This window comes from Coloeus monedula (assembly GCF_965178545.1).
Source record: "Coloeus monedula genome assembly, chromosome: 1".
Lineage (NCBI taxonomy): Eukaryota > Metazoa > Chordata > Aves > Passeriformes > Corvidae > Coloeus > Coloeus monedula.
The window spans coordinates 73,136,863-73,279,423 of NC_138781.1; the positions used below are offsets into that span (position 1 = coordinate 73,136,863).

The 142,561-nt window shown below is 44.3% G+C and overlaps 3 protein-coding genes across 5 annotated transcripts; 2 read left to right on the forward strand and 1 right to left on the reverse strand.

Annotated features, from left to right (window-relative positions):
- Positions 1 to 7,253: 7,253 nt before the first annotated feature.
- Positions 7,254 to 113,627, forward strand: SLC22A23 (solute carrier family 22 member 23). 3 transcript variants are annotated; one of them, XM_082292082.1, is made up of 11 exons: positions 7,254 to 8,789; positions 25,439 to 25,542; positions 30,845 to 30,999; positions 81,606 to 81,774; positions 87,226 to 87,353; positions 93,836 to 93,925; positions 99,413 to 99,515; positions 102,466 to 102,698; positions 105,335 to 105,367; positions 107,147 to 107,270; positions 112,656 to 113,627. In XM_082292082.1, the coding sequence occupies exons 1-11, from the start codon at positions 8,259 to 8,261 to the stop codon at positions 113,011 to 113,013; spliced, it is 2,028 nt and encodes a 675-aa protein (XP_082148208.1). In that variant the 5' UTR covers positions 7,254 to 8,258; the 3' UTR covers positions 113,014 to 113,627. The 3 variants fall into 3 exon arrangements, with proteins under 3 accessions (XP_082148208.1, XP_082148209.1, XP_082148210.1); XM_082292083.1 differs by lacking the exon at positions 93,836 to 93,925; XM_082292084.1 differs by lacking the exons at positions 87,226 to 87,353; positions 93,836 to 93,925; positions 99,413 to 99,515; ... (2 more) ...; positions 107,147 to 107,270; positions 112,656 to 113,627 and adding an exon at positions 82,845 to 83,863.
- Positions 113,628 to 118,154: 4,527 nt separating this feature from the next.
- PSMG4 (proteasome assembly chaperone 4) lies at positions 118,155 to 124,096 on the reverse strand. Its single transcript, XM_082277286.1, has 3 exons — positions 123,910 to 124,096; positions 123,711 to 123,786; positions 118,155 to 118,569 (listed from the first exon to the last, which is right to left on the reverse strand). Exons 1-3 carry the CDS (start codon positions 124,084 to 124,086, stop codon positions 118,448 to 118,450), a joined length of 375 nt encoding a protein of 124 aa, XP_082133412.1. The 5' UTR covers positions 124,087 to 124,096; the 3' UTR covers positions 118,155 to 118,447.
- A 13,792-nt stretch (positions 124,097 to 137,888) lies between these two features.
- On the forward strand, positions 137,889 to 140,467 carry LOC309570012 (tubulin beta-2 chain). Its single transcript, XM_082276551.1, has 4 exons — positions 137,889 to 138,023; positions 138,527 to 138,635; positions 138,900 to 139,010; positions 139,224 to 140,467. Exons 1-4 carry the CDS (start codon positions 137,967 to 137,969, stop codon positions 140,282 to 140,284), a joined length of 1,338 nt encoding a protein of 445 aa, XP_082132677.1. The 5' UTR covers positions 137,889 to 137,966; the 3' UTR covers positions 140,285 to 140,467.
- The last annotated feature ends 2,094 nt before the right edge of the window (positions 140,468 to 142,561 follow it).

Consider the following 142,561-nt stretch of genomic DNA (forward strand, 5'->3'; position numbering starts at 1 on the left):
TTGCCCCTTCTCAGCCTCTCCACGTGTAACATCCAGTTTGGTCCTGTGTTGAAGGATACAAGAAGAGGCTCAAGTCTTGCTGTTGGACCTTGGAGCTAGCTCCCAGCCCATGTCAGCATTGGACTCAGGGCAAAATTGTTTGGATGCTAGGTGAGTCTGAGCTTGCATATACAATATAGAAGCAAACAGGGAAAGAAGAACTCCGCCTCAAGAATGCTTCTTAACCAGGTGTAAAGGGGAGAAAAAATCAAAGGCAAATATTTGATGTGCAAATAAGGTTCTTGATTATAGGTTCCATTTTTATTAAGTATTTCAGTTAGATCCTGCAGTTTGGAAGACTTGGTGATTCATACGTTTTAGACAATTAGTCTTTGAGCTGCCATCCTTACATTTGTTGGGTTACTTTCTGTAGCACATACATGTGCTTGCACAATGTGCATGCAAGGTGCAATTTATCTGTCTGAGGACTGCAGTCTGAGTCACTGAGTTCCCTCAGGGTGTCCTGATTCCTTTCCTTCAATAATCCTTCAGGAATGTCCTAGGTGCTCTTTGGTTTTTTGCTTTCCCTTTGGAAACTGAGTTATACAGTGAAAGCGATGGTAGACATCTGCATGTAGCCGCTTATGACTCCCATTATAGGTGAAAATGTACCCAACCTACTCCTGAAATAAGTATTACTATTTCAGCCTCAGTATTTCTGTTAAGAATCTGTCAGCAGCCTTAGAGGAGGATGCAGAAAATATATGCATATATTTGCACCAAGTGGTTTTTCAACATCAGATGTTCAGCTACCATGTTATGACCAAGGGAATGTAAAATTAATGTTAGAGACTTTGGTCTTTTGAAACAGAAATCCAGCTCAAAGCCTCTTTAATTTAATTGTTCATTTAATTTCATTTATTTAACTCCAGCATTTGAAGTCTGTTTAAAAAAACAAAAAGCCATTGAAGTGACTTAATTCCTACTTGCTTTCACTGCATTCCATTGAGGCATTCAAACAAGCTGTGTGTAAAAATTATGTACACTGTAGAACTTGTCTTGTGTAAGCACTCATTAGTTTTTTGCATTGTTTTAATATATATACACAGAAAAAAAAGCTTTACATTTAAACACCACAATGAATGCAAAATTAGGCAGTTGGAAGTCAGAAATTACACAAGGTAAAATAGCTTGTGTAAGTCTAATTTGGCTTCTCTGTGTGTTCAGGTAATGTCTGTGTGTTATACACATATACATATATATAAAGTGTATCATACTTTTGTATGTCCAGTGAGAAAAGCCTTTAATTACGTGACTACTTTTTTGTCTGCAGAATGTTTGCTTTATTGAGTGAACAGGATAGACCTGCTTTACATGTGGGTCACCTTCCTGAGAAGGCAGCTCTTCCCTATATGGCACTGCCTCGTTAATTGTAGAGGCAGGTGAATCACAAGTGAGGTGGGAGACTGGATGAAGAGTCACTGCTTCTCCAGAGAATTAAATTCATAACTTAGAAAGTCAACTGGCTGGCTGCTGACAGCCATAGAGGTATCTGAGAGAGCCCCTCAACACTCCTCAAGGAAATTATCAGGGCAAGGTTATGCAATTCAAGTTGCTGTTCTGAGTGAACCTCACTGATTTACATGACTGTAAAGCAGGCAGTCCATGCAGGAACTGCCCTGAATGCAGGTTGGAAGGGGAACTAATTTCTAGCTAGGATATAGTGTGGAGGTAAACTCTTCTGCTGGCACCAGTGAGAACATCTTGGTTCAGATTGTGAATCTCTGTCTTTCTTGCTGTACAGTCATTAAGAGTCCACATCAGTACCATTGTACTCTATCATTAGCCAAATTGATAAACTTATTTAAAAAAAAAAGGTAATATAACAAGGTTTACTTTCCTTAAATCCAGGTTAACTTACTCTAATTATCTTACCTAGTTTTAATTCTTTATTAATCCAGTACTGCATCAGCTGCTCCATCACTTTGCCCAGGAGTGATAATCAGGCTTCTCTCTCTTCCTCAAAACACTATGTGATGTTATTCCAGTTGCATTTGTCTAATTTTGTGAGTGCATGCCTTGAGACTCTGGAATTTGATTTGAAAAAGTACTGCACAATCACAGTTGACAACAGGAGCTGTGCTTCAAAAATGCATAATGCTGCACCATGCTCTAGAATGCTAAATTTCTGTGAGCTGCAAGTACCCAAAACATCAAGGTTTTTACCTTAACCTATCTGCCTCTGAGATTACCAATATGAGAAGAAGGCAATAAACCTTCCCCTTACAGAGACACCATGAAAATAAATGTGCTAGTATTTGTGAAACACTTGGATACTTCAAAAGGGAGAATTATAAGAAGTCCTGGGAGGACATTAATCATTAGTTTTTGAGAGCAGAATGGAAGACAGTGCATTAAATATGTCATGGGGCTCCATACTGAACAAGGAGAAAACAAAATATTGAAATGCTTCTCATTAAGACACAGATTCTCAATAGTATTTCAAGTGCTGAAAATCAAGCTTCTTAAGTGAGCATCTATTCTTTTAAAATTTATTTTTATTTTTATCTGAACAAAACAGGAGATCTGCAAGAAAAATTGTCAGCAATTATGTAATTATAGGTTGTAGCATAATGCACTATTCATTAAAGTTTGCATCAGAATGCACACGTGCTAGATCTAGGGCACAAATTGACATTGCCCAAGCAACCTTAGTTACAGCATTTACCAATGTCAGATTGCTTGACTTTGCAACACATATGATTTTTTTCCAGTAATTAGTGTGCAAATAATTTCCTCTGGTTTTAGGATAATACATGAAGTCATCCACATTCCTCAGCATGCTTCCCTAGGAGACAGGGAATGGGAACCCTTCTCCTGCTGCTTCTCTCCCCATATGTGGTAGATACCTCTGCCAGCAGAGTAAATGACACAAATAATAGGTTGTCATCTTTTTTGAATCAGCGTCAGGAGGGATGGAACTTCTTGCCAGTGAGTTTCACCAATGTTTGCTGACCTCAGAACAATGGTGAAAGTCAAGTGCTGTTGATTCAATCAAGATCATAAGAGAGCAGACTGAAATAAGCACAGGGTTTTCTACCGGTTCCCTAGGTGGCTTTAGCCCCTTTTGCCACTTTCAACTCATTCTTCTTTCTTTTGGTTTATCTTGCCTCATCCAGCTTTGACAATACTCACCTGATCCTCCTGAGCTGAAAAATTCCCTACAGCATTTTGATAAAGCACTGCGCATCCAGATCCAACCCCATAGCCAATCCTGCTCCAAGAGAAGGGGAGACTAGAGACATCCTGATCCTTTTCAACTTGAATTTTCTTGTAATGCTATGAAGGCACCATGCTTTTCTCCAGTATATAAATAGTCTTCATTCCAATAGGTAAGTTTATTAATCAAACTCTGTACCAAGTAGTTTTGGTTTATTACACTGTCATAATTTCACCTCTGCAGTAGAGGATTCCTTTAGACAAAAAAGGCAATGAAGCATGCATCCCATAAAGCAATAAAATATAGCTACGGTTGTTGCTATGGAATGAAATTGCTGCAAATTCCACATAAACCAGGAATTTATGCCAGGAGTTCTTCAAAGTACTGTGGCTGGCCTTCCAAGAATGTGAAAATATTAACGCCGAGGGAGCTTGATTTTTTTTTTCCTTCCTTTGTGTAAACATGATAATATTTCTCTGGGTCCTGGCTTGAAGCCCTCTTGAGCTGCAGTGGGTGCCAACAGACAGGATGTTTGTTCTGCAACAGGAGGCTTGCTCTGCAATAGGGCAATCAAACCGCTCCTGTCAGGCCATAGTCACCTTCTCTTCCTCCACCCCAAACTGTTGATGACCCAGGTCATAATGGTACACAATTTTTCTAATATAGTTCAATGAAAGTGGATAAAATCAGCCAAAATACATTGATTCATTCTCTTCTTTAATGCAACTTATCTTTTAAACTGTATCTTTTCGTAGAAGGATTACCCCAAAGATCCTGTTTCTTCTCTCTGAGGTCAAAGAGCCACTGTTGGAGAAACTTTGCTTGATCACAAAATGTAGCTCCTCATGAAGCCTTGCTCAGGAGAGAGAGTCTTGATGCTTAACTTCAGCATTTGTTCACGTGTAGTTTCTACCAGACAGCTGGAATATTCCTTTCAAACATTTTTCATTTCCTCATTTAAACTAAAACCAGTTTTCACAGGAATATGTAAAGGCATTGCTCTTATTTGAAACATACTTTTTCCATAAAGTTTTGCTTTGGTAGTAGTTATTTCATAAAAAATTTATTTCTTAGTTCCTAGATATGTGTTTTCTTTCCTCTTTTGTCTACAACTTTCTTCTACTTACAAACAGTCTCTTGAGGATCACTGTTTCAAGGGCAGAACTCCTACTATGTAAAAATATGTAACCCTCAGGAATATGCTATCTTTGAAATTTTTCAGTTCCAAACAAAAACTCAGGATGTAGAAGCAGCCCAGAAAACGTGTTTGGGATGAAAATGTTTGATCAGCTTGAGTAAGGGTTGTAACCTCATTACAGGCTTTTCATTGTACTGTATGATTTTGTTCTCTTTCTACAGATCTACTACACCTACTTGTTTCTCTAAGGGCTCTTCTTTTCCTTCCCATCTCTTCCCAGTTTTCAATTCTTTTCTTTCTTCAGTCAAATTTCTCTTTCCTCAGAACTTCAACTCAAGACCTCCACTCCTAAAGTTCTCTTCCCCTCAACATTTCTCTCTGCCAGTCCCAAGCCATGATGAAGCCTTTTCCCCTCTGTGGGAAAAGACAGTGAGTGGTAGCTGGGAGTTTCTAGAAGACCTGCCACAAATGATCCAGTTGCAGAAGAAATTTCGCAGTGTTAGGAAGCAAGCAATTGGGCTAATCATGAGCTCACAAAAAGCAAGCACAGAGAAAGCAGATCAGGTTTCCATGGGATGAGTGCAAAGTGCTGCTCAGCAAGAATAGGTAAGGACAAACACAAAAAAAAAAAAAGCCAATACAACAAATAAAACTTAACTAGCAAGAGTATCCCAAGTAATGAGAAATCGTTTCATAAGTACATCAGTGGTAAGAGGAAGTCAAAAGCAAGTGGATTACTCATCAGAGAGAGAAAGCTATTGACTGATGCCGGAGAAGACTCAGACTGTCTCAGGCCTTCTTTGCACCAGTCTTGGATAAAAGAGGTCACTTGTGATCAGGTGACTGACATAATACACATTAATGACAAGGGAATAAGGCTTCAGCCCACACCGGGGCAGAACCAGTTACTAGAGTACTTAGGTAACCTAGAGATGTTCAAACCAACAGTCTGGCTGCACTTCATGCCAGGGTAGTGAAGGAAGTGGCTCAAACAGCATTGGAAACACTAGTACTTCTCTCTGAGAATCCAGAGAAGATGGCCAAGAAATAAGCAAACTGATGCCTGTCTTTAAAGGTGGCATTTGAAAATAAATAAATAAATAAATAAGCCAGATTTTTGCCCCTACTAGAAAGCATCTAGTACAAATAGACACACAATTTGTAAACAGGTAGAAGGAAACAATAGGATAAGCAACTATTAATGCAAACTTGTCAACTAGAAACTGGAACAATCTGGCCAAATTTCCCTTGGCAACGAGGAGCAGACCATGTTATGGAAGAAGGGGGCATGGACTCTACTCATCTGTGCCTTGGTTAGGCTCTATGCATGTGCTTACGAGGAAGGGAGTTCAGTTTATTTGAAAAATTTGGGCAGGGGGTATGAAAGTTTGTAAACAGCAGTTGTCAGTGGTTTACAAGCAAGAGGGTTATAAATGCAATTCCAGTTCCAGGATGGTTCATCTGCAGCCTTCAGAGCTGGCATTAATTGGGGAGCAATTGTGAACATATCAGAGGATGAGATAAGAATTCAAGATAACACTAAGAAGTTGCTTGGAAAGCAAAGAACGTGACTGAAAAGCAATGAGATGAGTTGTTTTTGCAAGCAGGGTTATCCCCTGCATGCACAGAGACTGGGGCACTGCTCAGCACAGGCTGCAGGCACCAGCAGAGGTGAGACCAGAGGAGAGCTGCAGGCAGTCAGGGGCCAAAGAGACTGCAGGAGAAGTGGACAAATTGCAGCTGGTCATTGTAAAGAAAACATGGCACAGGGAGGTGATGGCAGCCATCAGATGTAAAAGGACACTGCAACACAGAAAGAGGAGACTTTCCTTGGCAGAGACCACCACATTCACATTTCAGCAAGGAATATTCATAGAGGAAGATGAAGTGTCACCTGCAGAGGCTGTAGGCCCTCTGAAGTCCTGAGTGTTCCTCAGAGCAGAACTGAGGGAAGCCCCACAAAAGGGACACAGAGACACACTGAAGTGGTGTAGATGCAAAACTGGTGTCCTCTGTAAGACAAGGAGCTAAAGGGGGATAGATTTAAGGCATTAATGGTGTACAATAATTTGCTAGCAGAGACCAGATCAAGTAAATGAAGTTACATCAACAACTTGCTCTTCCATTTATATTTGGCAATGACACCCATCCTCTTCTAATGCACACAGGCATTTTCTGCTCACTAGCTGTGTTCATGTGTACAAGCATATATTGATCTGTTTTCTCTCCTTCCTTTCTTACAAAGGAAAAAATAACCACACAGTTCAGTAATGCACAGGCTGTGCTCCACGATGAAAATAGTCTGAGGCACTTACACGCTAAAGTAAATTTAGCTTAACGTAAAAATAACCTTCACAAATTTTAAATGCCTGTTTTACAATTAACGTCAGGTGCTAACAGGATATAATTTTCTTCAAAGTGCGTACTAATGTGACAGGCTGACTGAAGCGATGCAGGCACGTCTCCTCGCAGCCATCTAGGCCTCAGAAATGCCCCCCTTCACCTTTCGGTTCTTCCCTCCAAGTCTCGTCCTTTCTTCAGCCACAGGGTGTTCCTGCGGCTCGGCGATGCGGTGCGCTGCCGCCCAGCCCGCTGCAGCCGCGCTGCGTTATTAAAGGCACACATACCGTGTAAATAATTGATACGGACCTAGCGCGCTGTGGAGCGGGAGCGCCGCCGTCGCCGTCTCCGCCGTCGCGGCCGCGGCCGCCGCCTCCGCCTCCTCCCCCAGCCCTCGCCCTGCCCGCTCCGCCGCCCTACCTGCCCCGGCCCGCCGGAGCGCAGCGCGGCCGCGGGGCGGCGCGGAGCCCCCGCGAAGCCGCCCCGCGCCCTCCCCGCCCCGCGGCGCCGTCCCGCCCCCGGCGGCGGCGGGTCCCTGGCGGGGGGGCCGGGCCGGGCCGGGCCGGCGGCGTGGTGGGAGCAGGTGCGGCCGCCAGGCACCGCGGGGGCAGAGCGGGCGGCGGTGGCGCCGGCGCCGGGCCGGCAGGTGGGGGCTGCCGGGAGGCGGAGGGCGAGGAGCCGGGCGGGTTTGCCTGTCCGCCTCCGGAGGTGCGGCCGGCGGCACGGCGCGGCGAGCGGGCTGCCGCGGGAGGCGTACGGCGGCGGCAGCAGCGGTGGCGGCGGTGGTGTCCGCATCCGCAGCCCGGGCCGCGGAGGGGTCGGCGGGGCCCCTTGCTGCAGAGCCAGATGTGCGGGACGCGGGGCTGCGAGGGGTCGGCGGGGAGGTGCTGGGGGCTGCCGCCGCCGCTGCTGCCGCGACCGGGGGGGAGCCCTTAGCTGTGCGGGAAGTGGGAAAGCCGTGTCGGGAGCTGTTATTTTCTTCTCCTCCTTCCTTTGCCTTCCCTCTTGTCCCTCCTCCCCCTCCTCACCAAAACCGGGAGAGGAGGCGTGTTCGGTGCCTTGCTGCACCGGTTTTGCTTGGTTTGTTGTTGCAGGGCTTGGTTCGCGGGGTGGCTGGTTTCTTTCTTTTTTTCTCTTTTCTCTTCCAACCTCCCCGCCTTCTCCCTCCTCTCCTTTGGCCCATTGCATGCTCGGATCCGGCTGGATCCTTCCTTTTATTTTCGGCGGTGCCTCTCGGAAGGGGGAAGGGAGAGCTGGGATGAGTGCAGCTTGACGCACAGGCGAGGAGAGGGGGGGCACCGCCGGCAGCTGCAGCGGTTCGTGGCCGCAGGGTGCGGGTGAGGAACGGAGCGAGCGAGGGGCTCCCTCGGTGCCTCCCCCTTTCTTCGCCCCTGTCCTTCTTCCCCTCCTCCCTCTCTCCCTCCCCCATCGGTCTCCTGCCGGTCCGGCTGGGAGCGTGTGTGCAATATCTTACGTTGCAAGGTGTGTGTGTGCGTGCGCGGAGCAGAGGGAGGGAAGGACTCGCGAGGGAGCCGGGGCTGCCCCGGCCCCCCCCCTATGTGAGCCTCCCCGGGCGGCTGGATGGCGATAGACCGACGCCGTGAGGCGGGCGGCGGGGGCCGGCCGCTGCCGGAGGAGAACGGCTCGGTGCCGGGGGTCGTGGGGGGGGGCGCCGCCGCCCCCTCGGGGCCGCCCCCCGCCAACGCCGCCGGGGCCGAGATCCAGGCGGTGCCGGTGCCGCCGCCCGCCGCCGCCTGCAGCCCGCTGCTCCTCGACTATGACGGCTCGGTGCTACCCTTCCTTGGGGGGCTGGGCGGCCGGTACCAGCGGACTCTGGTGCTGCTCACCTGGGTCCCGGCTCTCGTCATCGGCTTCAGCAAGTTCTCGGACTCCTTCCTCCTGGACCAGCCCGATTTCTGGTGCCGGGAGGCGGACGGGCAGGGCAACTGGAGCGGGACCCTGGCGCCTATCCACGCCAACCACAGCGGCAACGGGAGCATCTTCCCGCCGCCCGTGCTGCCCACCCCTGCGGGGGGCAACGCCAGCGAGTGCGGCTGCCGCGAGTGGCACTACCGCATCAGAGCCGGCCTCGTCCAAAACGTCGTGAGCAAGGTGAGAAAGGCGACTTCCCTCGGCCCCCCTCCCTGTCCAGCCTTTGCGGACCCTCTCGGCACTCGCCCTTTCCAATGCAAGGGGAGTAGCTGGACACGATACGGATCTGTCCTTGCGTGCTGTAGCTGGGTCAGTCACGTCCCCGTGGGTTACCCTCCCACCAGGAGAAATAAATCCCACATCCGCGCAGCCCTTTCCGTCCCTGAGTGTCACACCAGGTGTCCAGCCTCTGGACTTGTACCCGCACACTGCAGCACTAAGCTGCAAAGTTATGTCCTGAAACGGGATCCTGTGTGTCTCCTTGGGTTCCTGGTACTGTCCTGCTCTCTCTGGGTGTCTGTGGGAAAGATGCTGTAGGCATGTGCCCAAGCTGATTAAGGGGAAAGTGTTGCGGAGAGGGCTCCAGCTGATCTTTGTGCAAGTATACTAAAGCAGCCCTACACATCAAAAACCAGGTTGATTTTTGGGGAAGCTGAAGAAATGGTGACTGTTGTGAGTAAAATAAGACAAAGTTCTCATGAATTTTTCCGGTTTTGTACTTATTCTCTTGAAAACTGTTTTGGCAGAGCAGTTAAAGAAATGTCTCACACAAGTTGTCTTACTCCAGAGGCGGAAAGTGCATGCTGCTCTGTGTTTCCTCATGCAATGGCTAAAGTGGAAAATTTCTAGTGAAGAGAATGTGTCACTTTCTGCTCTTACTTCATGTTTGCTGAGTAGTGCGTATTAAAAAATCACCTCTCCTTTTCACCTGAAAGCTTTTTCTTGTTTATAATATTGGCCCTGTGAAAGCCCTGCTGGCTGCAGATGGGCGTTATTGATAATAGCAGGCAGCTGGAGCTCCTGGAAATGTAAAATGAAATGGTTACACCAGGGAAGTAGTTCCCTTAATCTCAAGACCCCCTCCTAAGGTCAGCAAAAATTACTTCCTGCCTGGAAGCAGTGTTTTGTCTTAGCTGTGTTTATCTAGTTGGGATAAAGAAACACAGCAACAATCAGATGAACAGCATAATTGTGCTTTAGTCAGCCAGCACGCACTTATATTGAATCATTGAAAATCATTTCAGCTTCTCTTTGTGTCCCTTGAAAGAGTGTGTAACAGGGAAAAAGCAAATCCCTCAAAACCTTGAACCCAGAATGGATTAAAAAGGGAGGTAACCCAGCTACACTCGTTTCATGAGAGAAACACAGGCACATGGTGAGTGTGAATGGTTTGTGACACAGAAATACGTAAGAAAATTAGATATTTAGGAACATCAGATTTTCTTGTTTACATCCAGAGACTGAGCTGTTCATATTTTTTGGAATTTAACACTGAAGTTTTAGCATGAAAAAAATTATGTTGAAATATTTTCTTTTAGTCTGAACTTTAAAAAAATTTTTTTGAAATATTTGAATCTTTTGAAGGTCATTGTCAAGTTGGCCACAAAAGGTCAAGGGAGAGTTAGTTTGCTGTCTTGCATGCTTCTTTAGAGACAATAAAAAAAGTGTTCTTTGGAAGAACTTGCAGTAAAGGGCAGATCAATTTTAAGGGATAAACAAACATCTGTGGCCCCTGCTGTCTTGTTTTCTATTAGAAAGAATAATAATCATCTTTTGAGACTATGGGTTTTTCCAGTGTGGACTTTTTATTTTTATTGTATGTTCACTTCCAAAAACCTGGCAGCTTTTTTGCTTTGATTTGTAATCCCATGTAATTATAATTAGGTTGTTTTCTCGGGGTCAGGATTCCTCCTTAGTTTATGCTTTGGTTTTGTTTTGGGGGTTTTCTGGGTGGGTGTGCTTCCTGTTTTTATTCTAATGAAGAAAGAGAGGAAAAACCCAGACAGAACATCAGCATAGCTTGATTTGGACTTCATTTCTTATCAATCCCCAGGAGCTCTGATACTGTGGGAGCAATTCTTGTAACTGCTGACTCCTCTTACATGCATCTCACTGTCCTTTGTGAGAAAGAGCTGCTCTGCATGACTTCAAGAGACTGGATGTTTAGATACCCTTAACTCTCCTCAAAAATACATTTGTTTCTGTAATGTATTATGCAATGTTCTCATCTTTCTAAATAGAGTTTTATTAAATCTTAGTCTAATATATGCTCATCTGTGTAGTAGCCAGGGGTTATATTGAAATATCATAAAGAGAGCCAAAAGTATATTAATAAAAAATGTACTTTTGTTTGGCAAGTAAATCCTCTTGTACTTATCTTCAGTGGTCTGAGCTAATAGCTGCTGGATGCTCCATCATTGCTTTGTCTTCAGAAACAATGAAACAATTCTGGTTATTTAGCACAAAGCATATTTGGCATATATGCATATGAGACATCACTGTTCCCCCTATTCCTCAGGAGCAGGATAGCTGTCCTTAACTGTGTTAAATTCCACTGTCTCCATAGCCTCTCTTCTAATGGTACACCCTTCATCAGATGCTGTGCCCCTGTCCAGGCTTTCTCAGGTCTCCCTTTCCCAGTGCTCATTTTCTCCCAGCCTGTGTCATGCTTGGGATTGATGGAGTGGAGGTCTTGCTGTTTCCAGCCCTTCTCATTGCTTTGTTTAGCCCCAGTTCTTTTTGAGTGTTTGCTGCAGCCAGGGGTGGTCTTGTGCCTTCCTTGAAGACTGGCATTGCTGTGTTAGACGCTGTCATTATCCTGACCTCCTTGACTGAGTCACTGGGAACGGTGCTTTTTATAGTGCTGCCAGTCATTAGAACTGGAATTGGTAATAAAGGACATAGCGCTTATTATTTAACACTGCTGAAATGCATGTAGTGAAGAGGTCAGATGCATAATTTAACCACAGGGATTCCAGTGGCCATGTTAAATCACCCTTCTGAGCTAATGTCCTGACTTGGCACATAAATCTTGGTCTTTAGCTTGGTTTGTACATAAATATCTTCCCAAAGCACAATTCACTTGTAAGGCTTTTTCACTCCTAAGTGGTTCTTTGAAGATTTTAATTTATTCTTTATCACAGTATCAACAACACCATACTGCTATAAAGAGAGTGCACGTGTATTTCTTGAGAGGTACATCCTAAACTAGCGTTTAGGCAAAATGCATGTTAAAACAAAGAAGTCTTTTTAATAGTCCATGTATCTCACCAGTGTCCAAAGGAAAAATGCTGAGAAATACCCGTTTTATTTTTTTTCTGTGGAGAAACCTGAGATCTCCTTTTAGCCATTTGCAAAGTGGTGCTTCAGGTAAATGATTAGCATAACACAATGAGCAACATAATGACAACTAAATACACATAGCCATGAAGCTTAGCAGGAAGTTGGGCTCTGTGTGCTCAGCAGGGACTTTTCTAACTCTCTCATTAACTTCTGTAGTGCCTGCATCTTCTGACCATCTGCAAAGCCAGCTGTTATCTTGGGACAACGTTTTCATGGAAGCTCTTAGTTACAGGATTGATGGTTGTTGGTTTTTCCCCTCCGTTACTAGGATGACCTGTCCTCTGTGTTTGATTGCATTAAGTGGTGGGGTTGTTTGTTGTTCTGCATGATGATTTGTATAATGGAGACCAAAAGCTGGTGATGGGCAAGGACTGGGCTTGATTAGATTGAAGTGGTTGATGGCACAGCATCCTTCTGTGTGCACTTGCAACATTCCAGATCGTTCCACCTCTTGGGGTTGGCATAAGAGGGAAGTGGTTAGTTGAAGGCTGCATTTTAATCACTCAGAGCAATTATGTAATAATATTTCATGTCTAGTCACAAGGGAATTCCTGTTGTGGCTGCTTTTATGCTCCAGATGCCTTGTTTTCTTGCAATACTGTTCGCTTGGCTCTCAACTTCCCACTTGATTTGGTTTGAGTCATCTTCCTTCCAAAGTAACATGGCAATCATTTTACCTATTTGCCACAGCTTCAAACATTCTCATGCCAGTTTGGCTGAGCCTCTAGAAAATTGTCCCTGCCAAAAAAAGCAGAGCTAAAGTCAGAAGAGCCAAGTGGTCCAGGAGCAATGATGTCTTGGTGAACATGGATTGGTTGGATCTGTGACTGGTGCTCTTTGCTCCTGCAAGGGGAGATGCCCGTGCTCTCCCAGTCTTCCTTCTCCTTGGTTTTGTTGCAGTTCTGGCACTTTTCTGGGCACACCTTCATCCGATTCAGCTTGTCAGCCTGGTAGAAAACTTCCTCTTAAAAGAAATGTTTTCTTCTTTTCCTGAGTGTTCTACTGGGTGCATAACATGTGCTTTAGTCTGTGGTGTTGTCTTCTGGGATTATTGCAGGTATCCTCAAGTAGCCAGAAATGATAAAACAAGCAAATTTCTTTGTGATAATAGTAATGATAAATTTGGCACAGCTGGCAGAATATTTTTTGGGGTAGAGGATAGGTGTACATTTTAAAGGGGCTTTCAGAATATAATTATTAATTACTTTGAAGAGATCACTCTGACAAGGTCCTTCCCAAAATAAGAACTGTGCCACCCTTATCTCCTCACATTTGTGCCTGTAATTTCATTTGTTTTCTATGTATTCTCCAGTTGGCTGGTCTCTACAAAGAGACTTTAGAAATGCTGGTGCTTCTTTTTTTTTTCCCCTGTAACTGACAGGATTTGTCTTGTCAGTGTTAGTTCCGGGCTGACTGGCTTCTACCTAGTCTCAAATCAATGAAAACCTTGAGTTATTGTACCCACTGTGGTAGTTGGGTCAGAAGTGGCAATATTGAAGCTACTACATCACTTTGTTTCCACTGAACAGATTGAAGGGGGTGTAGGGACCTGAAAGGCAGATACCTGCAATGGGCAGAAAGTCTATTCTAAATTTCTTTCAGCCAAAGCTTTGGAATGGCTCTCAGCTTCTAATGGGTGCTGAAGGGGTCAACAAGTCCTTGTGGTCAGAGGTATCCAGAAATACTGCCAGACCAGAGCAAATGTCTACTGCTATTTTATCTCATGTCTTCCTCAGCCATATGAGAGATCCCTTTTTTTTCTTCTTCCCTCTGCAAGTTAGCTGATAAAGAGTCTGTGTACTGCTCTAAGCCTTTGCAGACTTGAAAAATCTTTTTGTTGAAGAGGAAGCAAAGGGGAGCTGTTGGCTTGTCCTCCTGCAGCTGCGTTGAGGCCTGCTTGCACACACTGAGTGTGGTGATGGAGTCTCCCGATTATCAGGGTGCTAGCGAACAACACCCTGCAAGAACAGGGTGAGTTTCTGGCTGAGTGGCATCAAGGAAGGGGATGGCTGTTTTGGCAGCAACTTCCCATGTGAAGAACTGTCCTCTGCCTGCAAACAGTAAATAATCTGATGTTTGAAATAACCAAGTATGATATCACAAGGCTTCTTGTTTAGTGAGCCTAGCGACTGGTTTTACATATTTGGGGGTGTTATGTACTGGCCAAAGTATTTTGAATCAGTTGGTCTAGAAAACAGAGACTGGATTAAGACTGATACTGACATCAGAAGACAGGTAGTGTTAGGGTTTTCGTCTGGCATGGATTCTTTTTCACTACAGGAAATGTATGTAGAGTTCATGTTTATTATCACCCTTAAGATAAAGCGTCTCAGTTACAGGAATCTGATTTCAGCTTACCATAAATAGTTTGTAGCACTGCTAGAACTAACAGTGATTCTCCAGAAAGGTAATTCCATATTGAAATCTTTTAAAGACATTCTCAGCTTTCCAAAGCTTGCTATTGAGCCTTTCATATCAGTAATTTTTTCTGCATATGTCAAACAACTGCCTTTTTTTTTTTTTTTTTAAGCCTCCTGGATGGACGTGATGTTTGAAATGCATGGGGTTCTGTTTGTTTTTGTTTCCACTCCCTAATACATCCCGTATCTCTGTCACATAATTTAAATATGCCGACCCTGCCCATGTTGTGACAGAAGTTGCTGGCTGTGGTGAATGTTTACCAGCTGTGCAGGCAGACTAACCCCAAATTTCTGAAGTGCACTAACAGTTTTACCTCTTCTTACCCTGGCTACAAGACTGCAATTATAAAAGGTGACCTCGTGGTTTTTTAGAGCATTTGTCAAAGAAAGGGACTGGCACTCAAGAAGGCATGTAATTTGGAGCCAGTTCTGATGGTAATGTTGAGATGAGGCTTACAGGACAGCCAAACTTCAGGGGTTCACTTCTTACTGAAACAGTGTCTGGAATAACATGAGATTTATGATTTTCTTGATGTTCAAAACTTTGGTTGTACTAATGGTGAAAACTCTTAAATTAAATCTTTCCAAATCAGTTCTAGAGAGCTGCTAAACTTAGAAAATGCTGAAAGAGATTAAGTGCTTTTGTGTACCTCATCTGTTGTTTTCTCTATCAGTCTATTTTTTCCTGCCTACCTGGCATCCCTGCTCAGGACAGTTACTCTCACTCCCTCCCTTTCATACTCCTTCCTCTTCCCGCTCTTCTTCAGCGCAGCCAGACTGGCGCTGGCTTACCCGCAAGTAACTGTGGAATTAATTAGGCTGAGATCTTGCTACAGAACAAAGGACTGGGGTTTGCTGCAGACAGTGTGTAGAAGATCAGAGTAGCCTGTTGTAGGAATACGCTGCAGCTTTGCAGCAGTGCTGAGTGTTCAGTTCTTGCACCGAATTCCGTCAAAACCGCTTCTCTCAGGTTTTGGTCACCTCGACTCAAGTGTGTGCTTAACTCTCGTAACGTAATTTATTTTTCTATTTTTTACCAGCTGGCTTTTGACAGCAGATGACTTTGTGTGCATTCTGAATACCATTTTAAAGTCAAGGGGGAAGGAAGGAACCTGAAGGAGGGAGAAAAGAGTTTCAACACCCTTTCAATCCATGTCATATGGATGTGTTGCAGAGGCTTCCAGGCAAACCTCATTTCAGTGTCTGATAACTGCTCAGCCCTGCTGAACTGCACTGGTCCACACCCAGTATGGCTGCTGGGGAGCCTGCCCCCACACCAGCCTGTAAAAACTGGCAGGCGACAGGAATGAATATGTGTGTTGAGTTGTTCCTGCTGATCCAGGCCATGTCATACCTTCTGGGAACACACAATAGGTTTGTAGCTATTCCCACAAAGAAGGATCAGTGCTGTGCTTGGTGTGACTTGCATGCTTGGGTTGGAACCTCCTGCCTGTCCTGTGAGCTGATGAGGGGAGGATAAATGTGCTCTGGGCATGATGGGCTGAATAGGGAATTTTACTGTGTAGTACAAGGCTTTGTTGGGGTTTTTTATTTTTTCTTATAATCTGGGAGAGCCCCAATTGCCAGTTGTTATACTGAAACACAAGAACAAAAGATTAGATAAGTGGATGTATCCTGATACTCATTTCTGGGATGCCTATCTAGATCCCCAAGGAGCAAAGCTGTGAGAATCAGGAATGCTGCTTGTGAAATGCAGGGAAGTGGTATGTTCACCTTCTCCAGCAGCAAGTGATTTATAGTTACCCTTGTGCATTGTTTTCAGAGCAGGGTAGTCTGGTTCCCTAAAAAAGGTTCTTTGCCTCCAGACAGCGGTGGAGAAATTCGTTTTGGCCCAAGTACGGTCTCCCTGCTATTCTACAGCACTCTGGAGCTGCCTGCTTTCCCCCTGGCCTTCAGGCCAAAGTCCATGAACACGCAGACAGTGTTGCAATGTCCACCCTACAAATATTATTAAGGATAGGGACTGTACATTAAACTGTAAGACCTTTCCCCTGCTGTGTCTTCCAGGGCTGTGTAAAACTTTTTCTGCTTGAACAATACAAGCTTGACAGACCAGTTTCACCTTCTGATTTGTGAAACAAGTGGAATATTTTTCTCCCTTCATCTCTACCCTTAATATTTATTTAGGTTGGAATTAATACCAGACCCTGGGGGTTTTTTCCCCTCTCCTTTTCTTCTTGCCTGAGTTGCAATAGCCGTAGTTTGCAAATGATGAGAGGGCAAGGTCACGGCAGCAATAATTGCATGTCAGAGTTGAGGCGTCTGGTCTTTTTATCTAAGGTGGCAAGTATTTCTCATGAGCAGTGACTTTCTTCTCTTGTCTACTGCTTCACCCTTCTCCATTTCAGAGTTTTATGCCATGCTTGACATTTTCTCTTTTTTTCCCCCCCCAGGATTTACAAAAGCCCCACAAGACAGTGAACTAGGTTTTGCCATGTCAGCCCTCTCAAGCCTGCAACATGTTCTGTGCATGCATGTTTTGGCAGCCTGAAAAATACCAGTCCACAAAGTATTGGCTTATTCTTGATAATGAGATGATAGTGAATGTTAATATTTAACTACAATGTTGTAGGGTTTTTTTATGTGTGGCTTCTATTTGCAGTGCTTAGACCAGTTCTAAATACAAATTTGATAGCTAGTTTAACTTTTTTAGTCTGGTTGTGATGTCAGTCCCAGCACAAAATGCTTCTTCCAGAATGAAGGTGGCTGTCAGCTGAAAACTGAGGAATGGAACGCAAATGACACTTTCCAGTGTGTGCATCTCAATTCTAGGGATGGGCGTGGTTGCTCAATGGTCTTTTCATGCAGCCAGAGGGAGGCAAACAGCTGCAAGGTCTTACAGCAAAAACTAAAATTAAAGTCAGTTTTGTGGCAAAGTCTTCTAATCATGTCAGAATACATGTAGAAAAGTTACTTAGTTGCAGCACAGAGATGTAAAAGTGATGGTGAAATATCCTGATGCTGTGCTGTGAAACATTATTAATACAGTGTTACGAATACTGTGCAGGAAAGCTGCAAGCAAGATTTTGTATCACCCAGCTCTTTGATGTTAGATGACATTATGGAGTTGGGAAAAACTAAGCAGATCACATAAGCTGAGAAACAAGTTAGTTGACTAATCTGTGGAGGGCGAAGGCTGGAAAAGATCTAAATGTCTCAGAATAAATGGAACTCCTACTGAAAATAAAAGAAGTAGTGATGGAGAAGTGGGTGGTACTTGGATGCTACTAAAGTTGGTTTAATCATGTTGAGTATTCAGAAGATTGTCATATGATTAACAAATAATACTTTAATTGTTAGCATATTAGCAATTATTATTTACTTAGCAAACTTCCTTCTTCCCTCTCCCAGGGGGGAGAAGAAACAGATCTGTGATGAGGGCAAGTTTGAGAATAGAAGAGCTAATTGCTCCTGATGAAAGTGTGAAGTTGAAGGGTAGATGAAATTTTTCGGTTCTGCAGTGTTTCAGGTGGCATTATCTTGGGATTCTGTCAATGTGCCCGTTGGAGAGCTTGGAAGGTTTTTTTTTGCTTATGGCATAGACTAAGGAACAATTTAGCGCAGAGCACTAAATGTAAAATCTTTTCCAAGTTAGTTTACTGGCATTGAAATGGAGTCAATAAGTGCCCTTTTGCATACTTGAAATTGTGAGCTTGTTTTGTGATTGCAGTGTTGCTTGAGCCTTCTCTTCCCACTGGGGATAGGGCCCTTAAAGGTAAGCCATGACTGAAAGGCTTTAGAAAGACCTTTCAGCTGCCTGAAAGGGGGGAATGGAGCCAGGTACATACTGTTCGTGAGCAGGACAGCATCTCCCTGGGGGCATAGTGGGCACAGCCTGCTGACCCCGAGGTAATTCATGTAAGAGGCAGTGTGTCTCTGCGTCGCCAGTGTCGAGGAGCTCGAGGAAACATGTGCCTTAGGTTTCCCATTATGGTGATGGAGCCAAAGTTTGCACACCAGGAGGAAGTGCTGTGTTCTGTATCAGTGTTCACTGCAATGTGCAGCACCGAGCCTTTGCGCTTTATTTTTAAGGCTGAAATACCAGACTAAAAAAAATATGCACTTAAAAAGTTAATGCAGAAATTACACAGCTACATCGTGTACATCAGAAAAGTGTGGTTTCGAAGGATGTATTTCAACACTTTAAACTATATGAAACTTCACAAACCATTAAGGAAACTTGTGAAGTCCACGGTGATGCAGTCCTGTACTATCTTGTGGGGATGGAAACTGTTTCCATAGGTTCATATTATGCTGCACAGTCTAATTATATCTTTCTTGGAAGACAGCTAAGCATGTGTCCCCTGGCTCACGTGCCACCCCCTTTTTCTCTCCCCACTTCTCTCCCTCCCCATGTCCCCAAAACCTTTGTCTTTGTGGTAGTATCAAAAGTAGTTTCTTTGCTTTACTTTTCAAATGGTGCATTGCCCAGGTGGTCAGTCATGTCCGCAGTTGAAGCAATCTGACAGTTTCTGTGTGCATGACCTTGTGTTCACTGTTCACAAGTCATTTTTCTGGGCTGCAGCTTTCCTTGCCAGGTGTCTGCTGTGGTCAAAAATGGATTCCTGATTTCTGAGAATGAAAAGTACAGAAAATGGTGTTTTCACTGTAAGAAAAACAAATTGAATAAGAAGCTGAACCAAACAAGCCCTTGCATCTGTTGAGTTAGCAAACTCCAGTGTATGGGAATAGGGACCCCAGGTTTGTTAGGAATGGGAAGAAGGTAGATGTTGAGCTAAAGGTCGTACTGTGGTACCAACAACATTTCTCTTGACACCTGAGTAAAAGTTCTTGCAAATCTGGGTGATAAACCTTTCAAAATACCAGTGTGTACTTGCTCAGTAAAAATTTTGTTTTGAAGTATTGAGGCTCTAAGCACTTAGGCTCTGGTCAGAAATTTTCAGCAAAAGCATCCACTTATGATAAAGCTGAACAATGTTAGATGTTCTTGGCTTTTAGAGGTCTAGCATCATACAGAGAGGAAGTAGCTTGAAAGTGAGGTGTTGACTGTGTGTTGGGTTGAGGCAATCCTGTGTAGGTGTGGTGTAGGCATATTTGAGTGGCTGTTCAAAGAAAACAAACAACAAAACCTCTCAATAGCTGGTTTGTTGTTTTTCTTGCAAGCTGTGTTTTTAATGACTCTTCTGGTTTCCAGTCCACTTGTGTCTGATTAAAAGCATAAGGAAAGCTGTAGTTTGGAGATGCTTGGTTCTGAATGTGGCTGGTTAAAAAAAGAGAAAGTTATTAATTTTTATGCCTTCTTCTCAAGTCTTCCAGGGTTATTTCTATTAGTTTTTTACTCTGTTTAATGTTCTTATTTTCAAATGTGACCTTGATATTTCCACCCAGCTAATTGTACTGATGGTCACAAAAACGCCGTGTGTTCCCAAGAACACTTTATTGACGCTTAAAATACAGATCAGAAGTGCTTTATCCAGCTGTGATCTCAAAAGAGAGGCATCCTTACTCTGAACCCTGAAGGTTCAATAGTGAAATGCTCTCACATTGCCATGGCTGAGAAGATACAGAGAAGCCTGTGGCAGTAAACCCACCCCCCCCCCCCCTCCCCCACTTTAGGTGTTGCAGTTGGGCTGGAGCATCCGTCTGGGAGGCTTCTTTTGCAACCTCCCTTGTGTGGTTTCACTGCACACTTATTTTCAGTAGAGTTGAGCATCACACCACTTTCTGGATCTCATGCACTTTCTTTAAGATTAAATGCAGCCAGAGTGTCATCTTTGGCCAGAGGCTGAGAAAGGGAGGAGAGAAATGATGTCCTTTAGCAGTCTAGAGGGAAATCTTGGTACATTGGTGTCCTGTGGCTGTAATTATGAGTATTACTCAGATTATTCAGTTCTGTGAAAAGGAATTACTGGTAGGTATATTGTATTAGAACTACTGACTGCTTTGCTTTCCTATTTGTTTTGGGGCTTTTTAAAATAGTGCTTGGTCTGCTGACTTGGAGCTTTTCCTCCAGGAAAACTGTTCTGGAGACTGTTCTGCCTTTCTTTACGTATATTTTATGAGAAACATAACTGTATTTTTTTATTATTTTTTTTCTTTTTTAAAATAACTTTGGTTCAGGTTGTTGGGGTTTAAAAAAAAAAAACACTCTAAGAGAATATGAAGGAATCATAAATTTAAAGTCTCACTGGATAAGGTATTTACAGAGAGGATGGCATCTACCTCTGTGCAGGGTAAATTGACAGGGTTTGGTTACAAAAAGGTGAAACAGGTAGGAGAGGAACAATGAAAGATGAGACCCAACACAGTTCAGTGATGAAGAATAGATTCTTATTTTCATTTATTGGTCCTAAAATCGTTACCTAATAAGCTGGCAAGCTGGTGGCTTTTCCCCACGCAGGGTTTGGTGCTGCTGTGACAAGCTGTGGCATACATGGTACATAGAGGACAGGGCTCCCCAAGTGGGGTCATAGGTGGTGTGGGAAGCATCAAGATGGAGTGTGTGAAGGCTGACATGGCAGCAGGTGCTGCCTGGCTGGGGAAGGACCAAGGGTGCAGCTTCATGCCTGGCTTAGGGCCTCCCAAGGCAGCGGCTCTGGTGATCTTCTGGTCTCAAATTGCTGAACCCGTTGCAGAGAGCAGTCACAACAGAGCTACAATCCACCTGGAAACGGTTTGGGGAATGGGGTGCTTTCTTTCAACTGCCATCTGGGCATTGATCATTGGAAGCAGACTGTGAACCCGCAGTGTGGGAAGAGGGGGTGTGTGTCCAGTTCCTCTCTCGTGGGCTTTTTGTGCCAGACTCTGGGTTAGCGTTTTACCAGAGCATCTCCCCTGCGTTCTCATTGCTCTTTTTTAGGACAGAAGGGTCTGCCTTGCACATCTCATGATATGGTGGTGAAGGTAGAACCAGCCAAATCCTCAATAGGTATCTTACCTTTTAGTAGTGGCTATTCAGTGTGCTTAGGTACCACAGACAGCATTATGGCCTCTGGAGGACAGGGGCTTTTGAGACAAGAGCCCTTAATTCAGACAGCTTGTGTTTGTAGTTACAAACATGCAGCAGACTTTACTTTTATAATTTATAGCAGTGCAAACATTGATGCACCATGTGAGCCCTGTCCAGATTTCATCCCTTGTAAAGAAGTTACATGATGGTTACTATTTGGGTGTGTTACCTTTTGCCAGGTGTCTTCCCAAGCATCCCATGTTTTAAATAGTCCTCCATCTTGATGTGAATTATAGTGAGTCACAGCATGGGTGGTGACTTACTGATACCAGTTAAACATTAGGCTCCTGAAGGTGTGAATCCTTCAGTTTTGGCCAAAATGTGTTGTCACAACATGAAAAAACCACTTGCAATATATTTCACATCTTCATAGATGGCAAATTCTCTACATTGCTGTACTGCTATGAAAAAGAAGCTTTTGTTTTTTAATGTTTCTTTTCCACGAGCATATTTTATATACAGTTATTTTTGTTTTGGCGTAACAATACAGTTCTTTTGGTTTAGCAAGTCACTTCATCTGATCTCTTGTATTGGGAGGATGGATGGAGGACAGAAAGGCATACAAAACCCAGGGGCACACAGAGAAAGCCCAGGGAAGGTTTAGTAGCATCCTTTCTTCAGGGTCAGCACTGTGAACTCCCAAGTGGGATACCAGGGGATTCAGCCAGTGCAGTTTTAGGATTTAATGGTCTCCCTGCTTGTAACAGATTAATCTACCCTTTGCAAGATGTGATAGAGGATTACTGTCCAGTCTCCAGCCAAAACAATCTCCTAGTGCAGATTTACTTGGAGTGCCACTTGAACTATCATCAGCTCTGCCCACCCCAGTGTTTTGTTCTGCAGGGCCATGGAAACCCGTCACTCCTTTCTCTGTGGAGAAAATCTGAGTGTCATCTTTGCAGGATGAAACTACTGGCACTTGGAGCAGGACCTGCCATGGCCCTGGGCACAGCCATGTGTGGGCACATGTCAGCTCTGTTCTGCTCTGCTGACCCCAGGGGTGTGTAAGGGGAGAGGCAGCACTGATGTTGTATAATGGTTCCGGCTTTATTTCTAGCTCTTCAAAGCTGAGGCTTTTCCATGGGGAGGGGAAGGGGGAACACAGGTCTCAGGGAAAACTTCTGTGCTTTCAGCATGACAAAGCTCTGCTGGTTTGCTCTGCTGCTGTGTTAAGATGGGTGGGGATGATACATTCACTATTAAATATGTATTTTGTCCTATTAATGTCATCTTTACCTGATGCTGCTTTTGACTCCAGCATCCGTTTTTCTTCTCTCTCCTTATTCTCATCTCCCTTTGCAAGTTGAATGCCCTGGTGGCACCTACCACTGTCCTGCCAAATTTATTTTGGGTAACTGCTTCATGGTGAACTCTCTCTGGTTTGTGACAGCTGCCAGAGGAGAAACCAGGATATAATTCAGCTCTTAGTACTGAGCAAGTAATTTGGGGTCGTGGCAGATTCTCCGGAATTGTGTGCTAAAGCAACTGTTGATGTATTTCACTATTTGTCTATTTACAAATTTGGGGGGTTTTGCAGAGGGAGATATTTTGGGAAGGTCAGGGTCTGTCAACACCCACATGAGTCTGCCCATGTGGGCTTGGGGGATCAGCTCTGATTTCTGCTGGCCTGCAATGAACATTTAACAGAGGGCAGGAAAGGGCCAGATGCAGTGTTTGCAAGGAAATACATGTTTTTATTTTCAGAACAGCTGGGGAGTTGGACAATAGCCTCAAAAACAAACAAACAAAGGATGACTTGCAGATAAGTTATCAAAAGGAGTGGGTGTGTTTTGGGCACCGCTGAAGGACGAGCTGATAGACTGACTTTTCTCCTGCTTTTAAACTCTTAGTCTCTGTGCCAGTGTGCCAGAGGGGTTTGACATCTGTTGTCCTGGCCTGAAATTTCTCAACAGCCCTTCTTGAGATTTTGGCTCTTCCAACCACAAGCCTTTGCCTGTGTGTAATCTGGTACTGCACGTTCTCTGCCTGGGGCTTGTGTGATGGCCGGCTATCACTGGCTAGCAATTGTAAGCTGTGGAAATGGAAAGGTACCAGGACATCTCATTTTTCATTTTGCACTTGGAGGACACTACTGTCCCTCTGACATCAATTAATATAAAAATTAATGATTGTATTTTTAAATCTGTTCTCGTAAAAATATGACTGTTTTTAATAAACCTAATTTTTTATCTACAAACAAAAATGATTTCTCTGTTTTAAGCATCATACACCTTCTGGCTTGTGAAAATGAACCTGGAGAATTTTAAATCCTGCTTCTGCCTCAGATGTATCTTCCAAATTTTTTTGTGTTTGCAGCTTGTCTGGGCAGTTATTTTTGTTTCCTAGCTGGAGATTGGTTCTAGAACTGCTAGTATTAGTGCATTTCCTCTGCTTGCTTCTGAAAAGTCAACATTTTTGGAGAGCAATTCACACTGCCTTGCTGAGTTGTTTGCTGCAAATTATTCACAGGTATTTGGTGGAAAAAATCCTTGCTCATAATACTTGCTTATGGTTCTCCAGTCTGTAGGGTGGAAGGTGAGACATTCTATGTCCCAGCTTCTACAAATCAGTGCAGTGGGGAACTCAAGATACATTTAACTTAAACAAAAAGCCTGAGCCTGAAGGCTGGCACATTTCTTTTGGCCACAAAATTGCTATACCTCTTGGTGAGATGGCATATTGTAGTGAGGCTATCTGTGGTGTTGGACCAGAGGAAGGCTGAGTCTTGCCTTGTTTGTGGAAGGGCTGCGCATCATGGAAATGCTTAAAAGTGCAATGCACCTAATTGAACTCCTTTGAGGGAAGTTTTTAGAAGTTGGATCTGACTTTTAAAAATAAATTGCATACTTTGTGGTTTTGGCTATGAAACTTCAGTTACTGGTGTCAGAAGGGCTGCTACTATTACATTACACACAAACAGCCATTTATTCTGCAAAGTTTCAATTCTGGACTATCTGACTCTCCAAAGTTAGCTGTACTTACTTGTCATGAAATGTGTATGGCTGCCATTACCATCAATATTTGAACACTTCACAAACCACAGACAAACCTATCCTCTTATATTTATTCAAGGATATAATAGTAACTATCCACACTTTACACATAAGAAAGATTACGTTACATGTCTGAGGGCAAAGAGGATGCTGGGCTAAAGCCAGGAATGCAGTCTGGTTCTTCTGGTTTCCTCTGCCTCAGAGGAAAATGGCTAAGAGTTTAGGGAAGCCTCACTAGAAACCTTGGTTTTCCTATCTTTCTCGTGGGAATGAGGCAGTGCCCTAGTGGCAGGTTGCCTGAAATGGTCCATTTCCCTTTTCTTTGGACAAAAAGGTTAATTTCAGTATCAGCATAGCTTTATTGTCAAGGTTCAGATCCTGTCTGGTCTCTGAGCTGTGAAAAGTCACTGTGGGGCTGCTGTCCCAAGAAGTTGCACAGCTGCACTGGGATTTCCAGCTGGTCTGTCTGGCTCCATGCCAGGACTTGTCCTGACAAGCTGTGCCTTTATTTAGTCTTCATCCCCCTTCCACCACCTAGGGAAATCAAGATACTTTTCAAAAGCAGAAGTGTCTTGACACTGTAAGAGCCTGGAGCAAATGGCCATTCGGGGTCTGTGGGAAAGCAGCTGCTTTTCCCTGTGTTTCCAAGCAGCCCTGAGGAGATTAATTGGAGCACTTGCTCTTAAATTGTCGGGCTTGCTGCTGGTGGGCTTCACGGGGCTCTGGTAATAGGTATCTGGGGCTGCCATGGTGAGATGCTCCAGCAGCAGCAGTGATACTGCCAGTGCCTGCTGGAGATATCCCCTTAGGCTAAACTCCTGTGGCCTGGAGAGGGGGACACTAAAGTGTTGGATATTGTCATCTTATAGTTAAGGATCTGATAAAACTCACTGAGGTAAATGAGTCTTTGATTTGCTTCTTGGCATCTGGGATTTGACTTGAGGGGGAAAGCTTTCCTCTGCTATTTCCTTGCACTTGTGCTAGGATTGACATTGGGAAGAAACTCTACACTGTATTAGTATGTTTAAACACATCTGAGAAATTAATTTATTTTGGTTTCTCTGTCTCTTTTTTTTTTTCCAGTGGGATCTTGTTTGTGATTCTGCCTGGAAAGTCCACATCGCGAAGTTCTCCCTGCTTGTAGGATTAATCTTCGGCCACTTGATAACAGGATGTATAGCCGACTGGTAAGTGAAAAATCTTTTAATACAATGTCAATAATAATAATAAATAACAGTATTAAATATTGTTTTGATTGCCATCCACTTTGTATTCATCAAGAACCTTTGCATAATGATTTTTGAGGTTCTGAAAGAACCATGATGGACAAACAGCGCAGAAGTGTGTTAATTGGACCTGAGTAACTTTTATCAAGCTAAGTAGCACAAACTGTTTGATATTTGACTTACTTATTTCCAACTGACACAATTTATTGCAGCTGTAAAGCTAGTATAGAATTAAGTATTTTCTAATTATACAAGTGAATCCTGTAGTTTAGGGTTGGTTTTTGTTTTCTTAACCAAGTGAGAAGACCAAAAAAAATTGAAAGCAGCATTGATTTCATTGAATACGTGACTAATGTAATGTCAACCTCATGCTTACACGGTATCTTTTGGTGAATTGAAGGCTGATTTTTCCAAACCATTCCATTGTTCTTTTTTTAAAGTTCTTGTTAGTCAAACATTGTGATGTAGTGTAAAGGATTTGCTGACTTACATGCTGCTAGTATTGGGGTATTAAACTTAAAAGACTAGCTCACAATTCCTTATATTTAGGCAGTTAAAACACTATTGGATACCCCAGTAATGCTGAGGGTTCAGCTTTTATTTTAAAAGATAGTCTTGTAGTGCAGAAAGGGGGGGGCGGGGGGAAGGATTACATGGATGACTCAAAGTGATTTCAGTGGAAACTTGAAGTATCTGAAACAATAGCTCTACAATGCTGTCCCACTCACTTCACTGCCTTCCATCACAGTTGCCAATGCTGGTGCTTTAAATGGCCCCAAGTTAACTCTTTTGCCATTCATTAAAACAGGAAAAGAAGAAGAGTTGCCTACTAGGGAAATCTTACAAAACCTCAGCAACTAGCCAGTCAGCTGGGAGAGAAAAGCCCCCCTGCATCTCTGCAGTAATTTGAAACAAGCATTCCCAGCAAAATTGCATCTTAATTCCTGAATAGTCGCTGAAAATTTTTGGGCAAGAGCGGAATCATGACTTTTCAGTGAAGTAGGGAACACGCATGAAATGCAGTTGAATTTGATTAAAATACCACAGTAGAATGGGGCTCTAAGAACTCATAGAAAGTATAGAGGATAAATAAACGAGGGATCTTGCTTGGCTTTCCTAAAAAGGAATCAGTGTGGAGAAAGCAGACTTATTACCAAGTTAGGAAAGTGCTGCTGTAATTGACAAATAAGCCACAAATAAGTGAACAACTTGTTGCCTAAGGCACTGGCTTTGAGAGAGAATTGCAGTAAGCAGATTTAATAGCTCTCTGCCACCAAAAGGAGCATCCTGTGCTTCCATCCATTTCTGTCTCCAGTGTGTACTTTGAGCTGCCACATGAGTGTGTTGGACCCCTCCACAAGCTGCTTAGCTGAGCTAATGCAGCATAAAATTACCCTGATTTTCAAACATCTAGAAATGTCTAGTGAATTTAGGAGAATTGGTTTCCAGCTGTGGTGCAAAGGAGAAAAAGGATAACTTGGTGGCTGGAGGGAACAGTGACCTTTTTGTGGATGACTGGAATGGACATGATTTGCTGCCACCAAAGTTGGTCCTCATACTCATGTTTGGTCCACATTGCCAGCTGATGCATCTGACACAGCAGGGCTCCTGTGTTCAATATGTTTTTTGTCATTTAGCACTAGCACTGGGGGCTGGTAAAAGAAGACCTAAATCGAATTTACTTTGCTATTTAATCACAGCTTGAATTTCTGCTAAGGTGTGGGGTTGTGTAAAGAGGTGGATACAAAGGGGTTGTACAGATTGTACCTGGTAGAAAGAGAAAATTTAGTGGAAAAGAATGTCAGTCCCAATCAAGAGCAAGAGAGATTTAACAGAGTAATGTATAAAAAGTGTTACAAAATTTCAAAATCTGTTTTCATTTTACTTATATACCACTCTCCAGTTTAGATAATTAGAAGATGCTTTGGGGTTTGTGTACCATTAGGAGCTTTGCTTTTCCTTTTTGAAGACGGTTTTAAAGCTGAATGAGGCAAAGGCATAGAGTGTATTAAGGCAATTTGCTAAGTAAACTGAGTGCTCCATGTTCAAAACACAGTAGGTGTGCATGCTGGGATAGCTCTGTATGGAAAATCTATAGGAGGAAGGTCTGCAAACATGCTTGGCTGTGGGAAGACCAGCTGTGTCCAATGCCTGAATAAGTTACTTGCTCCACAGGCAGACAGTGCTGCTGGCAATTCTGCCTGCTCTGGACAGAGGCTGTTGAGGTTTGTGGGGAAGGCTTCCTCCTGGACCAGGTGGGCTTGGTGTTCATGTAGCATCAAGACAGTAGGTCTGTACATCTCATTGCCCAGTAGTGCCCCTGCTTTGCACCTGCTCTGATGCCCTTTGGAGCCTTTGAGTCAGTTCCAACCAAGAGAGTCAGTTCCAACCAAGTTGAGACAGTTCAAACCAAGAGAGAGCCTGCAAAAAATGGCACAGGAAGAGCAATTTGATCATCTACAAGAGCAAAGCTTAGTTATCTCAGGGTGGCAAGGTACACACGTAGGAGTATGGGAAGAGCAGGTCTTGTCCTCAGCCCATTCACTCTCCTCCTGTGGTGCAACTCTGACGTTAGGAATATCTTTTTGATGCATTTGCTTATCACACCATGTGGGCTGCAGATTCTTCAAAAGCCCGGGGTTGCTTGTATCCCTGGTTATTTACCTGTGCAGGCAGCATTTAGCATTTGATCTAGATAATAGCATGCAGTGTAGGCCGACTTCCGTGATACAGTAATCTCTCTCTGGAACAGTTTGGATAGCAGCAGATAGCATCCTGGGGCTGTTTTACCAGGGAAATTGTGTATGGTTTAATTTCTCACAAGCATTTCCATGTACTGTTAGACACATAATTCTGTCTGCATATAAAAGGCTTTTTTTTATGCTCTAAGACACCATCCTGTCAAAACACTGGTGGATCACCAAATATATGGCTGATAGCTGCCCTGAAGCTTTGTTTTTTGAGAAGTGTGCTGCATGCCTTGGTGAAGAAGATGACTAGTTTTGTGCTTGTGAGGAAATGCCTCTTACCAGAGGGTTTATCTGGCCTCAGTTGGTTTTTACAGGCTCAGGAGGCTCTTGGTTTTTCTGATTTTTTTCATTAGCAGCAACCGTTCATTTGCGTAACTTGTATAAGGGTAGAAGAAATTCTGTGTCCTAACGATGGATAACCTTGAGTACAGAGGAGGGGAGGAAGGGAACTGAAGTATGCTAAGCATGAGGTCTTTTTCAATCAACATCAGGGAATGGCAGGTCAGGCTTGTGATGAGAATTAAGTTCCTAATTCTGAGTGTTTGCATAATGCCTTTCATCTGCAAAACACTTCCACAAATACTAATTGGTATGAATTACAGTTTGGCATAACAAAAATGGGGCTGCAAAAGTCTGTGCAGATAGCTGATAACGCAAAGTTCATAGGCTTTTGTTTTTCTGTATTCAAGGTTTTACGTGAGGTACTTCCCCTCCCTGCCCAAGTGCTTTGTGTTCCATAAACACAAAATCTGAAGCCCACACAGCAGTCACTGCCTCAGTATCCAGTGTGTCCCCAGCATGTTGTGCATCACAGAGTCAGTGATTCTGTGTTCCCACCCTCAGCTCCACTGCAGCTCATCTTCCAGTGGGCTGTGCTTGTACCCTGGAGAGCAGCCTGCTTTGACCTTGCTTTCTTCTGCTTGCACGTTGGTTCTGTTTCAAAAAGCTTTGAATGGCTAATGCCAATAAGTTAAATCTTTGAGGGGCCCCACAGGTGATACTAGAGCTGAAAACAATAATAAGCCTGTTCTCATCCAAGGAGCCATAACAACACTTTCTTAGGTGTGACTTTGAAAAAGCCTGAATGATGGCTGGTGCACTCTTCCAGTTGCCAAAAATGAAAAAAATTATAATGATGTCTCTTTTTTAGCCCTTCACTCCCTATTTTATTTTAAGTACTGCAAAATCCAAAGTTCTAATTGTGAATGCATATATATAATGTATTTTATAATTGCTGGTGACAATCTGCTGAAATAATTGAATAAAAATGCTACAGCATGTGAAACTGGACTAAGTTGTGAGGTTTAAATGTTCTTTATTGTGCTGACATTCAACCTGATGGCTGGCTTGCAGCTGACAGTCTGCTTTAAATGGGTCTGTGAAAGCTGCCTACGAAAAGCAAGTTCATGTATTCTTTGTGAAAATGGCATATGGAGCTGACTAAAAGGGATCCTCAGTTCCACTGGAAAACTTGTGGGAGTTGACAAGTTGAAAAATTTTGGAAATCTCCACATAATGATCCAATTCTTGCTTAAAAATAGCCATGTGCTCTGGTGCTTCATATCATTCTCCTTGCACAGAAAGAGGGGAGAGAAAGGGGAATTATAAACACTGAACATATGAATAAGAGATGCAAAAATCTCATGTTCCTTGGACATGAAAGAGCCAAACTCTGTAGCAGCTGCCCCCACATCCAGTGATAGCATAACTCTTCCTCCTCGTCAGCGCTGTACCAATACATGCAACTACAGGTTGCAGCAGCAAAGGAGGGCTGCAAGTCCTCTGCTCCTGTTGTCTGTAATGATTTTTGAAGTGGTTTGCTCCTCACCCTACCCTCCCATCAGGCTGGTTTTGTGGGTCTCTTCAACTGGTATGGGGATACAAGGTGGAGGGACTTGGAGCTCACAGTTTTCCAGTGAGTGTTATTATCTTCTCCCTAAGGCTCAGTGAAATGACATGAGCCCTATTTTGTGCTCAGTCCGTGTTTGTTAGGCTTCTTCTCAAGAAATGAGACCAAGAAGAGTAGTTTTTTGAGCTGGCTGCTCTTGTAGATGAGACTGAAAAGCACATGTCTATTGGGAAGAGGAGACCTCTGAAGCTAATAATATATTACGCCATACAGCATATAATACCATATATCCTCCTGTGCTACTACAGAAATCTCTGAGAAGTTGATTTTCATCTCCAAGGGACTTATTTATGGCCTTACAGTAGCTCCTAGATGCTTCCTTGTTTATCTTTGTTGTTTAAAAAATGCTGGTTAAATCAAGCACTTATACAATGCGTTGTCTCAGCTTAATCCTTTCTGAAATGAACATGTCAATGCAAAGCTGGCAGAGAAATCTGGGATTTAGTAAGAAAAAAAAGAGAAGACTGGACTAAGCATTAAAAATGGGTGGTAATATTTGGAAGAGATTGCCTGACTTGTTCCCTTTTTTTTGCCAGTTTTAATGATCCAGAGTTATGTCCATCCTGGCTTTTAACACTGTTTCTCCATACTTCCTTATTTTTAGGGTTGGTCGACGGCCTGTACTGCTCTTCTCTGTCATATTCATTTTGATATTTGGACTGACAGTGGCACTCTCAGTGAATGTGACCATGTTCAGCACACTCAGGTTTTTCGAGGGATTTTGCCTGGCTGGAATAGTCCTCTCCCTGTATGCACTGCGTGAGTATTCCTTCATTGCCCATACAAATGTGCTTTTATCGAGTAGTGGTTTGCTGTTCTCTGACTTCCTGCTTTTGTTCAAACAGATCAAACCAGAATCATATTGATTGCAAAAGCTTTAGCCCGAATTTTGGTAAGGAGGATTTTGCAGCTCTTTATGTTGCTACAAAGCAGTCTCTGAAGTTGTCTCAGAGCTCGTTTTAAAAGTTATAAGGTGGTTTGTGTTTGCCTGTTGTTTTTTTAAACCTAGAAGTTACCTGTGTCACATCCATAACATGTAATGGGAGTTGATTTCACCCTGCAATATTGAGCTCAGTGGGAGACTTACCACTTTGGCTGCCTCTAGCAGTTTGGCACTTTTTCAGAACTTCCTCTATTGCTTGAAGAAATATCCTGTGTCCCTGCCTCAGGATTGTAAAGTTACAGCAAAAATATGTTAGAACACCCTGAAGTCCTTTTATCAACTCTGTATTTTTTGGTTGGGTAGTTTTGGGTAGTATTTGGTTGTTGATGATGTTGTTGTTTTTGTCTGTTTCATGAGGGGGGAAAAAATCTCAGAGAGAAACTTGAGGGAAAGCATGTAAGAAATACCTACATACTCCCATCTGGGGTGACTAGTAAACTCATAGCCAGAACACTTGAAAACCCCCTCTGGAGGCCTTGCCTTTGGAGAGTACATCCACCAGCCTAATTTGTGTTCCTTGGATATGTTCCAGAGATCATCTTCCACTTCCTTGGCTGTTTGTAATTAACAGGTAGCACCACACCAACCCAAGAAAACACAAAATTTCCTCCTCTTTATTATGGCTCTGGAAAAGTATTATCTAATTATATTCTGGAAGCTCCTGTACAGATCTTCATAAAATTTTATTTACTCGCTATTGTGGACAGTATCTAACCCATTAAGATTTAGGACAGTATCCTTACTTTGCACAGAGTGTTTTTTAGTATTAAATTCCACAGTTTTTGTTTTATTTTTGGTCTGTGCCAAGGGGAAGATGCCTGACTGCAACGGACAAGAGTTTGGTCTGTATTGCACTTCACTGTTATACCTGATATGGCACCAAAGATACATAATTTTTTAATTCTCTTGCCTTTGCTCATGTAATCTCAAGTGAGAATTTTTCACCTAAAAATGAAACTACCTCTGAAGACATTACACTTTTATTGGGAAGTAATTTAACCGGTGTGGTTCCTGTGGAAGGGAGCTTCAGCCATTACCAGTGTGATGCTCAGCTGGATAATAGGCTTGCCAGGATTTTTCATAGCCTGGTGCAGCATGTTAGTTTTTCTTAGTTGATGGGAGGTTTTTTAACTTTCAGGAGATTGTAACTGATTATTTCCATTAAAAAATGCCAACTAAGTAAAAGTTTCATTATGGGCCTTTTTATGATTGGAGTGAAAGGGTGTATGTGTTGCTTTAGACCAGACAATAGCTTGTCAACCCAGGCTTTCATTCAGAAAATGGGATATTCTGGTTGCTTCATGCACTACTTGGTCCAGAGCAATGATTTGAGTCTCATATTTTATCCCCACCCTCTCTAAAATTCAGATGTTTGCTATAACCACTGCTGTCTGAATAGACAATGCCTAAACAGCTAGTAGGTGTTAGGAGAGATCCCTGTGAAATCAGCTGCAGGCTGAACATCAGCACACTTCCATGGAGGTGAGAAAATGTGAAAGATGCAGCACCTGTGCCTCTGATAAATCTTCTGACCCTCTGTCACAAGAGATGAGGAAGTGTGGGTTTTTACTGTACTAAATACTTTATTTTAAACAAAAGTTGTCACCTTGGTATAGGGTACTCGCAGAGAAGTAACCCCTAAAGTGTCAAGAGAATGGGAGTAGTAGGGTTTTCTGTTTAGTGGTGGTTTTGATTTTAGTCCTCATAATCTGTTAGGCTTCCTCTCAGTCTTTATTTACTGTCTTTTTTGATGGATTCAGGAAAGTGTGTGGAGTATTCTTATGGTTCATAGCCCCTCTCCCCTTTCCCTAAATGGCCTTGATTTCTTCCCTTGGAGACTTGTTGCCCCTGAATTCCCAGCTGGCTGCCCTGAACAGAACAGTGGAAAGTGGAAAGTTTGACCTGTTAGTTGCAGTCATTGGCCAAAGTTTCCAAAGCTGTCGGGCAGAAGAAAACTGCATAGGCTTGCATAGCTTGCAGAGGTAATTAGTCTGCCTCTGGGATCCTTTTCACTTGTGTTCACAAGTGTTGAGCTTGCTAGTTGTGCTTGGATTTACGGCCTGCCTGAGGGAAATTGTAAATAACAGTTCAGAATGCTTTGGGAGTGGGAAGAGCACCAAAGTGCTGTCTTTAAAACATAGAGCTGCCAGGATTGAGTTGCCTTCCCCATTCAAACCACACTCTTCTTTGTAGCCTAGTGCTGTTTTCCAAGCTGTCTGCCCTAAGGTGCAGAGTGCTCCAGGCATGAGCCCTGCCTTCTGTGGAGGGACAGCATGGAGCTGCCTGTGCTCCTCTGCAGGCTTTCCTCAGTGCTGTGGTGAGCTTGCTTCTTGTGGCCTCCAAGTACAGTCTCTTGCCTGGAGCTGCTCAGGGCTTATCTGAAGGAACCACCTTGGGATGTTGATTTGTTAAACTGAAATTTTTTTTTGCAGCTGCCATAGTTTTGTTGGAAGAGGTGTTTCAGGTGAAATTTTTAGTGAAGCTGCAGGAAGAGACAGGCTTTGTGCAGGTGATGGTGCTTGCTGTGGGTGAGGGAAGCAGAGGAGAAACGAGCCCAGGATTTTCCCCTCCTGGCTGCTGTGGGTCCTTGCATCATCTAGGAGAATGAGAGGCAGCAAATCTGAGCAAACACATCCAGCTTTAAGAGGCTTTTCTTTCATGCTGATGGGGAACATGAGGAGCCTCTACTGTCTTCCAGAAGTGTTTTCCTTCCTGGAAATGGATTTTCCTACCAATCTCCAAAGTCGGTTCCTGTGCTTCTGAGCAGTTAACACATGTCTTGTTTGGTGAGGGACCAACAAGAATCCTCAGGAAGCTCTTCTGGGGAATAATTCCCAGTATGCTACACTCAGCAGTGGTGTGATGCACAGCTGGAGCTGCCCGTTGTGGTATGCTGGGTGGGTCCCCTACTGTCCTTGCTGAGCAGATTTCTGTAGTAATTGGCCATCTCTTGTTGGAGGAGGGTGCTGGGACCAGTGGAAAAATCTCCTGGAGAGAGAAATAGTGAAGGGATGCTAAGGAGCACTCTGGCCATGGTGGTTGGAAGGGAATGTATGGCCTGCCCAGCAGCTAAATGTAGAAGACAGTGTAAACTGGGGGATGGAAGAAGACAGGTTAAGAGAAGGCAGAGGAAAAGCTGTTTTTTTTCTCAGAATGCCTTTTGTTTGGATTTGTTGCTGTGTGCACATCCAGAGAGGAAGGATGGGCATTCTACACCTGCTAGCTCAGCATGGATGGATGCACGGTGCCACAGCCTGCTGCCCAGCTGAAGGACAGGAGGTTTGAGCTTTACCCACTGGGATGGAAAGCCCTAAGATGACCCTGAGAGGAATTCTCCTTTGGACAGGCTGAGGGAGCAGAAGAGGTGTGGGAGTCCTGAGCAGGGTCACGGGTGCCTGAGTAATGCCTCTGCTGGTGTCTGTGGGTTTGCAGCAGGTGAGGCGTGCCAGTCTCACTGCAGTTAGCTCTGCTTGCCGGTTGCAACTCACATGGGGTCAAGTACATTCAGCAAATGTGGAAGTCATGGGAGAAAGCAAATCTGATTACTTTGAGGGTGGGGAGGGTGTTGCATCCGGGTCACTTTCATTTCACTGGGTCATTGCCTTGGTGCTGGCCACAGAGCAGCCTTTTCCTGGGTGGTTGTGGAGAAGGGCAGATGCTGCAGCTGACTCAGCACAGCTCCCTTCCTTTAGGGCTCGCTGCCATCAGCTGACACCAGAGCTCTCATGGCTGAGGGCAGGAGTTCCCCCTTCACCCCTTCTCCTTTCACATGCTGCTGCCCAAGTCAGGCTGGTGCCAACATCTGCCTGAGCCCTCCGCCAGGCAAGCCATCCACCTTCCCGCCGGAGACAACCAAGTGTGCTGCTGTCAGTGGGATATGCCCTCTGATTTTGTCCCTGCTTCCTTTGGGAGATCTACTGGGCACAGTCTCTTGTGGTGCCTGAGTCTAGGGGATAGAGTGGGCTCTAGATAGAGGCCTCACACTGGGCAGGGCCAGTAAATAAATGAAGGGAAGCAAGCCTTCCCTTCCTGCTGTTCATGTCCTATGCTGTATCTGTTTCCCTGTCAGGATCCCTGCTTTTGTCACTTTCTGGAGCCAAAGCTAAGACTTTGGTATTAATTAAACTATTCAAGGGGAAGGAGAGGAAGGGAGGAGATATTTTTCTGGCAAATGCTCCTGGAAGGTTTAAAGAGCTTCCCATTAAAGTGCTGCATGCCGTCACTAATGACTGTACCTGAGCTCAGGCAGCACAAGCCATGGTGTGGATTTGCACACAATTGCAGGCTGTTCAGCAGTTTCATGGGTGACTGAGCTACAGATTATGCTACAAAATTAGAAAGTCTAGACTTGAATGAACTGGTAAATAAGCCTGGAAATAGCTGTGCTGGAAAGAAGATGACATCTCAGGTTGGAGCAAGGAAGCAGGGGTGTCCCTCCAATGCACAGTAGCAGAATGAGTGGGCATGTTGCTTCTCTTTCACTGTTGGGAGAAAAAATGTAGAAATGCTGTTGAAAATCATAGATTGTGTTTCAAAAGCCTGTGGAAGCTTGGCAAAGGCTTTCAGACCAGTTAGGATGTCCAGCTGTGATGTATCTTTCTCATTTATAGCTAGGTCAGTCTAACCTGTTACTCCTGTAAATTACACAGGCAGTGATCTGAGAGGTTAAATGTGGCTTCTTAAGGTTTTATTTTTTTTAACATGCATCCTGGAAAGCTAGAGCAGTGTGCTAGAAAGTTTGCTGTTGACTGAAGAATGAGCAAGTGCCAAAATGGAGCACCTCTGAGTGTTGGGCTGTAGTGATGCCAGATTTGTAAAATAATTTTGCTTCCAGTCAGGTGTTAATAGAAATGGTGAGATTTATTTTTTTTCTCTTTTTTTTTTTTCCTCTTTTTTTTCCCAAAAGTGCATAGGCTCTGAAATCCTGGAGCATTCCAAGTTTACAATTTATTTCATTCTCAGTTCTTCTCTCCTGACTCTTCAGTAGCAAGCATGGCCTTGGCAAGGCAGGTGAAGCACTGGAAACTGCAGGCTCTGAAGCTATTCTGTGTAATCTGAACTGGCTCAATAAATAACCCTGCAAAGCATTCCCAAATCGGAGTATGTGGAAAACATCTGATTCCTTTCCCAGTGCATTGACATGTGAGTTAGCTCTGCAGAAACGTGCAGTTCTCTCCACTGACAGGTCTGTGATAAGATCAAGGTTGTTAAGCCACCTACCTTCTGTTTATGTAACCAGCCTTCTGAGTCACTTGACTAAGATCTGGTAGGAGGGATCACAGAGGGATCCACTGAACGAAAAATCTTAACTGGCTCACCTTAAAGTGACCATTAATATTTAAATTATATGGAACCACTTTGTTTATAGAGCAGACACATCATTGAGATGGGATGTGATTTTCTGGAAACAGCGCTGCTACAATTTTGGATAGCTTTGTGGGAATACTGTTAAAAGAAAATAGTATGCAGTAGGGGCTCTCCAGCTGCTCAAAAAAAGTGCTGTGCATGCCTTTTATCAAGTGCCTGGGGGCTCAATTTATGCAAGAGTGGAAAAGGTTATTGGAATTACAGTACTCTCCTTATAAGTATAAATCTTCCGTGTTCCATTGCTTCCCTCACTACAGACAAACCACAACTCATATAATCTGTTTGTCTCTTTTTTCTCAGTACTTCCACTGAATTTCCTTCCCTTTTCTGATGGTCAGAATGGGTATAGGCCCTTCGAGGGACACAATGTCTGCCATTAGGGCATTGACTCTCATCCTTATTTTAACCCCTACACACTGTCTTCTGGAACAGAGATGCCCTTCAAGCATTGCTAACATATTGTCCTTAATCCTGGAAAAACTGTACCAGTGAAGGCAGCCCATTTAATTTATACCAAGTCTTCAAGTATGCCAAAGGAGAATAGAAGTAGGCTCTTCCTAAAGCTCCTTGGAAGGTTAAAAGATATTTGTTTGATGCAGCTATTGCAGCAGAATATAATTTAAATCAATTTTTCCATTTCAGTTGCTGAAAATCTTGTGTGTTGTCAATGTGACAAAAAGCCTAAGGAATTAATTTTATTTGAGGTACTTTTTGTATGACTGGTCAATTGTGAATGCAAATAAGATTGAACACTGCAGTTGTTACACTTGTGATGATGACAGTCAGATGAGACTAGAGTACACTTGCAATTTCTCCGGCTCAGAACACAGCTTGCATTTTTACTGTTTGGAGTGTCTGTCTTTTAATTGTTCCAGACCAGCTCCAACAGTCTGGGTATGCTCAGTCTGCAAAATCATACCTTCTGTCTTACCTTCTTACTTGTAACTGTTCAGCACTGTAATTACACTTTTAGGGACTTTTTAAATCAGTGTTTTTTTAATCTGAGCAATGTCAAATAGATTCATAAGTCTGTTGCACAGCTAAAAGTTTGCTGCCACTGAAAGGAAATGAGAGGAGCTTTTCTCTTCCTCTTCCAAATTCCTTTGCATTGTCTCAGCTGCTCGTACATCCAATGACTTTAGACTATAAGGGAGTGTTTAAAATGGATAATTAAATCCAAAAAGTTGCCTTTCACTTGCAACTTGACTCGGCTAAAGGGTGTTATAGCCTCACTGTAAGAATAAATTGTAAAGTGTCTGTTCCCTCTGCTGGTTTGTTGGTATTTTTTCCCTCTTGCTCTAAGACAGCTGCTAAATGGCTTTTTCTTGCTACATGGATCCAAGCTAGTGTTCTGTGTTGTGTAGGGTGGCTGGTAGCAAAAGCTTCCCGTAACACGTGCATGCATCCGTGCAGGTCGTGTCCAAGTGACTTTGATTTTCCAAATCTTTTAAATTTTTCCTAGCAGGAAGCTAAATTTTGGACAGAGAACGTCAGACAGAAGTTGTACATACAAAGCCCATTGTGCTGAGACTGTTGCCTTACTGAGTTTTAGCTGCCCTGTTCCTCATCTGTGTCCCGGCACTTGGCAGCACTTGAAAACAGGATGGGCTAGTATTGGAAATGAGAGGAGCAGTGACATTCTCAGGAGCTGCACTTAAGACAGACAGCAATCAGGGTTGGATTTGTTTTTTCCCCAGATGCTTCTTCCAGTGAGGGCACAGACATACATACATTTGTGTGTGTGTGTGTGTGCCAACTTTCTGCTGCAGAAGGAAGGATGCATAGGTTTATAAATCACCTAGGAATGAATAGTGCTTTACTTCCCTTTCCTGCCTACCCCTACAGGTTAGCTTGTCAGGAAAACAAGCCAAGTTATAGCAACAGGATGTGCATAGAGGAAAAGCCATGTGTATGTAGAAGATGCATTTGGAAGTTATCTGTAGTGACTTTGAATGTTCAAGTCCAGCAACAAATGTCAGTGCACAAATTCACATAAATATTTATGTACCTTTCCAGAGGAACCATAATTAAACAAGGGTAGCCAAATTCCCATCCCCAGTCACGCAGACATGACTCCTATTTTCTCACTTACAAATAACGTAACCCTGTGGGATTTTTACTAGTTCAAGTTAATTAAATTTCACTCAAAGCATGAAATTTGCAGGCAGTGCTCATTGCAGTAAATCTGCAAGTGCGTATTATTTAGTCAGATACAATAAAATGTTCACTTTTGTTTTAATTCTTCATTTTATTTGTTGACAATGTACAGAATTTAATCATACACGCTATACCAGTGCTCGTATCGCTAATTTTTCTTTTTTTTTTAAAGAAAACTCCTTGATGTTGCATTGTGAATGAATTTGTTCGTAAGTTATACGCTGCAGTTACTGATGGACCTAAAAGTATGAGCTATGTTTTTGTCTTTTGAGAACATTTGGTCCCTTCTAAAATGACTTGTACAGACACTTACGTAGCTTTTAGAGATAAGTTGAGACCTAAGTGCTTGCTATTATCTTGGAAACTTGTTTGTTCACATTCTTTGAATTCTGGTTATGGTATGAATTGTGAGAGATGAAATCAGTTTACTGAAGTCTAATGAATGACGTGCAATTCTTTGCAAGCACTACTTCAATTTTGGATATATAAGCCATATGTCTGCTTTAGTTATCTATACATCCGGTAAGGAATCTTTCAAGTGTTCTTTCAACAGTTCTTGAATTTAGGCCTGGTAAAAAAACCCCAATAGTCTTCTAGAGAAAAAGGGTGCTTGAAGAAGGTTCAGTGCCTTGGAAATATAGCTGTCCCTTGATGAAGTGCCTGTGCTGAACTGTCAAAGAAAGCATGGCCCAGTACTTGCATCAGAAATTCTGCACCCATGTTCTTGCACCTCTCTGGGTGATGTCCTCCTCTCCTGGATGTCCCAGCATTTCTCTCTAACTGGCTTGTGCTTGGAGGAATTCTTGGCAGGCTAGCAATTCTTGTGGCTTCTCCTTCCAGCTTACTGCCCTATTCCCTGGCAGAGACCACCCTCTTGTACAGCAGCGCCTCGGCCCTCTCCCTTGCAGTCAGGCATTGAAGTGCAAATACATCTCCATCAGCGGCTTTGCTCACATAATCAATGTGCTCAGTTAAGGACATACATTTCATTCTGCTGCTGTTTATTCTCTGAGGAGAATAATCTCTGGCAGAAGCAGCAGGGGAGTGCAGTGTTTGCGCATGCCTCGGCTGGACGAGGACCTGAGAAGTGCCACGGTGCAGTGGAGGAGGGCAAGCTCTGCTGGAGCACTGTGCACTGTAACTGTGATTTTGTTAAAAATGCAGACTGGAGAACCCGTGTGCCCTGGTACTAAGACTTAGGCAGGTTACTTTATGTTACTGTTATCCAGACACTTGAGATTAACTCCCTGGAGAAACTAGGAGGGCATTTTCTCTATGAAGCACTGAGTTCAGTGGCTATTTATGCACCAGGGTTGTTGTCCAAAATAAATAAATAAATGGATCCCTAGAGTTTTCTGCTTGATGTGAAACTGCTGTCCAGAAGGAACAAAGTGTCAGCCTGTCAGCTCTTCAGTTCTTCTTTTTCCAGTTCTTCCTGGAAAAAGTTGCTTCCACTCCCATTTCAGTCCTGTACTTGTAGGTATTGTAGCTGTCTTCTGGATATGGAGCATTCAATTAACAGAGTCAGAAGAAAGAAAAATAACAAAAAAAGCACAGGAAGCAGAATCAATAGTGTGGTGAGGCAAAAAGCAATATAAGGGAAGAATTTCTGTGGGTTTTTAAAATTATTATTATTATTATAGAAAACAAAAATGGATTGAAGGCAGGAAAGAAAAATAAGAGCAACTTAAAGATTGTGTAATGCTGGAAGCAGCTTATGTGGTGAAATAACCAGTGTTCCTAATAGCATCCCATTTTTGTTTCATTTATAGCTTTGACTTTGAAATGTTTGGTTGGGGGTTTTTTTGCCTAGAACTTGACTGACTTGTTTTTCAATGCAGAAAGCCAAATCTGTCTTTCTAGGAAGCTTGAGGAAAATTAATTAAAGAGCTTTTGAATTATAGATCCATTAAAAATGACTCTGCTTTGAAAGATAAATAAATAAATAAAACTGTCAGTGTTTGTCATCTGTTGAAAAAAAAATTGTTTCTCTTGTAGCTGTACAACAGAGAAACCCAATTAGTGCACTCCAATGCTTTGGAATTTGGGCAGCAGAAGCTTTGATTATATCAACCTGATACATATGACTGTACTCATACGAGTCTTTTCATGTGTCATGTGTGAGTTTAGAATTGTGAATCAGCCTAAAGTGTTGTCCCATTCTGTTTTTTTTTTTTTTTCTTTAATATCTGTGCTAAGTCTGGAAGAAAATCTGCAAAATCCAATCTACAAAATCCAATCTGCAAAATCCAATCTGCAATTGCAAACCTTTAACCTGATGGATTTGACTTTTTCAGGAGATGGACTTCATCCTTTTTGACTGAGTGTTGTATTTCAATTAAAAAGCATTCATGCAGGCGCCCTTCCTCCCTTCCTAACCTTTTATTTAATGGTGGTCTTTCCCTGAGAATAAGTGTTTCATGTTGGTTCTAGGGTTAGTAGCAAGTGCCAAAGCAGAGAAAAAGAATAGCCAATGCATGACCCAAAGAGGGAAAATAAAAAAACCAGAATATACAGTATGAACCACAGCTGACTCTTCTTTCATGCTGTGATAAAAGACAATGTGACAGATATTTTTCTAAAATAAGAAATCTGCTCCTATCCAAAGAAGAATAATAACAGCAGTTAAAGACTTTGTGTCCTAGTTGTTTTGGAAACAAAAAGATGACCAGACAAAGCTGGCAGCATGTCGTGTTAGCATATGTGACTGTGAGCAGCACTGCTGCCTCGGTGCTGTCCTTCGCTGGGATCTTGGCTGGGAGGTTTTTGTACCTGGTGGGACTTGCATTGGACACACCAGTGCTTTTTCCTGCTAGGACAGCTTTGAATTTGACCTCTGACTAGGATACATTTATTTACCCACAGTCTCTGTCCCTCCTTCAGGCCACAGAAGCATGTCCTGCTTGCCCAATGCCACTCAGCTGCCAGCAAACAGCTGCAGTGTGGCTCTGCCCATGGCAGTGCTGTGCAGGTGGAATACCTCACTGGAGCAGGCTTCTGCGAGAAATAACCCACCTGCCTGTCCAAGCAGGACAAGGCCTTTTATTTACATGTCTGATCCTTTCTGCCCTGATTCTGGGAGTAGTTAAAATCTTACAATGGCTGCAGGAGGAACTGCCTGGAGCTTTTGCCCTGCAGGAGAATCTGACAGCAGCTCGGGGACAGCCTAAGCTGACCTGGCTCTGCTGTTCTGGGTATGCCCATCCTGCCCTGGCTGGTGCTCCAACCTACTGCTGGCCTTACAGTGAACTGAGTCAGCAGTGTAAACAAGCAGAAAACTGTTGATTTTATTGTTTTGTTTGGTTTTAAGTCAGTTTCCCCCTGGTCTTTCCCCTCACAAAAGCTCACTGCAAGGCTGAATAAGCATAGGCAGACAAAGGTGGAGAGAAGGAGCAGGTGCCTGGGGAGTCAAGGAGAGAGGAGGGGGTGCAAGGGCCATCATGTAAATTTGCCTTGCCATAATGCCCTGCTGTAGAATCAGTTTAAGAGCCCTTGTGGCTTGCTTGTAGTGCAAATGAATCTATTCTTTCAAGCTTACTGCAGCAACCTCGGGTCAGGAAATTCGCTTGGTGTAAACAGATTAGGCTGTTGCAAGTAGTGATGAAGCTTGACTTTATTCAGTGTGGGTCATTCTTGAATGTGGGATTTAAAACTTACTTCTTGAAGGCTTTTTAAAGATTAGACAGTGCTTAATTGCATCTTGGCAGAGACAGCAGGTCTAATACATTGAGAAACATATGTCTTGGACAGGTTGATTCTTCTTTTCAGGATAGTTGTCTTTGAAGTAGTAGCAAATGGAAGTCCTTCCACCTTTTCTAGGCACTGAATAACTTCAAGAAAAGCAGATAAACTGGCAGCAGAGAAAAGCAATTCTTAAAAATAATTCATAGAGATCTGTATGGCTTTAACTTCATTTGTTTAAGCTTTCAGAGTGAAAAGCCTGGCTTTGGATTTATTGAAAACTTCTGAAGCTCAGCTGGAGAACCAAATATGACCAGGTCCTGGTTACGAGATTTCCACTTTTCTGGCTGGCATTTCTTAGCAACATCCAAATTGGTGAATAAATAAAACCCTTCAGTCTGCCAACGACAACAAAAAATCTGTGACTCAGACCAAAACATCTTGATCATGAACTTGGCAGTTCTAACCTTGAAGAGCAAAAAAGCAGACCATCAATCTGATATTTCAGTACTGGAAAGAGTTGCTTTGAAAAGATTATTTTATTGGTGTCCCATCAGTTTTACTCAGTTAATTTTACCTTTCAGTGAGACTAAATTTTATTTTTTGGCTTTGGGATAAGAAAAGATTAGGTCTTGAAGTGAGAGGCAGAGATTATATTTGTGTCTAGGATAAAGATGCTGAAAGATGTTATCTGTGCTGAATTGTCTGACGAGCTCCTATAACCTTGGTCTTAGAACATTTGCAAAGTCTTTGGGATTGCCACAGTGCATGGGTTTTTTGGTTTTGTTTGGTTGGTTTGAGGTTTTTGTTGTTTTCTTTTGTTTGTTTTTTAATTTATTATTTCTGCTTTCTGAATTAATTTTTGATTGCTAATTAGGTGGTTGCCTGAGAATGTCTGACTACAGCATGTCCACTTCTATTTTAAAATGTACTGTGTAAAATAGGAAATACAAAAGGAAGTTTCTGCATTTATGTGTTTAAGCTTCAGCTGTGTTTCCTGTTTGTTTTGTCATAAATGGCAGTACTGAAAAGAGTGAGTTTCACTTTCTCAACACTGGAATGAAATAGTGCTTATTCTTTGGAGAAGACATCTTTGAGAAAGGTACACTGTAACACTTGTTATATTAGGAGTGTTCACTAAGATTCATGTGAAAACAGGTTTTTCCTGATGATTCTGAATTGGAATCCTGGTGTGCAAAATGTTATGCACAATTCTAATTTCAAATAGAATTTTAGTGACTTAATAAAAGCTACTACTGCAAGAAGGCTAAATGCCAAAGCAAACAATCTTTGAGTGGATTTCTTTTATACTGCATGGCAGTTACACTTGTACAATGTGTAATTGGTATGAAATGATGCTTCTGAAATGTAAACCTTGAGAATTTCAAGACAGGCATTCAGTGTAAAATTCATTAGGTTTAATTTCACTTAGCTGTAAATGTAAAACTATTACACATTTGAGGAACCTAAACATACAAATTGTTGAAACATTTATTTCCTGCATGTTCTGCAAAGTGGTGAATAAGGACAGGAATAGGATGTTGTTGGCAAAACCATTCCATGTTGTCTGTACCTGAAGAATTGGCCACAGCAAGGGTACCTCTGAAACCACCTAATCCTGCCCCAGTGCAGGTACCTGTTGAGAGAGGTGCTGTCAGTGTGGTGTGGGGCTGGGGGCCAGCTGAGCTGCTGCCTATGTGGTCATTTGCCCATTCCTCAGAGAACTGTTGCTTCCTGAAGGTCTTTAAGGAAAAGTCTTACTGCATGGGAACTGCACTGCAACTGTGATCCTACCAAGATACTGATGTTCTGTAATTATTGGATATAGAGTTCCTGTTAATGTGGTCACCACATAGGAGAACTGTTTGCATTCCTGTAACTGCTCCTTAACTCCCAAGGTGAACCCTGGGGAACTCCCAGCAGCTTCTGATGCAGGGAGGAGCAGCCCTGCCCACCTGCATCCCTCTCTGCATCTGCTTCCTCTCTGCTGGCTTTATTCAGACATATAATCCAGCCAGCAAATTGACAAAAACTCACTTTGCTGAGCCAGTTTTCTACTCTTTTGTTGAAATATCCATTTAGGGAGCAAACAGATGCAAATGTTGGTGGTAAATGTCAGGGGAGGTGAGAATTTTGTGCGGGGGGTGACAAACTGCATCCTGACCAGAGTTATCTCCTGAAGCTAAATCTGAAAACTGAGCAAAGGTGTGGCAATACATTACAGCTCTCAGAAAACACTGCCAGTGTCAGAATTTTCTGCCACTTCCTGAATTTTGCCAATTTGGCTGGTTTTGTAACTGCACTCAAAATCAACTGCACAAGGTGATGTGGCTTAAACAAAATAAATCAAAAGTACCTCTTGAAATATTACTCCCACCACTGTCAGTTCTTCTGCTTTGTTTTTTGACAGATCCACCCTGGGATTATTGTGTGTTTGCAACAGCAGTGGAATTGGTGCAGATAAGGGAACCATAACCAGTAGCATGTTCTTTCTTTCTTGTACCACATTGTCTCTGTGCATTCAGGATGAACTATACTTAGATGAGTTTCTTGTGTACTGTAGAGTACACTTCAGGTGGAGCACAATCAAAAGGGAAAAAATCAGAGCATCATTCTATGAGGAAAATTGAATTCTTGAAGTGTAAAATTCTCTATTGGCCTCACACAACCTTGTCTGACATGGCTACAGTCTTTGGACCCCACTAAAGGAGGTTAAAGAAATGATGGGTGAGGATTGGTGCATGTATGGATTCCAGCTGAGCTGGCCACCCTCCCATGGACAGCAGGGAGAGGAAGAGACTCTCACTCAACTGTTTATAGTGGCAAGGTGTGGTCTTTTTTCATTTGGAATTCTGGAACACTAGCAGCAGACCTAGCAAAGATAGATGAGTGAGTGAGTGGCAGCAAATGGGTCAAAGGCACATGAATCACTAAAAGAAAAGTATGGCATATGGGGGGATGTGTCTTAGAGGAGAGGAAGATTACCTAAAAATAAATATTTGGAAATAAATATAAATATATATGTACACACAATACATTTCTTCTTTGAAAACTGTACTGTGATAGGCACTTTCTACAGAAAATGTTTGGCTTCTCTGGCATTTCCCTGTGCTGGAGAAACCATGGATGTTTTGTTCTGGGTCACATTTAATATCTGTGGTCTCTGGAGATAATGCATTACTTTCAAATGCTATATGTGTTTTATTCCTCATGTCTGGATTCCTGGATCACATTTTCATTGCAGATTCTTTCCTTGCTAAACTAGTCTGTTGTATCATGGGAATCCTTAAGCAACAAGGACAGATTAGGTGAAAGCATATGTCAAAATATTAAAATTTCTCATGGGATAGAAATTCCCCATCCCACGCAGACAGCATGCATAATCTATTGTTGGCATAGTCTCCTATGCAATCCCTTCATATCTCTTCCTCTTCATCAAGTTCTTAGTGACCAGAGAGGCTTTCATAAAACACTGTAATCCAGAATGGCCTGAAACTGGCACGTGGTGTGACTCCAGGGGATGTCCTGTACAGGGCTGAGTTGGGCTCCATCCTTGTGGGTCCCTTCCAACCCACCACACTGTGTGATTTGGTGATACTTGTGTGCAGCATGGATGTTTGGTGGGAGAGGCAGTTGCTCCCCAAATCTGCAGACATTACCCCTGGTGTCCTGCACACTGCTGGAATTTAGTGAAACAAATTCCGGAGTGCTGGCATGTGCGTTTTCTTCATTTCTGTCGTATCTTTTTTGGGGAGTTGGAAGCATTTAGTCTTTTTACTTACTTATCCCACAGATAAGGAAGACAGTGTGGTGAAAAAGCACAGTGCAAGCTTAGTTATTCATGTGATGATAAAATTGGTATGAGATCAGGAAGTCAATTGACAAGCAGAAAACACAGGCATTTAAATTCTGGAATGCTTGAGTGCTTGGTTCTTTTTGTAATGTCAATGCGTTGCATGTGACACAAGAGGAGGCTTTTGTATATCTGCATGGTCTCTTGGGCTTGTCTCGAGTGACGGGAATTCCTTACGGTGGCACCAAGCAGCTTCGCGGTGAGCCTGGAGCCTGTGGCATTAACGCCTTGGCAAACTGCGCTGTCATTTGCATTGCCTCAAGCACCCTGGCCGCTGCTCCCACGTGGAGCTGTGGTGAGGGACATGGAGACAGCCACGCTTTTGGGAATGCCTGCTTTCAAGATAACTGCAAAATACGGGCTGGCAACCCGAAATCGTGTGTACAGCCATGCGCTGTGCAGTGCCTGGCCAGTGGGTCCACAGACGTGTGACACAGGAATGTTTCCTTGTATGATAGCCACAGACTAATGGAATGTGGCTGGAAAGCACAGGGAGTGTGCGGGCCGGGTAGTGGAGGTGGTGTTTTGACCTCTGGTCCAGTCTGTGGTCTGTCTTACGCTTTCCTAAAGTAGCATACATTTTGTTTTCTGGTCTATTGTGTTTGCCAAGGATCACATAAATCGTGCATGTGTGGATGTTCTGTCATTAAATCATAGTAAAAAAACACAACAGCAAAATCAAAAGTCCTGGATTCTGTTAATGCAGTTTTCAAATTCCCAGGTTGGAATGTAAAACTGATTTTTTTTCTTAGCTTAGGAAAGTTCTTGTGTTTAAAAAAAGAAGAGGAAAAAATATGAAGTCCCAAACGGTGGTACTGCCTCTAAGTGTTGGTATGGAAAAAGATTATGGGATGCCCTGCAGTCAGCAAGTCCCTTTTCATCTGGTTTGAATGCTCCTCACCTGACCAAAAGCCCATAATATATGTGTGTGTCTGCATTACTATTGATCCTAATTTCCGGGCAGTGCCACTTAATGGCTTTTGCTTGTTTGGAGACAGGCTTGGGCTGACTTTCCCAGCCGTGCCAGTGCGGATCTGTCCCTGAAACGTCCTCCACCCCAGCAGTCACCACTTCTCCCCAGAGCACCGTGCCGCTGGCGCTAGCATTGCTCACCGCACTTGGCTTCTCTCTTCACACAGCTCCTTAATGAAACACCTGATGAGTCAGTGTTAACTAATCTCACTTGGGTGTATGGCTGTCACCTCCCTGGAGATGCTCTGTCTGTGTCTTGAGAATGCCGTGAACCAAAGAGAGATGGTTTGCACTCAGCTGCAGCCTCTTTCTCCACATAATTTTAGAATTCGGTACCTGTAGGGGTAGCAAATTGGAAGGGAAGGTGGCATAAGCAGAAGGAAATGTATGTGTCTCTTGCTCCCTCAGGCAGCACTTTTACATAAGAGGGACACTTTAGAGATGCATATTGAAATTGATTTCATCTTTCTGCCCCATTAAACAAGCAATTGGTTTTCAACAGCAGCTCACAGATGAATCTGAGTCAAAGCAGGATGATTAACTGGAGGACAGCCAGCTTGGCCATTGTTTGTCCTCTCCTGCTTAATGCTCAGCGTATAGCGTATAGAGATACACACATCAGAGACTTCAAACTCCTCCCTTCAAGAGACAATACAGTAAATTAATCTGTTGAGAAATTGCTGAGATTCCAGCCTCCCTACCAACTTTTTCATTTAACCATGTTAAATACTGCTAGCTGGAGTTGCTCAAGTCAATGACACAGCCACTGTAAAACATTATTTTTGCTTTTTTGCATTTCCTATCTATAAATAGGTGGTTTGGAGTTCAGTTGGGTTGAATACACTGAGATGAAACTTAATTTCTGTCAGTTGATAACAACTATTCTTCATTCAAATGTAGAATACACTCTGCTTTTACTCAAAAAACTTTGTGATCTTTGCACGTACGTACCAGCAACCCCAAAACTACAATGTCCTGAGGGCACATGTGCCCATCCCTGTTCTGAATATCTGAGTTTCGGGTATAATAGTGACTAACCTGACTTTAGAAAGGAAAGGATTATAAGGAGTGTCTCTTCAAACTCCAACAGGCCTAAATTTCATGTCCCAGTATTTGCCATCTAAATTATTTTAAAGGAAAAATAGATGTACTTAAAAGCCCTTAATCATTGTCATGATCCCTCTTTTGGTTTATTGGTCAGGGAAGCAAACATACTCTATTTTTATGGGGGCTGACAGGAGAGAAGGTAGAAAGGTAGAGGAAAATGCTACTGCTGTGGACACTGTGCCTCTCAGCCAATTTAAACAACCATTTTAATCAATTTCCCTTTGCAAGAACGAATTAGAAAATATAACTGTTGCTATCTACAGGGAAGGGAGAGTGAATCTAAAAAATTGAAGTTCAAGGTTATTGGAGCTTTTATCTGTCTATAATATAGGTATATGTCTCTGAGCTGCTGAGTATTTTTATTACTGCTGGCTTAATAATTAATCTACCCTTTGGAAGCTGCAGGCTTTTTGCCTAGGATTAATGCACTCTTCACATTCCCATGTTTTCTACCTTGTCCTGAAAGCTAAGTGGTACCACTAGACTCTGCTGCACGGGGCTTATTCTATCTTTGATCATGTGTTCGTATGTCTTCATAGAAAGCATCTTTAATCCCTCTCTGCTGCCAGGTTCAGACATAAAATCTCCAGTGCTGTTCTGCAAATCTCTCCTACATTAGCTTGGAGGCCTGGTCCATTAGCAACTAGCAACGGTAAATGGCAGGTTTCTCCAAACTAGGCTATGAAAGAAGGCATGTGTGTGACTGAAAGGGCTGTTGCATGCCTGTCTCTCGCTAGGAGTGGGGAAATGCGTGCCTTTAAAACACAAGTCTTGCTGCCTATAGGATAAACTCCTTCCCCCATGTCAATGACTGAGTCTGTTCAGGGCCTTTCTGTGCTTTCTTGGGAGAGACCTCACTTGGTGAGATGTTACTTAGATCTGTCAGCAGGCACTGCAGTTTTTTGGTGCCTGTACACTTTGTGTTTTTCCTGTCCTGTCTTGTTGGTGTAGAGAAGTGCTGAATTAGTACATAATGTCTGCCACAGTGAAAGTCAGGTGAAGCAGGATGCTCAGCTGCTCCCATTTGCTTGTGAAGATTCCATTAGGTTTCCTGATGGTGTTTCCTGAAATGAGGAGCCCTTGCTTTGGTCAGGTGGGAGAATCAATACTGTGTGCCATGCTCTGCCCTGTTCACCCTTCTGGTTTCCATTAAGTGTGAGTGATGCCTGCCATGGATTGCATGTTGTTCATGCTCCAATGTGCAATTCATGAAGAAAAATCTCCACCTGTATGTTGAGCATCATGCTAGGAAAGATGGGATGAAGGAAAATGTCTTTTATCCTGTAAGGCATGTTTGGTGTATTTTTGATCCCTATGATAAAAAGGAGAAGGGAAGTGAGGCTGGGATGTGGGATAACAGAAGTGTGGAGAGTGGCAGAGGCAACACACATCTCAAGGTAGCTTTTGTGCTTCTAAGAAAGAAGTGTCTTGCTGAAGGCAATTGCTTTGGGACAGCCAGCTGTGCAAGCCCTCCTTAACTATGAACAGAGGGATACTTCTGTGGGAGAGTGGATGAAGCAGAAGGAATGAAAATAGGAGCTGCTGAAGCTGCATCTGTGCACTGGGGAGAGGGAAGGACAAGGAAACTTAGGGTAGAAACAAGTAATAACAGGATTCTGACTCAATCATGTATTTCTGAAACACAGGGACTGGAAAGAGAGGTAGAGTCCTGATTTCTAACAAGATTCATTTCCAGCTAGTACATGGAGTGACTTAGTGGCCAGTATAGCCTTTTGAGTCAATCCTTCCCTGTTTTGTTTGCACTTGTGTTTTTCATATATGCAGAGCTTGAATTCTGAAGGTGTCTTCAGCACCTCCAATTGCATCTGAACAGTCTTCCTTGATGGGTGGTGGGTTTTTTTCCTATTTGTAGCAGCAGTCTATGCAGTAAAAAGCATGTGATGTTTACCTTTATGGCTGAAGCCGTGTTTTTAACCCAGGTTTCCAGAGGCAAAAGGTTATGTTTTTCTGCCTCATTGAACTGTTTTTAATTCAGTTAGGGCATTCTTCAGTCTCCAAACGACATGGTACAGGCTGTTTAGAAGTAACAGGACAGCGTGGTTGTACTGCCCAGCCTCGCCAGTGGGTGATTTTTCATTTAAACCAGGCCTGTGCTGCTTTGTTCCCTGTGGTGCTGCTGTAACTGCACACACAATGAGCATGGCTACAACTGGTGGCTGGGAGAAACACTGGTACTATTTTTCAATCTGGAGTGCTTCTTTCTTCGTTTCTGTCAGACTGCAGCAGAATATCCACCACTAATGCAGGGGTGCCCCATCAGAACAAAGTCATCGCCATTCCCATGGCAATCATAGAAATACAATGTTCTTAATTTTATTTTAACTGTGGTTTAACACACAAAATTCTAGGTTTGCAATGTTATACAATTTAGCTCGGTTTGTTGCTGTAGCAGTGACATTTTTAGTCATCAGAAATACTGGTTTTTTGTTGCAAAGCCATATGGATTTTACATTATAAACAGTGATTACTATTTTTATTCTCTGAAATTTAGCTTTCTGTAAGGCATAGTTGTAAAAAATCAGACCAAAGCCCTAATAGCTCACAGTTTAGTTTTGTTGGTGATGTGAAAAACCGAGTTGGTTAGCACAGGCTCAAGTGCTCTTCCTTCCACGAGCTGAAGAAGATGACTTGGTGCTGGGATTAGACACAGCTTCTCTTAGGGAACCAGTTCTGTGTACAGCACCCACGGATTCACAAGAGGTTTGTTTTGAGACAACACACTATTTTTTTAGAGCGCCCAGTCTTTAGCCCATCTGCCTTATAGGGATGATAAGGTGTCCCTTCTTGCTTCCCTTCACATTAATCTTTATCCATTCTCCCTGTCTACCTCACATGGACCACACAACTTACTATTGTCTGTAATTACTATTTGAGCTGTTCTCAGCTATTTATTTGTCTTGGAAACTGGCCAGTGTTTTCCATGGGATTACTTTTCTTTATTATAGTTGTTATAGTCATGATGGTTAAGGCAAAGCAATACAATGGTTGGGTTTGGGGTAGCAAAGGCTAATTCAAGTCTCAAAAACCTTGGTTTGCAGTCCAGAAGTGCACACTGCCCCATCCATGGGAGACAGTAAGTTCTATCTCTTGCACATATGCAACTAATGTTTTGTCTTCCTTGAAAATGGGAGGGTTTTACTTGCAGAGATCAGCGCTGGTTTGTGATAAGGGAGTGTGTTGTAGGAGACAATCATATTAATTTTTGGTTAACTGACAGCCGAACAGAGTAAAGCAAGCTTTTGCCTGGTGAAAGAGCAAAGCTAGCATAGAAGGATTGCCTTCAGTGGTCTGGAAATGCCTAATTTATGGGCATGGGACAACTTTTGTCAGTAAGAGTGTGGGCAGATCTAATTAAGCAGCTCTCCCTGGACAGTGTTTCTCAGTTCACTGCAGTGGCTGTTCCGATCAGGTTTCTCACTTGTATTGAAACTGTCCTGGAGTGCCATGAGTACACGTGTCAAACTTTGTCCCTAGGCAATGGTTTTGTTTATTTGAAACCAAAGTAGTCCAAGAAGCCAAGTTAACTTAGTGTGGGTTTCACCCATGAGGTTTCTGCTGCTTTTGTTGGGTTTTTTTTTTCCCCATAACAAAAGCTGGTGAAGTATAGAAAGAAGTCTCTGTGACCTCGTAATTGAATAAAATGAGACTGCTAATTGTGTCTGGGAGGATTGTTAGATTGTCATCAATATTTCTCGTCGCATTTAAGCCCACAGACTTTCTTTTTTAAGAAGAGAATTCAGGGTGGATGTCACTGCAGTCTACAGACTTTACTCCTTGCTTTCCTTTTTTTGTGTGTTTCTGCACAGATTTATTTGGGAAGGTTAATTGCTGGGTGAAATTATCTGCCTTGACAGTCAATGGCTCTGGGCAAACCAAGGGTTGTAATTTTATTATCCCACAAACGAGACTTGAAAAGTTTGCCTTATCTTTGCTTCCCTTGCCCTCTGGACAGAGGCAGGAAGAGAGCCTGTCCTTTGGGTGGTGCCTGCTTGTTCCCTGCCCCCGGAGGAGTGGGAGGTCTCCTAGGAGGAGGACCACAGAGGCCCTCCATGCTCTGTTACAGCTTTTCAGCAATCCTGTTCAGAAATGCAGAGAGAGGAGGAAAGTGCTGTGCTTTGTGGGTATTTTGCTCTAACCAAGTGGGGGGGGAGGAGGAGGAGGCAGCTCGATGCAGACTGCCTGTTGTTCACCCTCATCTGGCTTCATTCCTCTGCTCTCCCACCCCCTCATGCCTCTCTCTAACTTCCTGGCAGTCATATTCCATGGCATGCTCTTTTCACCCCATTTCAGGCCATGCAGTAGTAGCGCAAGAGAGCCTGTGTTTAGCTGGAGTGCTGTATCTGAATGCTGTGGAAAGTATTATGGCAGCTGATGATGTTTGAGACTGTGCTTGGGGATGTCTCAGAGGGGATCTGAGTGGCCAGCACCCTCCAAGCTGAGCAGCAGAGCTGTAGGGAGGCTTTAGGGGTACAGGAGGGATGCTGTAATGTGAACTGCATGGAAACACAGTGGCTGTCAGTGCCGTGGAAATGTTTCTGCAGAGCAGCTTGTGTGTGTTGATGTTGCAGCAAAGTGAGTCTAAGGATATCCATGAAATGGAAAAAACTTCTTTGACATCTGCCCTGTGATACAGAGGCCAGAGAGAGCTGTGGTGGCAGCTGCATCATCCACTTGCAGGAGGAATACCAGTTCTTTCAGGAATTCTCAGCTCTAGGAGCAAGGTGTTTTCCTTCACTGCCCAGCTCCTTGGCCATGCTGTGCCCCGCAGTCAGCCCGTGTCTGCATTATTGTGGCCCAACATCCAGTACCAAAAGCCATTGAGAAGAGCTGTTCTGGGGAGGCCACTGGCACTTCAAGAGGCCCTATTTTGAGTCAGTGTGTTGATGCTGTGCTGCAAGTGCATCTTGTTCAAAGGCTGTACTAATTATAAATTGGTCTTGGGAGATGAGGATAAAAATATCTTTAGTCAGCCTGTCTCTGTAAACAACCTGTGATGCTATTTGGAAATGTGGTATAGTTTTCATGGTGCAGGGAATGCTGTGTGTGAAGGACTTCAGCAGCCACAGTTCAGAGCTTCCTTGTGGTCAGGCTGACAAATAAAGCAGGGAAGGATTTTTTTTGCATGCTAGAGATGGCAAAGTGGATATTTATGACATTCTTTTCCATGCAGTTAGGGGAGAAATTTGAGTTTACCTCAAGATTGTAGGAGGAAGGGTGTTTATTATACCAAGCATATGCTGTAATAGTACCTTTTTTTTTTTTAAATTAAAAAGTGCCCTTGAAATACCTTCTCTGTCCTGGCCATATGAATTTGGGTAGAATCTCTCCTGTACATTGCAGGAGAGGATTTGCTTCTGTGGTGCAAGAAATCGGCTGGTTCAGTGCAAAATCAATTGCTGATGTGTACTGTCATCTGCAAGGTAAGGTTCCCTACTGGGAAGGGGGTGCCAGTGGCAAGAGGAAGAGCCGGGTGCCAGCTGCCAGCAACAAACATGCAGGGAGCACCCATGAGCAAAAATGATGCTGGATCTCCATAACAGGACCTGTCTGCACAGCTGGAGGCTGCTGCAAAGCGGCGGCGAGAGGAAACCCCGCAGCCTCCTCTGGCTGTCTCAGGGCTGATCCTGACAGATCTGTCACTTGGCTCCTAGTGGTGCTGAGTTGCCTGTGAACACCCTGACTGTGTTTCATGCAAACCTTCCAATGCATGCTGGGTGTTTGGGGAGATGAATTATGTGAGCATGCCTTTCAGGGAGGTAAAGGCACTTTGCCTTTCCTTTGTTCTTCAGCTCCGCTGTGACTTAAACCAGGGTGGTGCAATGGTTACAGTTTCCTTAGGGTAATGCATCTTGCTGTAGGTCCTGGGCTGCCCTGTGTTCTGCATTCTGCTTTTTATGAAACAGGGAATATACGGGGAGAGGAGGGAGCAGCAGATACAGCCCCTTTTGGGTGTCTTCCAGTTCAATACTTAGGAACCACCTCGACAGTCTTGAGGAAAAAATGCCTGAATGTGAAAGGGCTTGCCATTGGAACTAAATTATTCATCAGAATATTAAAAGAAGAGTGTGCAAAGATGTAAACTGAGCACACCCCAATGCAGGCTGTAACAAACTAAAATTATAGTTGTGGTCTTGGGAAAAGACCACACTCTCAATTAGCTCAGTGCTGGCAGCTGCCTGAGTACATACAGCATCTTCTGCATAAGAATGATGCCAGGCATTCATCAACTTTGTACTCATTTTTCAGTAGCTTAAATAAAATAGGATTTAGTCTGTATTAGCAGTAGATAACAGCACTGCCAGTTAATAGGGTTCTGTAAGTCTGGAACCTCTTTGTTCCTGTTGTCTTATAACTCCCTCAGGTTTTCTCATTTGTTTTTCTGCTTGCTGTTTGTCCTGTGTGTATATCAGGCTTTCCTGAGATGTCAGCCTCCTCTCTGTCTCCTTCTTGCATCAGCTCTGTTTTCAGCTGTTAATCATATATGCTTGTATCTGTCTCCATCAGTGTTTTAAAAATTGATGGCTTCCTCTTTTAGTTCACAGACTCTCTCTTCTTGACCATCTGTGTTCAACAGCCTATTTTCAGACTCTGTTTTAGAGGAGGCGATGGCCTTGCCTCTCTTGCTGGAGTGTGATCATTGCCATGCATCTTCTGCATTTCAGAGCAAGGGTGAATGATGTGTTGAGAGCTTTAGAATGAGTGAGTGACAAGGTTTTCTTCCTGTTTATTTTGGTCTTTTTTAATGCTGTTGTGGAAAGAATGGGTTCAAGAAGCAGGTCTTGCAGGGTTTTTTAAATCCTGTTAAGTCTGTTTTCTCTGTTTGTCACTAGTAGTGCTTCAGGCAATATCTTTCTCATGAACATGAAGGTCTTGCCTTAACTGATGACAAGCTCAGATGTTACAGCAGTGTGATTTAATTCGGAGAAGTGCTAGGGCTTGAGTGGAAGTCGGGCTGCATTCAGGGTAGTAGTAAATATGCTTGAAGCTGTAAGGGGACACATTTGCAAGGTTGACGATGCTCTTCCGTGCATTTCTCTATTCTCCCCTCCCCCTGACCCCACTTGTCTCTCTCTTTCTCTCTTATATTAATTAATAATAATCATTGTGTGGGTGGGGATTTGTAGAACCAGAAATGGAATGAACTAGAAATGACCCAGGAAACTTCTGCCATTGTGCATGTATATATAGCTCCTAGACAGCCACAACAAAGAAGATGCTGCTAATTATTTTCCAAGTAACTTTGACTGAGATATGAATAGAAAAATGTATGTGAATATTTTTGGAAGATCATCTGAACTAAAACTCTAAATTTAGAATTTGCTTGATCTGTTTTTAAAAATGTTCAAGAAAGCTTTAACAGAAACTTTAAAAAAAAAGAGGGAACTTTTCTCTGAAGAATGTAAATCAATTTCAGTTTTAAATAAAAACCTGAAAAATTTGGACAGGACTTGTATTAGATATACTTGAGAAGGTTGGGGGAAGTGTGAAAGAAGACTTTTCCTGATAAATTGTTCTGTGTGTACTTGGTACAAATATACATATCTCATATGATGCAGAGCTCATCTGAAGCAATAACAGGAAAAGAAAGCCATACAGAGAGCTGTAAAATATGCTGATTCAGGGATAAGAAATTCTTACTTGAAACATTCAGGTTGTGATAGTATTTTAGGCTTCCTTCATTTTTGATAAATTTATTTATATTCAGTGATGCTTCTTGGCAGTGTCTTGATTTCCACACTGCAGAGTCTGATTCTCAACCAGAAAAATAACATGGAGGAGGGAGAGCAGGGAGGTGCAGGTAGGTGTACAAATAATGTGTGAATGGCTTTCTGCAAAGACGAAGACTATCATCCAGGTCCTACAGTGGAAGCCACGTAGGTCTTTCTCTGTAGGATATGTAGCCTGGGAGATATTGCAGCGAGTTCATGTGAAACTGGGAAAGTAAGTGCACATTTCTTTCCCCAAAATGATTAGGGTTCAAGTTGTCCCTGCCTACCTCCTCTGAGAAATGTGCCTGACTCCATCAATAACTGTGTAGTTATCTTTGTCATCTTGTGTTGCTGCAGCTCTGAAGTGCTCTGGTTTTGTTGGATGACATTCTGTTTGTGTCCTTTGAACATCTTTCTGGTTGTTCTGCATTTTCATATCGTCTTGTGCCCTGGGACAATACTGTAGTTGGTTGCTCTAGCCTGGTTCATTTCTAGTATCTTTCAAATTGCAGGAGCCTTCATTTACCTCTGTTCACCATCTGCTGAGTTCAGGCTCTTCCTTATCTGATGTAGTTTCAGCTTCTTGCTCTTAGTTCGTGTTCCAGCTAATTTGGAAATGCTCTGGTTCTCTGTCACATTTAGCTCTTGAGTCCATTACTGTTCATGTGGCCCAAAGGAATGGGATGAAAGAGAGGTGTCCAAATCCTCCGTGCTTGTGGCTGCATCCACCAGGGCCAGAGCCCTCCATGGAGGCAGAGCTGTGACACTGTGACTGAAGAGGTGTACTTTGTGCAAGGATCTAAATTGTTAATGTCCACTTCCTCTTGTAAGAGGATAATGTTCTTGATTGTAGTGTCATTAAAGTTTTTTTTTTAAAGCAAGAATTAGTGGGATGTTGACCAAACTGTTGTCATTTTGCTTAATTTTTACCTGTACTTTGGGTTATTTCAGAAAAACTGAGATGAGTTTCTGAGGGAAGACTGTCATCTCAATCACAAAGCCTTTCCTTAAATTAATGGGCTTTTCTTATGGACTGCCATTCAGAAAATGAAACTTTTTTTTTTTTTTTCCTTCAGTCTAAGCTGTAGCCCAAGATGATGTGGGATGTGGGCAGGTTGACTGTGGGAACAGTTAAGAGCTTTTATTCTTGTGACTTTAAAATTTACAGTGTTATTACATTACAGTTCGTGTGCTAGCCTGTAAGCAGTGATCTGATGTGGTATGTGAGATCCCTCACTCCCAGCAGCTTGGGCACTCTTTGGCAAGTATAAGAGCCATCTGAAGCAACTGGATGCAGATTGGCAGGTTGCTTCATGTAGAGCTGAGGTGCACATAAACTGCAGTTGCATCATGCTCAGGGTGAGATTCTCTGCCCACTGGAAGTTTTTTTATGTTTGAGGAGAACAAGTAGCTGTGGATCGTAATTGTGAGGCTTCAGCAAACTCTGATCTTCAAGTCTATTTACTTGCAAATGAGAAAGAAAAAACTCTAAAAAAAACCCAACACAACCCAACCAAAAAAAAAAAAAGAAAACCTACAAGAAACCCTCACAAACCCCACAAAAGCACAGAAAAGCTTCCCAAACAAAGCTTCCCACTGCATGTGGGTTGGCTGTGGGTTTTGTAGGGTTTTTCCTTGTTGCTGCAACATACATTTTTGTCTGTGTTTATTGTTGTATAGTTGTCCTTGTGAAAAACCAGCATGTTGCATACTGAGTCTGTTATTTAACTGAATTTCCCATGCCTTTTTTATTAGTAATCATCATGTACCTGTGAGCAGGGAGGTGACATGTTGGAATGTGTGAAGTGAAAGAAAATGCAGTGAAATCAGATAATTGACAGTAAGGCAGGAGTGCAGGGAAGACAGCTTGCTTGGCTGCCAACTTGACAAAGCATGTTAGTTCACTGTAGTTTTCTTTTGTTTTATTTGTTCTTGATTTTGATTCCCTATTTGAGGGAATTTGACTTCCATCTCTACCTGAAGTATTCATTATTTATGTAAGGCAGCACTGTTAGTCCTTCAGGGTAAGTGCTTTATAGCCCCGTGTACAAGTAGAAGGACTGAGACTGACAGAATTGATGCAGAAATACAGGTATCAGTCTGGATGTGCCTTGTGCTGTAGGTTCTCCGTACTCTTTTGGGCATTGTCACACCCAACTTAATGCAAAGAGCACTGCTTCTCCAGTGTGCCATGGTAGGGTGTTTACTCTAAGCTGCTTCTCAGGTGCCCAAGCGAAATTCAGTTTGCTGGCTTATCTATACCACTAAGCCTTTGGAAAGAATGGGGAGAACACTTTGTTTCGCTTTCATTTTGCCCTGTGCCAGACAGAACTGATAGACTGTGACAGTATTGAAGGAGCCCTGCAGAAGGCAGAGAATCCCTGAAGAAATGGGGTGGAAAAAGAATTCTTCCTGGTGTTGTGTTTGCAGTGCTAAGAGTGTTGAGCAAACATGCTTGCAGGGATTCAGCAGTGCAAGTAGTAAGTATAAATGTTGGAGTTTTTTCTCCAGGCATTAAGTACTGCATAATTAAAACTTTGTGAAATTGTTGAACCAATTTATGTATCCTTCTCAAAAGCAGGGGTCAAGCTTTCTTGGCAGGGGCAAACATTCAACACTTCTTTTTATTTAATCCAAACAATCTTTCCTGCTGTCAGCCAAATTGCCCATATCATTTCATGCTCCGTGCTGCCAACACATTCTCCCTTCTCCGTGGTACATATGATCTCATATTGTGCATATACTGCAGATTAATAACTGCAGATTTTTTTTGTGAAATATCAAACCAACTTGATGTGAAGGAAAAACAATTTTCTTTTTGATGTGTATTTTGATATTCGATATATATATTTTGAAGCTTTCTATACATTCCCTATATTAACTGATTCCATGCTCTTAAGACGAAATCTGCCACTAGAAAACAAGCAGAGAATGTAAGGGAAGAATCATGAGCAGCTTATGGTAACTGCGAGGACTCTGTGGACATCAGAGCATAATATCCACCCTTGCTGCACCAAGGCTAAATTACAGATATTTTTAACAGGTTGGTGGCTAATTTTAGCAGCACAGATCTTCAACTGAACTTTTTGCATGTGGTTCTTTCAGGCAAGTTTTGCAGCTTACTTAAGTTGGTGACAGAGTAAATTAGAGTTAATCAGAACCAGGCCATTTTAAATGCTCTGACAGGTCTCCAGTGCCAAGAACGGCAGAGCACTCAGTCTTGAAGGTGTGACAGCTCCCACAAAAGCAATGAGCATTTCCTCTAGCAGTATCCTTTCTCTGGCTTTGTAGTTTAAAATAGCTTTGTAACTTGTCTTCTATGGCTGCATCAGGTGGAGACTTGCCTTGTAAAGTAAATATCCTGAATGAAGTCTTGCTGTGTTGTTCTACTACAGACCACAGTCAGAAACAATACTCCAAATTTCCCAACTTTGCCTTAAATTTTCTGTGTCTCTAGGCCAAGGTGCTTGTTGTTCCATTTAACTTAACTTTTTAAAAACTTGCTATCCTAAGAAAAATCAACTCATGTAGCCCATTCAGTCACAGTGTATCCTCCTCCTTGCCCCACTACTTTCTCCTTTTCCCTGTGTCTGCATCAGTTTTGAGCCTGTTGAACAGATTCAGTCACACAAAAGGAAGCCAAAATCCTCAAGGTTTTTCCTCAAGATGGAGGAAGGACCTAGCACAGTTCAGGCTTTGTTAGTGACTCTGCTTACAGGAAGCTCCTTTGCTCTGGCAGAAGCTATCCAGAGAGAACGATAGGACTGGAGGACCAGCACAGCTAGGAGGCCTGCCGCCTTCTAAGCGTGGAAGGCTGGCTTACAGACAAGGCAGCTTGGGCTGCCCCAAGTACCATATATACCATGGTGAATCATGGATCATTTCTGGGGATTTGGTCCAGCCTCCTTTATTTACAAAGATCTCTGCCAGCAGCACACCACAAACTTGGCATGCAGCTCCTCCTCATTACCTTGGCCTTCTTTCTGAAACCAGGCTTGACAATTGGGGAAGTCAGAAGGAGAAATCAAAGAGGTTCTTCTGGAAATGGAGAGGTCAGCAGACCTACAGAGCGAGGTATATTGGCCCAGATTTTTGTTTTGTTTCGGGGCAATACCATCCCACCAACTCCAACACTCTTGGCATTCGGAACCTTCAGAGGGCTCTCAGCCTTCAGCTGAAGGGCAGGAGGAGGCATTTGCATGTGCTTTAAAAGTAGCTAGCTAAATAGGTAAAAGCTCATAAGGCATTTAAGCTTTGGTCACCATTGCCAAGTTTCCACGTATTTAGAACATTGAGTGCTCCTGTAAACAAGATGTCAGCCCACGCCCTCCTTCTGTGTAGGTGGCCACTGAGGTTTTCTATAGAACTCTGTACAGGACTGTGTGTAACCCAGGCACTGAGTGACCTGATGACTCGGTGAACTAGACTCTAATGATCAAACCTTGTCACGTGGCTGACAGGGCTGGAAAATGCTTGAGTGTGTCGAAGCTTCCTGGACAAACTGCTGTGATGTGAAATATTTCCTGTTCCTGGAGCAGAGGAGTCCCCTAAAGGCAACTGCGTAAAAGAAGCAGCACAGCCTGGAGATGAAAGGAAGTGGCCTCTCCTTTAGGTTAAATAAGTAGGTGTGGAGCTCTGAGGCTGGTAGATGTTCTGACTTGGTTCACGGGAGACTGAAACCTGTGCTGGGCAGAACTTGGGATATCTGGCTCATGTGAAGTCTTCTGGAGGTTTGGTGAGTGGTGCAGGTGGAGGTAATCCTGTTGGTCAGATGTGGCTGGTGCCTGTTGAAAAAAAACATCCAAGCGTGGCAGCTGAGTTGAGCCAGGGGCAGTACAGCAATCACAGTGAGGTGTGTCCATCCTCTGAGCAAAGGCCATTGTCAGACAGGACTCCACATTTTTCCTGCCTGAGCAGGCTGTTTGTGAGGATATGTAATCTTTGGACTTCCCTTTGAACATGAGGATGAGAAGAATGAAGAGTGTGTCGTGATCATCAAACTGAGCTGAATTTGTGTCTGGCAATAGGGACTTTGTGTTGGGAAATGGAATGAATCTGCTTAGGGATATATTTAAAGAGAGAAGCTGTAGTGAACCCACATGCAAGTGAATTTAAATTTTATTTAGTGTATTTAAATATATTTGTTTAATCTCTCTGACAAAAGTATAATTTGCTCTATAAATGCATTTTACCTGTTAGCTTGGTTTTGTGTGGTTTTAGATGTATACTATCAATTTTTGTGTGAGATGAGCCTGTTTCTTTTTTTTTCCTTTAGCTTCATACAGAGTTGCTTCTGAACATTGTTTTTCTTATATCTCCAGATATAAAATGTCAAAGTGGTAAAATAAACAGCTCCCCCTCCCCTCTCCAAATTAACACAGAGAGAGCTTTTCTAGTGTTTAAAAAATTTTAAGAAGTTATAGCAGTGGTCAGGCTGCCCTCACTGCCCCAGAGCTGCACAGCTCTTTGTCTCAACAAAAATTACATTAGTAAAATATAGTTACAGTGGGCCAGAATATTAAGGTTGTGAGTTTGATTCAGCAAATCTGGATTTAAGATGGCTTTTGTGGGATCAGAGGTACTCTGCTACCATGTGAGCTTGATAGGTTTATTCAGTACAGTTTCACTCTGACAAATCTCCTTTGCACACACAGAAACAGATGAAGTATATTTTAATTTTTTTAATATCCTACCTCCTCCTCAGAAGATGATTTTGATCCATTCTCATCTGTCTACCACTATGACTGTACCTGTCAGATATTGCTGTCCTGCCTTGGACAGTATTGTCCAAGCCTGTGTAGCACTGAACTTGGCTGGGTTTTGTAAGAGAACCGTGAGTGGTTTTGCATATCTGACTGTGATGTTGATGCTTTTTTATTTTTTTTTTTAACTTAGTACTAAGACTAAGGCTTTGCTGGCTGAATGAAGCAAGGTCTAAAGCTTTGCTTGATTCATTTTTAACATGGCTGGTGACAACCATCAACATCTGAGCCAGAAAGCCTTCCTGTGTCTGTAATGAAAGCACGGGCAGAGCAGTTTTAAAATGCAAAGGTCTTGAACATTTTGTGTGTCAGCCAGAATTCAAGAAGTTGGTGGAAAAGGGAGGAAATGAAGTAGGCAGAGTGCTTCATGTAATACCCAAAATTGCGGAGTGTCTGCTAGTCGGTGCATGAGGTGGTTCCTGTTCCTCCAAAATCCCAGTTTTGGATCTTAAAGTACACAAGGTATTTGGTATGCAGAATGTCAAGGATTTGGCTATAGATTTTATATTCTTGCCTTCAAGACAGCAAGGCTGAAACTTTACCTTAAAGTTAGCATTTCATTATTTAAGGTGCTTTTCAAGACGAAGTAGGTGATCACTGGCTGGTAGTAATTCAAATGTGTTGACTTGTAATTAAATATGGTTGTCACACTCATTTGGCACTATTCCTGGAAAACTGGGTGGATGCATGCTGCATGTGTACATGTGCTCACTGAAGTAGTCGTAGGGCTCAGCGCACACTTGCTCAGATCCCTGATTAATGGTTGTTTTTTTCCTTGTGGTCTTTGCCAATCTGAGTTTGGATGGAAAATGGAATTAAAAAGCACTTCATTTAAAGACTAATTATTAGTGAAACAAAAGCTTGTTCAAATGATGTTCTCTTTGAACAAAATAGAAGTTTACCAAAACATGGTTTTGCTCTTTCAAGTTATCATGTCATTAAACAAAGGAAGCATTGTGGTTTTTTGTTTCTGGCTATGATGTCCTTCTGAGTTTAGATATAGTAGATAACTTAGTGGATACCGGAGGGAAGAGAAGCATAGGCTTTCCACATCCTGAAACTTCCCAATTCCCATAGCTTGCTTTCAGTGGCAAGTTCAAAGCAGACAGGAATATGTTAATTTAAACAAACTTATATTACAAACTGTGTTTTGGCCATTTGGGGAAAAGTTTTGCAGTCAGGAGCTGAGTTAGACCTTCTGCAGACTTGTTTCAGAGCATTTGTCTATGGCTTTTGCAAGCTCAGTGTCTGACTTGCTTCAAATCTTTGAGAAGCAAACCATTGTTTCCTTGAACAGTGTTTTGAATTGATACAGTTTTCATTTCTTTAGAATTAATCTAATTTATGGTACAAGTACTGTTTTTCAAATGTAGAATTAAAAATACTTTATTTAGAGATTCAAATAGAGCTGATATAATTCCAGCTTTAAAAGTGCAGAAAAGTGATTTGTATTTAAAGGGTTCCCCCTCCCTCCCTAAACTACCACCCACCCCAGCAGCTCTTGCCTTTGCCTGTTAACCTTTTTTTGAAATAAAAATCGGCCAACCTGGACTATCTCCAGACAAAAAGCTACACATCTGGATGAGTTTTCTAGAAAGAAAGACTAGTCCTACATTTTGCATGGCAGTATTGGAGATAAAACTAAGTGGCAGGGAGGTATGTCTGAAAATAAGGTGAGGTTTTCTTGGGCTATCTGGTGTCTCTGTAGTGCACTTAACTTGTCAGCAGGTTAAAGCTGAAGCCTGTCATCAACTGCTGCTTGTGTAAGAAGGAGCATCATTCACCCCATCTTGGGAATGCCCGGGTCACCTCAGGGTGTGGGAGAGCAACAACAAAAATGTCATTCAATGTGTTTCACTTTCTATATTTACCTTTGTACTTTATCTGAATCCCGTGCTGTGCAATAGTTCTTGCATCGGGGAAGACTATTTGAGTGGTGTTTGCAGGGAGACTGGCACAAATCCTCTATCAGGAGTTTGGGAATGAGAAAGGTCAGTGTTTATCTGTGTGGGCGGGTGTGTGCCCAGTGGGGAATGAAGAAGCAGTGGTGTAAGAAGAAATGACAAGGTTTTTTTTATTTTATGCATTGAATTTCTCTGGGGGGAAAAGCCCCAAGTGGTCTCAGTCTGAAGTGTTGTTCCTGTTATTTAACTGTTCCTTGATTTTAATTTTTTTGTTTCATTTTTTTTTTGAGGTGTCTGAATGAAATTGCCGTGTCAAAGGTCACCAGCTTACTTCAGTGCACTTTAGGATTTCAGCATGCTTTAGACATGATTTAAAAGCATCTCTGTCAAGGTGTACCTTGTGATCTCAGGTGCTGGAAACAACTTAGACATAGCTGTAAAATTGGTACAAAGGATGGTAAATCTGTACCAGAAGCAAGGAATGTCTGGGCTGTATGGTATTTGGCTGTGGGAAAGGGCCGGATGCCAGGCTGCTTGGGATGCAGTTCCTTTGGAAGAGAGGACTGGGATCTCTGAACAAGGATGCTTCCCTTTGCTCACTCCATGTTTCTACTCAGTGCAGAGACCTGGCATGCTGCCTGGTTTTGGAAATAAGCAGTACTGCACCCACGAAATAGGCAAATTTCGTATTTTGGCTAATATCTCCAAGGAAGAGAAGTGTCTTAATTCCTTCACATCACCACTTGTGTTTCTTGATTTCCCATGCAGAATGCATCCTCCACCTAGTTCCTGAGAAAGAAATTACTTTTTTTGTCACTTGCCTTTGTGTACTTATGATATGTGGGAGAGGAAGATCTTACTCTTTGAAAGAGCTATCCCAGAGGAGACTCTGGCCTCTCTCAAATAGGCATCTGATGGTGGTCGCTGAAGCATTTGAAATGCAAGCAATGGCATGGCTAGATTTGGGGAAACACAGCATCAACATCCAATACAGAAGCAAATAGGAAGAGGGAAAGAGGGCAGGTCAGGCTGCTTGTTTTGGAGAATTATTTATTAAGACTCAGATCTATGCCTTTGGATTAGAAGCAGATTTGGCCCACAACACTAAATCTGTAACACCACAGATTGGTATGCCTTTGTTTTCTAATATAAGATACAGAAATCTGCTGTGTTGCCAGCATTGTAAACATACTAAGAAGTTATTTCTCTATTGCCTCTCCTTATTTTGTTCCAAAGATGTTAAGCCCCTTAGTGTCCCAGGGTGTTAGGTTCACTCCAGCAGACATTCATGTTTGGAGCTCGTACAGCACTTTTTAGTGAGCTTCTCGTGGGGAATGCAGTCACAGGGAACTTAAATTTTTCAGCCATGGCTTTGCTTTTTTCTAATCCTATACAAAGTGCATTAGATCTTGGGCTTTGGATCTTCATACCCTTCAGTGCATAACTTATTATAGGGATCAGTTAGTTCAAGGAGTAATATGTGTGGGAAATGCTGGTACTGTAATATTAGACTTTTGTGATTTCTTTTCTGAAGTGCTTCATCTGAAAATCTATAACACTTGTGGACATCACTAGTTATCTTAAAGCATTATAAAAACCAGACCTTCCTTACCCACCCCATCTCATCTACATTTGCAAGTGTATTTGGGAATTCAGTGCTTCGGTTGCTCATCTGACAAGGAATGTGGTGAGGATCATATTTCACGAACATAAACGTTTCCTCTGCCATGCCTGTGGTGCTTTGGTGACAAGCATCATTCCCCAGGGCTCCACAACCAGTAGTCTTTCTGGCACAACTTAACAGCTTGCTGTTGAGACAGTAGGGACATGTGGTGTGGCAGGGTTAGCCTCGAACTCGGGCATTTGTTTTGCACTTTATAATTAGAGAAGGTGCCTCTGATTGCTGCCATCCCTGCTCTCCCTGTTTCATCTCCTGCTCCCACTCTTGCTGTGTGCTCTGTTCCCCATATGGCCTCCATCATCAGCTTGGTGTCAAAGCAGCCCCAAGACCTGGGTCAGGGGTGAGAGCCCTGAGTGGGTTGGCACCTGTGCAAATACCCAAAAACATCTGTGCTAGAGGGATGCTGCTCACGATATGCATGGCTTCTTCCAGGTGACCTGTGGCCAGATCCAGTGTGCACAAGGTGTTCCCAGACGTGCGTTTGCAGAAATATCTGCAACCCCCTTGCTGGAGACTGCCCACTCCTGATCTTACTTATCATTGCCTAAAGCATGCAGTAGTTTTGTAGGGTTTTTTATTTAAAAAAAGACAACAACACAACCAACCAAACAAAAACCCCTCTTTAATGCCAAAATAATTTTCTGTTCTCACTGCAAAAAAAAAAAAAAAATCGAAAGAGGGGAGAAGTTCACTTAAGTGGAAGAGCTGTAGTCCATTTTCCAGAGAAGGGGATCAAGTACTGTGAGTGCCCCAGCAGCAAATAGCACCGTGTTAATCACACCCCAGAGAATTTTGCAGTTAGCTGTTTTCAGACGTTTTTAATTAATGCAATATCTTAGTTCAGTTGAATTCAGAATGAAATAATGTCTCAAATATTGCTTGTTGCTCTCAACTTCTAGCCATCTGAACTTCAGAAACCTTGCTTCAGCTGTTGTGGGGCCCAGCTTGTGAATTTTTAGGAGACTGCATATATTTAATTAACTTGGTTTTTTGGAGAGTGACTGCAATATAAGTCAGCTGCATTCTGATGCTTACTGATACTAAAGCACATGTAGTTTCCCCTTCTTCTGAAGCATTATAAATTGTTTCCAAAATCCACGGGTCAGCTGTAGTTGCTCTACTTGAGTCAGAAAAGTCAGGACATGAAGATGAAGTACTCTTCCCCCAGCGCACCAACCTTTCTGGCAAGATGTGAAAGAGAAGCCCAGACTACTTCACAGTGAGAGTGTTGCAAGCCACATTCATACCTAGGCAAATTCACCATCTCATTTCAGAGCAAGGATTTTTTGTTGTTGTAATTTGCTGCTCTTCTGAGCTGGAAAGAAAGCATTGCAGTGGATTTGTACAAAGCTGCTCCACCTTGTCCCAGGAGCTGGCAGCCCCTAAGCAAACAGAAAGAGATTGATGCATATTTTGAGAGTCAGTAGTTTTTGTGTTAGGCTCCTTTGGTGATACAAGGTAGGTAGTGGAAGTGTGGATAAATATTAACTGACTGCATATGCTGCAGCACATAGTCATTAAGTGGTTTATGTGTGAAACCATGGAAAGAAGAGGCTGGAACAGAGACACTTTCTCCTGTTTGATGTGAAACACCTGGTGGTGAGATATAATCAAGAGAAATGTGTTCTTAGGGTGGTTGGATATACACTGTACTGTTGTTTTAATTAAGCCTTGTCTGTTACACTTGGTGGTGCTTGCAGTGGTACAAATGTCTGTTAGGCTCCTTTAACATTCAACATGTTTTGTTAAAGCAGAAATAGTGTGGTCAGTCACTAAGTGGAAACATAACTGAAGCCCTGGGTCTAGGCTAACTTGTTGCACAGGCTGCAGGAGTGGTTTTAATGTAAGACTCTCCTGCTGGGCATACTTTCATTAGCTGGAAATGCTTGGAGATGCTGTGATCATATGGCTCTTCCAATATCAAAAATAATGCCCATAATTACTTTTCTGGAGCTCATTCTGATGTTGGCCAGTTAGGTGTCTTGTTCCCTCATGGGTTTTTCTGTCATAAAAAAAAATTAAATTCAGATATCCTTATAATTACAAATTCCTATCTGTCTCTGAAATAAATTGTGCCTTCTTTGAATGTTTCTAGGAGGTTAATGAATAATTGACTACTGAGTAAAGGGAAGATCCTTTTAACAGGCAATTGAATCTGGTGTGATGTATGAAAATTAATGGTTAGACTTAGAGCTTTAAATGTGATATAAATATTTACAATATTTAGACATGAAGATGTCCTAATTAGCAACAATTTCTAACATTGTTATTTATTTTGCATGCCTCTCAGTGAATTCAGTTTCCAAAAAAATGAAGCTTGGAGTTTCTGTATTTAGGACCTGTATTTGAATGCAAGGACCCTTGTTACATTATTTGTGATTAGGTGAGGGAGAGCAGGTCTGGATTTGGGTTTTTTTTTCCTTTCTCCTTAACATTTTTTCCTCTTTGTTATGCTTGTGCAGGCATTTGTTCAAATTGAAAAGCCAGCTCTGAGTCTTTGTACCTTCTAGGAAGGAAGAATGTGCAATGATTTTTAAAATAGAAAATATTTTACGTTTGTTTCTTTTATAGTTGCTTTTATATGTTAGTTGCTGATAAGTCAGTAATAAATCAGTGCAAGCCCTGCACGCCTACACTTTTCCTTCTTTGAACACAGCTTGGATATTTTTTGCTCCCCGCTCTTCTCTGTGTGGTGAACCGCACAGGGAGTTTTCCTGTGTTGCAGAAGGATTTGGAAATGAAGTTTCTGGCCACACTTCAGATCTTAATCTTCTTTGCTGTTTGCAGATGATTCTTTGCCAGTCAGCTGGGTCAATATTAAAACCAAGCTGTGCTGCCTAGAACTGGGAGACTCCATCTATATCAGTGTTTCCAATTTCTCATATCTGGAGTTCCAAAATTGGCTACAAATTGAGTTCACTTAAAGGGAGGAAGGCCACAAGTGACAAGGCTCAGCCGTGTCCAGCCTGCCAGTGAACTGCACTGCCAGCCTGGAGCAAGGCAGGGGCTGATGATTTGCTTTGTTCCCTTTGTGTTTACCAGCATTTGTCTTCTCCTTTTAGGGGCTTGCATACCACTTTCTGCCAGTCATGAGCGAATATGTTAATGTGGTTAAGTTGTCCCTGGGTGGTGGTGGTATTGTTGTTATTATATTTACGTGTTGTTCTCAATTCCACACCTCCTAAAAAAATAGTATTTTCTTTTTGCTTTGATTTTTGTTTATGTGATTATGCAGAAACATACCAGGACAGCAATGGAAATGGCAGCCTGACAGTAACTAGCTCAGCAATTCTCAGTCTTTCAAATCCTCAGCCCTTCTGTATCCTTTTGTTTCCATTTCAAAGGTGGTCTGCCTTGTAGTTGACTTTTTTTTAATCATATGCATGTGAGTACAAGGCTGTGTTGTGGATGTGTTATTTATAACCCTACAGCGTCAGGTGCAAAGTGATCTGAGCAACAGCTTCTGGTCAGGTTAAAAGAAAAACCACCGCAGGGTGAAGGTTATAGCAATGACTTAACTCTACGTAGGCAAAGGTGCAGGTGTGTGGTGTCTGGATTTTGGGGTGAAGGAAACTTATTGCTGGTAGTGAAAACTTTGGAAGCTGGTTGTCTGTTGTTGGAGTACTCATCCTCTGTATTTACTGGCAATTTTCACTTGGGCAGTGAATGCTGGAAAATACAGCCAGGGAGGTGAGGGCAGGGGAGTGAGCTTTACTGTATGACAGCACATCTTGGTGCCCTGGGAGCTGCGAGTCTCTTGCTGGAGAGTGAAACAGAGGGCAAAAGCTAATTAGCTGCTTTGCAATTTTTTTCTTCATAAAAAGGTCATTTTTTATTTCACTATCAGCGCACTTGTTCTGCACAGCGGGTGCAGGAGGCAGAGCGAGCAAAATAACAGGATCCTTCCCCACTTGCTGCTCTGGGACAGGCTGGTACCTGTGCTCTCTCCCAGCACTGTGCCGAGATTGTATACAAAGCTGCACAGGTTCTGTGTGGCTTGGGCTGCTCCTACATTTGGGATTTCTGATGCGGATGTCTGGCACCTCACTCATCTGGAGCAAGTCAGGGTGTTATGTCACCCAGCCTTTGTGAGTGCCTGACATTTCCTCTCCTTTGGACAAGAGCTGGAAAGGAAGTTGGTGTATTTAGAAAAGGGTTTTTTTTTGTTTACTTCTGTCTATTCATACTCTTGGTAGAAAAGATATTCCTGCTTCCGTGTGAAACATCTGGCTAAATTGTAACTGCGAGGAAGTGGCTGAAGAAATGGCTTAACTGAATTGTTATTTAGTCATTAATTTTGTAGCTCTAATTTCTAAATTCTGTATTTCATTGTGGCATAGCCATATATAGCCTCATATTGCTGTTAAAATAAGCAAAGAATGATAATAACACAAGGCCCCATTATTAAAAACCTGAGCTTACATTTGGTGTTCTGTATTGAGGCAGGCAGTGCCGCAGGAGGGTTCTTCCCCATGCAAAGCCCTCAGGAGCCACCTGGAACAGACCAAGTTTTCCAGTTCCTCCAGCTCTGGCCCTGTTTTTAGATGAAAAAACAGTGATTAAACCTTCCCTGTGTCTGGGAATGTCATGCAAGTGAACAGGGAGGTGTAAAGAGATCTGCTTACTGTCCAGTGCCAGAGAGCCTTGTGCAGCAGCTTTCTCTAGGGGTCTGGAGAAATTGCAAATTTGATTAGAAACATCACCCAACAAGACAGGGGAGCAGTTTTTGTCTTCTCTGCTTCTGTAAACATATACAAATGTAAGCGAACATTAATTTTATTTTTTGAATTATGTGTCCACAGTCTTTGTTTCAGCAGAAACAGATCTTTCATATTTGGTGATGCTTACTTCCCATGTAACCCAGAATGCCTTTTGGATATAGTTCTTTAACTGGTAACTTGGTAAAATCTGGTACAAAATAAGGTACAAGGCAGTTTTCCTAATTGGACTGTGCAACTCGTAAGGTAAGACTGTAGTCAGGAATCAGTTCCTTGTTCCCACAAGTGTTTGAGAAAGCAGTTTGTAGGTTTGTGGTGTGAATAGTCTGGCAAAGGGCTCTGCCCTCTTTTCCTAGGGATGTTTTGCCCTTGAGCCATGTGCCTGGTGCTGCTCTGGAGTCAGGGAGAGTGTTTCTTATTCTGTTGGATGTGTAATTACCTGACTTGGGAAATAGTCAAGCCCCTAAGACATTCCTGTGTTGCTTTTGGGGGAACACATACCCACAGTGTGCTCAGGTTTGCTGTGTGTCTGCAGGTACAGGGGCTTGCCCTGGGAGCTGGTGTTGTCTGAGCCCTGGAGCTGAGGACCCACTGTCACACCAGAAAAGGCAGGATCAGCTATGGAGGCTTTTTTCCTCCTATCTCCCAGCATTTTTCTCATGGATAGAAATTCTCATGTAGTTTACCACGTTCCTTTATGTGGTTGAATACGGTTAGGGTGCATATAGGTGTTTGAGTTGAAAACTGATCTCAGCTCTTGTACTTTTCCAGTTCAGCCCTTTTTTATCCCCTTGCTGGCTCTGCAGGAAGAGAAAGGAAAATTTGGAAACAGTAACTGAATTATTTCTGTTGTGTCAAGCAATGGAATGATTTATTCAAAGCTGAGTGTGGGAAGGAAATCTGATACAAAGAGCCAGGGGCAATCCCTCTGTTCATTATCTCTCCCCTCCCATGACCACAGTCTTCTTTTCGTCATTCTTTCTCACTCTCCCACCTTCTATACATTTTTCTCTTCCTACAAGAGGGTGGTAAATATAGGAGCTTTTTTTGAAGTACCTGAAACTGTTCCCTGAGCAGGGATGATCTAACACCACACACAGTGCAACTCATGCATAGGAAACAGCACATAAGATTCATGTTGTCGTTTATATACTATAAGCAATCTAAGTATTGATGCACAAACAAAAATACAATTAGTGGAGAAACTGCTTGCAGTGTGCATTTGTCTTCAAAGTCAGTAGCAGAACTTACAGCAGAGAGAACCTCCCTAAGATCCTCTGACCTTAAGAGTACAGCTTGACTGTACCTAGGCAAGGTGAAGTCTACACCAGGCTCTGCCAGGTGGTCTCCTAGACAGCATTAACTCTACCCACAGCTCTTATCTTTGTACCATCACAGGTATGGCAAAGCACCACTTAACAGGAGCTTGAATTTGAAACAAAAAATAATGTAGAAAAACTTAGATACTGCTAAGAGAAGGTTAAAAGTCATTCATTTCTCCAGGTGTGGGTATGGGTGTATATCTTCACAATTTTAGCTGTAGCTGTGATGTGTACAAAGTCTACTACTGTTGTAATCAGAGCACATGAAATCCGCTTTCATGAATTGCAGCTGGATTCTTTCCAAGGAGCTTGGTTTCCTTTTAATATTGGGTTATTAATTAGCTCAGCAATTCATTCTAGTTTTATTTGGAACAAATCAGCAAGTGTTGCCATATTTCAACTCCTCTGTAAGTGGCAGGAGTTTCTTGAAAGAGGTGTTTCACCGCAGAGAAGTGAGCATACCCCATGGGAGGATGGCTTCTACTTGCAAAGATCCCTCTATTTCCAGCCTACTTGCTGGCTTCCATAGAAGGAAGATGTGAAGAAACATGATCTTTCTCTTTTCCAAAGTTATTACAAAGCAACAGGAGACTTTCCATCCATTCAGCAAAAAAATTGAGCTCTTACCCCTGTTTTAGCAGGATACATTAATATTTGAAACCAATGAAGCTACATATTCATCTTGACTGTGAGAGACTCTTGAACAAACTCACACATTTTTCAGGGTTGAGTCTAGATAAACTTTGAATCCCAGTGGATGTTTTTGGGTGGTCTGGTTTGGTATTGCACAGATATCCTTAGCGCAGCAATTTACATGGAGATATGAGATGCTGGAGGCGTTGTAATGCCAATTCCCTTTTTATTGTTCTTCACCGTCTTGTCAGATTTTACCAAATCAAAGAATTCTGGTACTTAACAGGAAAAAAGTTTTCACACATGGTATTTGTAAAGACAGCAAGGAAGAAATTTAAGGAATATTTAAGCTTTGGCAATTACAAGGTCATTTTAATTATGTATGTGACAGCAGCATTTGAGGGATATTCCACTGTGCTCACCTCTCTGTGTGTGCAACTACAGGTGTGTTAGCCTGCTGAGTTACCCTTGGCTTGAAACAGAGATGTGCTTGGAGAGGACTGGAAAGGCAGTGTTCTTTCCCTGACAAGTTTTGTGCACTGTCACTGAGCCCATTGAATTATGCTCTTTGCTGCAGAAGTGCCCACAAACCAGCCACAAGCAGACCCCACTGTACAGAGCACTCTGTGTGCACAGAGGGGTGGAAAGTGTTCTCTACAGCATAGAGATAATGCATTTAACATAAGGAATAAAAGCCTGTTACTAAAAACTTAAGACTTGATTTGAATGAAAAATGAAACTTTCATTGCTACAGGGAGCAGGTTTTGTCCCAAGGTAGGATGTCATTTCTTTTTCCCTTTAAAATCTATTGACCAAAAGGAAATCCTCACTGGTCTTTCCTCTTTTTGCCCTAGAATATGCTTTTTCTTCCGTTTTGGGAATGTTACTTGGAAGATAAAAGCTCACTGGGAAACGGAAGGGAAAAAGTAATATCTGTACTACTTCTAACTGTGCACCATCTGCTTTTATATCTGGAGGAGTTTTCTCACCACCTATGCATTACCACAGCCTCATTTTTCTTTTTGTATCCTCATGGGCTTAAAATTAGAGGAGGCCTGACCAGGGGCTGTCCTGCCTGTGCTTATTCAGGCACAGTGGTGGTGTGCAGTGTTTGGCATGGTTCTCTCTTGTAGGGCGGGCATCCCCATTCTGTCTGTCTGCCTGCCTCTGCCTTCCCCAGACCTGTGTCAGGGTTAATGCTGAACCCCAGAGACAGGGAATTATTAATGGAAAAGTCACCCCTTAGTCTGAGTGGCACCTCCTTCTCCAGTGAATGGATGTGTTGCTTAAAGCACCCAAAATATAGCAGCCCATTGGCTCTGAATCCCTGCAGGTCCCCTTTCACAGTGTTCATTAAATATCTATCCAGAGTGCGTGGCATAAATCTTTTAAAACGAGGGTGCCCTGGGGGCCAAATGTGTGACAGCCTTTCACAAAGAGGCTCACTAATTGCTTCTGATTAAATCGCCGGCACTTCTGCTGGCCCTCAGTGCACGCTTTCAGCCAGCACTGCGGTGTTCTGGGCTCTCTCCGACGTGGTGATGCCACCTGAGCAATTCAGGTCCTCTTGAGATGGAATGGGTTATTCAGGGCATCACCCTAATTTCCACTGATTACATCTGACATCACAGGGGGATCAGGGGAGGAAAAGGAACTAGGGGCTTTTGCCTTTACAGTTATAGCTACATGTTACACGTATCCGTAAATATGCACGTGTGTGTGTGTGTGTTTTTATATATATGCACATGTGTATGGGGTTACAATAAACAGAACCCAATGTTTGCTTAGACTCTGTGTATGTAAGCACATGGAGGGCTTGTTTAAAAGTTGACACAAGTGAAAGGAGCAAGATTCTTTCCGGGGCTTGTGCCTCTGGTTGTGCAGTGCTTCAGACGAGCTGTCTCCCTTTGATCTGAGGGAGGGGGTGCAGGGCAGGCAGAGCTTTATTATGACCTAAAAAGCACCAAGTACATTTCTTGGTCCTCCATTTCGTTTTCTTCCATGCTTGTCTTTTCTGTTTGATGAGCTAGGCTGCAACCAACTCAAGTCTCCCGTGTCAAATTCTTGTTAGCAATATGCAGTTCTGCTGAGAATGTGCTCAAATCCAGGGCTCAGCGCATTTATTCACTCATCCAACAGCATGATGGTAACGGTGAAAAAACCCTCTTTGGAGGAGCACCTCACGTGGGACCAGCGCTTGCAGAGAGAGGGGCTGCCCTGCTGTCTCAGTGAGCGGGGAAGCATTTAATGGACCTGAAACAAGGTGTTAGGCTGTTAAGTCTTTGTTCCTGCTTCTTTGAGGATCATCATCCATCTGGAGGTTGCAAACTGAGCTTTTGAAACAGCTGCTGTTGGAATATTGTTTGCCAGTTGGTAAATTAAGAGATGTGCAGATTTCCAACTATTGAATTTCTTCTCTGTTCTTATTTTAAGTAGCTACAATGTTGTTAAAAATTCACTAACAAATACAGATGCAGATCCCTTTCAACTAAAGCATCAAAGAAAATGAGCTCCTCTGATACATCTCACACCAGTTTTTGTTTCAGCTCCTCTCGTACACTCCTGTCAAAAAGATGCCAGTAATGATTTAGATCCTGCTAAGAGAAAAGGTGCCAGCTGTTGAGAACAGCAGAGGTGTTACGTTTGCAAAACATTGCTATGACTGATTATGCATTTCCTTTAGAGAAAACCACTTTTTTGGAACAAGAAAGAGTTTTGTGAAAAAATAAATATTTATATGGGTTTGGAGAGTATCTTAAGGGGGGTAGGAAATTCTAGACTGGAGGTGCATGAGAATTTTTTTATAGAGGGCAATTGACGTATATAGAAATGTATGTCATGGTAAAGCTTTTTAATCACTTAAATTTCATTTAAATTAAGTCATCTTAATACTGAAATTAGTGTGTTCTGTATCTACTCATTTCTCATGCTCTTTGTCACTGCTGATTAGGTTTCCAGGGGCATTCTCCTTGTGTTGTTTCATAATGCTGTTATTCACATACTGGAACTGTCACCAAAAGTCAGTGTTGACTGGGAGCTGCAGAGATGCTGCTTCTTTCCTCTGGAAGTAGGATAAATGGCAACTGCAGTACCTAAAATGTGATTTAACATTTCTTTGGGTTTATTACTTCGTGAATGGCAGGCAGCATGGTGTGTTAAAGGTTTCTTACACAGCAAGCCTTCTGTTTTGTAAGAAGTTGTTTGTCTTGTGCAATGTAAAATTTGGCAAATACAGATGCCATGGCAGGAGCGGAGGAATGACATGTGCTTCTTTCTCTGCCACTGAAGCTCCTTGGGAGACAGCTTGCAGCCAGGGCATGGTTGCAGACATCTCTGCATCCCATTCACTGGTCAGGCAGCCTCTGCTCAGGGTTTCCTGTCCCTGGAGAAGCCAAGGTCACCTTTGACCTGCCCTGCTCAGCTGCATATGCATCATGCCCGGGAAGTCCACAGCTCCTGCAGTTGAGGTAATGAGGATTAAGCAAACACCCTGCATTGAACCCAACCTGGCTCCGTGTTTGTGGTCCAAACCCTCCACCTGTGGGTAGCTACAGACTGTCTACAACTCAGAGGAGAGCTTCTCCTAAAATATCCCGACACAGTTGAGCAGTACCAGGCCTGAAATAGGGATGGTGTGCTACTCATTTGTGCCTTACAGGAGTGAGTCAGGCATGGGGAAAGTAAAGAGAGGGAAAGTTGCACCTTGTGTTTTAGTTGGATTGTGCATGAGAGGTGTAGCTATATTTACTTTTTTCATGCTATGCCTCTCTGTGAGGCCCCATAGTGTATCTAAAGGGTATTTTGCCTGGCATCAGTTTTAGCACTATCCTAGTCCTTGCACACCAAATGAACATCTGATCTAATTTTGGTAAGAAAGAAATCTGTTCTGAGTACATATTTCCCCATCAAGATGGCTCCATCCAGTAGATCCAGGCTATCCATTGAGGTCAGAAATTAAGTGTGCCCCTGCACATCTGGTGAGGTGCATTCTGGCTGCCTGCCTTGGTGCCAGCCTGACAGCTCCATCAGCTCAGCTTATGTCAGTGCACAGGCGACTGATTTGACACATTTTAAATGTGTTAATTAAATGGTGGGCTAGCATGTGTTTGAAAGAACTCTCACCAAACCGATGATGTATAGAAAAGTACCTTTGAAGGAGCACCTGTGTCACTTCACAGATGTATTTTAGAGTAACTTCGGTCCTGATGTGCTGTTGGGGGAAAATAATACTATTTTCTTACTCGGCCATTGGAGGTTCAGTCTATTACTGTTCTCTTTGCTTGGAAGTGGATTGGATTTCTCCAGAGAGGATATTAGATTTTTCCTTCCCTTTCACTCTGTCTCTGTCCTGTGCTTACATCAATTGGTGGTTGTCTGTGCACTGCTGTGTGTGTGATAACCTTTACTTCCACGAGTTACTTCATTTGCTGTTCCCTAATAAATTGTATTTACACGTGATGCTTCTTTCCTCCTGGTGACAGCAAAGGCAATCAAGATGATGTGTTCCTTGTCTAAACTCAGCCAGGAGTGAGTGCTGGCTTAGCCTGGGCCGTTTCAGCCAGGACTGAATCACAAGTGTGGTGATTGAGAGATGAGAAGTGTATGTAGCCCATAGGTAGGGCTTGCAGCTCTTAGAAATTTGTGTCTAGTAACCAAGGGGAAATTTGTGTATATAAGCAAATATGCTGGATTTTATTTTCCTGTCCCCCTAGCAGCCAGCTGCGACTTTGTCTGGGAGTTATTGATAGGTTTTGCTGCAAATTTATCTGATCAGCTAGCCAAAAGCTGGCTTTGGGGCCATGTTATTCTAGTATTGAGATGATTTGTTTACAGCAGAAGGCAAATCCCACAGAGAGTGCTGGAAGAAGACAAGGTCCCAGAGGTTTGAGAGAGCTTGGTGGGAATTAGGAAACACAGCAGCAGCAGGGACAGGGTGACCTCCCAGCAGTCTTCAAGATCACTGTGACGGAGGTTCATCGTGCCAAAGGGGTGAGCTCAGGGAGCATGGAGGTGGTGGGACGTGCTGGAGGTGCTGAACAGCTTGGGAAACTAAATTCTCTTAGAGTTTTTTTTTTTTATTTCCTTTTGTGCTCTGATGAAAAGCAGAGTCCAAAATGCAAAATTCTTTCTCAGGGTCACATCCTGCACTTGATTTTTGGCTGAGCAGAGCAACTGCTGGGGCTGAGGCAAACACAGCCCTGGTGCTGTAGGATGTTACTGTCACTGGGAATTTCTGGTGTCCCACATTTTACACCTAAAGCTATGTTGCTGGAGAATTCTTCTCAAATTATGAGTGTCTTTCACCTGAGTCTCATTTTTTTCCTCCCTTTTGGAGCAGAGGAACATCTTAGAGGGGTGCTTAAATTAAGGGTATTGGGTGTGCAGTAATATGGGGGAAACTGTCAGAAATTGGGGGATTTTGTTTGGGGGTTTTTTAATATAATGTGCAAATGTGAATTTGAATCTAGAATCAGACTGTCTCCTTGGGGATTTTTTCAGTGTGAATGCTGTTGGCCAGACTTCAGATGCTTTGTCTTGGCCATTTTCTCCAAGGGATACTCCTATATAATTACAGTCTTGGTGGCTCACAGATGGAAACTGGGCAAAGAGAGAAAACTGGAAAGGCACAAAAAGCTGCTACCTTGTGGTTTCAGATGCAGCTAACACTTGGGCTGCAGAACAAGAATTGCTTTGTGTTTTGGGTCTGGAGATGGGCGAGTGAATGCTAGAGAATTGTTCAGGCAGTGCAGTGTGGCCTCTTTTTCCTCTTGACACATTGTTTGCAAATGACTTAACTTCTTTATTTTTGTCTTTAAATAAAACTGTTTGCCTTTCATCCTTGTGCAAATATTCTAAGAATAAATGTCAGCCTTTTAAGATAAATGAGAGGGTTTTGGAAATCTGAAACAGATCATTACCAGTGTGCAAGTGGAAGATCAAGTGAGAAAGGACAGGATGTGGCTCTTAGTCTCTCCATGGCAGTGACAGTTTACCTGGTGGGATTTGGAGGAGGTGGGCTACGCAGTGCCACGCTGTGTGGCAACATGAGCTGATGTTAACCTAGTGATACTGCAGTTCTTTCCAGTCTCCTGTCTGTATGTTCATAGACTGCTTCTTCCACAGCTGCAGGTGGAGAGGATGGGACAGAAAAGCCAGCTGGAAAGGGGAGAGGACAACATTTCAGATGTCAGGCTGTGGCATACTTAAGTGATTTTATCTCCATTTCCCATCTTCTTTTACAGAAGAGGCTGCCTGAAAAACTGTTGTAAAGGATGATATCAGCCCAGTTTATCCATCCCAGTGCCAGGGAGAGAAGCTGTTAGCAAAGACAGTTTGCCCTTTCTGATGCAAAGTCCTTGTACCTCTTGTCACCAGTGCTGGTTGCATTCACATTGTTTTACCTGGCATCCGACCTGTGGTTTTATCATGTCTCTCTCTGCTGGTGCCCAGGGCAGTGATCTCCTGCACAAGGCAGTGGGGCTGAGTCCCCGGGGCACTGCAGAGGTTTTTCATTAGCTCCCTCACTCACACCCCAACAAGTCTAAGAGCTCATGGGCATAACATGTCTGGCCCCAGGACCCGGTTTCCACACTTCCCAGCCAAAGGTATATGCTGTGCAGTGAGTCTCGTGTGTTCAGTGTCTGTGCCTGTGATGCCTGTGGGGCCCAGGTCTGGAAAATACCTGGGGTAAGACGGCTGCCCTCAGGCTGGGTTGTGTTTGCAGTGTGTGGAGTGGTTTTGCCACAGGGGTTGTCTGGGTCCAGCTTGTTTGTCCACTGTTGCTTAGTGCCTATTGACTGTGAGAGAGCCTGTCCCATGTGTCCTGAGCATGCCTGATTTCACTGCCCAAGTACTGCAGGACTTCTTTGCATGCATGTTTTAACTTGCCTGTACGATCACTTGCCGGGGACTTAGGGAAATTAGGTCTCTGAGTTGGATCTGCTGCTCTGACTGAGCTGCATAGAGTAGAAATGCTGGGCAAGGAAGCAGAATCCTTTACATGCGTGTCTCCTTGCCCACACAAAATTTTGCAAGTAGAGCAAATGGATGTATCTGGGAGTTTCTGGTATTGATGATAATTTCCATGATTAGCGTGTATGACAAGGGCTTGCTCCGTGCTCCACGAAGTAACTGAGATGGAAACTTTTTTCATTGATTCAGGAAGCTGGATCTTGCTCGCTCGATTTGCCATGGGTGGGTGAAGCTGATCTCAGTCTTGTAGTGATTTTGTCTGAGCTGGTAGTTTTATCAGGTGAACGGGGTGGAAATTGTTGCAGCCACAGAGGCCTTGTGCCTGGGTGCATGGAGGCCTCAGTGGGAGCATCAGCTGGATGCCTTTCCTGCTGTTAGGGCACAGCTGCTGTGGAGAGTGGCTTTGCTGCAGAGGTGGGAAAGGGTTGACTGATAGATGCTTGCTAAAAACTGCAGTGCTGAATCTTTTTTTATACAAAATTGAAGCCAGATATATTGGAAAGTCAGTAGGCTGTCCTAATACCTACAACATTTCAACAGAGATGTGATATTTCATATGCTGCTGCTGTTGCTTGAAAGTCAAGCTACAGCAGGGATTATTTTTTTGTCGCCTCCAGCTTTTTTAGAGGAAAGGGCAGAAATTGATCATATGCATGTGATAATCCAGAGAAGAAAATAGATGCTAAACAATCTCTGAAGCCATATCCTTTCTATACAATGAATAACTGCTGCATGTGGAGTTTTTTACTGCGCACCAGTGATTTAAAAAATATACTTTTATTATGTGGATACCTCTTCCTGACTTTATATAAAAGTTGATATCTTGGTTATTTTTATTTTTACCTGATACTAACCTGAGCAATGCAATTGAAATGACAAAGCCTTACGTATCTAATGCAGACTTCCCATTTCTATAGCAACAAAACTCAACCTTGTACTTAATGAAGGAATACTGGAGTGTGACTTTAAGGTTTAGAAAAACAAGCAGAAGCAGTTTCTATTTGGAGATTAGAGAAATAAAACGGAAGTGATCTCTTTGCATAGAACAAAAAAAATTGCCTAGGCTTGAGGTACTTCATTAGTAAGAATGAAACCGTATTAATATCACAAGGAGCTCTGTGTTTTAATCTTGTTTACCAAATTAAAATGTAAAAGCCTTTTATGGCATACAAGAGTCTTTGAGGGCTTTTTCTCCCTGTTTTGTTTCCAAAGCTGCTGTGTTTGTGGTTAGGCTAATGAAAATTTGGGCTGCCTGACAACAGATATATTTTCCTTTTGTATTGGCAAAAATCCATTGGTAGTTTTTGTATTGGCTGTAAAGAAAGGGAGCACGTGTTGTGTTTAATCCTACATTTGATCTACAAGGTAGTTCCTGGTCAGTTAGTTTAAATCTGTGTTACAGTGATATATGCTGACAAGCTGCAGATTAGAGAGTGAATGAAGGAGCAGCTGTCATCTCTTTCTATTTTCTTACAGTTTTTCAGTTGCTATTTTAATAACCATTGAATTCTAGTTTAAAACAACCATAGGGAACACCCCATAGAAAAACAACAATGCTGACAGCAACATATCACGAATGTTTACAAGCCTCTTTCTGTATCAGCATTCCAATAAGTGCTACGCAACATTTGTGGCAGGTTTATTGAGCTAAAGAATTAGTCTGTGCAAGCGGATGTGGGCAAATGGGAAATATGAAATAGAGGCTTCTATTGCAATCTTACTGGTGAAAAAATTTCCACAAGCCAGTCCAATTTTTGTGTTTGCTGTTTCTTCTGTGACTTTTTAAAATTTTGTTGGTAGGCTGTGATTCTGATAAATTCATTTTCTGACTGAATAAAAGAAAGCCAGAATTCAGGGTTTAAGGAAACATTTTATCTACTAAACTGAGGTTTATCTACTCTCTTGTCACAAGACAGCTGAGGCAACCAAAGATGCCAGTGATGATGGTAAACTACCCCACAGCAAAAGGAAGGATGGAGGGCAGGATAAGACAGATGGGAGGTTGGCTTGTTTGAAAGTTGATCAAGATAAGCTATTGGGAAAAGCAAACCCAGAAACAACACGCTCAGCAAAATCCAGCTTGGAATTGGCTGAGTCGGAGCATATTAAGCTGTGGGCAGGTGGCATCCCGTATGAGCTGGGAGCCTGCATCCTGCTGAGAGCTGTGCTCTTCTGCCTCCCAGCAAACTGTTTGGAAAGGCAGGTGGTGTCTCTGAGAAGTGTGAAAAGGCATGACCCAAGATCTTTGGCTTGTGTTTAACTCTACATTCCCTTTTAAAAACAAATACCTTATTATTTGGCAAAATGCTTCCCTAGGCAGAGACTGAAGGAACTCTGGCAATGAGGATACAGAAGGTATATGGAAATTGCAACGTTTGCGCCCCAGACACCTGTTAATGGGCTTCTCTAGAGCCTAAATATGGGAGGAAGCAAAATTTATTTGATTCTGCATAACTTTGACCGATGCTCCTGAAGGACATGAACTCCCTTGAAGTTTCTTAGAAATGTTTTGAGGGTGTCTTTGCTGGTGGGGGGCTGATTGTCTGTGTGCTCTGTGTTTCAGGGATAGAGCTGTGTCCTCCCGGGCACCGGTTCATGATCACCATGGTGGCGAGCTTCATCGAGATGGCAGGGCAGTTCCTCATGCCGGGGCTGGCTGCCCTCTGCAGGGACTGGCAGGTCCTCCAGGCCATCATCATCTGTCCCTTCCTGCTGATGCTGTTCTACTGGGTGTAAGTATTTCTTCCTCCTGCCAGGTCAAAGACAGCGAGCTCCTGACGCTCGACTTGGGAGATGCTCTGCTCTTGGGAAGTGTGTGTGCTTCACAATACATATGAGCCTTTCCCTCTGTTCTTCCATTCACCTTCTGCAAAGGCTTGACTTTGAAATAAAGAGTAACTTTATAATCTGCTGTAGTGTGCACATATACTACATCCTGCAGCACGGTGGGCATGTGGGAGATAGTCCCCTTTCACTAAGGTGAAGTAGCATTTTGTTATTATTCTGGCTGTCACTTCCCCTTTAAAGGCTAAAATAGTTCTTGAGAGGATGCATCCCAGGCTAGCTGTTGTCAGATTGTGACTGCATGGCTGTATTTTCCCTTAATACCTATGTTGTGGTTCTGGACTGACACTGTTTGGTGTCTTTGATCCAAGAAAAGTTACAAATAACATCTGTCAGCCCTGGAACAAGCACACTTGGATGTTCTGTGTGCGTGAGGTAATCAGCCCTGAACTAGACTTGATTTTGCCCAAATTAGCACATGCTCTGCTGAAGTCTGGATGGCTGGGCTGTGCCAGGCAGTGGCTCAGGATTGTTCCTACAAGGAATTCCCTGCTCCCAACTGGTCCCACTCCTCTCTGCCTGTGGCACTGTGGTGTTGGTATGGCTGTCCTGGGAGAAGTAGGATGGCTTTCACCTTGGGAATAGTGCCATGTCCATCCCCACCATGAGTTTATAAACATTCCAAAAACTGTTTATTTTTTGTTCTGTCTTAATAGTGACATGCAGTGGTGGCATAAGACAACAGAGACTTATGAGAGCAGTGCTGTACAAAACCATAACAATAAGAGCATGCTAGATCATTAATTTGAAAAATAACACTAGCAAGTCTAAAATACTTAGTTGTTGTGCGCTGAGAAAAATGAAGAAAAAGGCCACTACTCTGTGCAGGACCAAGCTTGTTATGTACCATGGTGAGCTAGGCTGCTAGTTGTAATGCCTGACAAGTTACAACATGTAAAAACTTGTTACAGTATGTAAGAATATTTAACAGTTATATTTTTGTGTTAACTTCTTACAGAGCCCTCCCGTGTTGATGGTGGTAACCCTCAGTGGGGATTTCACTGCTTATTCCCAAGGTAGACATGCCTCAGCATGGGCAAAATGCAGCACTCAGGAGAGTTACAGGTCCCTTGCAAGATAATGGCAGCAGAGGTGGGGGTGTTACCCCTGTATTCCAACATACAACATTTAAATAGCCTCATCTTGATAGTGTTAATCTTGATAAATAATGAAGAGTGGTTTTGTTCACCTGTGATGCTGTCCTCCCCTCCCATACCTGCAGTATATTATGCACATGCTGGTCTGCTCCAAAGCCTCCTGTTGTGATGCCCTCCAGCTGAAGTGCCTGATGTCCACCACTGGATAAAACCCAATATCAAGCATGATGTTTACAGATATTTGTGTCCATAAGGATGGTACAGTAGTATGGAGATGCCTAATGAACATGGGGGATGGCATGGAGAGCAGACATCCCTCAGCAGTCTTCTGGAGGCCACACATTTTCAGGTGGCTTTGGCAGGGTCGTGTACATTCCTGTTGAGAGGTCATTCCTGGGTGACATTGAAAGCAACAGGAAAAGCTAACATTTATTTTGTAATCTGCAAGAGCTCTGTGGCTTTTTAGCTGGGCAGGGCAGGCAAACCAAGCAAATGAGTCCCCCTCTTATTGTGGGACATAGCAGCTTGATAAACAGTGGTAATAGCCAGAGGATCGGGATTAACGCAGCTCAGGATTTTTCCATTTGCAGAAATGAACCTTGGTTGGGATGCCTATGTAATTATATTGTCAGTACAGTATGTGCTTTTCTCTTAGGCTTTTCACTTCCATCTGTTGCATATTCTCTGGAAAGTGTTACCATTTTATTACCTCTCTCTTTCCTTCTGAATGGAATGTGCGCCCCCAGCATGTGTTACAGATAAAGGAAGAAAACTGATTGGTAATAAAAGAAGAACTGGAAAACTGCACTGCTTGTTAATTCTTCATCATGTACCCAAAGCAGTGAGTCCAATAACAGATGCTGCAAATAACCCCTGCACTGCCTCCTCCTTCCTCTCTTCTCTCCTTGCTTCCATCTCCTGCTGTGAGAGTGCTGTTTGCCCCTCCAGGCTTAGCCCTCTTCCCACCTAGGGTTTTGCTCTTCTTTAGGCCACATGCCCATGGCAGGCTATACAGTCCCCAGAAGTTGCATGGCTGAATGGATTGGGAAGCTGGGCACGGATGGGGGGAAAGGGAGAGGCAGCAGATTTGTCTAGGAGGGATGGGCAGATGGGCTTGGATACAAAGGTATGGAGCAGATGTCACTACTGGGCTCTTAGGTCATTCTGGAAGGGCAGAAAGGCTCCCATGTAAGCCCAACATGGGCACAGGGGTTTGTGATGAGTGTATAAAGATAAGTTAATAGAAGTTAGACTCCTTTCAGGTGTGCGTGTATTAGAGCCATAAGGGAAGGGGAGCTCCAGTTATACAGAGACCTTATTTCCTCTCCCTTGGATGAAGGCAGCTCCAGACAGGATGATGCCATGAATGTCAGCAAAGGTATCAATAATTTGAAATAAACTCCTGCTTCCCTCTGATGAAAACTGGAGAAATGGGAAGAGATGGTTGGTTCTTTTCTGGTGCTTTTAGACAGGATTTACCCTCACCAAGACACAAAGTTGCAAAAACTGGGCTTGTTGCCCTGGGACAGACCCCTAATTGACGACACATTACAATCTTTCCATGGGTATCCATTTTCCATCCATCTGCACAGAATCACAGTTCTCCTTCCAGCTACATGTGGTACCTTCCTGGTGTTTGTCTGTCAAGGATTCTTCTCTCCTCTTAGGATTTCTGAATCTTGGGATCCTTTTTCCCCAGTCTGCCTTCCACTCATCCCCCTCTCCTTTCCCAAGCAGCAGCAACTGTGGAACAAGAGATGAATGTATAACCCTACCCACCCCCTGTTCTTTTCCTCAGCTGTGAAAGCATGGCCTTTTCCTTGCTGATGGAGGAGGTAGCAGACCATCAACCAGCTATGTGAGGAAAATACTGAAAACCAAAGTTCAGCAGGAAGGAGTGCATGCATTGGCTGTGGTTCACCAGGGACAAACTGCCTGCACACCTTGGAGCAGGAACATTGAGGGAGCTTGGTGTACACCTCCAAGGGAGAGGAAACAAAGGATGGAGTGGCACAAAGGGGTTGTGGCCATGCTCTGTTTAAAACAATGCAGCTGATGGGAACTGTAAACCAAAGGAATGACCCAAAAGGTGACCAAAAGCTGAACTTCACCACATTAGCTTGAAAATATGTACTACTTTTCACACCGCCACCTTTACTAATGATTGAAGTCACCCAAATTCCAACCTAAACATGAAATGACATCAACTGTAAGTTTACCTTTTCCTTTCCCTCAAAGAAAACATTATAAATGTAGCTTAACTGAGGAAGGAGGTCAGAGGAGACTTCACCTTTGTATCCTGGGACCATCGATGGGCTGCACCTGTCTCCTCTCTTATCGCCTGTTGTGTAAGACTCAAACACTCAGCAATACCAAGTGTTTCTTCAGGAAATTCAAAGAGCAAGCTTGTGTTTGTGATCATACTTTTAGTGCTACTTAGTCATCTCACAATTTAATGCATCTATCAATGGCTGTGTTATTCATACTTTAGGTACTGGTGTGTGCTTCCACAGTCTATTTATCACCAGCAACCCAAGAACCTGCATTCCTGTTGCTCGATAAGTGACACTTTTGCATCTGGCCTTGAGAGTTACTGAATATGACTGGACTTCTACTCTGGCCATGAGAGTCCATTGGGTGCAACCAGACTTGGTGTGTTACACTGTTTGAGAATTTGTGACCATGGTGGTTCTAATTGAATGCGACTGGGCTGATGACCTGGACTCAAGGCAGCCCACGGGTTTTTAAGGATCCCGAAGGAACATCTCACTGCTCACGCTGAGTGATGGAGTACCTGAAAAATGCTAGGCTTCAGCACTTCCAGTTTGAGAAACCTGCAGGAGCCAGTAGATAAAAGACATGTTTGTTCCCACCCTGTGATGCCCATCCTTGTGGCTCCTTTCCTTTCCCTTGGTGCGGGTGGTCATCATAGGACTTGTTGCTTGGAACCTGTAAGCAGACTGCTAAAAATCTGAAACTTTTAGGCTAGTGGCTGGCTTTACCCTCTCCAGGGGCAAGCATGCAGAGATTTTGCATTCAAAAGGTCCTTAGTACTTCCAAAAAAATGCTTTTGCTTTACAAGACTTTCTGCTGGAGAATATGCCAAAGCATCTGTGCAGCACAAGGGGTAGTAGATAATCTGTCAAGCTGAATGGCTGTCATCATGGTTGTTATATATTTTTATTGGCTGATAATCATTTAGATTGCAGTCTGCCTGATTTCTCTCCTTTTTATTTCTTCTTCCAAAAATACCTTCTCTGTCTCAGTTGGAGGTTTTGCTAAGGTGTCTTCCAAATTGTATCAACCCTAAGAGATAGTACAATAGTGGTGCAATTGACTGCTTAGAAGTATAAGAACTGGGGAGCATCCACAGCAAAGATCAGTGCTTTGTGCAGGAAATTTGAGGTTATATTACGTATATGAAGCTAAAAGTAGTTGTTAAATTTTTTTTTTTAGTGAAGTCTTTTTGAAGAGTAGTGAAAACAGGTTCTTAACGTGAAAAAAAATATACTTGGAGTGAGATCTGAGAATTTTCATGCCTATAGAAGTATGGGAGGTTTTGGGGTTTTGTTCTAAGAGCTACATATTTCTTTTGGTTTCGTATTAAAATAAACTCATTTGGAAAAAAAGGAAGAGTTAAGCTCGTGAAACTGGTTAATATCAGCTCTTGAAAGAAACAACTGGATGGAAAGTGAACTTTTTAAACTGTGTGCATGTATATATTTTTAAGGCAACTCAACTAACATAATATTATCTTTAGCAGGGGAAGCTTATCATCCTAAGAAGTAATTCTTCTCTTTCATCTGTCTTTAAAAGAGAACCCAAATTACTTCTGTCAGCTGTTTTCTTTCTTTGGTCTGAATTACCATGTGCAAACTGCACATCTCATTCACTCCCTTCTTGGCAGCAAATGTCTATTGCAGACAGTGCTGCCTCTTCATCTCACTTCTTTCAAGTTATATTAATGGACAGAGCACCTGTCCTATGTTACAAAATTCCAGTGTGTCATATTTCCATGTGATAGGATAGTTCTTCTATAATTTGTGAATCAGGGTAAAAGCAAATATCGCTCATTTGCACATTCCGAATCAGTTTCCCCTCTTTTTTGTTTCATAAGTTATTCTTCTGTGTTTTGAAATAACTACATGGCTTCTGAGTGGTTAAATGAGCAGCTAAAACTCTACCAGTTCATCCTCTGACAGAAACCTGGAAGCAGTCCTAACCTGTTTTCCCTCTTTAAAGTATTTTCCCAGAGTCCCTTCGGTGGTTGATGGCTACACAACAGTTTGAGGCATCCAAAGAACTGATCCTTCAGTTCACGCACAAGAACAGGATGAACACAGAAAGCGACATCAAAGGAGTGGTGCCTGGTGAGTAGGACAGACAACTACAAATCCCCCAGTTTTTTTCTAAAGGCTGCACATGGCATTACCACCCAGAATTAAATTATCTATTTATTGCCTGTAAATCATCTCATTCATTCATTCATTCATTCATTCATTCATTCATTCTGCTTTTCTTGAAAATCCATTCCAAACTCCAGCACTGTGTTAAAAACTACATGGCCTGTTGAACAGTCCTAGTAATTATAGTCTTGTCTTGCAGTGCCGTGTGTCTTTAGAGACATCTCTTGAAGAATTTTACCACAGCTACAAGAGTGCGCCTTCAGCTCTGTGTGCCTCTGGAAACTGTGTTTTAAGGAAGCTGCTTGCTGGGATCCTGCCCATCACCCAACACTTATTCTGTTGGTTTGGAGAAGCAGCAGCACTCAAACCCCCTATTCTAAAGTGCCAGCCCCATGGGAAACTTAAACCACATTACAGTTTCTCTTTAAAGCTTTGTTCCAAGAGCTGTTTTGCTTTCCTCTCCTGCGTCATCCGAGTGATGCTGCTTTAGGGATGGGGGGGTTGCTGCAAGTAGCAGCGGTAAGGTGCAGTTTTTGCTTGAGAGTCTAAATTATCAATTCCTTGGTGTAGTGATGCTTTTAGAAAGAGCTGGATCCCCTCATCACCAGAACTGTCACTGAAATAGCCAAGATCCTGTCATGCAGGTTGCTTTGTAGAAGAGACTCTGTGTGTGTGTGTGTGTGTGTGTGTGTGTGTGTGTGTGTGTGTGTGTCTAATCACAACAAAGGCAAAGAGTTTCTGGATCTTCATCTCACCAGTGCACCTGTCAGATTTGGTTCAGGCTCCCCTTTTCCTTCTCACAAGTTGACTCTGCCCCCATAAACACCCATTTTGCACTGTCACTTGCAATCTGTGTCAGACTACCCACTTATCAGAAAACAGTGGAAGCATTTCTTTTTCTTCCCCCACTTTTCCAACCCTACCTGCTCTGACCCCAGGGACTGCAGGGAAACCTCTGTCAGTAGCGCTGCCAGTGGGTAGAAGTGATGCTTGTGCACTTGTCTGATCCTTATCGAAGGTCTCTGGGGTAACTGCAGTTTCAGTCAGTCGGCATAAAAGGCATCAGTCAGCCCTGGAACAGGTTTCATCCAGGATAGAAAACCGTCACCATTAACATCAGTGCCTAATGAATGAAGTAGTCTCCATCAGCAAGGGATAAGAAGCCCAGCTCAGAATCTCTGGTATACATAGCCAGGCCTTTGGTGTGATTTTTGGTGCAGTTGGCACACTGATGTTAATTAGCTGGCTTGCATCTAATTGTGTGTCTGGGGTTACGGTTCCTGGATCTGCATCACACAACATGGCTTTGCAATGTAAATACTATTTGTCTGGTAAAGTTCTGAAAAGCATTAGAGGTATGTGAGTGGTCACTAACCTGTTGATCTGCATGCCCCCCACTTCATTTTTGCAGGTCTTCCTCAGAATAAATGATGGATCTCCGAGGCAACAATTGGCCTTGGAGTTTCCCAACCAATTCCTAAATTTGGCTTTTGTCAGTCAGGTTCTTGAATTTGCAGATGAAATAAAATGTATTTTAGTGGAAAGAAAAAACAAATTACCTGAGTTTCCTCTAAGGAAAATAATAAAGACACAACTGTGTGCTGGAGGGATTTATTTAAGCCATGTATAATGATATTACCCATGGAGGAATGCTAAATGTTGAAATGGCTTTATGACTATTATTTGTGACTGATAACTTTTCCCAGCAGTTTCATGGTAGGAGTACACTCCTGTTTATGGAGGGGACTCCCTTTCATGTGAAAAAACAGAGCGTTTTTTCATGTCTTGATACTATGTATTATCTGACTGCAAATACATTTAGATATAGCAGTTGTGAGTACAACACCTTTTTCAATTTGTAAATTATTCAGAATATGGTTATTTCTGCCTCCTTGTTGTTGATGAGATTGTTTGGGATATTGTTGGTGTTTTTTGTTATTTCTTCCCTTGCTTTTTCTCTTTAAACTCTTTCTGCCGCCCCACACTTTAAGGCTTTTCTTATGCAACCCTGGAGCTGCATTTTTGCAAGGAGAGTAAGAGAGGAGCAGTATCAAAAGGATGAAATAAGATTAACTATCCAACTATTGAAAGAAGGACCACCTCTCTCATTCTGGGTGCATGGGGGTGTTGATGGTCTGGGTGAGGACAGGAGAACACTAGGATTCTTGAATTAAGAATGTGATCGCGTTGCAGGCCTTGTGTCTTGCAGTGGGTCAGGAAGGAGGAGGACCCATTTCTCTGGCCTTGTGTGCTATAATAACATGCCCATAATTGCTCTAGCATGGAATGGGTAAAAAGCTGGTACTTGTCTGGGAGAAAGGATGCCATTGAGCCTGGTGCAGATATCTCTTGTTTTCCCTTAACTCCATTGTTGAGCTTTCCTATCTGTGTGGAGGGATTTCTGGTTGTGATTTGTTTTATTCTTTGTTTTCCATCTGAAAGGGCTGGAAACTGTTTTGCTGTAGTTAGGGCCCATTGTGTTGCTGTTTATTGTTCCTCGCTGCATTGTTGTAACAGCCTCCTGTGATTGAAATACTCCCAATGCATTTAAATGATAAACTGCTCACTTGCAGTCCCTTCCAGCTGAAAATCTCACTGTAATTTTATTCATACATACCAGTCAAATTAGTGTATCCAGTATAACAGATCATTACAGGAGTTACAGGAGTTTCATATATACCTATTTTGGTACTTGATATGAGTTCTATAATAAAAAGAAGCAGCATTTGAGAGGGTGAAGTATTTCTGGGACGCAAGAAAATTTAATTTTTAATTGCTCTCTTAGCAATGAGCAGGCTGATTTTCCTTTCTGAAGAATCACACCATTTCCACTGCCTGCTGAAATCTTTTGCTCATCCGTTTGGCTACACTGCCCGTTGTGGAGAGTGCCACTAACACTCTGCAGGGCCTGTTTGCTCCATGGGGAGGTGGCCCATGTGTTAAGTGGGGGGAAAGAAAAAGGAAGCAAAATTCATCTGCTGTTTTTGACAGTCCTTTGGGTTGAAGTGGTTTGCCAATGCTCTCCTGGGAGATGTCTCTAAACACAACAGCTAAAGTCCAGACAGTGATCCACCTGCAGCTGAAAGGTCTGGCAGCTGCCATAACAACCTCTGCCAGGAGAAATGAGGGTGGGCAGCTGATAGGCAATGCCCAGCCAGCAAGGTGGAATGGGAGTGTGCTTACATGGGAAACAGAGTGAGACAAGGGATGTTGATAGGACTCTAGAGTGTTGTAAATTTACATTGCCCTTATCTTCAGTAGCCTGTCCCAGGGCAGATGTTGGTTGCATAAAGGGACCATTTTCCTCGGCAGCTTTAGGTGGCTTTATTTTTGAGTGCTTGGTATACCTTGTGATTTTGGGCAGGAATAATTCGATTTTGTAATGAGGTTTTTGGGTTTATGTGGTTGCATTTCCTTCTTTAATGCTTAAGAAACATAGGTGTGCTAATTAGACCTCGTTAATTTATCCATAGTATGTTTTTACTCAAAATTTCACCAGTTGGCTTTAAACTTTGTCCTGTTTTACAAATAAAAATTAAAATCTGTTTTTGCATCAAGGAAATTATTTTTATTCAACTGTGTGTTGAAATGTCATTTTTAAAACAGGCTTGCTGAATTTTGTTGACAAATATTTCAAAGCATTACCTAAAAAGTCAGCTTCAATCATGAGCAAATTAAATATTTTGATAGTATTAATTATATTTTCACTGGTTTTTCACTACCAGTTTCTCAGAAAGCTTCACCATCTCTTCCTTGTTTCCCTGTGGAACAAGAAACAAACGGACATTTCAGTCCAGCTGTGGGACAGGCATTTTGACCTTAGTGACATAAGTGCTAAGGAGGTATGAAGATGGTTTAACAAACAGGAGAAAAGAGTGTTTAGTGGCATTGGAAATCCCAAAGCACCAGCCATCCTTACACCTTTCTAGGGTGTGTTACACTTTAGCTGGCTTTCATTATTTTTATAGAATGCATCCTTTTTCTTTGTGTGGGAGCGAAGGGTCTGTTTGTTGTCTGGAACTGATTGTCTGCTGCAAGCTGACCTTGGCTGCACCAGAGCCCAAGTTTGCCATGTTTGGGTGTCCTGGGAAATGCTCTGCTTGAGACAATGCTGGATCAGCATCAGAAGCATCAGAACACCTGATGATTCTATGGAAACCCACACCTGTGTGGTTCTCTTTGGCTTCCCCTGTGTGGGGAGATATTTCAGGTGTTCCTTAACGTAAAAATAACTGCTTGACCAGGCTAAAAAACAAAGCTCCCTTTTTGCTCTTCTCAGCATGGAAACACAAACCAGAGGTACTCCTGTGGGCAAAGAGGTTATAGCTGTTCCTCCCCAAGGCTCCTTTCCTTCTAAGCTTGGAGAAATAATATTGATGTAATCACAAAATGTGGGCAGCAAAGATAAAGCATCCAAATAGATGCCAGTTTAAGCATGCAGGACACAACATGGAGAGGATGAAGGGGTACAGTGGTGATCAGTACTCTGTGTGTGTATGTGTGTGGATTGCAGTTAGGAAAGCTGTGGTTTTCAGGGAGTTCCCCTCTGCTGAAAAAAAAATAATTATCTTTCACCTTTTTTGCTGCTGAACAACATGCTACCATGACTTTTCTTTAAACAAAAGCTATTTTTCTGTTTTGTTTTGCTATATGTATTTTTTTTTTTCCTAAGCATGAGGCTTGGATCTATGTAATTATATGCTTTTTCCTTTTCCACTGGGTAAATAGCAGAGGGAAGGGTGAAAATGCCTTATGTCTGAAAGTCGGTCTCTTTCCCTGTAAAGCTTTACTCAAACCCTTAGACCATCACACCTATCACTACACTACTGGTTTGAAACTTGTTATAGATGAAGAGTGTATTAGCTGGAGAAGGAGAGCAAGTTTCCTGGCACCATAATACAGGTGATTCCGTGTGATTGTGATGTACAAACCTGCCAGATGTCCTCTTTTGCCAGATCCTCTTTTTTGGGTGTTTAATGGTGCCAAACTTAAATGTTCCATGCAGCTCCCAGGGGATGGTCAGGTGAATGTGGGAAATGTAGTTAAAACAGTTCAAGGTGCTGTTTGAAGGCTATGTGTCAGCCACAAAGATTTCTATTTCAAAATTAAAAAAGAAAGCCCAGCCAGTGCTTTCTGTTGCCCTCTTGTATGTTAAAGCACCTTTCAGGAGGGTCTGGGTTTTTCCTGCTGGGCCCCTGTTGTCCAGTAGCAGGAACTGATGGAGTTTGTGCAATTCTTTCAGGATGTGCCGTACATGGTAGTGAATAACAAGAATGAAACTGATTAGTTAGGTCCTCTTCTCCTGGCTAGGTGTACAGGAAATGGAAGAGGAGAGCCCATGCATGCCATGGTGATGGCAATTGGAAGGGTGGTAGCAAGGGTGGTAGTGATATCTGACAGTATCAGGTCTGGGAGGGAACAGGGGAAAAAGGGTGCACTCTACTGAGAATGTGCCTTTTGATGCTACTGGGAAGAGCCAAGTATGCTAGAAAATTTAAAGGGAAAAAAAAAATAAGAGGGGGCTGTCAGCCTCTATTTCAGTTTGAATAACTCCTTCTCACTAGTTGAGTCTTCTGCAGACTCTCATGGGCTGCACTCCAGCCTGTTGATTTGTGCCCCACTAGCACTTTGGCTCTTTGTCCACAGTGCTACCTATCCTCCCAGAGCAGCCAGTTTTACAGGGCAGGAGCAATGTGCAGAGGGCTGGCAGCAAGCCCTGGTGGTGCTGGCATTTCCCCAACCCACAGGCATCAGTGGGGAGAGGATTGGTGAGTCTGGATGTGGACATGAAAAATGGGAGGGGAGACCTCAGGAACCAAGTGGAAGAGGAGAGCAGTAAGAGGGGACCAGTGGACAGAGTAGAGAGGAAATAAGAGACTTTAAAAAGTTGTGAGAGCAAAGAATAAAGATAGGTGGAGGGGATTTAGGCAAACGAAACAAGAGGCTGGGGGGAAGTAATGGAGGAAGAACATTCTGTGGAGGAAGAACAGAGGAGAGCTAGAGCATGGAGACCAAAGGGGCTGCAATCATTTGCTTCCCCCTCTTCCAGAGCAAGCTGTCAAGCCCCAGGATTCAGTCTCAGAACTCTTCTTTTGCAAAATCCGCTCCTAAAATGTGTGTTTCACACCTCCCTGCTCCCAGCTTGCTTGCTCAGCCTGCTGAGGTTCCCTCCATAGCTCCCACAACAGAGAGCAGCAATGCACGTGTGGCTACCTGCAACCTCCTGATGGCCACAGCTCCACACAAGGACATTGGAGGCGCTCTTTGTGTTGTTGTTTGGGTTTTTTTTTAATGTTGATGATGTTAGAAGAATGTAAGCGTTGACAAGTCACGCTCTGGGAAGTGCAAGAAGTCAGGTTGCCTGGGCAACCCCTGCTTGGCCTCCTGGCATGAAGGCATGATGATACAGCCTTTAATAACATGATTACGACCTATTTTTTCCACAGGGCATAGGATGGACGAATCAGTGCATAGGATGGACGATGATGTGGGAATGCAGCTGTTGTCTGTTCCTCATTTGTTGCAGAATTTGGAAGGTGTGTAGTGAATGAGGCAGAGGGTTGCAGAAGGAAAGAGGACAGTGTTGGGGAAATGAAGCTGAATAGCTCCTGAAGAGTTGTACTCGTTCTCTGGGTCTGAACAGAGATGTTCTTGTACAATGATGGAGATTTCCCTGGAGTCAGGCTCTTTCAGTGCTGTCACTAATCACAATTTCTTCAGTGTCTGTCTCTACCATGTAAATTCTGGGGCTTGATTTGCAGAAAGCTGGGAGAATTTATATTGGCACCTACAAGAGGTATTGCTGCATGATTTTTTCTCATTCTGGACACACGTCCTCTCTGTTTTATCTCCCTGCCTGCAAAACAGGAGTAATCTTTGCCCTTAGTCTTACAAGAAGGTGGTAGAGATTATTTCATTAGAATTTATGAAATACGTGTATATTCTGACAGCGCTGTAGGAATGTCTCTAAGGAAATCCGTGAATTTTTTGGTTCTCACTGGGAAGTTTGGATAATGAGGCTGAGGGGCACATGTTGAATGGGAAAGGTGGAAATGTTATTAACACCTGCCCCTTGGCTGACTGCAGTGAGCATTCTGGGGAAAAAACTTATATGTGGTCATCTAAATGCTGTATCGTAATGCACATGAGCAATTGAAGATTGCAACAGCAACCTTATGTCTGACTTTTTTGATCTTTTTTGAATGTAAATAGAAATACAGGATTGAAATAAATCATTGTAATCAGTCCTTAGCTATTATAGTCATAGAGTTACAGAGTTGCTCTCGTGAAATCAGGTTCAATTTAAGTGCTGTTAGTATTTATTAGCTTTTGTTAGAAGTCCATCCCAGTCTCCATATTCCTCTTCTACTGTGGGTACATTTTAGCATTCAATTCAAATACACTATAGCTGTCTGGGTTTGTTCTTTTTTCCCTTTCCCATTTCCTTCAGTCTGTGCCTATCTTAAAACTCTTTTTCTCTTTTCTCATGCTATGTGAGAAGAGAACAGCCCCATTCCTGTGCTGAGATCAAGTTCTCCTCTTTCTCCTCTCCTTTTATAAATGGATTTCCCAGAGCTTTGGTTTCTCAAATACTGATGACCAGAATTGTAAGAGAATTTCAGTATTTCATTGTCTGAATTGCAAATACCTCATGGCTGCAATAAACTGGCACCATATAGTCACTTGTGTTCAGGTAGTACATAACCAAGTCCAACACAGGTTTTGCTTATCTTCCACCAGAAACATTATTCCTTAATCACTGAGAATTCTGCCTTGTGTTTCACATTTTCTCTGGCTTTTGCCACACACTGGATCTCAAGCTCACCTAGTTCCCTCTAACGGCCCATTTGTATTCTACTTAGTTTGATAATAAGGTAATGCCTCACTTTGTCATCAGCAGACCTTATTTTTGTACGTTTCTGAGGTTTTTGCCAAGCTCCCTACTCAGGTTATTAAATGAGATTTTTTTTTTTTTTAAATAAGACGAGTCACCCCACTGCTAGTGTCCTGCCATCCACTTATGATTTCCACTTTCCATCCCTTACTGCTCTCTGCCTATCAGTCAGTGTTTTACCTACCTCATAATTTCTGTATATGACTTGAGTGCTGGACAAAAGTCCTGGAAGGTGTAAATAAACCTGTGTACCAGTAACTCTGTCTGCCTGAGAGTAGATTGCTTCAGCTCTGTGTTTTGGACTGGTCCACCTCCTGCTGCAGAGCTGTCATGCTCCAGGATTGATTGAGCCTCTGTGTTAGGTTTCCATAGCTCTTTTCATGTTCAAAGAGCTACTGACAGTATCGTTTAGCAGCCAGAAAAATCCAGCAGAAGTCCATCACCACAGGACACTTGTCATTTTGGACATCATTTTTCAGCAGCTTGATTTGCGCTTTTGTCTGTTTTGTGTAAGCCAAGTGATGCAGAGATGGGTGGCTTCATCTGAAGGCTTTAACAATAATTTCTGATTTGGAAAGGCATGCTTCTGAAATGCAGAGGGTCCCATGAGAATTCAGCAGCGTTGCAAGATGGAAGCTGGTAGGGTTCCCCTTCCCATGAGACTGCCAGTGAATAGTCTTAATTTCCACTGAGGTATAAAGAGTTAGCTTATTGACAGTTTTCCTACTGAGTCCCTGAATAGGAAGCCTAGAGTGTGTGTGCACTCTGGAGTATGGGAAAACTTATTAGGGGCCTCTGAATAAATGGATAGAAATATTTTTATGTTCCACACTCTCCCTTTTGGTAAATCAAAACTGAAACATTTAATGCGTATTCCTTCTGTATTGGTGACTTCAGTGTGAAATCAAGTAATAAGTTGGGGGTCCAGGAGTTTTTCTGGTGTTAGTCCTGAGAGAGCAATAATTCCCTTCCATGAGGTTTTAATAGGCTTTGGCTTGACTTTTAATACCTTAACTTTGACCTATGAAGTCAGTCAGCTTGAGAGCTGCCACTCTCCTGAGGCTCATCACAGTCAGAGCAGGTCCTTTCACGCAGGCTCCCTCCAAAGACAGCAGGTCACTTACATGAGAGCCAGTTCTGTAGCTGATGACTTTTTTGCAAGTCACATAGCTTATTTGTTCCTGTTGGAATGATATTTTGGTTGTTGCAAGTCTGATTTTGCACTACAGTGGGGATTTTTGGTGAATATCTCACTAGTATTTATAGAAGCAAAGGAGGGAGAAAGTCATCAGAAAGATGGATGGTGTTGGAGACTCGGAGACAGTCATTCATCTGGAGCAGGTGATTTAGATTTGGAGTTTTAACAACATTGTAGATGGATGGAGGCGTAAATAGCTGGTAGAGCCAGAAGGCTCTCATTAAAAAGCCAGGTTCTGTTTCCATTCTTTGGTGTAAGGTTTGAGGCCAGGTTATTTTTTCTTTGGTTTTCTTCTTTCCACCCCCCACACCTTTTCCCCCCCCCTTTTTTTTTTAATGCTTGTAATGCTGTTACTTCTGGAATTTTTGTATAATGCTGCAATGTATCCATGGAGTATAAATCCCGTGAAAGTAGAAGCAAGAGTCCACTGAAGAAAGACTGCTGTATGAGGCAGGGTAGAGAAGGGATGAACCCCCCTCATGTGTGACCCTCACTGCAGCTGGAATAGGAGGTGTTTGTCAGTTCACATAACCAACTGAGCCCTCACTTGAGGGCAGAAGAGCAGTGCAGTGCAAAACACTGATGGGAACTAGTTCAGAAGCACTGATGTATGAGAAAGGTTAAAAGGGGGGGGGGGGGGCTGAGTGCACATGAGAAGGATGTATGACAATAAATAAAGAACATATGGATTATAGGAACCTCTGATGTATGAACAAAGCAGGAGTGGAGGGCAAAATAATGTTTGGTTCCAAAGAAAAGTGTAGCCAATTTAAGTGTTGCTTGTTTTTATTTTATTAAGTTGTGGGTCAATAAAGCATGTATTTACAATAAAATTTGCTCTCTGTCCTGAAAGAAAAAAGTAAAAATTTCTCTGAGAAACAAGAAACAAAAAACACCAACAGATTAAGAAAATCCAAAGAATATAGCATAGGTACCTGTCAGAGGATGAGATGTTTTACCTTATAGGCCAGATCTGGTCATTCTTAGACAGTTTGAGTGTGAAGCCTTTTTTCCACATGAAATCTGTGCAATATGTGTTGTTTGGGGAGTGATTTTCATTTTTGCCCTTCAGCTGAAACAATATACACCCATCAACAGCCTTTCAAAGCCCTTGTGCTTCTAGTGCTTGCTTTGACTTTTTTGCTGTAGAAGGTTTGGCCTGGGCTCAGTTATGGGCTTTACAATTATGTTTTATCTAACTGCTTCCATTGTTCTGAATTATTTTGTTCCCACTTATTCCTTCCTAGAATCTTGCTGCAAAAATGATTTTGACCTTGTTCTTTGAGATTAGGTTCCATTTTTTTTTATTGCTTATATTTTAATATGGCCCCAACCCATTGCTGAGCCTGCAGAGGGCTTCTGTAATACAAATATTAATTTAACCAATTTCTTCCGTTGCTCCACCTCAGTTTTTCTGGTTTTGTGAGCTTCATGCTGCATAGATTCTGGGTAGAAATGGCCATTATCAGGTTGTAAGGAAAGTAGCATGGCAATATTCTGCTTAAGTACAATCACTGATGTAAAATACCCTTGCTGCTTTTGTTGGAAGCCTTCCCACTCTAGAGAAAAGATGAGGAGAGACCTGTGAGCAGTGAATAGCTCAAGTATTTGCATGTAAATAGTGTTTGTTTGATCTACTATTTTTATGATACACTTTTCAAATATTAGCTGGCAAATGTGGTTTTTGTTTAGTTTGTAAATTCTGGTGACTTTTTTTTTTTTACCCTCCCCTTCCCCTCCACCAGCTTGCTTTTATTTTCTCCTGTCCTGCATCTCTTTAGGAAATTGCTATTCAGCAGAGTAAGGCAGAGGTCAGGGCAGGCCAGTGTGGGCAACTGAGGACACCCGAGCTCATTGCATATGCACGAAGGGAACACGTGCACCCTTCACAGCCGGGCCACGCTGCTGCCTTTAAACACAGTCAGGCTAGAAAGCAGCAGTGCAAGTCTTTGCCCCAAAAAACAATCTTTGTCTGTACTCTTGGAGTGCATTCTTTTTGTGATGCTTCTTTATAGCTACAGTTTCTCCCGCTTTTATTGGACTTGTTGCTCACTGATCCGGTAGCTTGGAAACAGTGGCTACTTTGGCACGCTTAGGTAGGTGTTCAAGCTCTAACTTAATGATAATTGGGAAATAAGCAGTGCCCTTCATTATTGTCCCGTGCCAACAAGGGTATCAGATTCAACATTTGTAAGGCTTTTGTGTTATTTCAGCATTGCAACGAAAAGTTAACTTGAAGCTGCCCAGCACTTGAAGGACATGGTGGGGCTTTAGTTCTGAAATGCAGAGACACCATAGCTGCTGATGCCCAGTGGTTTTTCTTTAAGGAAATGTCTTAATGCTTAGGACATCTATCAGAAAAAAATTAAATATGTGAAAAGTGGAAGATGGATGAACTGACATAATGTCCTAGCCACTTCACCCTGAAACCTGCATTTGAACAAACTTCAAAAGATTGAAGAATCTTTTTCCCATGAAAAATGAGTCTGAGCTCCAGTCCTTTCCATGGCTTTTTAGGTGTGCGTTGCACAAAGGCAGCAGAGCTTGTAGCTCCATGAGTGCAGTCCCTGTGGAGGGTTTTGAAAATTAACGGACTCCTGAAGTTCTTCAAGAAATTTGCTATCATGCTTGTTGGGGTCAAGCTCCATACTGCTCCCATTTTCCATAGACATTCTTAACTGGGAGAAGGTTTAGAGTGTGAAGGAGTTCTTAGGCAGTTCTTTTGCCCCAGGAAGGTGAAGGGAAGCCTGGAAGAAAGGAGGAACCTGTGCTGGACTTTAGGCAGGCAGTTCAGCTTTTTTATAGTTCCTGTTAGTGTAATCAATTGTGTTCTGCTCTCCAGAACATCCCTCAGAATATCTTAGTTCACAAGTAAATGTTCCCCTTCTCACTCTCCTCAATGAAATGATAATTCTGATTTGTTTTTTTCAGAGCTAGAAAAGGAAATCACCAGGAGACCGAAGAAAGTCTGCATTGTTAAAGTGGTGGGAACAAGGAACCTGTGGAAAAACATCGTAGTGTTGTGTGTGAACTCGTAAGTCCAATCTCTTTGTTTAAATAGTTGTGTGGTCAGTGAACTAGAGCAGCAATGGGAAGAGATGAGGGAGCTCCACTGTTTCCTAGTGTGGGACCCTTCACTAATGTCTCTGACAAATGATCCTGGAAAAACACCAGCTGTTGTAGGGAACTATATTTTTATGGCAAACGTGGAGGAACTCACTGGCTGTTTCAGGCAGCAGAACCACATCTTCTCAGGTGCCGTGCTACAAGTGCATTTCTGTCACCAGTGGTCTCGTGTGGCCACATGCTGATAGGTGCTCGTGCATGCAGACATCTGCTTGGCATCCCAGGTGGGAGTTGTGAAACCATTTATGCCACAGGAGTGCAAGTTCAAGTTGTTTACATCTGATAGGTCTGCGGTGCAGCAGAAGATGTTGCTGGCCAGTAAATACAAGCCTGATCCCTCGTATAACAGCTGTGCTTGGTGGGTCTTCAAAGGCAGATTACAAAGTGCTCAGCACTCCCAGATCATGTACAGGATCTCACACAGAACAGTGTGGTGCTTGCCTCCTAAGGCTTCGCTTTGGACATGCTCACGTGGGCAAAAACAAGTGTCAGCCTGAGGGTTTTGCAGGTTACAGGCTCTGAGACCTTCTGTCCAGAACTGAACACCTTGTAAAGAGGAAATGCATGGAATTGCAGATTCTGGGAGGGCACCAGCAGTGCATTTTCTAGTTGTTCCATCTTGTAAAATGCCCATTTGAATTTTTCATGATTTTTTTTTTTCAAATGGGAGGTGGGGATGGAGAATACTGGGAATCCCTTTCTCTGCTAGGTTTCAAAGTGTGTAGCTCTCTTTTGGCTTTTTCTTCCTCTCTTCAGGGCTCTACTGGGCAGCCCTCACTCCTGTTAATAAGCTTGTGGATCAGTCATCATCCAGAGGGGACAGCCCCTGTGCTGGGCAAATAGTCACCCAGAAGCACACAGACTTCAGGGGTCAGTCTCCAGTGCTGTTGGTTGCAGACCCAACTCTGGTTCTATGAGTTTTGTGTCTCTCTTCCATCCACCATTGAGGGACTCCCTCTATTCTGAAACAGTGCTTTCTCCTTAGGCTCCCCAAATACATTTAATAGGCAGTGTTAAATGTACTTGTGAAAACATTTTACGTGGGGAATTTTCCCCTTCTCCCTCACCCACATTAATTTGCATATTTGGAAATTCCCTAAAGCAGAATGAGGCAGCCCAAAGAATAACTTCTGGCATTAGCATACAGAGGCTGTTTGCCATCCAAGCAGAGCATGAAGCAAATGTATGTCTGAGGAAATAGATTTTATGTTTGTTTTTAGGGGGTGAAAAAAAATACTTGATTTTACTTCTGTTATTCCCATTAGACAGGGCTGTGCTGAATTTTTAGTGCATGGAGAAGGAACCTTTTGCAGAGAACAATAAGATATTAAAGAAGTCAAGGATTTAGTTTTAAAAGTAACGATTCTGAGCTGCTCACCGAGTTAAGACAATAGGGTAATTCCTAGGGAACAGGCTGGAAAGTAAAGTCCAAATGATACAATAATTTAGTTTATAGGTCATGGCCTCAATAGCAACTTCCACAAGTGTGTTCACATGCACAGAAGAGAAAGACAGAAGAAACACTGATCAATTCTGCCCTTTCATTACTATTGCTTTGCAGATTAATATATCTCTTATGGGAGGAATCATCTATAATCTAGTTATCCAAAGCAAATGTCATTTTTCTGTAACAGCAAGTGCTTGTACTAGGGTTTTATCAGGGGGAAGGTGTTTGGTGTTGAGGGTAGGGTTTTGAACTAGAGCATTGTTTCACAAGTTTGCACGAGAAGCTCTTCAGGCCCTGGGCTGTCACGCACCCACCAACTGCATCTCTCCCCAGCGGTTTCTATGCTTATTTTGATATCCAGTTTACACTGACAGAGCTTCAAATTCCTGACCTTCAGGAGGATAGAAGTGTCTCAGTGTAATATACCTGCCATCCTTTTTTTTTTTGGAGACCTGGATCTGTGTCTCCCACTTTCTCAGCCACTATTAATTTGTGCCATGAGGTTTGTCTTGTGTAAGTGCCAGGGACAGGAGGCTCTTCCTGGCAGAGATACTTGAGCTGTGATGGGTGCAGTTGAGAGCATTGACCTCTCCTGTTGCACCCCTGCTGCTATTTTGTACCACATCAGAGGTGATGCTGGGGCTTCTCATCTGACTTGTGTACATCCAGCCCCCTGCTCTTTCTTCCTTTTTTTTTCTTTTCTATTTTTTGGAGGTGCAGAGTGAGACAGGAGAAAGAGGAGTGAAATGCGATGGTAAGATGTCGATCAGCAGCATCTCAAAGAAGGTTTTTAAAGAGGAGGAGACACATTGCTATGAAGGGAGGTGTAAATGTGTAGGCTGAATTGGAGCTTATTGTTTCACAACTCTAATAATCATTGCAGCACCTATGACTTCAAATACTCCTTTCTCAGGGGTTTTCAGTTTTAACAGGCTAGCTTGAGAAGTGAGATGTAATGTTTGTACTTAGTATGACCAGATGCCACAGACAGGTGGGTGTTCCTGGTGTTTTGCTGTCCAAGCACACAGGCTACTTCATCACAGCAGTGCTGGCTCTGTGGCTGTCAGCAGATGCACTGGGAACGGAGGGATGTCCTTCTCTGGGAATGGGATTTCTCAAATACAGTGGGAAGACCTGTCGCGCACTAGGATTTCTTCTAAAGTTCCCCGTGCCCTGATCATACCGTGAGCAGCAGCTACCTGAATAAAGCCAGCAAATATTTGGTTGAATAGGGATTTTTTTCTTTTGCTTCTTTTCATCATTGCTTATTTTTACAGTAGCACCTAGACATAAGTTTCCTAACTTAAGGTGTTTTATTCCTGCTTTAGTATCTCCCTACACTGAATTACATTGCAGAGTGTGTTCTGCCCTCTCAGCAATGGTCTCTCTTTCCTTCCCCTGTTACCTCCAGGCTGACTGGTTATGGCATACACCACTGTTTTGCAAAAAGTATGATGGGGCATGAAGCGAAGATGGCAATTACCCACAACTTCTATGCGGACTACTACACCATGGCTGGGATTGCGTTGGCATCCTGCCTGGCCATGTGCCCTGTGGTCGGGTTTCTGGGGAGGAGAGGAGGACTCCTGCTCTTCATGATACTTACAGCTCTGGCATCACTCCTGCAGCTGGGCCTTCTCAACTGTAAGTTGGAGATGAGAGCTTTTCAGGACCGTGCAAGTTTAACATGCAAATAAGGCACCAGGAAATACTTGCATTTCCTTTGCCTTTCCCAGATTTGTCACATCAAACACCTGCCTAGTTTGAGAAGCTGAATTTGTTTGAAGGTTTCCCCAAACACTTGTTTCTCAGGCTCATTAACAAGAGGCATTGTATTCTGGGTGATTCCCATGGTGAAGCTTATTGAGCATTGGTGCTGTATCCAGGGTTGTCACTGAGAAAACAAGCAAGGAAACAAGAAATGCTTTTGATTTTATTTTAGTGAAATAACCCCCAGGGAAAGAACTGGATAGGTGTTGGAAAATAAAAACTTTCCCACTCAAGTCTGCTTCTCAAGTGGCCTCTAAACCATGCAGAAGTTAGAGCAGTAGGTGTATGTCCTCTGCCAGCTCTTAGCATCTTGCTAGGAATAGGTAATATACAGGCAGCATGGAGTTATGCAGCTGAAAGACCCTACTTTTAACACAGTGAATATGTATAGTCTATGTAAATGTATACACATGATTTTGGGAGGTAACACAGCATTTCAAATGGGTTGTTCTTGCCAAAAGTGAGTGTTCCACCCCTTCCTTTGCAGGCAGTAACTTTTGTCTGGCCCTTTTGAGATGCTTCAGCTATTAAATCTTCTATAGAAATATTCCCTTTCCTTCTTTGATTTTATTTCATTGTCTTCATTTTTTATTGGTTGAGGAGATTCAACTTGATTCATCAAGTTGAACTTGATGAATCAGAAAGGTGTTGAAGCAGAGGGTAGGTGGGATGTGCCTTGCCACTCTCATAGTTGCCAATCATTAGATAGATCTCTGTCCCATGAAACCCCACCCCAAAGAAGGGGGGAGAGGGTTGAGACATACTTTGGACAAACTGGATGTGAGACGAACATCAGAACACTGGTTATTCCTGGTTTTAATTTCTGTTAGAAATAATTGGGGGCCTTAATAAGAAAGAGCTTTTTGCATTGAGGGTAGAAAGTTTTCACATTTCTGCATATGCTGAAGGTGGCTCCGAACCAGCAGGAATTGTGCATATTTACAGACTCTGTTTCCCGGAGGCATTTACGAAGTTAACCTTTAGCAAACACACTATTTGTGGGAGTGTAGGAGGCAAACAGGGAACCTCTTTCATGACATGGAGGAAACTCCAGAATCGTGTGTGTTTGCTCCCAGCTTGGCACAGATGTTTACATTCCCTTTGAGCACATATTTATCATGTCCAGGAATCCCAGCTGAGAGTGGGAGAAGTCCCATGGCCCCACCTCATCCCCAGTCTGTTGATGGACTGAGCCCATTCACATGCAGATTCACTCTGTGCATGTGTGCAACCTCCCAAAACTCCACATTCTTCTGGTGGTGTCATCAGGGTCTCTCTACATTACATTTGCCCATTTTAATTTTTTTTTTTTAAGGATGGGAGATGTTTGTTGAGGCTGTTGAGGTAATAAACACACACTTGCTTAGTTGAGAGGTGTGTCAGAGCCTTTAGTCTGCTCCAGAGCCACAAAAATCTGGTTGCAGTTTTTCAACAAAAAAATTTATGAGGGAGGTGGAAAGGAACACCCTGTAGGACTCATTGCAACCTTTTCCATAACAGGTTTAGGTGGTTTTGTGAGCCAAGTTGCTAAAACTAAGATCAGGCATGGCTTTAGGTGCTTGGTGCTACATTGGCAGTCTCAATGCAGTGCCCTCCTCAGCCTTTCTGACTCTACTCTTCTTGAGAAGAGGAGAGAAAGGCATCCTCGAACTTCAGAGCTGCTCAACTCCCCCCAGTTTCCCCACAACTTTTCCTCAGAAGAGCTAGACAGTGTTTGGAGAGAAGCACTGACCCTGCTTATTATGATATCTGTCACAGCACCCTGCATGGTTGTTGGGTGTAATTGGCAAATGAAATCAGAATTTGAGAATGGTGTGAGAGAGAGGGGGATATTCTCCACCAGCCACAAACCTGCAGCAGACCTTGAAGCTCACCACGTTTAACCCTTCCTGTGAACTCCGGCGTGTCACCTTTGGGAAGTCACTGAATCCTAGTGGGAGATGACCAGCAGAGCTGTGCCCAGCTTGTGCTGCTGCCCAGTGCTTCCGTGTGCTCCTGTGTGGTTACAATTGGTGGCTAGTGTGACACATGGACCATCAGCTCATGGTTTTGGAGAGGAATAGGTCTCCCAACAGTGTGACAGCACTGATGCCCAGATTTTGCTCTCTAACCCAAGCTTCTGTTGGCCATTCCCTCAGGGCTGCAGCAGGAGGGCATTTTCTGTTCTCCCCCTTCATTAACAACAAAGAGGCCTTTGTGTTAATCCCAGCAGTAATTCTGGGGCTTTTAAATATGCTTTGCTGCTGGTTTGTTATCATTGTCTCATTACTATGCAGTCTTCCAGCTGAGATGAGCCTGGAAACAGCATGTCCTATCTGGTGGCCGGGGAAAGATGTGACCTTTTTGGCAAGGGAAAGAATTGGGAGTGGGGGAGGTGGGGCTAGGGTGGCCTGTGGGATTTACCTTTTTTCTTTTCTTTTGGATAAATGAACATATAAAAACAGTATGTTCTTGTTTTCTCTCCCTTTCTCTTTTTTATCTTTCTCTGACTTCTGCGGTCTTGGATCCAGTGATTGGAAAATACAGTCAACTTCCAGACTCAGGTATGGTTTACAGACAAATCTGCATCATGTGGGAAGCACTCCCCCAGGTAGACACAAAAGGCCTGGGCCAAAACACCCAGAGCACAGCTGCTGCCATAGAGGGGTGCAGGGGGAAAGCCCACTCCTGTGCAGTGCCTTGAGACCCCATTCATAGGCAGGCCTGCTCATCTTGTGCAGCCTCTTGGTAGCACCCCCTCCACACAGGCTCACCTCTGCATGTCAAGAGAGAGTGCAGAGGTCGGTCCCCCCAAAGTTTGAGGTACAGGGTAAGACTTTCTCAGCCTCCTCCTGAGAAGCAGCATTCCCAGTTCAGGAATCTCAGATTTATTTTTTTTTCCAGAAAAGAAAAGGGGATTAAAACACCTTAAGGATGCTTTTATAAGGGGACTTAAACACCTCAAAAAATTCATTCCCAAGCTGAAGTACTGTAAGAGCAATGCAGTGGCAAACTACAGGGGAGCAAAATTTACCTTTGTGTATCAGATTTGATGGAGCTGTCTTGTCCAGCTTTTCCAAGGTCTGTTCTGCTGAGCAGTCATGACCCCTTGAGGGGGTCAGTGGTGTAGCCTCACCCACTATGCAAGAGTGGTCAGAGACCCATGGTTTTCAGGATGCTGTGCTTACCTCCTCATCAGCTGGCAGAATTTGCTCTCTCCCCCAGACTTGGGGTGCACTGCAGAAAGGGCTTAGCCCTGAGCAGGCTGTAGCACATTTCAGAAGATGTAACCAAAGAGCTCCCAAACATCTTTTGCTCACCTGAGAGCTGATATATTCAGCAAGAAAAAAGGCAGGTATTAATTTTCGTTGGATCCAACCCAGACAGTATGCCTGCTTGGGACTGCACCCTGATGAGCAGTTCTTTCTTCAGGCAGGCCTTGGGGCTTGGCTGTAGAAAGGTGGGGGGGAGTGTTGGCTGCAAAATTCCAGTCCTTTCCCCAGTGCTCTTGCCAGGCATGATGTGTTCCCCTTGTATGGTGCAATACTCCCTGTGAGTGATGTGGCCTCCTTGCTGGCCAGGACAGGCCACATGAGCTTGTACAACCCTGATCAGATGTCCCACCCCTGCCCACAGAAGGTGGCAAGTGGGGATCAAGTGAGAGATCATCATGGCCAGAGACAGTTTCTTTGAGCTTTGTTAAGATTTACTGAGGTTTCTCCAAGTGCTTGATAGACACTGTTTACTCCCAGAAACCTTGCTGCCATCCAGCCGTGAAATGATTGAGCAAACGGCCCTGACTTAAGGGAGCTCTTCACCGTCCTTGACATCGGCTGTTCTTGCCCAGAGTTGTTAGGTAAAGGCTGTCAGGCTGGGAGTTACAACAGAGTTTGCAGACTGATCACATGTAGGGGCTTAGTACAGAGATGGGAGCACTTCTAGTTCTTTCCTCTCTTGTCCTGGGAGCCTCCTCAGTGCCCAAGTTGCACTGTACAAGACATTCGGCAGCTTGAGGAATGTTGCCTGCCTCCATTTGTCTGTCAAACATGAGAGGGAAGAGGCTGGTGCCTAAAAGACTGTCCAAAGGTCTGGTTTTTTGTGGGTTTTACCTTTTCTGTGGTGGCTGAGCATAAAAAATTCAGACATCGCTGCCTTTTTTTTCATGTGTGTTAGTATCTCAGGTGCTTGGGGAATGGATTTTATAAATACCAGTTTTAAATTAGTATTACAAAATTACTCAAATTCTTGTCAAGGGAGAAGAGGAATATAAACCTCTTTACTTGTTTTCTTCCTTGGAAGTTTGACCTCATTCTTACTTTTTATGAACACACTTCTCTTGCCAGGTATGAGTGACAGCGTCAAAGACAAATTCTCTGTTGCGTTTTCCATCGTGGGTATGTTTTCTTCGCATGCTGTTGGAAGCCTCAGCGTGTTCTTCTGTGCTGAAATCACACCCACAGTAATCAGGTGAGATTTTGGAGCCCCCCTCAAAAGATGGGGACAAAATTATCCTCATTTAATTGATAATGGGCTGTGTAACTTAACACATTGTATGGGAGGGGAAGCCCCATGTAATTGGAGACCTCACAGCAACTTGGGGGCTGCTTTTTATAGTTGCCGCAGTCAGTCTGCCAAAGCAAATGTGTGCCTGTGTATAGAGAGGCTTAGTTTTCCATGGCTCCACCTTGTGTCCCATCGTGGTGATGATGAGCAGGCCTGGCAGCACATGAATTGCAGCATGGTAGGGTCTTAAATATTCAGCTGCATCAGTTGGTGTGGCTGGACATCGTTATTGCTTCACTAACTCTGCGGGGTTTGTTCAGGCAGTGATCTGGTGAGTCTGCAGCTTGATAGTAAAAGAAAAATTACAGGAGTGTGCAGAAGAGGACATAGGTGCAAGCAATCCCTGCTTCCATAGGGCAGGTTAACCAGGACAGCTGCAGGGGTGTTTTGGTGGAAGGGAGGTGTTGAAACATGTGGTGTAAATGCCTTTGGTGCTCAGAGGTCCTCTGCAAGCCTGCCTCTCTGCCTTTATTGCAGATAAGGTTGTCTTTCTCTTCACATACAGATCTATCTTAGCAGAGGCTCAAAGTTTTTTGAAAGACGAGCACTTTCATCCTGGGAAATAGGAGAAATCAGACAAATTATGTTTGTTGGAGAGTTTCCCATAACACATCTTTGTACAGTGAGGGGTTTGTATCATTTTATACCCACACTGTCACGTTTCACAGCACAAAGGTTGTGCTTCTGTGTTCTGGATTATGCTTTCAGCAATGCCACAGCAATTCAGGAGTCTGCTCCGACTCCACTGGATTTCCCAGGAATGTAGGTCATATGGGTGGGAGGGAGAGAGAGTGGAGGAAAGAGGATATTTTTTTTTTGTCCCCTCCAAATTTTATGCCTTTTCAGTAACTTTGTAAAAGTATTATTGCAAAACTGTCATCTGAGTAGCCAGAGTCTCCTTGCTCCATGGCCTTTTTTTCAGGCTATCTAAATTTGTGAATGTATTTTACAGATAACATTATTTCCACAGGAAAAGACAGTGAGCAGTGAGATTACACAGCAGCCCAAAACACTAACAGCTATTCATTTATGTGTGTGTCAATCAGTTTGGTGTTTGTATGCCTCTTTAATTTTCTCCTTGTCTCTGTTTGAAAGACACACAGATAAGGAATTGACTGTGTCAGCCAGAAGAGAATCTGCCAAGTAGGGTCAGATGTGCAGTCTGAACTTAGCAAGCTTTTTTCCCTTAAATCACTTATGTTGCTACAAGGAGGGGGAAAAAATCCTGGCTGGGAGCCAAAATTCTGCTTCCCCTGATTCTGCTGGGTAGCACCAGACGAGTGACAACAGCTAGATATGCCTCAGGTTCCCTGTTTATTTAGAGAAATGATGACACTCTGCACTGCTTTGCCATCCTACCACCACAGTAAGATCCACTCAGGGTTGTAATTAGGGGGTGTAGCTCAGGACAGTGCATAAATCTGTCTCAGGCAGAGGTGTGATTAAGCTGCCTTCTGTCTTGTCTTTTGGTGGGATCTGGCTATTTCCCCATAACCTGCTCTCCAAAATGCCACCCTGAACGCCCCTTGGGGGTTGGAACTAGATGATCTTTAAGGTCCCTTCCAACCCAAACCATTCTATGATACTAACATGCTTTTGGTTGGATCTCGAGGAACCTTAAGGAAAAGGAAGGCACTGGGGTTGTCTCTGGGGTTTTCCTGATCAAGTCCATTATCTGCAGTCCCCCATCCCTGAGGGCAGAAAACAGCATTGCCATTACCCGGAGTAACAGTGGCATGATAGCAAACCCACAGCACCCATCCATCGCTGCTGCTCTGGTGTTGAGATGAACAGTTCCAGGTGGAGAACAGCCAGATCTTCATCACTAAGAGATGCCACCTGCTCCAGCAACATGAACTGTCCACACTGTTCCACACTGTCATGTGTCACAGAGGGGTCCTTTGGATCTGCACACTGCACCCCCATCTCCTGGCAGTAGGCAGGGAGGCTTCACCAGGAGCTACCCTTCTTTATACCAGGGTATAAAGTACAGACCTTTGTCCCAATGCTAATTAAAGCACCAAGTGTCACTGATAATCCATGTGGAATAACCTTCACACCACTACAGCCTGCATGTCTACTAAGTAGGAATAGTCTGAACAAAATACAGAATGTCCTCTCCTCATCCTCCACATACTTAGTTACTATAAAGTGGAAGAAACCATCTTCCTGTTTTTTCCTCTCAGTGTCCTGCTTTTGTGCCCACACAGCCAAAGGAATTGAGAGTGGACAGCAATGGCTGAATTAGGGTCTTTTCCCATTAGTAGCTGCCTCAAGCCAAATTTCCAGTTGTTGAGGAAATTTTCCTGTCTGACCACCCAGGAGCCACTCAGCAGTCACATTCACACAGAGGGTCTGCACCAGTTCACAGCCTCTTGCCTTGGGGTCCTGCCCCCCAGAGCTCAATCTGCAGCTGACACAGAATCTTGCACACCCAGCTACCTGCACTGAATGTTTTCCTCAACACAGTGGGATGCAGGGCTGTTTACTGGGACCTGAACAAGGCCTGGCTTCTCAAAGGTGGTGCCTTGCTCCATGAGGCCAAGGGTATCCTGATGTGTTACTGAACCTCTGGCCTGGGGGCTGAGTGCACAAAATGTCACTTACGTATGGGCAGGGAAAAACTGTGGAGGTTTTCAGGGACTGACTTTGAGAAGTTGCTGAACTGACTGGGCTAAGCCTGGAAAACCTGGTCCGATTTTAGAGCAGGAGGCTGAAGCAGGTGCTCTCCCAAAGTCTCCTTTAACCTGGGCATCTCTCTGGCTCTCTTGTACTCTGAGCCATGCCATGTGTTGACCCATTTGCTCAATGTAGTCATGGCTGTCCAAAGACAGGATTAACAATTCTCTGCTCTCCTGAGGAGTGCTTACAAGGCCCTTCCCTTAGGATGTCAGTGAGGATGTCTTGCTACTCTCTGGAAAAACACTGAGGTAGCAAGCAAGGAAATTCTACCCCATGAACAAGCAGGACCTTTCTGAGGACAAAATTTTGAACGAAGGTCCCTTTGTAATTTGCCCACATTGGGACCATGAACCTCCTTGCAAACCATCCCTCCCCACTGTCAGTGGGTGAGCAGGGGTTGGGGAAGTGACCCTGATCCATCATCCATGGGGCCATGCCATGGGAAAGTCCCCAACAGCAGCCACTGGCAGGCAGAAGTCTGAGTGAGAAAGCTGGGACTCACTGTGGGTGCCAGCAGCCCTTAACTCCCTCTTCAGGCTCCACTCTGCATCTGGAGAGTGTTTGAAGCACAGACGGTGGCCCCTGCCGTAGAGGACCTCGTGCTGACAAGGAGCAATGCCCCAAAGCACTCAGAATGTTTTTCTTTTCCACCTGCTGCCCCTTGTCACCTGCAAAAACTGTGAATCATGAGGGTGCTGCCTCTCTTGCCCTGTGGCTGTTTTCCTGATGTGCAAGGAAACAACAAAAAATTCCTGACAGTATTTTCAGTTTTCTCCTTTTTTTTTTTTTTCCCTTTCACATTTTCACATCTGTAATGTAGTTAGAGCACTTAACAAAATGTACTTTCAAGCCTTCTTCTGCCAGGTTTTGATGGCACTGGAAAAAGTAACGCCTACTCTAATTACTGACGTCATATGGAAAAACTTCTTTCCCCCCTGCGAATCTGAAGCCACTTGACCCATAAATGACAGAGCCGTCTTTGTTGTTGCCTTTTCCCGTTTTCTTTCAGCTTGCTTGATGTCCTTCTACAGCAGCATTTAAAACTCACCTCAGGTCCTTCTCAGGGGGGTTGAGATACAATTTAGCCATAGCAATCACTGATGTAAATGAGCCAGGCTTTTGTTGCTCCAGGGCCAGCTTGGAGAGAGATTTGCCATGCATTTGGGACTGGTTGTGTCAATTACTCATGTGAGTGTATTAATGAAGTTGCAGGGAGGCCAGTTGCACAATAGTTGCATTCAGCTGGGTTTCTAAATTGCCATCAGAAAGCTGGCAAGTTTTTAATAAGGGCTTTTGCAGCATTTGGGGAAGTCCCTGTTGTCTGTGAAAGATGCTCTGCTGTGTCTGAAGAACTGGAACATACATATGTGAATTTTTGATCCAGTCACTGTCCCAAGAGCATCTTTTGAAAACTATGTTTGCTGTCCTTTGGCTGTCAAGTAAGCAGCAGTGGGTTTTGGAAAGGATTGAGTGAAGATTAGCTTTAACATGGTGGTTGGCTGAGTGAATTTGGCATTCATAGGTTTATGGTACATTGATTTCTAGTGTGCTTAATAGTCAGTGAAACTGGTTTTTCCCAAGTATTTGACGTAAAGCAGTCCATTTGCCTTCTGCAAATTGTCTTCTGTAAGAGTCAGCTTTTGCTGATAGTAACAGCTCTGCATTGGGCTAGGAACTGAACACCTGAGCCCCTCTGATCTCCAGACGGTTTGGGAATAGAAGGCATTTCCCAGAGGAAGTGCAGGAAGCGTCTTACTCACACAGGCTTGGTAGGCAAGCAGGGTGCCAGTGATTAAATTTACAGGGAGATCTCCCTCTGCAGGCAGCAGGGTCTTTGGAAGATAAAGGACAAGACGCCACTCTGACAGATTTTGTTAAAATGATTCATTTAAGGGTGACACTGCTGGCCCAAGACCTCAGTCATGCCACAGCAGGAGGGAATGGCCTGCCCCAGAGAAACACCCGCAGTGCCACTTCTGTGTGGGGTCACCCAGCAGAGACAGGCCCGGTATTGTGAGGTGTGCCAGGCCTGCCTGCACCAAGGCCTGCAGAGATGCTGATAAGCAAGACAAGGAATTGCAAGAGAGTTTGCTTGCATAGCCAAACGTCAGGAGAGACTACCGAATTGGTCTTTCACAAGCCGCTTCTGTGCCTCTAGCTGGAGGAAGATGAGTCTCTTTTTACACTTTCTTTTTTCCTGAAAATTACACATTTTATTACATCAGTGTTTTGAGAAGTTCCAGCCACAACATGATTTTGTGTAGAAAGTGTTTCAGCACTCAATGTTTGGTATAATGGATCGAGGCAGTGCCTTGTAAAGTCTGATCTCCTGCCTCCACTGCTGAATGGTGCCAGATACTTTAGAGGCAGCCAAAATTGACTTCTGCACTTACTGCTCATTGGTGGGTCTTGTGTAAGTGGACAAGGCTGGCATGCTAAGCAAGATCTGGTTTTCCCTCACTGAATGTGGGAATACTTGAAACTGGGAGTACTTTAGAGTGCTGTCTACACACTCACATGATAAATCTTCTTCTTATGTGGGGGCAGTTAAATGGGTGTGAAATGATACTTGAGTGTAATTGTTTTCCCCTCTGCTTCTGTTTGCAGGGGAGGTGGGCTGGGGCTGGTCCTGGCCAGCGCAGGCTTTGGCCGCTTGACCGCCCCCATCATGGAGCTCCACAACCAGAAAGGCTACTTCCTCCACCACGTCATCTTCGCCTGCTGCACACTCATCTGCATCATCTGCATCCTGCTGCTGCCAGAGAGCAAGAACCAGAACCTGCCTGAGAACATCCCGGATGGGGAACATTACACTCGGCAGCCCCTCCTGCCACACAAGAAGGGGGAGCAGCCCCTGCTCCTGACAAACTCTGAACTCAAGGATTACTCTGGCCTCCATGACTCAGCAGCTGTGAGTGACGGCATCTCGGAGAACACCACTGCCAACGGGATGAAGTCGATGTAACTGGGTGGATTTTTTTCCTTCTCCTTTTTTTTTTATTATTTTATTTCCCGTTCTTATATTTCTTCTCTTCCTTTTGTATTTTATTTGATGCTGTTGTGCAGGAGGAGTAGCACTTTGGGCAAAGGTGTTTTGCACAGATTTTACAAACCAGTGATGGAGCAGACACAAACTCTGCTACTAAAGCAAATTTTGGCATCTTCAACAGTTGTGCAGATTACTCTTGAAAAAGTTTTGGGCAAAAAGACTCATTTGAGAAAAGACCTGGCTGGCGGTAGCCCTTCAGAACTCTTTTTTCCTGCCATTAAATATGTATATTTATTTTGATTTATTCTCAAGAAGCACTTTATTTCCTTTTCCTTTCATAGATCACAAAAATGAAGCCATCTTATAAGAGGTGCAGCCATTCCAAGAAAGAAACCATGGGGGGAGGGGGAGTGTTGTTTTCTGTTTTGTTTTTGTGTTTCTTTAAAGGAAAGAGGGATCCACTGCAAAGTTGAATTGACTTAAACTTAAGACTTGTGCAACATTCTTCTGCCTGTCTAGAAAGTCCAAGTGCCCAGATTGCCTGCTGTGTTTGTATACACTAAAAAAAAAAGAAAAAAAAAGAAGAAAAAGCAAAGAAAACCTGTTGTGACTCAAGCTCTGACTGCATTTTAGGCAGCTTATATTTGTCTTTATAGCTCATGTGCACTTAAAAGTTACTTTCTAAATTAGTCCTTTTTTGTTTTCACTGAATGCATTGAAGAAAATCCTACCCAAACAAGCTGATTTTTCAATGAGAATCAGCCTTCTGCATTTTAAGAGTATATTAATCTATTTTAGGTGGTTGCCACTGGTCTTTAATAGTTACGTAGATGATGCAAATGGTTTGACTAATGATGCAAAAATGAATTTTGCCAAGAATGGCTATAATTATCAGGAGGCCCAGGATCTCTGACTGCTCCAGGAAAAGACCATAGACCAGCAGGGATAAAGAGGAAGGAGGATGGGCAATGACCTGTACCTTTTTTCCAAAAGGCAGCACAGCAGGGATTTCTGCTCCTGGGAAATGACTGTCCTGGTATTGTCTTAAGTGTTTTTAGAACAAGGGTTTGGGTTTTCAATTTAAGTGGACAAACTGCTTAAATGACTGTTGGAAAGGAATGAATTTATAGCCTGTGAATAATGACTTACTGAGCTGTCTTGGGCTCTTAGAGATGTGTTCTGGTTCTGACCCAAGAATATACAATGAACTCACCCTTATTTCCCCACTTTCCCAACTGTTCTTGTAAGATTTTAGTTCAGGAAAACAGTTTACTTAAATTGGATCAATTCTATACAAAGTGAACATCCAGTTTACCTCCTGCTGTGCAGATGGCACTTTGATAGTGGCCACTTGACTTCCCTCCTCCAGCCCCCAAACCAACTATTTCCTTTGGCCATTGGCTTTTGGTTCTCACCCAAGAGAATATCGTGAGGATCTAGTTCAGTGCAAGGACTCTGTAAACAAACAGCTTTCTTGCATTGTAGTTAACCCCCCCCCGTTCTCCCTCCCTCTTTTCCTTTCTCACTCAGGCTATCCATTAGTGATTGCTCGGTAGTGCAGACGTTCAAACAGAGCAGCAGGATGTCAATGTTGTACTGAGTGTCCGTATGATTGCCACTTTGTTTGATGTACATCTTGCGTTCATATGCAGGGGAAGTGCTCATTTTGCACTTTCCTCCTCTACCTTCCCTTCCCCTTCCTCCCTTGCTGTATATATTGTCGATTAACTACTGTACCTAACGATTTCCATCCTCCATTAGGCTGCCGATGTCCTCTTACAGTCCCCAATAAATCAGAGGTCCAAGCTCCCCGGCAGGCCATGCAGTAAAGTAGCACAGCCTCAGATGCTAACGGATGCAAGGGGACAGGTAGACCTGCAGAAGCGACAGAGGTGGTTGTGTTCAGAGTAACAATGTTGTCCTAAAGCTGCTAATTTCCACAGAGGATGATGTGGACATTTGGGTTCTTCTTGAGCCTGGTAAGAAACACTGGACCAGTTGATGGTAGTTTCGCCCAGAGTTACACTACTGGTTTTTTTCAGCTTTGCTAGACTTGCTGTGACAGCAAGAGCCTGATCTTCCTTACACTCAAGTTTTATTGTCAGGCTTGAGTGCAGCTGCTTCTTTTTGTTCTGTGCCGAGACCTTTGCAGTCTGTGTTCACCTGAGGAAAGAACCCCGCCCTTCCCCACTTGTGCAGTATTCACGTGCCAAATTTGTGCAATACTTTTTGCCTTCGATGCGAGATGCTTGTTGCAAGCCACACGCATTTGGGGATGAAAAAAAGGGGTTCATGACAAAAAATTGAAGAAGCAAAACAAGGCTTCAGGGAAGAGAAAAAGGGCCTGAGAGCGGAGAAGGTGCAAGAGCAGAGGCAGAAAGCAGCGTCCTGCCATCCAGCGTGCTGTGGAGCCAGTGGCTCCTTCCTTCGTGGTCTTCTTCGTGGCCCGTGTGCTCAAGCTGCGGTACAGCTCTTGCAGACCATCCACAAGCCTATAAACCCGGCTGCTTCCAGCACTGTCAGTGGTCCTGGTGAGCTCACCGCTGTTGTCCACAGCGCTTTATCGTTTCCTATTCTGGTGGTTGCTCTCCGATGACAGACAGGCACAGGGAAAAGAATAGTTGTTTAAACATGTCAACATTTAGATAGTACATACACTAGGTGACAGGAACATGCAGCAATTTTTTTTTTTTAAGAAAAAAATCTTATGAAGTTGATTTGATATGCTGCTTTTTCACTTTTTGCTTGAAACCAGGTAGTCGGTACTGATCTGCAATGAAGGGAGCCCCAGCTTCTCTAGTTGGTCTGGCCCTCTGCCTCTGTCATAACAATAAAGCAAAAACTAATTTCCTGCCTTGGCAGTTCCAGTTTTGTTCCTTTTCCTGAAAACATGAACACTTCTGTGATGATTATGTTCTTCCACACATGTTCATGGAGTTGGAAAGCTTTCACTAAACCTATCTTGTATGGAGGAGTCAGGTACCAGGTGATGCAGCAGGGCAGAAGGGAAGCATGGGGATGCTTGCTCTGCCTTGTCAAGTCCTGCAGCAGGACAGGGCTCTCAGCTGAGGTCCCAGCCTGCTGCACCATTGGCTCCTTGGCCATGTCTCCTCTGCAGCCATCACCAGGAAAGGCTTTTCTCAGGCGGCTCTTTCTGGCCACCACAACAGGGGAAGCAGTCCAAGCTGTCTTGTCCGTTTTTGGCCTTTTTCTGTGAACCTTCAGTAACCTCTAAGCCCATCAGTAGACTTTTCTTTGGGTTTACCATTTAAGGGCTTTCTCCATCTTTGTAAGTTCAAACAAAAATGTGAAGTGACATTATGCTTGATCTTGGGGGTTTTGTCCCCCTTTTAAGGTTTCAGTACTGCTTTTGTTGCCAGACACACTGCAAATGGATAACGACAGTCACCTGTTTGCAAGTGCTTTGTGGCCACTCTGAAAGGGGGTTGTGTGATTTACTTTTCGGTTTCACTTAGCAGGCTTTTTTGTTGTCATTCTTTTTAGTGCAAGTATTCTACTCAACTGTTGCCACTTCCTGGAGCCAAACACTTTATTGGTCACCAAATTGGAAGCTGAAGTGCCATTAACTGAACTCTGTGAATGTCAAGTCAAGTTGCGCCTGTAGCTGGCACATAAGACAACACTATTGAGTGGGGGGATGATCTCCCCCACTGTAACTTTTTTTTATTTTATTTTATTTCTTAAGAAAAAAATGAAATTACAAACCTCATTTTAAATGTATTGTGTAAAATGTTTTGGGAAAGGAGTACGGTGTGTTTTGTCTAGTGGGTGAGATCTCCCTCCCCATTTCAGTTTCTGATGAAGTTTTAAAGAATCGTGTTACTGTATGTTTTGATCATGAATAGTCTGGTGGTGCTTCCTCATAGCACAAGCTTAAATCACGTACTGAAAACAGTCTTACAAGCTAAATGTCTGCATGATGTTACATCTGTTGTACCTACTGAGAAGAACTTTGTATGTAAATGTACAGAATAAAATGACGTTGTCCCATCAGTTTGTTCTCCCTGGTCTGGCTCCCTTGCAGTGACTTCTCAAACACCAAGCAGCAGCTGATGCCTCAGCACACAGCCCTACCCTGCTCTACAAACAGAATGAGCTGTTTGTAAATTAGGCTAATTAAAGCAGCACATTGATTTGCAACTAATTATCCCTTATAGTCAATTACAGAAGCATAGTTGACTCTGTTTCCTGGGTGGTGTAAATTAGAAAGAAAATACCCTTCAACAGTTGCTTTTTGCTATTCTGATCTTGAACTGTGGCCAAGGACAGGCAGCTGTTCCCACCAGGTAAGGAGGGGCCCTCTGCACTCACACCAAATCTGACACATTGATGCCACTGGGGTTTCTAACCCTTTTGGACCAGAGAAATCAGCAGCAGTTGAGCTTTCTACAGCAGCAGCCTCCCAGTTAGTTTTTAATTGCTGATTGTGGCACCACAGCAAGGTAAATTCATCACTTTTCTGTAGGTGCTTAGGACAGTTGTCTAGCAGCAGCACTAGCAGTTTCAGTTTGTATCAGAAGCTGATGCTTGTGCTTGAGTCAAAGCTCAACTCAGAAGGAAAAAAAAAAATAACCTGGGTAGTTAACTCCTAGCTGCCATCTCATTAGACAAAACAGCTCATGGATCTGCCTTCAAAAGGATACCCATCCTACCTGAAAGCAAGTCCAGGGATGTAGCAGCAGGATGTTTTTCACTGGTGGTCATGGTAGTAGACCTCTCTGATTTTATGTATATGCTCAATTTATATGTGATGCTCTTCTAGCAGCCTGACAGAGTTATCTATTACTCCAGAAGTCAACTGGTGCTTTTTCCTTCTATGTAGTCCTCAGGGATGCAAAAATAACCTTTGTGAAACCCTGCCACTGTTCTTAGTGCCCAAGGGATGGAAGGAAATCCAGTGTTTAACACCAGTACTACAACCAAGAGGGGCTAAAAGGAGAAAAGTAACACTCATGTCACAGCTTTACCATACAAAAATGTGGGGTTTCTTTATTTGAACACTAAAAGCTGCTATATTATGTTCAGTGCTAGTACATAGTAGATTAATTCTACAGATAGCATCTGGAACTGATTTCCCATCGGATCCCAGTCCTGCGTGCAGGCCAGACACCACGGACACTTTTACAATGATCATCATCCATTGCAGCATCCATTTGCTATCCTACTTAGCAGGGTAGCAAAAAAAAAAAAAATTTGCTTTGAAATTGAAAATTCAAATTCTGTTTGAAAAAAAAAATCAAGCCAAGTGTATCTATATTTAATAATAACCACAAATTCAATCAAGATAATAAAATAATACAAAAGAAATATACTAACTTAATGTCAGTGTGAAAATTGCAATCAGTTTTTCTGAAACAAAACCTTCATCTTCTTTTACAGTGATGTGCAGTCAGAACTTCTCTGGAAAAGCTGTCATTTCTTCTTTGATCCTGTTTTCTATGAGTAAGGTGAAATTGCTGTCTGTGTTTTGAAGGTTGTAGCTGACAAATATCTGCTTTTTCGTCTTGCTGGCTAAAACACAAAACAGAGTAGTCAGCCACAGTTTATTCTTATATAAAAGTGATGATGGTATTTGAGCAAGCCTCTTAAAAAGCTGCATCATGTAGATTTCTAAGATGATGTTCTCCACTCCTGCCGTGCTGAGTGCAGTTATAAAGGAATAGCAGAACAAGTCCCTGACCATTGGGGTATTGCGCAAGACTTTGCACATCACGGAAGTGAACAATGTAAGACTGGTGACTGGCAAGTTGGTTTTGACCGGACGCAAGACACTATTAGTCACTGGAAAGCCTAGCAGTGCTTTTAGTGGATTTTTGCACACTTCTTAAATATCTTACATTGTAAGTGAAACCACAGACTGTACTGGACTCTTAGCACTGAAATTCAGAGCTGGTAAATCTGTGCTGTGTAAAACATTAGAGGGAAAGCACACAAGAAAGTGATTTGGCCCCACTTAATTAAGTTCTGTTTTATTATGAACCCCTTAAAAGGCCCCAAAAAGCTATGCACCAGTTCTGTCAATTTTGCTTACTTTAACCTTTATTCACAGTGTCCATGAATGCTCCAAGAGGCTGGAGAGCTTTGGCTGAACATGATGAAGCCAAGCACAAGTTCCAGGCTAGTGTAATGACAAGTACCTAGAGAGAGGTGCTACAAAATTAAGAGCTGCTTTCCGTGACAGAGCTAAGTAACAGTGACAAATAAATCAGTCCAGTGGGACAAGAAGACTTAATTATCAGAGTAGAAGAGATAACACCAAGAAGTGTTTTATAAATAAAATGGCATCCTACTTAGATTTTACCACAGTAATATAGCAAATTTGTGGCTCTCCTTATATATTACTGAAATTCAACTTTGTGAAAAATGTAAGCACCATATAGGAAAAATAGGAACTAAATTTAAATTGAGTTGTGTAAAATAGAATACAAAAAATAGTGTTTGGGTCACGAGATATTCTTGTCAGGGAATGAGCTGGGAGCTAATGATCCCAGACACAAAGCAGACTGTTCTGCTGAATATTCAAAAATATCATCTGAATTTTTAAAACTTCAAAATAGAGACACTGGGGCTTCTAAGATCTCAACCCTTCTTAAATAGGAAACTAAACAGTTAACTACAGAAAACCCATATATATGTATGTATGTACGTATAAAATGTAGTTAAACAACTCCTTAGAGGCATTTTCATTATGCAAATGAATTTACTATTATTTTCCATTCTAACAGGTTACCAGCTTCCTGACTCAGTAAGTAGAGCTGCTTCTGAAATGCAAGGACTCATTTGCCTTTTAAGACTTGGCACTACAAAATGCTGATATAATGCAGCGTGGTGCTCTGATTGCAAAAATTAGCACCTGGCACTAGATTTTTGTGGTATAAAGCAGCATGTTTTGTAAGCACTAGTGCTTCATCATCATGCCCTCAATGAATGCAATGCTAATTCTGAACTAATTAATACCATTATCCTAGCTAACAAAACTATACAGTGCACTGCAGTGTCAAAACTCAACTCCTTAATTATGTTTGCCTATAGTCTCTGGGATGCTGTTCCAGTTCCCAGGAACAGTGTGAATCTGTGAATCCCTCTGGGCTGCCTGTGCCAAGGACCTCTGCTCCCAGGGCTGTGCCCCGGCTCTGAGGGGCAGTGGGACCTTTTCTGTCCCTGCTTCCTGAGGATTCAGTTGGACATGTGCACTCTTGTGGAAAGGACAAAAGAGGGCAGATCTCATGCCTCCATGGAAGACCATCTGCAACTTCAGAGTAAAGCAGAAAACTGTAAAGGACAAGGTTAACCTAAAAAGCCCCCCAGCAGGTCTGCTTCCTATGCAGCCTGGTCAATAACCCCTGTTCCACTGGCTCTTCAAAGTGGAGGAAAAACATCCTTGACAGCCATTGTCTGGGATATGCTGAATGCCAGGAGAAAACTACAGCAGCACAGATCCATTCCTACAACTTCATGTACAGGGCAAAGGCCCAAATCAAAGCTTGGAGAGGAGCCCAGCGGGAGCAGAAGAGGAAGAACAAGTGTTAGGTCTAAGTTTGTAAACTATTCATGCTGCAAAAGAGGTGGTGGAAATGAACAGCGCCCAGCTGAGAAATACTCAGGGAAGAGGTTGATGTGATCTTCACCAAGAATCTGCCAGTCCCCACAGAAGGAAGATTGGCACTAATCAGTACTAATCAGACATGGCACTAATCAGTACTGCAGCTGAAAGCACTGTGATTTCAGGATATGCAGGTGAGGGAGGCACTAATGGACAAGGACTTCCTCAAGAATTGGCCTCCAGCATCCTAAGGAAACAATCTTAGAATTCGGGTTTATTGACTAGTGAGACACATCTTGTGCCAAAGCAATCAGGCAGAGTGCTGGGCAACAGTCCCTGCACCTCATACAAGCAGATATAAATAGATACATGTAGAAAGGGGAATAGGAATGAGGCATATGTGTCTTCAGCAACAGAAGAGAAAAAAAATCGGAAATAAGGAAGGAGATAGAGCCAATACACGAAATGCAGCTGTCATGGCTAGGACCCCTACCAAGCTATAAAGAAAACAAAAGGACAATGTGTGCACTGATGCACAGCAGCACTGAAACTCCTGCTCCAGGACAGGAAACCCGACATTGAAGGAAGACATGGCAGATGATGGAATGCAACTGGCAAGTATAAGAAACGGAAATAGTTATGTGCAAATGGCATTGCATGCTAGTCCTGTCAGTGCCTGTGAAGACAAGAAACTGCACGGAAAAAATGGTGACAAGCATGGGGGAGGGGAGGGGGGGAGGGAAAAACTGCCTGCCTGAAGGTTACCACGTATCAGGATGGTTAAAAAGGCTACCTCGGAAGTACAACTACAAGCCAGACTTGGCTGTGAATAGCATCCCTGCTATTACAGATTTTGTGAGAGTAACAAGGATTTAAGTTCCCAGCAGAAAACTAAACACAACAGCAAAGCTGGGTATTTCTAGCTGAGATGGAACACAGATTCCCTTACCAAGCACTTTGTGAAACAAAGATACAGGGATGCTTGTTGATGATCTTGCAGATCCACTGGTCTCAGCATAAATAAATAAACAGATAAATAAATAAATTTGGACTAAGTGACCATGAGTTGACCTAAACTGCTGGACTGACAAAAGCCAGATTAAGTACTAAGGTGTGGGATTTCAGAAAGATGTATTTCTTTTCTCAGAAGCTCAAGTGAAGAGCAAGCACAAAATTATTCAAAGCCAGAAATGTATTATTGACTTTTCACTTTGAACCAAAGGTGAAAAAGCTCTATAGGCCTTCCTCAAAATAATATACCTTAAGCAGGATCACACAAGCAAGAACAGTATATATAAATAACATGAAAGGGGCTGACTAGCAAGGAAACCTGCAACCCAGTGGATAGATGGCATGGATACAGAGGAAGATGGCCCAAAAGGCTAGCTGGGCCACAGCTGGCTCAGAAGTTTAAGATGAGATAACAAAAGACACCTACAGGCACAAAGAGAAAATAGGAAGGTGCATTATACTCCAAGGATAAAGAGTAACCTATACACAAGTACCAGGCAACAGTATCAGTTCTCAGTAACAAAGCACAGGAAATTAGTAATGGAAATAATGAAAGCACCTTAAGGAAAAAAAAAAAAAAGAAAAAAGACAGCAAAAGTGAGACGACTCACTAGAATAAAAGTCAAGTGACTCAGGCAGCCTCTGTCCTAGAACAATGAGAGAATTAATGGAAGAAATGGCAAGTTATTATGAACTTCTGCTATGACACATGTAATAAATCTTTAAAGAGTGAAGATAGCAAGCACATGTACAAAAATCCCAAAAGAAATGTGGGAATCACAAAGATAACTTAGAGCTGTCAGCTGGGCCCCAATGCTACACAGAAGATTAAAGCAAGATTCAAAAGAAATGAGTGACAAGGAGACCAAATGGAAAGTGGACTAAACTATTACACTTTATCCAAAGTAAATCCTCTCTGACTACATTTTTACTAACTGACTTCCTAAGGATAAGGCACTAATTACAGATAAAGAAATCATGTTATCCAGTACCCCATAAAATTATTGCTTAAAACGGAAAGGCTTGAACTCAGTGTGTAAAGAAAATGGTGCCACCAGGGTCGACTAAAACAGTGTTTATTAAAAGAGAAGTTATTGTGAAGAAGAAAAGATACTAGTACTGTTTTTCAAAGATCAGTCTTGTGAGCAACCCCTTTTTATATGTGGCCGTGGAGGAGAAGTAGGTGTAGACTCATGGAAGTGCCTGACAATACAAACTCAGGACATACTGCCTGAAATGGAGATCAGCACACAGATCATTAATAATTCTGTGGCCTTTCCAACTGAAACAGAAGACGTAAGGTGAGATTGAGCAGCTCAGCATGTTGCTTTTAAAACCTGGTAAGAAGCACATCAGCAGTTCACCAGTTGGAGCTGCATCAGCCACTGGTGGGTGATGATGAGCAACCAGCATGACACAGCTGTCAGAGCTGTGAAGGTGCTAGGATGCATTAGGCCGTGTATTTTTAATCTTTTTAGTACGGACATGGGAGTTTGCAAGCTGTCATTAAGATTCAGGATTTCAGCGACTGCAGGAGGTGTAGCATGCTACACGTGATTGAAAAGGAGGCATCCCGAGTGGTGCCCTTTAGGGTCAGTCAGATCAAGCACAGCCATCTGTGAGACAACCCTGGACTTCCCAGGCCAGAACTTCTTGGAATGTGGGGGCTAAAAGGTGCTAGATGCGATGAGGACTGGCTTCATCTTAGGTAAAATGCACGTGCCTGGCATGACGGCCACCTCGCCCGCAGCACGGCAGTGTCACAGGTTTATAGAGAGGAGGTCACTTGAAACTCAACTCCACAGGTGTAGCCCCTGCCTCGCACCCACAGCCAGGATAAGGATATTAAATAATTCCCTCTTGATAGCGCACAACACGCCAAGGCCGCTGACTCTGGTGCCGCAAACTCGTACACGGAAGGAAAAAAAAAAAAAAAAGGAATCGGTGGATTGGATGGAGGCTGCCGCAACCTGCAGCAGTGGAGGCTCTGCGCCCAGCCAGCCCGGGCTGGTGGCTCAGGGCCACCAGAGAGGCACGGCCCGGTCCCGACCCGCCGGGGCGGCTCCCCCGCACCCCCGCCCGCCGCGCCCGCACCTACCCAAGCGCTGCGCCAGGCAGGAGGAGGCGGTGTCCGAGGGGTCCCCCAGGAGCGAGGCGGCCACCGGGATGCTGTCCTGCAAGCGGAGCACAGCACAGGGCACGGCTTAGTCCCGGCAGCGCGCGTTAGGGGCGGCGGGGCCACCCCCCAGCGCCGCGGGGCTCCGAGGGGCGGCCGGGACTCCGGCAGCGACACTCACACGGGGGCTGCACATGGCGACGGCCAGGCTGGCGAGGGCGGGCGCAGCGCCCACCCAGAGGAAGAGCGAGTCCCGCAGCCGCATGGCGTGGAAGTGCACCCGCTGCTCGCCCAGCTGCCCGCTGAAGTCGTGCAGGGCGATGCCGCCCGCCGCTGCGCCGCCGCCCGCCGCCTCCATCGCCGCTCCTCCCGGCGCGGCCAGGCCCGAGCACGCAAGGCCCGAGCGGGAGGCCGAGCCCGGCCCGCCCCGGGGAGGCGGCGCTCGCCCCGCTCCGCCGTGCCCGCCCCGCCGGGAGGCACCGCCCCCGGCACCGGGCCTGCGCGGCCGCCCGTCCCTCCGGCTCCCGGGGGCTGTATGCTTCCCGCTGCCCCAGGGACCACCCGGACACGCACACGGCACACAGATACGCACACCGGTGCCCGCACCCCGCTCCCTGCACGCCCCTCCCCGGGCCACCCCTCCGTCCGTGCACAGACGCCGCTAGGACGAACACGCACGCCCGGGTACAGCGCCTCGGGAGCGCGCCTCCTCCGTGCCCCCTGCCTCCTGAACTCGCACTCCCCCCGGTCGGTGCACACCCCCTCCGTTTCCCACTATTCCCCTCCCACTAAGACACAGCCCCCTCCCCGTGCGCAGGCACCCCTCCGGTGCACACCCCCTGTGCGGGAACACACCCGCGGCCCCGGTGCGCGCCCGCTCCGTGCACGGCTTCCCCGGGGCTCACACCCCTCCGGGCATTGCCCCGCTCCCCGCCTGGGAGAGGGATAAAGCGGAGGCAGCTGCAGGGATGGGGAAGCCCCACTAGGTGGCAGGTGAATCCCTGCGTGCGGCAGCGCGCCTGGCACTGCGGTGGCTCCGGGGAGTCACCCGAGAGGAGCCCCGGAGTTTGAGGCTGAAGGGAAGGGGATGGAGCGGTGCTGTGCAGCCTCGGGAGGGGGAGGAAGGTCACGGCGACCTTGGCTTCATTCAGCTGTGGGGTTTTCAGCATTGGGGATCTACAAAGCGAATGATTCGGGTTTGCATAGCTCTGGAGACTATGGAGCCGTGAATAATTAAAAGGCCTATTTTGGGTGTGAATTTTGTGCTCATGACTCTTTCAACCGGAGCACAGTAAAGTCGGTCATTACTGGAGAGGATTTTCAGTAACTGTACCGTCTGTAAGAATATTGTCGGCTCCCTGATGGCTGTGGACCCTTCACAACTGGAAGCATGTATCTTCACACCGCCAGCAGGGCAATCGTCGCTGCATAAAGAACAAGCAAGTTAATGGTACAGACTGGCCTTTCAATCAGCATTTCCTCTGCCTCCAGTTCCCTACATACCGCTAGAAATCAAAATTTCCATTTCTGAATGCTAAGATTTTAATTTCCCATTGAAGAAATGGGAAACCTTCATCACTTTTCTTCCCTGAGCCGCTCCAGCTCTCCTGGCATCTGCCAAAAGGAAATCCTCAGCCCTGCTAATTTCTGCCCATGCTGCCGCACTGACACTAAATCCCGGCAGGCAGCTAAGCCCAGCTCAGCTGCCATACCCTGACATCCCATGGCACAAGATCAGCTTGAAGAGAGGGGGGCTCACACACCACCTCCCCTGCCCTACATTTGTCACTTGCTTCTTGCACAAAGCATTATGGGATGTATGGTGTCAGCCCCCCACTCCGTCTGTCTCCTGTCTCGCTGCTGAAACAGCATCAGGCCTATGCTGGTCCCACCATGCCCCCCCTCCACAGCCAGTCCCAACTCTTTCCCTCGGCATGAGCTGGCCTCCCACGAGGTGAGGTACTGCAGAAGCTGAGTCTGGCATTGGGGCTCAAATATCAGCCTTTCCCTGTCCCTGAAGCCTGTTGCAAACTGATACTTTGCCTGTGGCAACTGTGGAATCGGGCAGGCAAATAGGTGACAAGAGCCACCTTGGAAGGGAGAGAGTGCTGGCTGCTTGCACCAAATGCTTCCCCCTCTCTGCTTGTTGCAGCTGCAGGTTCACTCTGCACTTAGTGAGTAGGTAAGGCTGCCAGATAAAACAGCCAGGAGCCAGCAGCATTGCAGGACTAGAAATCTAGGAACAGGATAAAATGTCTGCTGGGAACCACACAGGTGGTGGTGGTGAGATTCCTGTGGCTAGACACCTGCAGGTGATGGAGGAATTTGCCCCAGGCTTGCTTGATGAGTGGAAAGAAGAGGAAATATTAGGGCACAGTTCACCTAAGCTGCTTTAGGTCTCTCTTTGGAGAGAGAAGGAATCTCTCTTGCCTGTTTTCCATTGGCTTGAAAGGCAGGGAAGGTGAAAGGTAAGGCATTGCACAGCTCTGCAGACAGATTTGTTCATGTAGGCAAATCCTTCTCTAAGTGCCCAGAGCCAGTTTCTTTGCTGTGCTGGGACAGAGTTAGCTTCTGCAACGGAGTCCTAGTGGAGCATCTGTTGTAACAAAGTTCCAGCACAGTGTGTATCTTCCCACGAAGGAGAAGTTTGGGCCTCCTTGCATGCTAAACCTTTGTTAAGGTCATCTGCTGGACTGAAGTAAGAGTTTTCTTCACTGTTCTTTCCATGTCAGTTGCAAACCTCTGGTGTTCCTTCCAAAGCTGTCTCCAGGCTTGCTTCTCCCTAGGGGGAACTGCCCCTATTTCATCACGCTGTGATCTGTTCCTCTTCTCAGCAGGAGTCTTCCCCAAAGTGCTTGTAACTTCCCTTATCCTAAACCCTGCAGACCTCCAAAAGTAAGTCACAGGGCTCCTCTGCACATTAGCAGTTCTACGTATTTAATGCTTTTCTGTGAAATGCAGCTGCTCTCTGTAAATCGTGCTAAATCCTTGTTTAAGCTTAGAAAAGGAAAAACATTCATCTAGTGACTAAAATGCTGGTTAAGCACTTTTATTTGCAGTGCAGGTGTGTGAGTAGAGCTGTGCAGAACCAGACCATCAAGTGTGAAATGAATTTTTTGATTACTGCACTGCCAGGTCATGAGAATCCCTACAAAATGAGAGGAGAAAGCACTCTATATGTCTATGAAGCATCTTGCATTTCCTTTAACATGCTCATCTTTTGTTTTCCATGGCCTTGAAAGCAGCACCCATAAGTCTGCCTTGTTTCTCAGGTATGAGGCTAGAATGAGCCTCAGCTGTAGTGAGATACTGGAGAGAAAAATAATGATAAAGCAAACATACCTTAGCAAAAGCACTGCATGTTTATATGGATGTGTACATATTGCTGCTCAGGTGAGTTCCAAGCTCCAGGAGATGTGGTTTAAAGGTATGTATTTCTATGCACCTTGTTCTTCTCCAAAAGTTAAGTTGCCCATAAGAGTCACTAGATCCTAAACCTTGATTTTTACTGACCATCATCTCCCCTCCGGTACAGTTTTAAGTAAGGAGTAAATCTTCCTGGTAACTGTGGAGTCAAGACACGTAAAACACATAGTTGTGAGCTGGGATATCACTGTAAGCAGCAATTTTTTTCTGATTCTAAAATATATTCTGTGCTTTGGCTCTTGCATGAATAAAGTGTGAATTTGACGTGCGAAAAGGCAGTTAACCATTAGCATGTGTCAGTGAACTTCCTGTTGATACCTAGGATGTTCTAGTTTTCTTGATTGTCATCCTTATGAAGAGGCGTAAATGGCTCTTGATAAAGCCAAGCAAAATCTTCCAGCTGCTCTGCTAAGGCTCCGTGACACCAGGCTGCTGCTGTAGTAGCTGAGCTGCAGTCTCAGGCTTTCAGAGATTTACTTTGTTTGAGATTTGGAGACTTATTTTATGTAGACTTCCATCAGTGGCATTGATAACTGAAGGGGCCCTTTTCTCTCCCTGTACCATTGAGGCACCTGAGGAGCTGGAAGAAACACTTCCCTCTATCACTGGATTGTTTTTCTCAGCTGGATCCATCCTCTGCTGTAGGTTGTTGTGCCACTGCTCAAAAACTTGTGCTGGCACCATGGATGGCAGAACCAGGAAAGCAAGAAATGGAGGAGTGTCTCTGCTTACGCTTTGCAGTTACCATGGTTGTGATTCTGTGGCCGTCTAATCCAATTTAAGGTGGGACTGACCCAGTCCTTCTTTATTGTGCTCATCTCATAGGATGATTAGTCAGCCTGGGGAACCAAACTGGTCAAAATCTTTCCCTGGGAGCCTGGCATGGCATATTGGTTAGATATGATAGGAAATTGCTCCTGAATCATCTAACCACGGCCATAGGGGTAACCTGAGGACTCAAAACACTTTGTCAAGTGTTGATCAGCCTGACTTCTGGTCCCAGAAAAGAGATGGAAAGAGAATCCAAGCTTCTGAAAAAGTTGCAGAAAATCAAGGAATCAGACTTGTGAACTTGTGTGAAAATCAGCTTAAGAGATCTGCAAGGGACTGCACCAAGTTCATGCTATGAATCTTGCAATCCAAAGCAGTATCAAAGCCAGCCCTCTCTGAAAAAAAGTCTGAAAACCACTAGCAAGCAGATGCAAAATATAGATGTACAAGCAATTCCACATCTGCAGTAGCTGTATGAGAGTGTTAGCAGAATGGCTACAACACATCCTCAGCATACATGTTGGTACCTAGGCAGGCTGCTCCAAGGAAATTCAGTTCCTGATTTCCAAAAGACTTGAGGTGCCAGGTTTTTTGGGGGTTTCTCTGGGGGGGATTTGTAACCTCAGCTGTTAGGATTTCCCTGCAGGTGGGATGAAGCCTGGAATGCTGATGGCACAGCAATTCTCTGTGTGTTGTGATCCTGTGACCCTGCACACTGTGCTTGATTAGAAAACATGTCTGTTAGGTTTTGTGCCTGGCTGACATCGTGGCCTCCTACAAATCCCTTCTACCCTGCTTTATTTTGCTCCTCTGCAGAGTGGAAGAGTACAATATCTGTTGCCTATCTGCCTGCAGCCGAACACAACTCCGTGTGACACACAGCTCATAAGGACCTTTGTGAGCCCAGCCTAAATTTCTGCTGTTATCAAATCACACAGTTTCCTTTCATTGTCATATGAGTCATTGGAGGAACTTGTCTTAGATCTGTTGGAGCATTTGAGACGTGTGGTTTTGTAGCTGCTGGACGGGAGGCACTAACACAGAGTGACTCATTGCTCCCCTCGGGGACAAGAGGTTTATGCAGTCGACTGGAAATCATATTTTGTATGCAGATAGACCTCTTCATGGTGGAGAATCCCAAAGCAACTTACCAGCACCGTCTCTCCTACATAAATGTCAGCAGCTGTAGTGAGATCTACAGGAGCAATGGGTTATTACACACCTGTGACCTGACAGGGAAGGGCACGGGTGTGAAAGCCTAATGGAACTAACTTTTTGAGAGGCTGAGAAGGGAAAGAAAAAACCCATAAGATGGTACTGAAAAATGTCTTCCTTTATATTGTTCAATTAAATTCCTAGATCTTATGTGACATACAACACACCTGGTGAATCCTGATAATTTCTGTCCTTGGGTCACCTAGCAAGATGCAAGGCCAGGGTACAGAACATGGAGAGGTTATGTTGTGTCCTTGAACCAGAGGGAACATCAGTCTGCTGCAGACTCAAGGGCTCCCTTGTCTCCTCAGGCTGCAGAGAGTCATGGCCATGGAAATTACTGATTCAATGTGCAGCACTGGCAGCCACATAAACAAAGGTTTGACTGAGATTTAGGATGCTTTGGGAGTGGAATGAAATTCCTTTTATCAACAGATAGTTTGCTGTTGCCATGGTTATGGAACTTGCTGCACTTCTGGTCTCTTCCCCACCCCTCTGGGTGCTTTCCCTCTGCTGATGCCAGGATTTCCATAAATATTCTTTTGCTTCTCACACTGAGCCTTGGACTTATTAGTCTCTGTCACAAGACCCTTAACCTGCAGGTCCAACTGGACATGCCTGCATACGGCTTCTTCCATTCCCCAGCATGCCAGCAAGGGCCTGCCTCTCAGTCTGGTTCTCCAAACAGCCACTCTCTTTCATTATTTTTTAAAGTGATGCCACGGCCTTTTCATTTTTCCATTTGCAAGCAAAACTAGCTGTACAAAATCAGCTTTGATTATTTTGCATCCTCCTCCCTGAGCAAGGAGGGAAGTTAACAAGCCTGGCATTGTCCCTTAGCAGCCTTCCAGTCTTCACTCAGAAGTTCCTCAGCTCAACCCAGTTTTTTCTCTTGGATTTCCTTCCTGCTCTCTTGAACACAGTGGTTTAGCAGAAAGAGTATCTCAAACAATTGTTTATACCTTGCTAGAGTGCAGCAAATGTAACCTGATCCATAAGGATATGGCTGCTTTGCCCAGGATCACCAAGCTCCTAGTACAGTTCTTGAAACACATGCTTTAGATCAGAGATGTATTTTATTTCCTAGCACAAGTACATCAAACAGCTACTGCTACCACCTCCTCAGTGCACCTGATGCTATTGATGTTTACACAGAGGATAACTTCCACAAACATCACTTCAGTGGTCTGTTTCCAAATTCCTGAGTTTAAAACATTTAAAATGATATTTCACACTAGTAGCCAAAGACAGGGATGTTCCCTATTTGCATGGAAACAGAAGAGACAGAATAGTTTTGCTGTCGGAACACACTACCCTAGGAAAATGTTATCAGTCCCTTTACTGCATTTTCAAAGTATGACCCCAAGGGGCTCAAACTGCATCTTCAAAAAGCCTGTGTCCTGCTCTTGAATAGCAGCTGAAAAATATCCTCTGCTGCCCCTCAGAAAGCATGAGAAATTATCTCCCTTTTCTGCTTTTGTGTTTGAAAAAGCTGGTGCCCTGTGCTGTTGCTGCTGTTACAGTGTCCTGGAGTGGATGGTGGTCTTCCTCAGGATTGAAAGATTTGTGTGTACATGAAGTTATATGTTTCTCATGAGGCACACACTAATCAGGTGAAAAGTATCTCTAAATCCTGTGAAGACCCATAAATGGGAAAATGGGAGGAGAGAGCAGGAAAAAGGAATTCTTGCCATTTGGGAATGATATCTTTTTTTAATACCTTCAGAATCTGAGCCAGCTTCTACACAAATGTTGGAAAAATACTTGCTCCTGTGAGTAGAAGATAAACCTTGTAATGATGAACCTCACTTAGCCATTGTGTAAAATGCTGCAGGGTGCGCTCAGAGGTAGTGCTGGATGGTTTGCTTACCTACCCGCATCCCCACCTGTGCCAAGGTGAGGCCTCAGACCATAAAACCCGGGCAACTCTGCTGGCACAGGTGAACTCCCTCCCCTGCTCCTCTACAGGCACCTATCAATCACCTACGCTGATCTCCCCGAGAGATGATGTCAGCGCGGGCGCAGTGGTCCTGTGTCACCACACCCCAATTTTGCCGCCTTTTCCTCATCACTGCAACTCCAGCGCAGGGATTCCTTAAAGCACAAGGGGAAGGAAGGGCTGGAAATGGTGTTTTCATCTGTGCTCTCTGCTCTATCTTGGTGAGGATGCTTCCAGCTTTAATAAACCAGACGATCAAAGCCTTTGTGTAAATCCTGCTATCAGGAGAACGATTGTACTGCTGCACTGACAGCACAGCGCAGCCCTGCACAGCTCCCCCAAATCCTGCTTTTCTCAGCTGCAAGCTCTTGACACCCAGATCATCTCCCTCCAGCCCAACCCGGGACAGCAACTGGTGCCAGGGAGAGAGAAATCTCTCAGTCATTTTCTTTGCCAGTAAGACAGAGATTTAATATACATACGAGTGAGCTGGGGCCGGTTTTTTTCAGCCTTCAAAATCATACTTCTTTTCTTTCCTTTCCTTTCCAGTCTTCTGAAAATTCGTATCAGAGGCACCTGAGAGGCCAACTCGGCTGCTTGATAAGGTCTTTACAATTAATTTGCACGACCATGTCTTTAGCAAAGGGAAAAAGAAAGTGTTAACGAGTTGACAAGCACACTCTTTCTTACAGCAAGCAGCGCTGCCAGCCGCAATGTAACTGCAGCGAGGAGAGAGCAGGGTGGCGGCAGAAGACCTTGAAAAAAAATTCTTTGTTCAAACCGGTTACAAAGACTCCTGCTTCCCTGACATACCAAATCCGAGCTGCTCGAGGGAGGCAACGGTTTCAGTAGAAACTCGACTTAGTAATGATGTAGGGCAGTGTGTTGCTATCAGGGTTTCAAGGATGAGTCATTGGGGTGGAAAGAAAAAAATTTTAACCAAGGAGAATTGAAACAAGAATGGAGTATTCGCTGGGCATGTGGGTCCTGCAGCGCTGCGGTTCCAGATTCTGACCTGATGGCTGCAAAGGAGGGTCTGACACCGGTTCTACCCTCTGACACTACCATTTGCAACAAGATCCTCAAACTGTGCAAATTTTCCCCATCTTACTTCAGCCTGAACATACACACACACCGCCCCTCCCCAGAAAATCCTGCTTAGGAAAGAAAGGACCAAGACCAGATTTCAAGAATAACTCAGACAAGCAAGTGAATATTTTCTTTCATGCCTTGCTCTTTTGCATTTACTGAATTTGTTCCACATGAATGTAGAAACAGCTGCATCAGCAACAGTACTGAGGCTGGAACCTTATTAATATTTATGCCTGGCAAGCAGAGCACACAGGAATCAAAATGCCTTCCAATCATTGGTTCAGGGACCCCAGTGTCCATTCAACATTGTGCCACATTTGGTGGCCAGGCAAGAGGATTTATTAGAGAGCAGATCAATTTCTCATCAACACTCTCACCCGGTAGTAGGCAAACTGCCCTTTGCCTCTTCTTACCTGCTCTTTGCTTCTTGTCATTTAGTAATTTCCTAATTAGAGAAACCATTTTTCATTTCTCTTTTGCACTTCTGTAGTTTATATTCTCATGTATTAGATATTTTTGAAGACTTTATAGATGCTTGAACTATTATTATTATTATAATTTGCTTATATGGGGCACACCCATCAACCTTATTGTGAACAAGATGAACCAGGAAATAACACTGTCACAGGTCCATTATGTGCTAGGGGAGATCAAGTGCACGATATATGGCATTATGCACATGAAAGGTGTCATGTGGTCCCGGGCTGTCCTTTAGAGCCTCCTTTGGGGCTTCTTATGCTGTAATTTTTGCTGACAAAGTGCTACAGTGAGAGTCCTTAAGCTGAGGCTGGGGGGTTTCCTTTCTGAGAGTACTGAGTGGGGTTCCGGCTAACAGCCTTGCTCCAGCTTTTGTTTTGTGAAAGCAATCCTTATGTTGTGTAATAAAGAGGAACTGGTGAGCAGGCAGGTGCTCTCAGAAAAAATTAAACATTCACAGAGTTTTAATTATTGGCTAGGAACAATGGCTTGTAGCAGCAGTAAAAGAAAAAAATTATCTTGCGATCTGGCTGAAGCCTGTTGTGGGGAGGATGCACCAGAAGCCCTTGGCCTCAGCAGGGATGAGGCTAGGGATGCCCCAGGATGAGCAGCACTGGCAGGGCCTACGGGGCAGCTGCCCTGACCCTGGGGCACTCTGGCAAGTGTGGAAACACCATAGGGGTGACCCTGCTCCCCTGGGATGCTGCCTGGGAGGACACATGGGCTGCAGATACAGCATGTCCATGGCCCAGATCTCACCCACTGAGGCTTGTTGGGTGACCAGAGCCCACCCAGCACACAGAATGGTGTGGGGCCACCACTGGCAGTGTAACCACCCCTCACTGTCCAGCCCTGGGTCACCCTGGGCATGTCTCATCAGGTACACATTGGTGTTAACCCTGGGTACAGTGGCCTGAAGACAGCTTGGCCTTGATGAGCTGTGTGGTTTAAGCACTGCACTGATGGGCAGAGACAGACTCTGGTGTGCTGACTGGACAGCTACAGGCAGAGGGAGGAGGGCTGGACTTTGCTGCTCCCATGAACACACCCTCAGTGTTGATGCATTGCAGTTTTCTGTTGCCTCTCTGTTTTCTTCCTTTAGGATCTCACAGCTTTCCATGCTGGTGTTGATTCTACCCTGTCCTTCAGCCACTGATGATCATGCTCCTATAATCTTCTCTCTGCCTGCATTTGTACATTTTCATGTGAGGCAGGGGGTTGTGCTGCTGGCTTTCCCACAGCTTAGCAATTTTCTCAGGAGCCTGGGTCTGGGCAGTGCAGTTGGGCTGTGTTATAGCCAGGGGTTTTGTTGTGGGCAAGGGTAATGAGGGTTGCAGCACACAGCTGTGGCTGCTGCCAGCCATGTCCTTTTCCAGCTGCTGGCACAGCTGGCTCCAGCCACTGACACAGACTGTAGGCAACCTGTGTGCAGAACCACGAAGACACATGGAAATGGAGATACTCAGCACAATTTTGTTTGCAAAATGCTCCTTCTCCATCTGCACCAACCCGAGTTCCTCTCGGATGTACACAGGGTCCTCCCAGCCCACCTCTCACTGACCCTCTGCTGAGTTACAATGATTCACGCTGAGAAATAAAATATTGGTTTGCCCTAAATGACCAAATGAGCCCCCCTAGATGTCCAGCTTGGTTTGTGGTCTAAGACCGCAACTCATGAGGGTCCAAACTTCTTTCTAATTTCTGTGTAATACTGCGTCCCTCCCCTCAATATACTGAAGGTCTCTGGGCCTCTCTTGGGGGTTTGGGCATCGATTCAAGGTCTGTAAGGAATTTCCATCCTTCTGAGAGGAGCCACAGACAAGGAATGGGATCTCTGTGAAATGTGACGCTGAGCCATGGGACAGATGTAAGTTTCTTTTTAGAAAAAATGTTCTAATGACCCACAAACTATACTGCAGTACATCCCACAAAAGCATGTATTTTCTATTATAAAGTAAAATTACTCCTTCCCTTGGGCTTTTGTTAGCTGGCTTTTGCAACCTTCTGCATCTAGCAAGGAAACAGGACTTTCTTTCATCAGTGACCACTTCAACAGCAGAGGACAGACGCTCTGATGGTGATCACACCCAACCTTGTAGTGGGAGGATGGGAACCACAAAAGGGAACGGGGAGTGGCCACATGAGACAAAATTGGGTTGTTCCTCTGAGTTTCATTAAACAAACTCTTGACTGTGATTGTGTTATTCCTCCTCTCTAATATCGAGAACGACTGTGAACAACCTTGCAAGTTGGCATTTCATCCGCCCTGCCACTGTTTCTGCAGTCCCCTACCCACAGTGCTTTTACATCCTGGGAAATCAGCCTGGCGAATGAAAGTGTTGCAGGCTTTTTTTTTGTTCCTTTCTCTTTTTTGTGCAGCTCGTTTCTGCCGAGGGGGGCGGTTGCCGGGGAGATGGGGATGGAGGAGCCCAGCCAGGGCCGGCCCCGGGGCTGGGGCAGGGGCTGCGCTGACAGACACAGCAGTGTGAGGCAGATCCAGAGAGGGGGGAGAGAGCACGGGCAGCGAACAGTTGAACACTTCATTTCCCTGCAAATAATTCACGACAACCTGTGCCGAACCTGTGAGAAACCTGCCGTCCCAAACACCCACCTTCGAATTAAAACGGACTTTGCCTAAAGTCTCCTGAAGTGATTTGGACGGCTGCTATTCACTTCTAAGGAGTCTGGTTTAGGGGCTGCAGAAAAGCTAGACCTGGGTCTGCTCTCTCATCCCTCTGAAAAGCAGCTGTAAATTTTAGAAATAAACATTTCACCTATTTTATTTTTCTTACAATCTCAACAAGTTCTATGCAGCAGATATACTTTAATCCCCCTGCTTCAAAAATGTGTATTAGTTTATTTTAAGGCAAGGCAGTTGGGGTGGGTTGCTTTCCTCCACTGTAAATAATCTGTTTTCCTTGAATTGGATTTTAAAATGGCTTCCTTTGAAGCCTCAAGCTGTTAGGAATGAGCTTAGCGTAGGTATGGAGGATGTGTAAAATCAGCTACTCCCCTTCACACCGAAACGTCAGTAATATTCCTAGTAAAAAACTAGTATGCAGTGTACAACATGCAGGATACTTGGAAATAATAGTAGCAAACAGTCACAGTACCTGTATTTTGCACCAGCTCTGCTGTCACCGTGTTTTGCTGTGACAGGGTTTTCAGGAGCACACCCGTCTCAGCCATGGGAAAGACTGGCATTACTTTGAATCATTACCTGGAGTGGTCAGTGGTCTCCTGGAGCTGGTAATCTGCAAGCTATTCTTGAACAAATAATTATAGATGAGGATGTTGATTATGCAGTTAGCATGCCACGAGAAAATGTTTGCTTGGAATTACAGCTACACATTGTTTGCAAAGCGTAGTCAACCAAATAATTAAATTGCTCCTGGCTTAGGCCAGTAAAAAGAGATTTCACAGGGACTGCAAATGACCGGATTATTTTTTCTCAAAATCACTGCTGAGGAGACAAACGTGAGGGTGTATTTTCTAGCATGCCTTTTGGAGATGGGATGCCTTCTCACCGTAAGGCAAACAAAAGAAAGGTGTGGATGCGTTGGCATATCAATCAGAGGAAACCGGGTTGTGCTGCAGATTGCCTTGGGAGAAGGTAAAATCAGATCTGGAGTAATCCATAGGCAGGGTTATCGAGCTGCATAAACCAGGTTAGAGAGATTAGGGACATCGGCACGTGGATAGAACAAAGGAGACAGAAAGAAGAAATATCTTGAAGAAATATGGGTTGAAAATGATGATGTGCTTTAATCTGCACCTCTAGAATAGCTGACGCGTAGAATAGCTGAAGTAGCCTTCATCTAGCGGGTCACTAAACCGGGGTTTAGTGGAGTACCACCCGGCGCTGGCTACGGGGAGCCCTCCAGGGCTATCCGGGGCTCGGAGCAGCCTCCCGGCGGGGCCGCACCCTCTCTCCGCTGCACACGCGCACCGACACCGTGGTGTGAAGCAGGCGATGCCGAGGAGGAGCCGTCACGCCGGGCTGACCGCCCCGAAGGGCACCGGGCATGGCGTGAACCGTGCCGCCCTGCTTGTGCTCTTCCTCCCCCCGACCTCCTCCTCCTCGGCCGGCGTGGCCATGTGCCGTGCCCTGGCCGCCGCCGCGGCCCCCGCCTGCCCTCCCTGCGGCCGCTGTAATGCCCGCGGTGACATACGGGGCTGCTCGAAAATAAACTGGGGACCAGAAATCATCTCTGGGGACCACATGTTCGAACCCTCCCTGCTCCCCCTCGCCCTTCCTTTCTTCATCCCTCAGCATCTGTAATCCGCAACGAAGCGACGAAGAGCAAGACCCGCTTGCTGCAGAGCTGAGGGACCCACCCTCCCCGAGCCCCCGGCCCGCTGCAGCAGCACCCGCGCTGTCTATTGTCTGCCTGCGGGTCGCTGGTGGCTGCGGCCGGACGGGCGACAGCGCGGAGGGGGCGCTTGGCTGGAGAGCGGCTCCTGGCTCAGCTTCGGGGACCCAATCCGACCTTTTTAGGCATAGAAAGAGAAGCCGAGCTCGGCACCGAGGAGGGGCAGGCGGGGATCGCTCGAGGACAGGGCTGGCCGACAGGAGATTACACTTTATACCGCATAGCCCGTGCTGAGGGGAAACCCACCCTCTACTCCCCCGTGCCAGGGTAGATAAACCGGGTCAGGGCGCGGGGCTCCTGAGAGCCGGTGCGGGCTTGTGCGGAGAGATGGGCGGCAACCACGGGAACCTGGTGATTCCGGCGAGTGCGCGGTGCCCCCACGGGGAAGGGAGTCTCCCGCCGGCACCGTGTGAACGGAGACACGGGCGGGGAGGCGGGGGCAGCCGCGGGATTCCCCCTCCCTCCCCCCCGACGGCAACGCCCGCCGCTGCGGCAGGAAAGGCTGAGCGTCTCGGGGAACAAAAGGCTGCGGCGGCTGCGGCCGCAGGAGGGCAGAGCGGGTGGACAGCGGCCGCAGGGAGGTTCCGCGGTTCACACGTGGGCGGCCCGGCTCGGCCGCTCCATCGCGGCCCCCGGCGCCTTTGTCCCCGCTGTCAGCGCCGAGCCGGGGCGGTGGTGGCGGCGCGCCCCGGCTGCTCCCGGCGGCCCCGCCCCGGCCCCGCCCCCCGCGCCCGGCCCCGCCCCCGCGCCGGGCATAATGCCCGGGCCGCGCCCCGCCCCCGCGCGCCCATTGGCTGCGCGCCTCGCCCGCATGACGTCACCGGGGGCGGGGCGCGGCGCCCGATTTAAGGGACAGCGAGGGGCGCGGCCGCCGCAGCGGCGAGTGCGGGAGCGGGCGGAGCAGGCGGCAGGAGCAGCGGCGCGGCACCTTCGGACACCGGCACCATGCGTGAGATCGTGCACATCCAGGCCGGGCAGTGCGGCAACCAGATCGGCGCCAAGGTACGGAGCGGCGCCCCACTCGTCCGCACAGGACTCCGCGCGTGGGGCGGCGCCCGCTCAGCCGGGTTCCGCGTGTCCCGGGAAGAGCACTGCCGGGAGGGAGAGACCCCGGCTTCCCGCTGCGGAGCACCGTCGGGCTCTCCCGCCCCTGGGAGGGTCCACGCGGAACGACTCCCGGCTATTGCATCTTAGTGGGGAGCGCAGTGGGGCTTTTACTCCGTGGGCGCGGCACGCCTTGGGGAAGGAGGGTACGGCGGGGGCTTCAGCTGCCGTCTATCAGCCCCTCGTGGGCTGCAGGGGTCCCGGGAGGGCGGGAGAAGAGGCGCCGAGCCGGTGCCACACCCCTCCCGTCGGTGGGGGGGGTGTGACGGGCGCGGTAGCGGCTCCGTCTGGCCGGGGGGCCGCACCCACGCGCGGCGAATCCCCGCCCGCCACGTGGCGGGGATTTGGCCGGGGGGCAAGAGAGGGGCGTGGCGGTACTGACCGCTCTCCGGTCCTCTCAGTTCTGGGAGGTCATCAGCGATGAGCACGGCATCGACCCCACGGGCAGCTACCACGGGGACAGCGACCTGCAGCTGGAGAGGATCAATGTCTACTACAATGAAGCCACAGGTAACGCCCATCTGTAATGAGCTTCCCGGGGGAGGGGGCATAGGATGTGCAGGCAGGGGTCCCCCAGCCCTCCCCGCAGTGGGTGACGCCCCAGCACAGCTTAAATGGCTGCTTTGTTTTCCCGTCCCTGGATCTGTCCAAATTCCCACACACTCCATGTCCTCAGCAGCAAATCATGGGGAAGCGGATGGGAGCACAGCAGGGCTCCTGTGACGTGGGCTGCCGACTGCAAGGCTGTAACGCCGGTGCTGGTTCCTCCCACAGGTAACAAGTATGTCCCCCGTGCCATCCTCGTGGACCTGGAACCCGGCACCATGGACTCCGTGCGCTCCGGCCCCTTTGGACAGATCTTCCGTCCTGACAACTTTGTCTTTGGTGAGTGACTGCGGGATGGAGGAGTTCCAGAGCGGGAACTCCACACACAGGAAAGACTTGGAGCGAGCATGCGAGTGACCTTGGGGAACCTGAATCCCCACAGCAGAGTGGGGATGGAAGTGAGGGGAGGAGCCCCTAGGGAAGGGGCAGTGGCATCATCTCTGTTTGTGCCTGGGGCGCTAATGTGGCACCTGGCTTCTGGTCTGCCCTTAGGTCAGAGCGGGGCTGGCAACAACTGGGCCAAGGGGCACTACACGGAAGGCGCTGAGCTGGTGGACTCTGTGCTGGATGTGGTGAGGAAGGAGTCGGAGAGCTGTGACTGCCTCCAGGGCTTCCAGCTGACCCACTCGCTGGGCGGAGGCACGGGCTCCGGCATGGGCACCCTCCTGATCAGCAAGATCCGGGAGGAGTACCCCGACCGCATCATGAACACCTTCAGCGTCATGCCCTCGCCCAAGGTGTCGGACACGGTGGTGGAGCCCTACAATGCCACCCTCTCTGTGCACCAGCTGGTGGAGAACACGGACGAGACCTACTGCATTGACAACGAGGCCCTGTATGACATTTGCTTCCGCACCCTGAAGCTGACCACTCCCACATACGGGGACCTCAACCACCTGGTGTCGGCCACCATGAGCGGCGTGACCACCTGCCTTCGCTTCCCCGGCCAGCTGAACGCCGACCTGCGCAAGCTGGCGGTCAACATGGTGCCTTTCCCGCGGCTGCACTTCTTCATGCCGGGCTTCGCCCCGCTGACCAGCCGCGGCAGCCAGCAGTACCGCGCCCTGACGGTGCCCGAGCTGACGCAGCAGATGTTCGACTCCAAGAACATGATGGCCGCCTGCGACCCCCGCCACGGCCGCTACCTGACGGTGGCCGCCATCTTCCGGGGCCGCATGTCCATGAAGGAGGTGGACGAGCAGATGCTCAACGTGCAGAACAAGAACAGCAGCTACTTTGTGGAGTGGATCCCCAACAACGTGAAGACGGCCGTCTGCGACATCCCCCCGCGCGGCCTCAAGATGTCCGCCACCTTCATCGGCAACAGCACGGCCATCCAGGAGCTCTTCAAGAGGATCTCGGAGCAGTTCACGGCCATGTTCCGGCGCAAGGCTTTCTTGCACTGGTACACCGGCGAGGGCATGGATGAAATGGAGTTCACAGAGGCCGAGAGCAACATGAATGACCTGGTCTCCGAATACCAGCAATACCAGGATGCCACTGCTGATGAGCAGGGCGAGTTTGAAGAGGAAGGAGAGGAGGACGAGGCGTAAAGTTGAGATGGGTAGGAGTTAAGTATAGTCTGAGCAGGCAAGTATTCATTGAGAGAAGGAATATGTGCAGTTGTGCTGAAGCATGCATTTTTTAATTTGGTGCTCTCCACTGTTGCTTCTGTCAGCAGTTTTGTATCCTTGACTGTCCAATGTAACAGTAGTTGCAAAATACTTCAGAGTCTTCTGTTGAAATGGTTAACTTCTCAAACATAAAGGCTTTTTGTGTCCTAAACTGTCTCCTCTACTTTATTTCTCTCTAGATTAAGAAAGTAATTATTGTGTAGTTTTCTGTAGCTTCACTTCTCCATTTATTCCTGAACTTCAGTGAAAGGTTAAGCTCAATAAAACAAGACTTCTCAGGCTGTGAATTTAGCACCATGTGGAAACTGTAGTGGCTCAGCTAAAGATGCCAGGTAATTTATGGAAACTCCTGTGTCTAACAGCTTAGCTAATTGTTGGGGCAAAAGCTGCTTTAGCTGATAAAAACAAGACATTGCACTTGAATCATGCAACTCCTCTTTATGGACATACATGGTAGAGAGGTCAGAGAGAAGGTATTGAATTCCACATAACAAACTGTCAAAACTGATTTGACAGGATAGCTGCAGGCTTCCCTACTGCCATTCAGCAGCTTATTTATCTTGTTCCAGGGACTATAGTACTATGGGTGGCTGACTGTGATTTAACTTGGTGCTGAGCTCGCTTATCTTCCCCTCAACTCTCCTCTCTAAATACAAAAATTCCATGCAGAGAAGCATAGGTCTGTACTAGCAGGCATCTTGGGAGCTCAAGTAAAAACCAGAGCTTTTTCTCTTCAAGAATAAAATTTGCGTTTCCCAAAAATAGCCACTAACCTGCCCTTAACTGTAAAGGGATTGATTCTACAGGGTAATCCAATTCTCCTTTGGAGATATGAGGTGATGGGCAGATTTCTAGGCTCAAAAGGGTGTCCAGAGCATCACATACAATCTTAGGCACCTATAGATAGCCTGACAATAGCTGTCTCCAAGTTACATGTTTACAGGGCAGTTGTTTGCTCCTGGTCCCCGCAGCAGATGAACCTCTACCCGGGCAGGGGAGAGCAGTGCAGCTGCACCCTGCTGTGCATCTTTGCAAAGGTAAGTGTGGTTTCTTTACAATGAGGGAGGGGGCGATTTATGTTTGTGTTCTTATAGGGGGCAAGAACGCTGAATGAATCTACAGTATTGTTAACAGCATTTAGCAAAGTTTCATAGACCCTGTTACTCTTACAAAGCAAGAGTGAAATCCCTCCTGGAGTTTAGCAGTTATCCAATATGTATCCTTAGTGCATCCGAACACCGCTTAGGGGAATGGTCCTGCACTAAAAAAAGTGTTGCTAGGAGAACTGCTCCCAATGCTACAATTACTGCAGTCCTTCCTGCTCTGAAAGAGCTGGTATTCACATGTGTGCAGCCTCTATTGTGATCCTTTACTGAAATGCTTGCAAGGCATTACTGGAATAAAGAATTAAAAGGGAGCTGCTGTGCATAACTAATATCTTGCCTGTTTTGAGTCCGCTGCCTGTGGACACTGCTCTGAGTGTGCCCTGTTCCTTTGCTGATGGGCCTGCTATGCTGGTGTGTGTGGGACAACAGGCACTTGCTAAAGCTTTTCCTGTCATCTATAGATTTGGTTTCTGGTGTACAGAGGAGTGAGAAGCACTTAAACTGCCTGGACTGTCAGTAAACAAATACAGCTGTATATACCCACAACAGTACTTGTATTTCTTAACACTTGAGCAGTTCTGGGATTAAACATTAGACAAATTGAGGTTGTTTTGGTAACTCAGTTAATACACGCTGCCTCAGGCTCTTTGAGGAAATAACACTGTATCTGGTTGCCGAAGTAACCTTCCCTTGAAATTACTTAGCTGGGTTGCACTTGAAATTGTTGATCATACAGCTTTGAGTCAGCGAGCGAATCTAAACAGTTTCACTGAAAGAGGAGACCTTGATCTTTGATAGTAAAGATCTTCCTTTCAGCTGTGACACTGTAGCAGGTTTCAGTAGTATTCAACATGTCTAGCATCTAATTCTCAGTGTAATTACACTCTGTCTCTAGCTAATCCTTAAATATAGCTACCCAAGTGACACATTTCACTACAGCTCCCTTACTAGAAAGCAGGACACCATCCTACATGGCTTGCTGTTGTTTGTAGTCTGGTTTTTTTTTGTTGTTCTTCTAGAGGAAGAAAACCCATAGAAATACTCTAGACAGAAACATGTCCTTTCATAAATCCTACATGTCTTATTTGCC

Coding starts and splice junctions, on each gene's coding strand:
- SLC22A23 (XM_082292082.1), top strand. CDS start 8,259: ATGGCGATAGACCGACGCCGTGAGGCGGGCGGCGGGGGCCGGCCGCTG. Junction 81,775..87,225: donor CTGATGCTGTTCTACTGGGT/GTAAGTATTTCT, acceptor CCCTCTTTAAAG/TATTTTCCCAGAGTCCCTTC. Junction 107,271..112,655: donor ATCACACCCACAGTAATCAG/GTGAGATTTTGG, acceptor TTCTGTTTGCAG/GGGAGGTGGGCTGGGGCTGG.
- PSMG4 (XM_082277286.1), bottom strand. CDS start 124,086: ATGGAGGCGGCGGGCGGCGGCGCAGCGGCGGGCGGCATCGCCCTGCAC. Junction 123,787..123,909: donor TCGCCATGTGCAGCCCCCGT/GTGAGTGTCGCT, acceptor CTCCGCTTGCAG/GACAGCATCCCGGTGGCCGC. Junction 118,570..123,710: donor CTGCCTGGCGCAGCGCTTGG/GTAGGTGCGGGC, acceptor TTTGTGTTTTAG/CCAGCAAGACGAAAAAGCAG.
- LOC309570012 (XM_082276551.1), top strand. CDS start 137,967: ATGCGTGAGATCGTGCACATCCAGGCCGGGCAGTGCGGCAACCAGATC. Junction 138,636..138,899: donor CTACTACAATGAAGCCACAG/GTAACGCCCATC, acceptor TTCCTCCCACAG/GTAACAAGTATGTCCCCCGT. Junction 139,011..139,223: donor TCCTGACAACTTTGTCTTTG/GTGAGTGACTGC, acceptor GTCTGCCCTTAG/GTCAGAGCGGGGCTGGCAAC.